Below are 144179 nucleotides of genomic sequence, written 5' to 3'. Positions count from 1 at the left end.
AGTGAGTCATAAACACGAGAGCTGAAACTTGAGTCACTGTAAGACACGTCAGCTGACCTCGAATGAAGCCTGTAGTTATGTGGGGGGAATAATTGTGTGTGCATGCTCATTGTTATGTAATGTGTATGTGTGTGTGTTACTGCGTCTCTGAGTAACCATGGTTCTTGTTGCCCTAGGGACCAACGAGGATGCCATCTTGCAGCTGTTGTCGTCCCGCAGCAACCACCAGAGGCAGGACATCAAGCACGCCTACAAAACTCTGTTTGGAAAGGTGGGTTTACTCTAACAGCTGTCAAACCACAACACAAACACACATACCAGGAGAGCTCCAACTTAAAATGACTGTGGCTAGTGTTTGAAACTAGCCACTGTGCGTTTAAAGGCATTATCTGTTCTCTGCCAGTTAGCCTAGCTTAGCATAATGCCTTGTAATGGGGGGATGAGCTAGCTCAGCTCCAAGGTTAACAGAGGTCATTGTACCTGGTTGAACTATTATAGCTGATCAGAAAACACAGGAAATAATGACCTCCATGATTAGTGGTTGTTTATTGGTATCTAATAACAAATTCTACTTTGATGTTATTTAGAATTTCAAAAGAACACTTGAACTTCAGTTGCCACAAAGAAAGAGAGACACATATACGGACAAGTTAACGTGTTTAACCACAGACAATTGTGAGTTAGAGTTGGCTACAATGTCATCAATTATTACTAAAACGGCTCAATTCAGAAACCTCACTAGAAGCTGTAGAACAATGCATTCATTGCAGCTCTACTGTGAGACTTTAAACCCCATGACCAGCCACAACATCAAAGCTTAACTATGACCCAGTTTAGCTATTTCTGTCACTACAAATCATCAGCAGAAAATCAATATATGTGACATGCCAAGATTACACATTAACTGCAGTCACACACATGATCTAAACAGAAGTACATGATGTTTCTTCACCACAGGATCTGGTGGATAACCTGAAGGGAGAGCTGGGTGGGAAGTTTGAGACCCTTATCGTGGCCCTGATGGCCGCGCCCCTCGCTTATGATGTGTCATCGCTCCGCAACGCCATCAAGGTAGGTGCTGCACACGCTGGATAAATGGCAAATTTTTGAGACCTTAAGTTGTAGAGGGCATCTGGAAACATTTGATTTAATTGGATGTCTCCCCTCTCTGACCTTTAGGGGGCAGGAACAGAGGAGAAGGTCCTGGTGGAGATCCTGGCCTCCAGGACGCCTCAGCAGGTGAAGGAGATCGTCGCTGCTTATAGAAAAGGTAACACACACACTTATTGTATGTTAGGAATTCCTGATGAGTCCTTATTGTTATTTAGGTAAGATAAACTGCTGCTGTATTAACCCCCTTCAGGTGTCAGAACAGCAACAGCAAAAGTCTTATTGTATGTATTAATTAATACCGTAGGCAGTTACAAATATTTAGCGAAAAAAATGTGTTTCACTTTGCAAGGTTGGATCATCCTCAAGCTTGCACTGGATGGCCTAATCAAATTATGATTTATAATAGGGTTTAGCAAAACAAAATGAAAATACTTGTTTTTTCTGACCAAGAATCACCATAATGTCCTAAGAAACTGAACTTTGAGGAGGATTTGCAATGCATATAATCTATTCAGAAGAAAACATCAATTGATTTGGATGAGGTGTTCTTTTGTGCCTCAGAAACAATGGCACATTGTACAATTGAAGGATATCGCCCTCTTCGGGCCCACTTTAATTTCAAATGTTACGGTCTTGTTTTGGATTGAAATGAAACACAAACATGTTTATTTCCTCAGAGTATGATGACGACCTGGAGGAGGATATCTCCGGTGACACTTCAGGTCACTTCAAGAGACTCCTGGTTATTCTGCTGCAGGTAAATCTCCTCTCCTTTCCTCAATCCTCATCTGCTCTCCTTTATCCTTTTCCCCTCTTTTTTCCTTTGTTCTCTCCCCTATCCTCGTCACCTCTCATGTATCATTGTTCCCTTTATTCTTTTCCTTTATCAACTCCTCTTGTTTCCTCACCTTCCCCCTCAATTTACCTCTAATCTTGTCTCCCCTTTCCTCGTCTCCTCTCCTTTATCCTTGTGTCCTTTCTTATCTTCTTTCATGTTTACTATCCTTGTCTCATACCCTGTTCTCTCCTTGTTTCCTTTCCTCTATCGTTGTCTTTTCTCATTTTCACTTCTGCTACCCTACTCTTGTCTCCTGGTTTCCTCTCCAAAATCCACGTTTCCTCACCTCTATCCTTGACTCCTCTCCTCTTCTTTCCTCGCTCCTTGTCTTGTCTCTTCTCTCACATTATCATGTTATCTCTCCTCAGGCGAACAGGCAGAGCGGGGTCCAGGCAGAGCTCATTGAGAGTGACGCTCAGGTGAGTTGTTGTTTGGTTGCTGGTCAGTAAATATGTCTGCTCTTCACCATCAATGGCGTCTTTGTCTTCTTGTCTGAAGCTGTGACTGTCACATGTGTTTGTGGACACACTCTTAATGCTTGCTTTGAAGCATGTGTTTGTGTGTTCTGGAGGCAGTTTTTTATACAGCTGATTATATAATTATGTTATGACGCCTCCTAGAGGAGGGATTTGAAAATGCAGAGTCACTGTGAAGCGGTTGGTCATGGTATAAGTAAACATATTATTTTTTAGAACTTACTGCTTCTTTGCCGAGTGTTTTCTCAAAACAGCCTTTGTGTAAACATGCTTTTCCCCAGTACTGAAGAGGCCTTATTGTTCTTGTTTAGTAGCAGTTTCTATAAATAGTATCGCTGATTCTCTCTGACTCCTTTTATCTAATAAGTGACCTAGACACTCTTTTCAACTCCCCTTCTTCATCACAAGTACAACTAATATTATTTTCTTCTGAAATGTAGTAGAAGTAACAAGAAGTACGACTCGAGTTCCTTGAATCCTTCTGATTCCAAAGGACAGACAATATATGATGTGCCTTTTTTGTTTCTGTGTCCACAGACCCTCTTCCAGGCTGGAGAGCACAAATTCGGGACTGATGAACAAACGTTTGTCACCATCCTGGGAAACCGGAGTGCAGAGCATCTTAGGAAAGGTTAGTGTTAGTGTGCGAGGAATTATAAAAGCTCCGGTGATTCTTTTTTCACTCAGACTTAATATTCATACAAATTCTGCGCCTGTGTATTTCAGTATTTGATGCTTACATGAAGCTGTCTGGATTCGAGATGGAGGAGAGCATCAAGAGGGAAACATCTGGAGGCCTGCAGGATCTTCTTCTGGCCGTCGGTACGAAATCTGCTTCCGGATGCTTCTGATGTCAGCTGCCTGAGAGGTGGTGGCTTTAAAATGAATAATAATTATAACAAGTTAACTCTTTTCTGTTTTTGGTTTAAAGTGAAGTGCGCCAGGAGCGTCCCAGCCTACTTTGCAGAGACGCTGTACTATTCGATGAAGGTAAGACCACAACAAATGCCCTTCCTTGAAATTGTAACAAAAGTGAAACATAATAGGTATCCGCCTGTGATTAGGTTTTGCTCTTAAATGTAATGCACGTTTTCCGGGCCTATGCTACACCCTTTCACCAAGTGTTTTAATAAATAATGGGACCAGCTGTTTTTTCCGTAATCCTCCACAGGCACAGAGGTGATAATACAGTCAATTGCCATGCAATATATTGTTTCTAAGAAAAAAATGTGTTTGTTTGTTGTTGCAGGGTGCAGGAACTGATGACAACACTCTGATCAGAGCGATGGTGACCCGCAGTGAGGTCGACCTGATGGATGTCAGAACTGAGTTCAGGAAGCTGTTCGCCTGCTCTCTGTTCTCCATGATCAAGGTAAACACACACACACACACACACACACACACACACACACACACACACACACACACACACACACACACACACACACACACACACACACACACACACACACACACACACACACACACACACACACACACACACACACACACACACACACACACACACACACACACACACACACACACACACACACACACACACACACACACACACAAGCAACCTACCTTATTGCACTCCTGCAAAACAAGGATTTATTTGAATGAATTTAAAGCATTTTTGTCCTTTTCTTTATCTGTGTGTGTTACAGGGAGATACCGGCGGAGACTTCAGGAAGGCTTTACTGTTGCTCTGCGGTGGAGATGATGCATAAATTAGAACCAGCAATAAAGCAGAAACTACACCTGAAGTTTATCGTCTCTTTCAAGTTTGCCCTTTTTTGGTCTTGGGATCACAATAAATTAACCCGTAACATTTCATCAAAACAGTATTGTCTGTGTATAAGAGACGTCTCTATCATGTCTTTTTAAACTATGACTCCAGATAATGTCGTTGAAAGGTAGCTAACATTTTGTTTTAAACCCACATTAATAATGCAGCATTAAGTGGACATGTTCAGTATGATTTTTATTATATCATTTGTTTGTAATGCAAAAGTTTCAGACTACAGTTTGCACTGTGTATGGGAGAAGTACTATATGCAATAATAAACATTTTAACTGATGAAGTACAAGAGCACTTTTCTTCACTGTTTCAGTACGGATCCTTTACATGTAAACTGTTTCATTTCTGTTTAGCATGCACTCACCTCATCCACTAGAGGGAGGTAGAGCAGCAGAGATAAGTTCAACCATGTCCTTATTGCTTGAAGACAGAGGTGGAAAGTAATTAAGTGTAATACATTTTAAGTACATTTTTTACATACTCATGCATCTTTATCCTTTTCCTACATATTTCATATAAAGGGTGTAAGAAAATGTCACTTAAATATCTTGATGTTGTCTTATATTGAATCAATATTAAAATACTTTTAAATCAACATTTACATGCAAAGCCAGTTGCTCAGACTGTACAAAAAGTAGTGCTTGCTTTGCTTTACGTTAGAGGTGATGAATGCAGATTCAAATGTTTGTTGCTTAAAAAAAACGTTTTTTATTCAACCAAGATAGTCAAAACACATCACATTGAAAGAGGCAAACCTCAAATAAAAGGATGAGCGAACTTAAATTATAAGGTGGTTTAGGTTAAGCACAATCGTCAGCTTTAAGTTGCTCACATCTGTCTCAATTAATTGGCTACAGCCTTGTGGGAATTGTAGTCATTTTCTATGACCCCTGCAAAGGTCGCAATTTGGGGATTATACTTTGACTCGATCAAAAAAACAAAACTGTCTACAATATTATTTAAAAAAAACTACAACTAATGCTATTGACTTTGTAAGAGATCTTGTAATATCTTTGCCGTTTATTTGAATTCTTGGAACAACATTGGAACACCAATACATGATAAAAAAACATTGTGCTCTCACAACCGAGCCTTTTTAAAGGGTCAGTAAGTGCTCACACAAAAACAATCATAAGGAACACATTAACTTTTTGTTTAATTTGAATGAACTGATCCTTTGAAAACTCACTGGCTGGTGTTACTTCACTGCTGTAAACATGACATAAAACTTTTACTGCTGCATATTTTCTGCAGAAAACCTGTTAGTGATGCTAGTTTACAGTGCACATAAGACAGGAAGTCCATACAAACAAATACAAGTAAGATTGAAGATACAATTGTGCAAAATGTGCAGTGCAATATATAAATACATTATTCTATATTAAAAACATATTTGTATATGGCAAACAGGAATGTGTGTGTGTGTGTGTGTGTGTGTGTGTGTGTGTGTGTGTGTGTGTGTGTGTGTGTGTGTGTGTGTGTGTGTGTGTGTGTGTGTGTGTGTGTGTGTGTTAAAGGAGGGGTCATGAAGGTCCTGTTACTTTCTTATTATTCTTTTTCTGGGAGCGGTTGCCGTTGATTGTTGCCACGGAAACCTGCAGCCAATAAGGAGGGGCGTTCAGCAGGGCGTGTGTCAGGCCACCTCGAGCCACAGAAGAACAATACCTCCAGCTCCTCCCCCCTTACTCCCCCTCACCTCCCTGCGTGTTTTTTGGGTGGGCAAGTGTCCGTTCAGATTGGTATGTCACATCTGAAGTACTTAGTCAAGCGGTGAGTTGTTTTGAGGTTTTTCTTTTTTACCCTCAAGCCCCTCCTCTGTTCGTCAGAGCCTCTGTGAGCTGCAAACAGCAGATCAAGTTCAAAGTCATGGTCTATTTTGCACAATAAAAGCTATGCAAAATAGGTTAAAATGCCAATAAAAGAAACTAAAGGACAAATGGGTACGATGAAACTTCATTTTGGCCAGGTCTGTTTGTCTGAACGTGCAACCAGTGAACATTTATTTGTTTTTCATTCTATTTTCAAGCAAAGTGTATAGATAAATATCGCTTTAGTTTCTCAAAGATGAGGATGTTCGTCTTTACTTTTATAGGATGTACTGAATATATTCTGTTTTTTAGACTTTTTGCTGAACAAAACAAACCATATTTAAATAGCCTTGCTCCCAATGTGTAATTGTATTACCACAATACTTTATAAACTAAACGATTGCTTGATTCATCAAAACATAACAATAAATAGTTGATAGTAAAAGTAATTGTTGGCCCTACATTCATGACATTGTGTTAAATGTTTCAGAGGCTGCAGCAGCTTCAGTTCTAAAGACACAGGATCTTACATTTACCTGCAGCTGGGTAACAACGCTTTTATAAAAGAGTATTAAATAACAAAAACATGCTAACATGCTAGCATTTGCTATCCATGATTCAAAAAGTGATGAAAGTGTCCTCATGCTGTGAGATGTTTAAAGGGGACAAACACGTGGAAAAAGAGGAATTATTGTAGGAAGCTTTTTGGTTTCTCAGCTGCTCTTATGACCTGACATAATGCCGTGACCACAAATCCGCAGATCTGAGAGTAATCTGCTGATGGAAATCCATAACACCAAAATTCCTAAAGGTGCTCTGGCACTACAAAGACATTCTACTCCTGAAATCCTGGAAAAGGTTTTATCTTCCAAAAACTAACGCTAACTCCCACCCAGGCAATAGACAAGTGGGCAGGTTTAGATACAATGATGATGACTGAAGTGGGCACAGGTGAGCAAGTAGGGAAGATCAGGTGATTGGAAATGGAGAGGAACAGCAGGATTTAAACTGACAAATTAAAGAAAAACTACAAATATTGCAAAATATGGGCTGCTGAAAACATCAGATTTGTGTTGAACATTGTGTGGCGCAGTGGGTTGTGCGTATGTGTTCGAATCAGGGGGTCACAGGTTCAAACCCCACTGCAGTCAGCATGTCGTTGTGTCCCTGGGCAAGACACTTCACCCCAAATTGCTATTGTGGGGATTGTCCACAGTATGGAGAATGTAAGTCGCTTTGGATAAAAGCGTCTAACAAGTAACATGTAATGAAAGGACTGTAGCCTTCATCAAATTAATACATGCAACAAACACAAATGCCATATTTACATCATGTTTTTTAAATTGTACCCACTTTCAGAGTTTGTCTGGCACGTTTTCATTATGTCACATCGTAGCGCCTTGCATCAGAGTCCTGTTAAGCCCTGTTTTAGGGGACAAATCTGATTTCCTTCCTGGGATGTGTCATCCCAAATCTACCAAAGGGCTTCGACATCAAAGTCATAAACTATAACTGAAAGAAGGTCGGCATTAGAAAAAGAGAAACTAAACAAACCTTTACTCTAAAGCCCCTCATGAACCTGTTTGCACCTGCTTCATTCATCAGGACAACACTTCATTTAGCTGTAAAGCTTTGGGAGCAAGATAGATTGTACCGCAGATAGAAATAATTATCTGCTGTGTGTGGGATCAAGCTTTCACCTAAAAGCCGTGATTATCAAAGGGCTTTTAGAAGAAGTTGTTTTAAATCTTTGAGCAGAGGAGTGAAAAGCTTGTATTTGTTCAGTTTGTAAAGAATCAACTTTACCGCCCTGCATGGGAAAAAGAAACGAGACGAGACATGCAGCCATTGTAACGGATACAAGTGGGAAGAGGACGCATACCTTAAATATGACTGCAGGTGAGATGATGATTATGATGATAATGTGTTTCCCTGCAGGGATTTATAAAACTCATTAAGATATTACCGGGGGTTACTGAGAGTATTTCTCTTTACAGTCTGTAGTACTTACATAATACACAACAGTGTTACATTAAAGGGCACTCCACCAATTTACTCACTCATCATGAGGACACTTTATGTGAAAACAGTTTTGTGTGGCTCTGAAAGGGCTTTGGAAAGTAAAGGATGACATGATTAAGTAATAGGTAGGGTGAGTAATAATTGGTTTGCTTTTTTTAAGTGCACAGAAGAGAGATGACAGGAAAACCTTTGACAGTAAAGACGTCAGATACTCCATCAAACCTGCTTAAAATAATTGGTCGGTATAAATAGTACATTTTGCTCCAAGATCATTGTTGAACCACCAGATTCAGAGACAGTTTCATCCCACAGGCAATAAGACTGTTAAACACCTGAAACACCAATAGCTTGCATATAGACTCTTATTTCACTATTTCACTTTTTTTAAACTATTTTTCTTTTTGTAATTACTTTTTAATATTTACCTGCACTATATTTTTCTGTATTATTGTGTTGCACTGTTGGAGAAGCCTGTGACCTAAGATTTTCATCGAGATAACCTTGAACCTTGAACCTTGAAAGTTATTTGTAGAACAGATCACTACTCTGTTTTTTGCCGTTGTTCGATTTTTAAAGAATAATTCATCATTTCTGTCAATGTGGTCTGTAAACGGGGACGAAAACGGCTAAACGCATAGGATTAACGCAAACGCAATAGCAAAAAAGCTTCCGTCCACACGCAATATTCACCGGATAGTGTCTGTCCACACGAGACCGCTCCGTTTAGCTCCAACCGCCGGAGAAGCTGCAGTACATATGCAGGAGCCTGTACGTGGCGCTGTAACTTCCTCCACAAAAGCAGTGAAGAAGCATGGTTGTCATGGTTGCCCTTCTGTTTATTCTCCGCGGTGGGGGCCGAGGGAAGCGGGCAGAGTTTTTCGCCAGTCAACGTGTATTAAAGTTTAAATTTTCCGGACAAAATTATAAAAGTGCCGGTCAAAGGTCTTCTTTGTTATTTATTGAGTTTTAAAACAAATGAATAACGACTCTAGCCTATATAATATAATAATAAAATACACGGAGCCTCTCTTTTTCCTCCCTCTCTTCTGACAGCGTCAGTGTCTGCAGGCAAAATGACTCATCTGAGATTAGAGAAGGTGCAGTGGTAAAGTGCTATTTTTATAAATGGGGAGTGGACCTAACACCCTCTAGGGGGGGTCCTCACCTCCTCTAGGAGGGTCCGCACCTCCTGTAGGGGGGTCCGGGGGCATGCTCCTCCGAGAAGATATGAGATCTATGGATCTATGTGCTCTTTGCTTGATTCATTCATTCACCAGTTGTGGTGAAGGCATCTGACTTACTTGAACCGAAATGTCTAAATGCATAGCAGAAGATGGCATATTTTTTACATGAATATTCCAGCCAATCTCTGTTTTGAAACCATGAGTTGCAAAATGAGCGCCTTACCCCACTGTACAGGTGAGTTGGGTACTTTTTTAAATATACCTGGGCAGGCTCTGTTTTGCAGAGGTCCTCTGGCACTTGCGGGCCGCTGAGGGGTGGCAGTGTTTGGGGCAACGAAGACGGCTGCGGCTGCTCTGCCTCTGTGGGCGAGGCGGGCGTTAGTGTCCACGACAGTGGCCGCGGGTAACGTAATGTCCCCATTATCTGAACTGTTATTACCTGCAGTAGATGCAGTGTTACTGCTGGCGATTAGGGCTGGTTGTTTTAACCATTTTCTGATGTCCATCACTGACTGCGGTGTAAGCACCTTGCAGATGACGAACGCGCAGCGGCACAGGTCACGCACACCTGACATAATAACGTTACTTGCCGTTTAAATTGACCAAATAAATACAGCAGACAATGTCATTTAACCACAATTACAATTATTTTATTTCAACTAACTTCTTCTTATATATGTAATATTTTACATTTTTTTTCACTTTTCATTTTTCAAATGAGGGTGCATAACGACTCAACTGAGGGTGCAATGCACCCTTATGCACCCCCGTAGAACCGGGCCTGAGTGTCTGTCTCATGCAGCAGCTGATCCAGTAATGAGTGACCCGGCCAACAGTAAAAATAAACATATTTATAACTAGTTTAGGTAGTTTGAGAGGTAATTAAAATAGCTAAGGTTGATGATCTGACTTGAAGTGTGTGTTTTGTTCCGTTCACCGCCGCATCACAGCGGGAGGAGCTGCAGGTGAGCAGAGCTGCGTGTCTCCGTCCTGTCAGATTATACTTCACTCGCGTTTATGTCCATATCGAGAGAAAGATAAAAAATCTGAATTCAGTGTGCAGTTTACTTTGACGCAGGGGTGAGCAGCAGAGGTGGGGAGAGGCGGGGCTATTGCCTCATCATTATTATGTCATAGACCGTTCGGCCACACGAGGACGACCGAATACGGCACTAAACTACTGCGGAAACGATAACGGGTCCCAAGGTGAATAGAACGGCATACGCAACGCTCTGGGGGGTCCAACGGCTCCGTGTGTACGCCCTATACCAGGCATCCTCAAAGTACGGACTCCGGTCCGGATCCGGACCGAACCACAACTGTCTCTGGACTCTGAGCAAATTATACTTTTCATATGTATTATCTGTGTTATCTGCGAGACATCGCCACAACGCAACGAGTCAAAATGATCCGCTATGTCCATAGACTGCAAACAGCGCTCATCGGACATTTATGAGAGAAAGTCTCTAATGTCCGAGTGCAAGTGAATGCAGCACAAGATGCACGTCATGTAACCCCTCCCCCGGTCCTGGCGCGAGCGTGGACATATGATTGGCGGCGATTTCATTTGAACGGGACGGCGCAAAACGAGAAGCATTCGGACCCAAGCACTGAAGGAATGAGGTATTTGCGGTCTACACTGACAGAGAAGAGACTGTCAGTGCGGCTGTACTCAGCATTGAATTAAAACGCACTAAAGCTGTTGATCTTAATACGTTTGTGAGGCGTTTTGCTGAACAAAATGGTAATCGCCGCATTCAGCTGCAATAGACGTCAACTTGATGCTCTGCTCACGGATGAGCATACAAAACTATTAAGATGATGACCTTACGTGTGTAAATATATTTTTTTCTTTGAGGGGGTCTGCCCCCAAAAAACAGTTTTAAGTCCTGAGAAAGTCAAATAATACGGTGTGTAAAACTACACTGCCCAGCCAAAAAAAAGTAACCACTTTGATTTAACTAGGTTAGTAGGTAAGGACTTTCCACTGGATAATAACTGAAGTATAAAATAATGCATGACTGAAGTGATGGAGACCATGTTGAAGGCAAACAAAAAGAGGAAATAACAGGTCAAATCAAGCAAATCCCCCTCTCAGATTCCACAGCAACCAGAAGAACATAAATACTGGCTGGTGATTTGATTAATCAGCTTTGTGATGGAATAAAAAATGCACAGTGCATTTCCTTAGCTGTGGATGAGTCCACTGACACCACTGACAATGCTCAGTTGCTGGTGTTTGTGAGTTTTTATGATGAGGCAAAGGGGGAGTTTGTTGAAGATGTGTTGGGCCTGACGAACCTCAGTGGACACACAAGGGGGCAAGACATTTATAAAGCAATAATGGGAATGCTGAATGAAAGAGGGTGCAGCTGCCTTTATTCATAACTGCAGCTCTTACACTGCGACTCTGAGGAGTCAAGCACAGACACAATAACAATGAAAACTGCTGCATACAGATTATTTTTGTTTTTGCGACCTCGTGTTAAGAATCTTGTTGCAATTGTTTAAAAGTTTGAATGACTGTAATAAACGGACCTTTGTCTTATTGAAACATTTATTTTGGACCTTTAAGATTTTTATTTGAGTACCCCTGCCCCAGAGCCATATAATAGAGTTACGACATCTCCGTTCACTCCAATGGACCACTTTTTTACAGCAATGGCGGATCGTGGAGCCTCTCAATCGTTCCCCGGAAGTTAGCGCCAAGGCTGGCAGAGCTGTGGAGTTGCAGCATAATAGACCGTTCGTGACGGACTTTTAAAGGTAAGAAGAAGTTTAAAGATTTATATTGCGGATATTATCAGTACATCTGATTCAAATTAGCATGTGTATTAAAGGATGTCAGTGGATTATCCCTAAATTAGTAGATTTAGGGAACGTTTACAGATAACAGATTAAGCTACCGAAGCAAGTTAGCAACACACGTTGAACAGCCTTTTAATTGTAAATTCCGTTCTCTTAATGTCATTTCGTCCAACATGTTGAATTAGAGAAGAGGGGCTTCTAAACGGGATTGTATGCGGGGGTGGAGGGAGTTAAATATTAGATAAATATAACTTTGGTGCGTGTAAGAGTGAGTGTTTTTAGCAGAGCCATATTGTGTCCTTGTGATTCTGTTGATTATTACCTGTCTGTATAATGTTGCAGCCCAGCTGATTCTGGATTGATGGCAAAGGGAGAGGCACTTAAGTGAGAGTGAAAACACAAGGTAAGTTTAATACTACTGTTTTATATAAGTAAACACCTTATCTCCCCAAGGCATTTCCCATCCAATAGGTGTGCTGTGTGTGTATAACCCTTTCTCCTGTCTGTTACTCCCTCTTTCAGCACAAGAACCAGAGGGGGATTCAATGGAGCCTGAATACCTGCACTGAGACCCTCACCCTGCACCCTGAGTCTCAACTCTGTGTTTTTCAAGCCTTTCCCTGTTTTTGTGTATTAAACAAAACATTAAGCTTTCCCAATGGTGTGGTTTTCGTTTTGTGAAAAAGTGCAAATGCAGTGTTTGTATATAATTACATCACATATTTTTTTGCTGTTGGTCGTGAAATTGCTCCTGCTGTCTTGAGCCAGCCATTTTTTCCTCCGCTCTGTGTCAGTGGGGAAGCCGTACATTCGTACTCCTTTCTTTGAGTGATTTGAGCATCCCCAGGCAGCACAGCAAACCATGGTGGCGACTAGGAGGCAGCACAGCAAACCAGGACAACACGGAGGAAAAGGCACAGACAAACTGCATGATATGCTATTCAATGTTTATTGAATTCCATGTATTTGCAATGGATGTTCCTAAAGCAACACATTTAACATCATCATCATCATCGTCATCATATGCTGCTGCTGCTGCTGCTGCTGCTGCTAGTCCTTTGATAGTCACCTGTCCTCTCTGAAAGCCATAAAGATGACATTAGTCATTTAGATAACTTGTGTCCTCAATTACCATGGGATTACTGAAATTACCATGAATTTAAGAAAATGGTAGAAATTAATCTAATCTGAATTGTAAAGCATTACTTTAGATCCCCTCCCGCTAAATATATCAATAAACATTAGAAAGTGATGCTCCTGACTACCATACAAGTTTAAGAAGATAATATTGGTTTGAAAGAATTCAAAGCTATAAATAAACAGCAACAGGCTCTTTAACCAAGGCACTGTTAGCCTAACATGTAAACTAGTTGTTCACATTAATCCTAATATTATCACTTAATATTAGCAAATTCGAACATATTGATGTAAATACATACACATATCGATTTATTGTATAAATATTGCAAATCAAAACCTTTATGCACTAATGATTACCAAAAATCGTAGTTCTATCTCCTGTTATCATTGCATTCACATTGCCCGCCATGAACTTCCGGGGAACGATCCTCGTCTACATGAACCACGTGACGATAACCGTTTTTGGACTTCCGTTGTCGTAACTCTTCTATCTATATGGCGCTGCCCTGCCCTATACGATCATTTTCTGATAATGATGAGGCAATAGCCCTGCCTCTCCCCACCTCTACTGCTCACCCCGTGTCAAAGTAAACTGCACACTGAATTCAGATTATTTATCTTTCTCTCTATATGGACATAAACGCGAGTCAAGTCTATCAGGACGGAGACACCTCTCAAACTACCTAAACTAGTTATAAATATGTTTATTTTTACTGTCGGCCGGGTCACTCATCACTGGATCAGCTGCTGCATGAAATAGACACTGACGCTCTCCGAAGAGAGGGAGGAAAAAGAGAGGCTCCATGTAGGCCTATTTTATTATTATATAGAGTCGTTATTCATTTGTTTTAAAGCTCAATAAATAACAATGAAGACCTTTGACCGGCACTTTTATAATTTTGTCGGAAGATTTTTATTTCATTATAGTGTACAGTAATCGATGCCATTTCATTTATATTGTAATATCACAGTACCACAGTACAGTCACTACACTCCCCCCTCCCTCCCTCCACCCGCAAAAAAAACTTAAACTTAAACTTCAGAGCCATGAAAATAAACATAAAATGGAAAAAAAAATGGAATTTTTTTTTAAATAAACCCACATCAAAATAAAACAAACAAATAATTATACAATAAATTATACAATACAGCAACACTATAGACAATGACAACACAACTAGTATTTCCGGCCGTCAGGAAAAATAGCCACAGAGTGCACCATTCCATCACTGGTCATATCTCAGATATATTTTCCAAATAAGAAAACAATGGCAACCACAGAGCTTGACAGATATGTCCACGATTATATTTTTCCAATGTCATTTTCTTCAGAGGTAAAAAATGTGTTATCTGATCAATGAAAAGTTTAAATGTTGGAGGACGTTCATTCTTCCAGAGTAAAAGTATACATTTCTTGGCAAAATATGTTATTGTGATTAGTATTCTGTAATGTTTGGGGTTCAGTTTAAAGTTTGGCATGTCATTTAAAAAACATGGATTTTGGCTCATTTCGATGCCTAAAACGGCTTTTGTGAGCACATGAATCGAATCCCAGAAATGTTTCAAGTCCCAAAACAGATGCATAAATGTTCCTTCTTTTACTTTACATCTCGGACTTTTTGAAGAGTTTTCTTTGGAAATGTTATGCATCTTTATGGGTGTGAGGTAACATTTGTTGAGAAATTTAAAATTTGCTTCTTTGATTTTATTGCTTGTGAATGGAAAATGTGTTCTTTCACAGATATTCAGCCAAGTAGTTTCATCTATCTGTATCCCTAAGTCCTTTTCCCAGATCGTTTTTAAAGTTGGAAAGGATGACTGCGCTCTTTTAGAAAAAACTGCATTAAATTCTCTAATTTTACCTTTGATCGTGCTCGATGACATCAATATCTCCTCCTCTTCCAACAATCCCGATCTCAATTTGTTGCTTTTAATAATTGAGTGGATCACGTTCCTAATTTGCAGGTATCTGAAAAAAATCCTTATTTGAAATAGGGGTGCAACAACTCATCGACTTAATCGATTAAAATCGATTACCAAATTAGTTGCCAACTAATTCAGTCGTCGATTCGTTGGTGACGTCATCACGTGCGTTTTACGCGCCGTTAAACTACAACGTTATCGGTACTGGGGACATTTAAAAAATATATGTCATGTATTATTGATACAAAAACATTATATCGCAGTCTTAGTGTGGCCAGCTCGTTTCTAATATGCAAAAAGACAAACAAATGCGTCTATGATGTATTTTCGATCAGACGAGATCTCTCTCCCTGGTCTGTGTGGGAGGGGGCGGGGCAGTATACACACACACGCGGCTGCTACATGCAGCAACACACTGCGGAAGTGGCGGAGAGAACGCCGCTCCGAGGTGTTGTTAAACTTTACCCGTCTCGATGCTCGTTGCCAAAAGTGCAATAAGAGTTTAGCATGTAAGGGCGGTAACACGATCAATCTATCTAAATATTTAGCAAAAATGCTCCACATTCAGACGGAGGAATGCACCGGGTTCCACTGTCTTTCTAGCAGCTCTGTAGCCCCGTCCACGAGTAGGCTAACGTTTTCACGTCAGGTGTTATGTATGCTAGCAGCAACACACGCAGTTAACTACATTATACAAACATGGGTTAATGATTAGAGGTAACAGAGTTATTTAGTTTGTTAAAGTTTCAGCTATTCTGTTTACAGTTCTGTCATCACATTATTTATTATTTGCTAAAACACTGTTGTTTCTTTTGATGTGAAATATTATTTATTTAATTTAAATGAAAAGCCATGTTCATTTTGTAAACAATTTGTTTAGTTAATTTAATAATATGTATTTTTTAATCAAGTATTCATCTTTATTGTCTTCATTGTTAGTTTCCACATGCCTAAAACAACCTCAAGCTAAATCTAAAAGTTGATGGCTAAATAAGAGCATTTGAGAAATTGTGCAAGGCGTAATAGTCCGAATAGTCGATTAATCGTTTCATTAATCGATAGATTAATCGACTATCAAATTAGTCGTTTGTTGCAGCCCTAATTTGAAATGTCATATTCTGCTCTTAAATCATTAAATGATTTCAATGTTATATCTTTGTGGAACAAATGTTTCAATTGCTTTATACCTGATTTCGTCCATTTGTTTATATTAATTGACAACAAATATTTGCTAAGATCAGGATTGTTCAAAATAGGAGAAAAGATCGAAATACCTGAGTTAACTTTTTGTGTACAGTCCCTCCAGGCTAAAAGTGTATTGACCACTGTAAAACATTTGGCCATATTTTTAACCTTATTGAAGTCTTTAACAAATATAAGAGTTTCCACTGGCAACGGGTCAAAGATATTGGCTTCTATCTGAACCCATAGTGAATCCTTTCTTCCCAGAGACCAAGATAGTACATTTCTTAATTGAGCCGAACAGAAGTAGTGTTGAAAGTTGGGAAGACCAAGACCACTGATAGTTTCTGGTTTCATAAGAGTAAGTAACTTGATTCTTGTTTTTTTTATTACACCAGATACATTTCGAGATGTGTCTATTGAGAGATTTAAAATAGTCAGCGGATAAATAGCAAGGTAACATTTGAAAAAGAAAAATACATCTCGGTAGAATATTCATTTTTATGACATTGATTCTTCCTAGCAGTGATATTGGTAATGTGGACCATTTAGATAAATCCTGTTTGATTTTGTCAATGAGTGGATTGTATTTCTCTTTAAAAAGATTATCCAGGTGTGGTGTTATATTTATTCCTAAATATTTAAAGCCACCTGCAGACAAATTAAAAGAACAAGACTTTTCCAAATTTGCTGTTGGCGTCATATTTAAGAAACAAGCATTCGATTTCTTAAAATTAATTTTATATCCTGAGTATCTTCCAAATTGCTCTATCGTGTCTAGGGTGACCAGATCCCAACAAACCAAATGTGTGACAAGGAGTATGGTTGTGTGGGACAATATGGGACACCCTCTCAACAGCACCCCCCCCCCTTAATTCTTAATTCAACTAGTGTATTACCTGTACAAGTAGGCACAACATAAATTAATAGATCAAATAAAACCATAAATACAAATCAAAACTGGCCAGGAGGGAACAGAAACATAATAATACATAAAATAAAATAGCTTTCAGTTGTGTCCATCACAGTGTCCATCACAGTGTGTGGGCTATTTTGTCACCTAGAACCACTGGTGTCTTTGACTCTGTCAAACAACTCTCCACAGAGGCAGGGGCAAGCACATCTGTTATTATGGACGCTGCTTTTGTACGACCACATGACATTTTCTTTACTATCTCAGAGTCTGGAAAAATGGTCGGCACTAACTTGTTACCAGTCATTTGACCGGTATGAATAGGAGTGTTGCACTGTATGGTAAACACTGGTTATTTCTGCTGCTGTTACCTTGTCTGAGTGGCCATCATTTTTTGGTTTGAGTAGGAATGTCTCCATAGAGTGGGATGTCTCTTTTTGAGCGACACGTTTCTTGTGAGAATCGCATTCTCTGTGACTTTTGACGTCGTATTCACCGCCATGTGAAATTTAAAAATTACTCTTGCAAAGATTGCAAAAAACTCTCTGAGAGTCGCCCTGCACTGGCTTCAAGTGTCTTCCCAGTCTTCTTAGCTGTAGTTTCAGTTTCCTCCATTTTCCATAACCTGCTGCGTCGCCTGCGTTCGTTGTTGTTGTTTGGCGGGGTGGGGGTTGGGGGGGGGTGTGTGAGTGAGTTACTCTCATTGGTTAAAGGCCCTGACACACCAAGCAGTCACCAGAGGACTAGCCGACGCTGAAGTCGGCTGTTGCCTGGCCGTGTTCTCCTGCGTTTTGGCCATGTGTCGCACGGGAACACACCGCACCGACTTCAGTGCGTGAGTGGCAATAACTCTCCTTACCAGCAGGCGGCGGTAGTGTGTATTCGTCATTCAAAAGAGGCAACAACCGGAAGACAGAGAAGAAGAAGAGTATATTTTCTCCGTAATATCATACAGAGCTGGCCTCTCCTGGATCAAGGTGATGAGCCGGTCTTCGTTTGCATCATTCCAGATTGCCATGATGAGATGAAAATGAATAGCAGTCTGTGTGTGCCTTCTTAAATCGTTTTTTTACGTCCCTCCCTTCCGCTTCGCTTCTCATGCACTGATTTGCTAGCTGAACAGCCAATCAGAGTGATTATTTGGTCTGGCAGTCCAAATAAGGCGTGTCACGGTCGACGGTGCGGGACACACCAACCTGACTACGGCGCCGCGAATGCCCGACAGCCTCTGACGGCCTCTGACTCCCAAAATCGGGTTGGTGTGTCAGGGCCTTAACGCTTGACCAGCACCCGCCGTGTGTTACAGTTTGATTGACAGCAAACACAGCCCCGTGATGATAGCCTTCCCTGCTTTCTCAACAGCCATTGGATGAATCTGATTTTAAAGAAAAGCATTTTAGCCAATCAAAATGAAATATGCGGGACATCGTCTCAATTTGCGGGACGCACCAAAAGTCGTGAAAATGCTGTGCAGTCCCGCGCAATGCGGGACATCTGGTCACCCTAATCGTGTCGTGCAAGTGTGGTACTGAATTGTCTGGGTCTGTTAAGTAAAGAATGATATCGTCAGCATACAGAGAATTGTTGTGTTCATCGTTAATCTTCACTCCTTTAATACCTATGTTGTCTCGCACACATGACGCCAGTGGTTCAATTACAATTGCAAAAAGCAAAGGTGACAGAGGACCAGTGGGCACAGCCCCACCTAGTGTCAGCAGAAAGTATTACAAATAATGATTACAAAAAAATGCAAAAAATAAATTACAAAATATATAAAATATATTTTAAGATCATGTTTAAACATCTGATTCGTCTGTACATTGCTGTTTGTCTGTGTTCTTCTAATTAGTGTCTAAAGTGTGTGCCTATTGAGCTGTTTAGAGCCATATGGGACAAAACCCGATCCTGCCCCTCCCTCTTACTGTCTCTAAGTCAATGGTGACTGTAAAAACTACACTGCGCATGCTCAGAATATTTTCCTATTTAATGCGTGTGGCAAAAAAACAATGACCATAGGGGCAAAGTGCTGCCATCCCCACCATACATCATCTCACATAATTCAGAGCTGATTGGCTGTAAGTACGTGTGCCGCGAAAAGTGTGGTGTGTGAAGAGGAGACGAGAGAGCTGCAGTGATGCGTCCTAAAACCCGGAAGTAAGCTGCGCATGGCTTCCCTCGCCAAAAAAGCAATGAGATTTCTCCATAGGATTTTAGAAAATAGCTCCAAATAAGATCTGTGGGAAACAAACCTGTTAGATAAATGCACGTTTTGTTCAGCCAGATAATATCCACATATCATCCCAAATAATATTCGGATCTATAGAGGGGTCATTGTTTTCTTTTATGTAGTAAATTATCCACATTCGCATTTTTTATTTGAATTTTTCGTCTCTAAGTAAGGAGTTATCAAATTTCCAGCGCCTGGATACCAATTCTCCACTCTCCAAGTGAATAGTTAAATAAACTCTTGCATGATCTGAAATATTAATGTAATACATTTTACATTCTTTTACCCTATGCATATATATTGAGGGAATAACAAATTAATCTATTCTAGAATAAGAGTTGTGGACATTTGAAAAGAAAGTGTAATCTTTGACATCCTGATTTAGTTGACGCCATACGTCAATAAGGCCGCATTCTGCACAAAGCCCCTGAAGGACCTTTGAGGATTTAAGATTGTGGCTCTTGGATTGGTTAGATTTATCTAATGTAGGGTTAAGAGTGCAGTTAAAATCGCCGCCCATCAGTCCTAATCCTTTACAATTTTCATTGAAGAGCAGCACCATGTCTGACATGAACATTGGTTCATCTATATTGGGAGCATAGATATTTAAAAAGGTGATTGGGGGAAGATTTAAACTTTAATACACGTTGACTGGCGAAAAACTCTGCCCGGTTCCCTCGGCCCCCACCGCGGAGAATAAACAGAAGGGCAACCATGACAACCATGCTTCTTCCCTGCTTTTGTGGAGGAAGTTACAGCGCCACGTACAGGCTCAGCATATGTACTGCAGCTTCTCCAGCGGTTGGAGCTAAACGGAGCTGTCTCGTGTGGACAGACACTATCCGGTGAATATTGCGTGTGGACGGAAGCTTGTTTGCGATTGCGTTTACATTAATCCTATGCGTTTAGCCGTTTTCGTCCTCGTGTGGCCGGGGCCTAAATGTTACTGATAAAGCAAGATGGATTTCTTTCTCTGAATGTCTAACCTGCAGAGATCTGTCTGTAGTCAAAACACGGTAGAAAGAAAAGGAGAATGTTATATGACTCAGACTTTATAACATTAAGTGTAAATTATAAAGAAATGTGCTGACATTTAATCAGCAAGTGTGGCCATCACAGTTTTGATGATATGCTGATTTAGTTACTGTGGATTACCTATACTAGAATGTACCTACTAAAGACAGGCAATTATGAAACACACACACACACACACACACACACACACACACACACACACACACACACACACACACACACACACACACACACACACACACACACACACACACACACACACACACACACACACACACACACACACACACACACACACACACACACACACACACACACACACACACACACACACCCTACTATCTTGAGCAAACATGTTACTAATTCAGTCTCTGTTCGTACTATATCTTATCAGGTCCTTCTGGCTTATTGACCTTTAAGCGTGTAAAAATCAACGGTCCAATTAATGACAGGAAGTCACTTTAACACCCCGTTAATCAGCTCACATACTAAAAGGTCTTGGGTGGCATGAGTGTGGATTTAGTGAATCGTTTTTGGTGTATATGCGCACAGTGGCTCAACCTTCAACCAACACTTAAGCACCAACACTCTCACACTACCCATCCATGCGAGTACTGTTTATGCTAAACATAATGTAATGTTTTAGAAAAAAACAGTGCATTTGGGAAGTGGTGAGCTTAATACTGGATAAATGAGACTTCTTTTATACTATTTTGGTATACATTTGATGTTGTTAAATATGGCCTTCATTTAATTCAATGCATCTATAACTTTCTCCGTTTTTCACGTTTTTTTTCAAAAGGAACAAAGGTATGAGGCATGAGATATTGAAATAAAATGGTAATTTTGTGGTTGAAGTATTCCTTAAGAGTGTGAATGTTGCACTCACTTTCATCAGGTACAATTAGAAACAACCCCTTGAATGATGATGATGATGATGATGATGATGATGATGATGATGATGATGATGATGATGATGATGATGATGCTCTATAACGGCTGGATGTTTTGATATTTTGTCAAATAAACTTCAAAGTTGAAGATATTTTAGTGTTATCATTTAAATGTCGTGTTAATGTAGATTTAAGTATTTATTTTTCATCATAGCTTTAAAAATGAGCTTCAGAATTAACTCGTGACTTTTTAATCAGGAGTTGACTTAGTGTAAAACACAATTCCCACTTCCATACCAGCTTTTGGTGAAGAAGATATTATCAAAAAAAGTCCTTGTGGTGAGATTGTTTCCTCAACTGCTCAGACTACACAGTAAAACTACACAACGTTATCAGAGAAGAGGGATGCTAAGAACAGCTGACCCTGAAACTGATTTGCTGTTCCTCCACTCTGTACTGATCCTGCAGGTGCATCTTCTTCTGATCAAAACAGGGAAGATCACAGAGAAATTAAGCACATGAGGAGTAGCAGAGGTGAGGAGGCAGCTCCTTACAGCGCAGACCTGCGGATGGTATCCTCATTTCCTTCTTGACCCTTGACCTCTAACCTCTAACTACTTCCTCCTTTCTGGAATGCATCCTTGAGCTCTGGCTGAACGAGTCGGTAAAACAAAATCCCTTTTGTGCCATTAAAGAGAGCGGACTTCCGTTAAAAAGGTGGAAATCTCTCTCCTGTTGGCTTTTTTGTTAAGTGTCTGTCTGAGGGGACAAAGAGCAGCAGGTCAGAGGTGAAGAGGGTCAAGAGCAGACAGGAAAGCATAAAATCACCTCTGGGATTACACATTACACACACACACACACCCACCCACCCACACACACACACACACACACACACACACACACACACACACACACACACACACACACACACACACACACACACACACACACACACACACACACACACACACACACACACACACACACACACACACACACACACACACACACACACACACACACACACACACACACAGCAAAACACGTGCTCGCAGCTGGATCATAGCACTCTTCTCCCCGATTAGAACTGCTCCTGATGCAGCTGTCTGCCGTCACTGAGAAAGTAATTAGAGACTGCTGCAGGAAGCCAGAGGAACAAGCCTTATATTTGGATGTCCTGTACAATAACTCCACATGTGTGTCTACAACAATACACGTGTGGTGCTTTAACTTGAGGGCATGGAAGTGTAGTTTACACAGACTTGAATCTGCCTAAATAAAAGTCCAACATTAAATCAAAGATGTCTTGTTTTAGAAAATCTAAAACAATTTTTTTCTCATAGCAAAAGTCAAAAATATCTAAGATTTACTAGAATAAATGAGTATATTTATTGTATTTCTGCCTCACAAGGACTTACAACACTGTACAACTTATATTTCACTTTATTTAAAAAAACAAAAACTGCAGGCTACTGTACAAAGGGCCAAATGGACTCCTTATAGGAGGAAAACTAATATTGTTTGGGAACTTAGCAACTGGACAAGAAAGTTGTGCATAATAATTGCTGTCTTTTTGCACACTCATTGTTGGTTTCTTGAAGGGAGATTGAATAAAATCCATCTCTGCTGTGATATTTAAAAATGGTGTTTGATTCGAGAAATGTTTTTAAACAAGTTGATTTGTATTGAACTCAAAACAGGACACATATTTTATGTACAATCGTTGTCAACATATGAACACCCACATCCCTCTTGGTCTCCCCATCAAATGTCACATTTCATAAACTTTAAGGCAAAAGGACACACTGTATAAATAGAAAATATTTATTTTGGTGCACAAATACAGTGGTGTTTACATGGTTGATTGATAAAGGTTACCGGAGGTAGAAATACAAGTACCGCTCTAATAATCAAACTTTGGTTCTGTATGATAAACAGATTGTATAAAAGCAATAACACATACAAATACTCAAGTAAAACAAATGTTCTCAAGAGCCAAGGTGAAAAACATAAATCATTTCAGAGCAACATTAACTTGTGGCCTGTTTCCACTTTTGTTTGTTTAGTGGTCACAAATCTTTGGAGTGCAAGGGGTTCATCGAAAAGTTGAAAAGCCAAAACAAAATATTAAAAAAGACAATTGAAAAATTCATCAGAAAATTGTATCTCAAGTATAAAAAGGATTTACATCTTTATCAAATGTTTAGATTTTTTTTTTACTAATGCAATGGCTCAAGGTGGAGCTAAACACAATCACGTTATAATCTCATGACGTTTTGAAGGAACATTTTCAAAGAGGCCAAAATTGCCAGAACATTTTGAATCTGAAGTCCAGTATAAAGTAGCATAACATGAACATACTGAGTAAGCATTGGATTTAAGACAGTACTGGAGAAAAAGCACTTTCTTCATCGATTATAAATGACTTTATAAACACCTGATAATATCCACATGCGTGATGTAAACATGGTATATTGGAGAGAAAATCAGATTATTGATTAAAAAAAAAAAGACTTGTTGCTGCTGTTTAAAAGCACAATGAGTCCTAAAGTAACTCCTGCTTCAGTCTGATCGTGTCCTCCTGTGATACCCGGATTTAACAGTCCTCGCTCTGCAGCATGGTCAGGAAGAAGTTGCACACGCTGGCCCACGAGCCGCTGCAGTTCTCTTCAGCTGTTTTCAGATGGTTCACGCGCGCTGTGCATGCGGTCGGTTTGACCGGAGCTGCAGCGGTGGCGCGAGGCTGCGGCGGTGGTGGCAAATGAGTTTCCGGCTCTCCGGACTGAGTGAGGTTGACGGAGCTCATTATGTCCAGCTTGAAGTGCGCATCCCTGGGCGCGCGCTTACAAATGCCAGCCCTCACCAGCTTGCTCTCGTCGCTGCACACTTTGCCCTGCAGCTTTTTGAACGCACGCGCCACCTGTTTCCAGAAGCTCTTGTTGTTGGACTTGTATCCCGCGCAGCTCTGAGGTTTACCGTTGTATTCACACTTTATATCCGTGACTCCGCCTTTGATGCGCGCCTCCCGGTCCTCGCATTTCACCGACAGCTTGACCGCGTCGCCGACTGCTTTGGCCCCCCACGTGCACTGCATCTTGTTGTTGATGGAGAACTTTCCCCGGCCGTTTGCGGCAGACTTGTCCCCGCTCCTGGGCGCTTTGTCCGGGGCTGCGGTCACCGTCTTGTCTGCTCCTCGGTGCTTATTGCGCGCACCGGAGGAGAGAGAGACCTGCTGCCCGAGGAAGGCCAACAGCAGCCAGGGAACGACAGTCGTCAGGAATAACATTTCCTCTTTTAGCAGACAGATTATCACCTGAGAGCACAGACAATGTTTTTGTTAAGCAACATTATTTTAGAAATCACTATCATCTGAAAGGACAGCACATGGTTAAAACAAGATCCAAAGCCTCAGTTCTGGTAAAAAACAATAATTATGAAAAATGATAATATATGTTTTTTAAATATCAATGTTTAGGCTGCTCCCCCCAAAAAAAAATTCAGAAAAAATGATGCATGTATTTTTCTTTGCAAGCGAGCAATGGTTTTACGCCAATCGGGAAGTATTGCATAGAAAGGTGCAATTAAATCTGATATTTTGAGCCTGCAGCAAACTAATAGACACCTGTGGAAGTAAGTAGGTCGTAATACAACATAGACATAAAGTGTAAACATGAAAGTAACACACAACAACTTTATCTCACCCAGAATAACTCGTGCTGCTGTGCGTAAATCTGCTTCTTGTGGCTCTCTGTGGTCTCACATGGCTTTCATACATACAGACATGTAATAGATGCTGTGGCACGCCCACTATTCCCGCCCAACAACACACACACACACACACACACACACACACACACACACACACACACACACACACACACACACACACACACACACACACACACACACACACACACACACACACACACACACACACACACACACACACACACACACACACACACACACACACACACACACACACACACACACACACAATGACGTAGGCTACGCAGCCCCATTGAGGAACATCTTGGGAGTATTTATTTGGTGTTTTGTTCCGGCGTGTCCAAACAGAACGTTTAACTGAAGATCAAAGAGACTGGTGCATGCTGGAACTGCATGTATGCACAGATAAGAGTGGGTTTATTCTTAATAACTGTAACATGCCTGGTGAACACATTGTAACCCCACCTCACACACACTCAATCAATCAATCAATCAATCTAGGAGGCTCGACTCTGGCTCTCCACCAATCCGCTGCTGCACTCAACCACGAGGAGATCATCTCCTTCAAATTCCACCATGTGGCTTTACATTAACACCAAAGCAAAACATAGAAAGATTTGTGATTAAAAAAACAGTGATTGAAAGCGCCTAAAGTTATTATAGGCTACTCAAGTACTCAGTCACTTTAAACAAATATATTTTCCCATTAGTTCCCATTTTCTGCTCCTTTATAGGCTACTTCTAATCCTACATTTAAAAGTAAAAACCCCAACTACTCAACTGTAATTATATTGCAAATAACCTGCAGTATGATAAACCCCACTTTTTAAACACTAAATACATCAAAAGTTATAATTACTGCTGAAATGCAATTCTGGCTTTTAAACAGTGTGTTTGGTTTAGTTTTTTTTTAGGTCTCACTAGTCTGTAAAAGGTTTTAATTAAATAAACTGATTACGCACATCATAACTGACATTGACCAGATTGTTGACCCTGTTGTTTTAAACTCAGTTATCATATAAGGTAACACATTTACCAGATGTCTGTTCCCTCTCTCCCCATAAACTCTTCATGTGGTTCCTCCTTTGATATCCTGACATTATCTCAGTGAGCTTCTTTCTGAAGTCAGTCAGAGGATGTCTTCTTCTTATTTCACCGTGCAGGCTGTTACAACAATCACTGAAAAACTGTGTCGACTTACTGTATTCATTTCTGTCTTTGTTTTACATGTTGTCCTTTGTCCGCATGGTGTCTTTTTTACTCCGCAGAAACTATGGCTACACGTCTGATACATTATTATTATTATGATATATTTATAACAATCTCGTGTTTGCATTATTGTAAAATGTTAGGGCCAACCTATGGGATTAGTTTTGTGTCATAAAGATAAAGCAACACTTTCTCAGAATCAAGCAAAACTAAGAGTTCAAGAGAAAAAAGAACTGAGTCAAGCAAAATAAAATTAATTAAAAAAAATAAAACTATAAGTTGCAATCATGTAAACTATAAGTCTTTTTTCTTTGTTTTAACATTATGTTTTTGTTTGCAGTTCTTGTTGCTTCTTTCTCAATGATCAGATTCCCGGGCAGATTTTTAGTCCCAGTCCGCCCATCATGGTGACCGGACATCTCCTTCATAAAACTAATAAAAGGGGGAGTAATCGGGCAGTTCGATGTGTGTGTGGTTAAAACAGCCTGTGGTCACTCTTTAGCTGTTCAATGAAGGTAAACACAGTGTAGGCGGTGCGTAAAAGCTCTTTGAGCGCTCTTCTCTGAGTTGCACGTCCCGCTGCCTCCTGGAGTGGCCACACACCCCAGGACGAAATGTCCTTAAAGTGAAGTCTGAGTATGAAATATATCTCAAATAATGTATGCACTGTAATTTCCCCACGTAAACATAACAGTCTGCAATGAAATGGTTGTCTCCTGTGCGCTCCACTTCCTCCTTGGCGCACAAAAAAAAAAATTAGGATAACGCAGCGTTTCTCAAAGTGTGGGGCGCGCCCCACTGGTGGGGCGCAGAGATGTGATAGGTGGGTCGCGGAAAAAAAAAAAAAAAAGTATTTAAAAAAAAAAATAATTAAAAAAAAAATCTTACATTTTTCTTTCACATTTATTTATTATTTATACACTGGTGGAATATCAAAACAACGGCCCGCCCGGGGTGCAAAACGTATCAATGAAAAGCGACCCTCTACCACACAAAACAACACCTGTAGATAACCCAATTTGTGTTCTTTGAAATTGAAAAGGATATTGCATTGTGTTTGTTACTTTCGTTGCAGTTGTATGTCTTAAGTGTAATTTGGCATGCTTTTATTTTGAAGGCAAGTTTACGCTGTTGACAGTTGTTGTTTCACAGCGGGCGGAACTTGTCATAAAGTCCGCGATAATAAAGCCCACCCATTTAGAGGGAAGATATGATTGGTCAATTGTACTGTCATTTGACATTACTCTCGTTCAGTTACTATAGCTGGCCCTCTGTGAATTCATAGCTGGACGTCCAATCAGCTCCTGTCTTCACAGACTCGCAGAGAGGGGCTTCTTTCATTTAACCCTTCACATTCAAACAGAAACTGAATATTACTAAAAACATATTTAAAAAAAATATATAAAGAAAAATATAATTTGTTTTAATGTTTTTAAATATTATTTTGTAGAATATCTTAGGCCCTCAGAGACAGGCTCGCCACTGGTAAAAATCTCTCATACACACGTGTGAAACGCTCTCACAGACACACACAACAGCGTTGCAGTCGGGAAGAAAAGCAATGTGGAGCGAGAGAGCGAGAGCGCAAGAGAGAGAGCACACCTTTATCTATTTAATAAAGTTGTACAAAATAAAGTAAGAAATCATTCCAATGTGTACAATAGGACAGTAAAAAGTTTAAAAGGGGAGTGATTAGTCAAATATGCATAAATAAAAAGAAAGAATGCTAACTAGGTAACATAAGATAAGAATAAACAAGTTTAAATGATTTGTTGTGATCATATTCTAAAGATGTTTGGATCATTGAAAAGTATACAGCTCCCTTTCATCTGAGTGTTGAGAGCTGTATCCATACATTCCTGTTTGGCTCAAAGTAGGGCTGCTCGATTATGGCAAAAATCATAATCTCGATTATTTGGGTCAATAATTGATATCACGATTATTAAAAACGATTAACCATTTACTTTGAAAAACATCAATTTATTGAAGAAAATAATTTGAAAAGTATGTTTTTAACAGTTGATTACCCTGAACTTTAAGTATAATTCAACTGAAAAACCTATTTAAAAAATAAATAAAATCGTTTTATTTCAATTATGTTGTTTTCATAATCGTTGCAAGCCAAAATCGTAATTGCGATTAAAATACGATTTAATTGAGCAGCCCTAGCTCAAAGTGCACCAGATTGATGCATTCAACTTCAACATTTAAAAAAAATCTTCCTGGGGGTGCATGCCCCCGGACCCTCGAGGATGTGACGTCCACCACCAAATAAAGCAGGTTAAAATAATTAAATTGCATACATTTTATTTTAGTAAACACTGAAAATGGGTCCCACAGACCCAAACAGCACTCAAAGGTTAAAGGTAGCATATAATAATGTTAAAATGTGCTAAATATATACACTGCAAAAAAACAAAAAAGAGGAGTAAAAGTAGCTCACGACTTGTTTTATTTTTTGAAAGTAACCCTCATCCTAAAAAAAGTTGGAGACCCCTGTTATAGAACGATATATTTGACAATTTTAAGCTTGGCCTACCATTTTATTGGAGCGATGAGGAACAGGTGGGGCTTGAAAAGGCCCACCTGTTCAAAGTGGGGAATGGCAGAAAAAGTTTGAGAACCACTGGGATAACGGGTTAGTAGTAGTGCTGCGTACCGGTACGCCGAACCGGTACTGGACTTGGAAAAAGTTTCGGTTCAAGTCCGGTTAAAACCGGAACGTCAGGAACCGGTACTTGGACTCGCAAAAAAACTAGCACTTACGTAGATTCTGGTGTCTGTGGTTATTTAAACATTCCCTGATAAACGTTATTCAGCGTCAATAAATGAGTGCTAATCCCAGTGTGCTCAGTGTACAACATCACATGTCATTTCACCTTCGATTTACGGTTTGAAAACGTAGAATTTCGCCACATGCTAATGCTAACCGGAAGTGAAGAATTTTCAGAATAAAAGTTTTAAGTTAATAGTGTGAACTTTCGGTTTTTTCAGAATAAAAGTGATTTAAATTAGTGTTTTTAATTCAAAATTACGCCATATCAACATTGATTTTAATTTCTAACAGTATGTATTGTAGAGTTGTAGAAAATACATGGTGCACAGACAGTACAGTACACTCTGACTGTACAGTCACTAGAGTGTAGCCTATACTGTATAGTAGGTGTGTAACAGTGTGATGCGTATAGTCTACTCTACATTCTACCTTTCAGCAACGTTTTAGGGATTTAGGCTCAGTCAGCTCAGGGACTGTTTGGTTACTTTAGTTTGGTAAATGAAATAAATGTTTGAACTTTGTAGTAGTTCACTGTAGTTGCTGTCATAAGTCATTTGTAGACTAAGTGGCACATTTGTACTTTGTAGAGAAATGTAGACACAAGTTGGAAGGGAGCACAATAAACCTGATGAGTTTGAATTTGAGTTGATTATGAGTTAATTTTCAATTGATAATTAGCTCACAATAAGTTCACTTTAGTTACTCACACAACTTGACACAAGCCATGGGTTCAGGTCCGGACTTATAAGTCCGGACCTGAACCTGAACCTCTGGACTTGAGTCCGGACCTGAACCTGAATGTGAGTCCAGGTACGCAGCACTAGTTAGTAGGCTATCTCGTGCGCACAAGTTAGTATCTCGTGCGCACAAGTTAGTATCTCGTGACAAGACACTTTCTCGTGAGTAGGGATGGGTACCGAGCCCGGGTATTAAACCGGCTCCGGTGCTGAATTATTAAAGACCGTGGTACCGTTAAGCTCCGACGTTATCGGTCTTTTTATCGGTACTGGAGACATCTAAAAAATATGTCATTATGTATTATTGCTACACAAACATTATATTGCAGTTTTAGTGTCGCCAACTCCGTTTCTAATACGCAAAAAGACTGCAAAATGCGTCCATGATTATTTTTAGTATTTTCGATCTCTCTCCCCCGCCTGCTTGCGAGGGGGCGGGGCAGTTTACACACACGCGGCTGCTACATACACACGGGCCCTTTCTCATTTAATCAAATCCCCCTCCTCGACTCCTTGATTCCTCGGTCCTCCGGTAGTGACCCGGAAATGAATTTCAGCACGCCATGATTTCTCTAAATGCACTTCGAGGACCGAGGATCCTAGGATGTAGGTGTGTGTGGTACAGTGTGTGCGTCGATGCAGCAGACAGACAGGTGTCAGTTGGTTTGGTGTCCTCTGCTTACTTTTAATACTTGTAAATAAAACTTTTGGCCCGTAATTTATTTTCCACATTGTAGCGACCAGAGAGGGGGGGGGGGATATATCCAGTCTCTGATAGTGTTACGTTATTATGAGAGTGCTCTGCTTGATTCTGAAATTGTATATATTTATATAAATATATACATATGTGTGTGTGTCCGCATCTGTAGCCATTATTGTCTCATTATACCGCACTGTGAATGAATCAAAGTAAATATATAAGTCGTCATGAACACATCTGTCCATCAGACAGAGGGCTGCTGCCTCCTGTCATCATTAATGGACGTCTCTTTAAAATGACCACTCAGAGGAGAGGAGTTCTCATTTCTCTAACCGCCTGCTGCTTCCCCTCCTCTCTCCTCGGTTCCCCTCCTCGGCTCCTCCGCTCGCATCTCCTGTGGGCGGGACTAAGTATCGAGGATAGGAGTCGAGGAGGGGAGTCGAGGAGGGGAGTTCGAGAAATGAGAAAGGGCCACGGAGGAGATGGTGAAGAGCATAGATATATATAAACATTAGATGACTCACCCGCGCTGTTGGCCAATCGAGACCGACGTTGCCACTTGGCCGCCATCTTGCTACAGGCAGTGCTCTCATTCATAACATTATGGTTTACTATTTAAATAACCATAGCTTGCTCAATATTCAACCAATTTTCAAACGGTTTAGTTTTTTATAAACATCAAAGATGTAGTTATGATACTGCATACTTATAATCATGGACTTTCATATGAAAATAACATTAATCAGATAAAGCATAGCTATACACACACACACAAGGTATTTATATTACATATTTGCCGGTGTATATATTTCCACTTATTTTATTATATTGTTAATATTTAAAATAAATTATAAATAAATTAAAATACATTTATATTTTATATATAAAAATCGGTCTCATGTTACCACTCTGTAGAGTGGTTAATTTAGCAATGCCTTAGCTTGAAGAACAGGGACACAACTAATGACAATAGCATATGTTGGTATATTATTTAGATATTCACACCTTTATCAGAAGAACCAAACCAACATAAAATGTGCTCACAGACAGGCCAGTTCTGTCTAATTTATCACAATTATTTTTGACATGAGATCTTCATATCATCCTACTTTTGTATTTAGTTTCTAGATTTGTAAACAAATCCAGAACCTTTGAAATATGTTATTGAAAAAAGACCAAGAATAATATAAACTGTACCATGTGTCCTTTTGTGTCCTTCTGTAGTCCATTTGTGGTTTGTCGTGTCTCACCCCGGCTGATATATCACAAAATCCACTGTTTAAATTGTTCCCTATATTGCCCCTATGCCCCTGTAAGGTGTCCTTGGGTGTTATGAAAGGTGGCCCCCCAACATAAATGTATTATTATTATTATTATTATTATTAAGAAGAAGAACAACTTGGTGTGGTGTGGAGGGGATGTAGGAAGCAGGAGCAGGTGGGGAGAGATGGGGCTTCAAGCCAAGGTTATTTGTGTTAAATGTGTCTTGGAGATAAGGACCAGCTGCACACAATAAAATACAGTATAACACAAAACCAATATGACACACGGTGACACATGGCACACCAACAATCAATCATCGTCCAGCCTCAGCTTTGGTATTCTTTCACAACCATGTTATGGGTTTATTAGACTGAGCAAACATAAACATATGTGGTGATCCCACAGGTTCTTGTTTGCAGACAGCCGCGATTGGAGCATCCGTAGGCTGCACAAAAGTCCGGCATAGTCAGGTACTTCTGTAAACACAAAGCCAGAAAATTCCTGTATCATAATGCAGGATGTTTTTAACAAGCCAAACCACTTGGAAGAAATCATGTGTAACTTAAGTTATGTTGAAAAGAAAGAGCAGTTCTGCCTCTCCCACTGGTGTAAAGTTGCTGGGTGAACTCACAGCCTCTTGTTATTAGCCAGCTAATAAATACAACCACATACACAAAGAAAAGCTGCAATGTCAACATGTCCAAGCATCCTGTATCATAGCCATGCTAATAATGTTTATAATAAACCAAACCGTTTGTAAATCAGTCAAGATTTCAGCGAGTTAAGAGTATTTTTGTGCAGATCACTCACCTTACAACTGCTACCATAACGCGAATCAGAGTACTGTTGACTGTAGCAAGATGGCGGCCGGTCAGCTACGCTGGAAAATCTCCCATGAGCCATCTAGTGTTTATATATATCTATGGTGAAGAGAACACGCTCCAAGGTGTGGTTAAACTTTACCCGTCTCGATGTGGACAATGCTCGTTACCAAAAGTGCAATAAGAGTTTAGCATGCAAGGGCGGCAACATGAGCAATTTGTCTAAATATTTAGCAAAAGTGCACTACATTCAGACAGAGAAGGGGCAACAACCGGAATACAGAGAAGAAGAACAGACCGTGATATAAACAAACAACAAATAGTGTGTGCGTTCCATTTTCACTCTCGTCCATGGAAAACTGAGGTTACCTAACTGTAACCCAGCTTCTATGAGTATTGGCGCAGCCCTCTAAGGCTATCGCTATTGGGTTTACCCTTCTGTGCCCCCGTACAGTACTGAAAACACTTGTAGTAGGGCCCCACCCTCGGGCCACCTTCCGGTATAAATAGGGAGGTTGCTCCCATACAATATAACTTTTCTTCAGCTATTCGTAGAGCCAGTGGGGCCCGGTGCTTAGAGGGCTGCGCCAATACTCATAGAAGCTGGGTTACAGTTAGGTAACCTCAATTCTATTTCGTATATGGCTTCACCCTCTAGGCTATCGCTATTGGGTTAAGGGCGAAGCATGATGTAGTCTGCGCCCCACTGGGTCCGTCCAGCACTAGAAGCACAGACACACCTGCTCAATAACACATCCCTGCCTGTTGTGCCATGCGTAATGGCACCTCCCCGTCCCTGGAACATAGCAAACATACCTGTTTTCCTGACGGGGTGAAGGCTGGGAACAATACATACCGACCGCTGTGAGAAGTAGAGACGAAGGTCCCACCTTATCCTGCGATCATAGAGGGGGAACAGCCGCTCTCTCCGCACCAGCCAGATAGGAGAGCGCTCAGCTGGATCCCTGACGTTACTCACTCTAATCAGACACTTCGTACGAAGTGTATTAGAGGAAGGGGAATATCCCTCTCCTACGAGGGGAAAAGGCCGCTCTCTGTGTGCCGAGAGGCAGGAGAGAGGCGCTCAGCTTGCTCCCTGATGTTACTCACTCTGACAGAACACCCAGTACCGGGTGCGTCATAGAGGAAAGGGAAACATCCCTCAAATAAAATTGAATAAATTAACAGGGGGAAGACCAAGATGCAGCCGTGCAAATATCTTCCACTGACATTCCTCCGCTCAACGCCGTGGAGGAGGAAATTCCTCTGATTGAGTGCGCTTTGATATTCTCCGGAGGCTCCACCCCAGATGAGACATACGCCTGTGAGACCGCCTCACACAGCCAGTGTGATAGCCGTTGTGTAGACAGAAGTTGCCCGATAGAGCGCTCTCTGTAATGCACAAACAGGCGCTGAGAACGGCACACTGCCACTGTGCGCGCCACATAGCAGGCCAGCGCGCGCACAGGGCAGAGGAGATGAGATGTGGCTTCTTCCTCCGATTTATGAGGAGGCGGAAAAAACCCATCCAAGGTGATCCCTCTTGATCTAAAAGAGCTAGTGATGACCTTTGGCATAAAGGCTGGGTTAGGACGTAACACAGCTGAACTGCCATCCCCCTGGATCCGGAGGCATGACGGTGCCACAGAGAGAGCGGATAAATCACTCACCCTTTTCGCCGATGTTAGAGCTAAAAGCAGTACTACTTTGGCTGATAACATGTTGAGAGGAACCTCCTCTAAAGGTTAAAATGGGGCTTTGCATAGTGCTCGTAACACCAAAGCCAAATCCCACTGAGGCGCCAGTGCTCGTGACACCGGTCTGAGTCTTCGTACCCCTTGCAGAAACCATTTCGTCAGGGGGTGACTGAACAACGTCCCTGTTCCCAAACCCACGTGACAAGATGATATGGCAGCCGCATACACCTTGATTGTGCTGAACGCCAAATTCCTGTCCAACAACAGCTGGAGGAATGACAGCACGTGAGGCAGGGGGCACGTAATGGGGTCCAGGCTTCTCCCTACACACCAACGCTGGAACGCTGCCCACTTGGCTGTGTAGGACGCTCTGGTAGGCGCGGCCCTGGCTCCCTGAATGGTGCGTACAACATCTTGAGAGAGACCCCAGCTCTCTAAATGTTCCCGCTCAGGGGCCATGCCCATAAGGGCTGGCCTATCACTGGGTGACTGCAGATCGCTCCCTCCACCTGTGAGAGAGCGTCCCCCCGCCACGGAATCTCCCACGGCCTGCCTGACAGCGTACGCTGTAGGCATGGAAACCAGGAAGCTCCCGTGCGTTCCGGGGCTATCAGGATCACTGACAGCGGCTCTTCCTGCACTCGGTCCAGGAACCGAGGAATCAGCGGGACTGGTGGGAAGGCGTACAGCAGTCCCCTGGGCCATGGCCGATGTGCGAACGCGTCCACCCCCAGGGGTGGGTGGTCCCGTGCTGACAGGGAGAACCAGAGCTCGCATTGCACGTTCCCGCGTGCGGCGAACAGATCCACCTCCGTTTTCCCGAACTGGCCCCAAACCTGGGCAATCAGTTCGGGGTGGAGGCTCCAGTCCCCCTGGCGAGGACCTCCTCTGGTCTGCCCCTTTGTTCAGCTCTCCAGGCACATACAGTGCTCTGATGGAGAGCACGTGTGCGCGCGCCCAGATCAACAGCCGTCTGGCTGTGTTCAGGAGCTGCACTGAGCGTACACCCCCCTGGCGATTGATGTCGGCCGCCGCGGCTTTGTTGTCTGTGCGAATCAACACATGCTGATTCCGCAGCAACGGGGCAAAATGCTGAATTACTCTCCGTACGGAGATCAATTCCAGCACATTTATGTGGAAAGACATGTGAGCCGGCCACTGTCCTCCCACTGCCTGCGACATGCACGTTCCTCCCCACCCTGAGAGAGATGCGTCTGTGAACACCGAGATGTGTGACGTAACTCTGCCCAGGGGAACCCCCTCTGACAGGACGTGGGGACTTTTCCAGTATGTTAAGTCTGAACCCACGGACAGAGGGATGACCACCATGCGCATCTTCTGTCGTATGGGGTCGATGCAGAGGCTGATGAACCACCTCTGCAGTCTCCTCATGTGTAGGAGACCCAGGGGCATCACCACGTGACCTGCTGCCATCATGCCGAGCAGCCGCATCACGGAGAGTGACGTCACCACGCTGCGTGGTATGACACGTTGAAGGAGAGCTGTCAGCGTTTCCACTCTCTGCCGTGAGAGTCGTGCTCTCATGCGGGCTGAGTTCAATTCCACCCCCAGGTAAACAACACTCTGGGCTGGAACAGGACAGCTCTTTTTCCAGTTGATCATGAAACCCAGCTTTGACAGATGTGATATGAGTTGTACCGTCTGTAAAGCCGCTTCCTCCCTGGAGCGAGCCAGCAGCAGCAGGTCGTCCAGGTAAAATAGTACTCTCATTCCTCCTCTGTGTAGCGGCTGCAGCGCCGTCTCTACACACTTTGAAAAAGTACGAGGAGCCAGGGAATAGCCGAACGGCAGACGGTTGTACTGGTACGATATTCCCTGGAACGAAAACCTCACGAATTTCCTGTGTTTCGGAATGATGGGCACATGGAAGTAAGCTTCCTTCAGGTCTATAGAGGTGAACCAATCTCCCTGGTGAACACACTCTAGCACCTTTTTGACCGTCAGCATGTGAAAAGGTCTTTTCATTATTGCCTCGTTGAAAACTGACAGGTCGAGGATGGGTCTCATTCCCCCTGTCTTTTTCTGGATAAGAAAATAGCGGGAGTAATACCCCTGATTTTCTTCCTCCTGGGGAACCCTGGAAATAGCCTCTTTCAACAGGAGTTCCCGTAGCTCTGCTTGGAGCGCAAGACACTGTTCTCGGGATGTTAGGCATGTCACCTGTATCCCGTTGAACTGTGGGGGGGTGGAGGCGAACTGCAGGGTGTACCCTCTGCTGATCAGCCTGTGCATCCATCCGTCCATCAAACACAGGCACTGCCACGCCGAGAAACACTCTGACAGCGGGCGCGCCTGTTCGAGATGTGGTGTGGTTGTCATGACGACCAGTGATGTACCTGAACGAGTTCAATGAACGATCGTTCATGAACGTGTTCATATTTTGGGCGAATGTGAACTGAACGTAGGCCTACTGTATTTCCGCTAGATGAACGTAATTGAGAACGCGTTCATTCTCAGCGCTGTATAACGGCGTTCAAAAGTGCGTTCATTCTCAGCACTGTATTATAACGGCGTTCAAAAGTGTGCCAGATTTCATATGCCTTTCAGCCGAAAACCCAGTTAAAACACACCGTAAACAGGCTTCAAAATAATGCAGAAAACCACCCAATCTGGCAACAGCAAGCTGCCTGTGACGCGTACGCGCCTGTCACCCCTGGCTGTCGCACTAAAATATAAATATACTAAATATATCAGACTCCTCACAAAAAACAATGTGGAACCGCGGAACCGGCGAGCATTGAATGAATGAATGAATTAGTATGGAAGAAGCCGAGAGCAGCTGCAGCAGCACTCGCTCAGAGTGAGACTCTACGGCGTTGGCGTATGAGCATTTAAAAGAGTTTTACGTTAAAGTCAGTACTGACTCAGACAGAAAAAATCAAACGTTTGCCTGTAAACTGTGTCCGCCCGGTTTGAAAAAGCAAGTCCGTACATCGACGACGTCGACAACAAACCTTAAACGGCACATTGAGAATAAGCACACGACTAGCCTTTCACAGTATGTGCGAGTGGCGAATAAAAAAGAGAGCCAAAACAGATCCACTACCACCCAAATCCCATTAACATTGTACAGGAGACAATTAATAGCTCGCAGCAACGTATTGAAACTATAAATTAGTTCATTTTTGAGACCATGAACTTTAGTTCAACATTTTGAATTATGAACTATGAACTGAACTAGTTCATTTTAAAATGTGTGAACTGTGAACTGAACTAGTTCCTGTAGAAAGTGAACTTTCCCAACACTGATGACGACGAGCCACTCCAAAGCCCTTGCCGCCGCTGCCCGTGAGGCAACCCAAGGTGGGCCTAGATCGAAAGGGCTGTGCGGAGGGCTCCACACGCTGCGTATCACTCTGCCTCGCATCATGAGACGTGTACACGCTCAGAGGATGGATGGAGGTGTGTGCAGTAATATCCACATGAGGCGTTAACACTGCTCTCATGGGCTTATTATGACTGTGTATAGGTGGCGTATCTCGGACAGAAGAATGCCGCGAGGTCTGTGGTTTAATAACCGAAGAGTCATAACCATCAGAAATCTGTCGCGAGCCATGATCATCAGATTGGAGAAGGTTGGTGTAATTATTGTGCTCCGCAGCTTATTAATCGATAGATTAAATAGCGCAGGCTTTTGTACCGAACCCGGCTGGCTATTAACTGACAGGTCATAGGCAGCTCCCAGGGTGGGGGATATGTGACACACATTTGTAACTGAAGACTCAGACCACATGTTAGGAAATAAACAACCTTTATTTCGTTCACACTCCCCCCTAGACCGCCAAGGTCGGCTTTGTTTTTTCGGCGGCTCTCGTGGAGTAGACGCCGAACGGGAGTACCTCACTCCCTTCTTACCCCCCCCTCTGTGGTGGGGGCCCGTCGGTGCGGGTCGGTGCCCTGGAGGTGCGGGTCGGTGCCCCAGCCGCCGCTGACGGACGATTCTGGCGCCTCGGCTGCTGTTGCTGCTGGTGTCTGTCCGTCTGCCGCTGTGGCCAGGTTGGCTGCTGCTGCTGCCGCTGGTGTCGCTGCTGCTTCACCGCTGGCTGGAGCCAGCCGACGTGCTGGCGGATGTCCTCCGCCTGCTCCGAAGCCGCCTTCATGGAATCAACCATGGCCAGGAACTGGGGCCCGAACAGCCCGTCCGAGCTGATCGGAGCGTCCAGTAAGACCTTCCTGGCTGGCTCTGTGACCGCTGCCTGCTGTAACCAGAGGTGACGCTGGATCTGTGTCATCCATGCCGTAATCCTAGCCTGGGACACCGCCACGGCTGCGCACAGCGTGAGCGCCGTGCTGGCCGCCTTAGCGATCTCCTCCGACTCCTCTGGAGCCACGGTGGTGGATCGCTCGACCAACGTCACCACCGAGTTGGTCAGCAGAGCGATGTTATTTGCCGCTGCTGACGCCTGGAACGCACACTGGTGCGCCCGGTCAGCCTGGCGGGCGACATACTGGTCCTTGGGGTCGGCCAACATAGGGCACCGTCCGGCGACCAAGTTGGCCTGTCTTACCCCGAAAAATGCCGTTAAGCTCGGTTTCAGAGCGGGGGTGGTTGGGAAAACCTCATCTGTGAAACCCTCCACATTGGTGAAGGGGACAAAGGAGGCCACCGGAGCCCTCAAGCTCCTCGGGTTCGCCGCTGCACCTTCCTGATACCGCCTAATGGCGGGGAAGCGCGGCCAGATCGGATCACTCCTGCCCGTCTGCACCCGGGAAAACACGCCCGCCATGTCGTCCAGAGCCACCCTCTCCCGTACTCGTGGAACGGGGAGACCTCTACATGCTGCTGCCTTGCCGATTATTTCCGGCAGCTCCAGCATGATGCCTCCCAATGCCGGTAGCGCCGTGGCCATGGAGAAGGGGACCACGTGCTCGACCGCCACCTCTGACTCTCGCTCCGACCCCGTCTCCCCCGTCCGGGGAAGAGGGGGAAGGGGAGAGCCGCATGGCAAGCCCTGGAGGGAGGCGGGGAAGGAGTCGTCCGACTCCTGCCCCCCACTCGCCTCCATAAACAGGCTGTCCTGGATGGGCATCTGCCCACCCCAGACGTCTTGCTCACCCGCAGCAGCTAGGGCGTCCGCCCTTTGCTTCCTGTCGGATGAAGGAAGACGCACACAGTGAGGACATGCGACCTGCTGGCTGAGAGCCGCGTCCGCGCGCTCTGGCCCCAGACAGGCTGTGCATATCGGATGCAAATCATAGCTCATAATGTAGCCTGTATTGCACGAAGGGCACATACGGACACACTCTTTATTGCTCATGCCGTTGCTTTCTCGTGCTTCAGTAAACTGCTGGTTGCTGAAGATAAGAGGGAGCAGATCACCGGGCAACCTCTCTATTTATACCGGAAGGTGGCCCGAGGGTGGGGCCCACCTAGCGGGTGGGCGTGGACTACAAGTGTTTTCAGTACTGCGCGGGGGTGCAGAAGGGTAAACCCAATAGCGATAGCCTTAGAGGGCGAAGCCATATACAAAATAGAACATGTTCGTGCCGCACTGGAGCTAGATTTGGGTTCTGCCGGCTCTGTATTAATGTCATGTTGACAGGTTATCATCATGTTGTGTTATGTGTGCATGAAGGTACGAAATAAAGTTCTGCATTGCCTATCCTGCTATTTGTGTTTATTCTTTTAATCACACAGCGATAAGAAACAATAACAATGTGCCTACATAACTGTCAGTTGCAGCCCTAGCATTAGTTATAGTAACAGCTACAACATTAAAATACTTCTAGGCAGATTGAGGAGGATAATGGGAGAATGAACAGAGAAACATCCATCTGAATAATAACTTTATTTGTAAAGCACTTTTCATACAGGGGATTGCAGTTCAAAGTGCTTTACATCAGTAAGAAATAAGATATAAAATCAGTGTAAAACAAGCAGCAAGAGCACAGCATAAAGTGGGATAGAATAATGCAGATATATTATATATAGTAATCCCAACAGGCCACCTTGTTTATGGTTTGATTCAGTTTTAGTAGAATATAAAATACATGAATGAATGATGAAATGAGCACATAAAATGCAGACCTACTATAATTATATTGAGGTACTTAAGACTGATCCTGCAACTGTATAGTTCTGCTCCACAACAGTTCGAGAATGAAGAAACCATCACGTATGAAAGGCTACATGTGAATAGAGGGGCAGAAAAACGGCTTGGACATTTACATTTCAATCTTGAACAATGAACAGCGGTAGACAGCATCTCATTTAGTATCATCATCCTACGCTTCGCCGGAGGCTTTCGAGTGCTGAGTGTGCTTGGCCTCTCTCCGAGCGGTGCCGGTGTGGTACAGATGGTGGATTCTGCCAGGGGAGTGCAGGGCTCAGCATCAAAGTGGAAGGACTCCTCGGTGGTGCTGGTCCAGGTTTCACTGCTGGTGCCACCGGGGGTTGATTCTGTAGCCACCGGACGTTCCTTACATTTTTTAAAATAAATTCACAGTTAGTTGGATTTAATACCATGGCTTCTTAAAACTGTTTACTAAGCATTCATAACAAAACAATACCCTGAAATGTGTGTGCCATTAGTTTGAGGTGTGGTCAAGTGTGAGAGGTACATTGCAGACACATTGTGATGCTCTATTCAGATGCTAAAGACATACTTCTAGAAGATTCAGAACACTACAAAATATAATCAAGACATATTTTATCATGTATTATTATAGGTTAAGATAAAAGCGTTATTGATCCCATGGTGAATTTCATAAGCTACCCAGCAGTATATGTAATTTCAATTAGCTCCTCCTTTACCAGCTGCAACATTAAGGTGATGAGCACATCAATAATTATAATACAATAATATATATATATTATTCTGTTATTGTTATATTTAACACTGTAACCACCAAATGAATGAAAATAATGTTTTTGTAAATGAAAGAAGCAAGAAACACTTATTTGTACTCAACAAATAAAATAGTTACCGTGATGGTGAGGTTCGAAGTACTCTCCTTCCTTCTTGTGTAGGGCTCTAAAAACTGCAGCCTGGTTATGATCCTGTTACGAATGGGTGAAGCAGGTAGGACTCAAATGCAGAATAACGAAAAGCGAGCTTTATTAAATAAATTAAAGCTGTGGCAAAACAAGGCAGAATCCAAAATATCCAACACCAACGAGCAGCACAAGGAACACAGACCGTGGAATGACATGGAGGGGAAACAATGAACCGACATGGAGCACAGGGGAAGACTAGACTAAATACACAGAAGGGTAATCACAGAACAAGACACAGCTGGGCAGGGGAGGAGAAACACAAGGACAACAGGTGAACACAATTGGGTAATCAGGGAGGGAAACAGACAGAAAGCAGACAGGCAGGAAATGGGGGTGAACACTTTACACAATAAAACCCAAAGACAAGAAAAACACCAACACAGACAAAACTACAAACGTGACATAACATGAGAATAGTGACAGAACCCCCCCCTCAAGGGACGGATCCCAGACGTCCCAAAAAAAAAAAAAAAAAAGGTCCAGCAGGGTGGGTGGAGGGGGACCAGAGGGAGGACACATAACTAGGGCCAAGAAAGGGTGGGTGGAGGGGGTCTGGAGGACGGGTCTCGGGCGGATGGCCCGGGGGAAAGGCAGAGACCAAGAAGGGGGTCTCGGGCGGAAGGCCCAGGGGCAAGGCAGAGACCACGGACGGGGTCTCGGGCGGAAGGCCCGGGGGCAAGGCAGAGACCAAGGAGGGGGTCTCGGGTGGACAGCCTGGGGGCAAGGCAAAGTTCAAAAAGGGGCGAAGGCCACAGCACTCAGGGGGCCGAGCATAAGGGCGAAAGCAGCGGCAGGAAGAGTCAGGGGGCCGGGCCCGAGGACGAAGACTGCGGCACTCAGGGGGCCGGGCTCGAGGGCTAAGACCGCGACTCTCAGGGGGCCGGGCTCGAGGGCGAAGACCAGACAGCTCCGGAGGCCGGGCAGGACCCGGTGTCGGCCGAACAGGAACCGGAGCCAGTGGGACAGGCTTCGGCAGGATCCCCCACGGAAGAGGACCAGGAGTTGGCAGGACCCCCGGTGAGACAGGTGATGGTGGGGCCTCCAACGGAACAGGACAAGGGGTTGGCAGGACCCCCGGCAGAAGAGTTGTCGGCGGGACCCCCAGAGGAACAGGACATAGGATTGGCAGGACCCCCGGCAGGAGAGCAGTCGGCGGGACCTCCAACTGCACAGGACATAGGGTTGGCAGGACCCCCGGCAGAAGAGTAGTTGGCAGGACCCCCGGCAGGAGAGTAGTCGGCGGGACCTCCAACGGGACAGGACAAGGAGCTGGCAGGACCCCCGGCAGAAGAGCAGTCGGCGGGGCCTCCAACGGCACAGGACAAAGGGTTGGCAGGACCCGCGGCAGGAGAGCAGTCGGTGGGACCTCCAACGAGATGGGACAAGGAGCTGGCAGGACCCCCGGCAGGAGAGCAGACGGCGGGACCTCCAACGGGACGGGACAAAGGGTTGGCAGGACCCCCGGCAGGAGAGTAGTCGGCGGGGCCTCCAACGGCACAGGACATAGGATTGGCAGGACCCCGGGCAGGAGAGTAGACGGCGGGACCTCCAACGAGACAGGACAAGAAGCTGGCAGGACCCCCGGCAGGAGAGTAGACGGCGGGACCTCCAACGGGACAGACATACGATTGGTAGGACCCCCGGCAGAGGAGTAGTCGACGGGGCCTCCAACGGGACAGGACATGGAGTTGGCAGGACCCCCAGCGGAACCTCCAACAGACCAGGACATTGGGTAGGGACTTGAGACGTGACTCGAGAGGGGAACTAGAGACGGAACTCCAGAGGGGACTAGAGGAGGAACAAGAGGAGGGAACTCGAGAGGGGAACTAGAGAGGGGACTCGAGGAGGGACTAGAGGAGGGACCTCGAGAGGGGACTGGAGAGGGGACTCGAGAAGTGACTAGAGGAGGGACTAGAGATGGGACTAGGGAATTGACTAGAGGCGGGACTTGAGTAGGGACTAGAGATGGAACTCGAGAGGTGACTCGAGAGGGGACTGGAGAGGGGACTCGAGAGGGAACTGGAGATGGGACTAGAGAAGGGACTTGGGAAGGGACTAGGGAAGGGACTCGGGAAGGGACTCGGGAAGGGACTTGGGAAGGGACTTGAGTAGGGACTAGAGAAGTGACTAGAGGTGGGACTGGAGAAGGGACTAGGAAAGTGACCTGAGGAGGGACTAGGGAAGGGACTAGAGGAGGGACTATGGCAGCTGGGACCAGGACTGGGGCCGGAACCATGGCTGCTGGGGCCAGAACTGGGGCTGTAACCATGGTTGCTGAGGCCGGAACCAGGGCCGGAACCATGGCCGCTGGGGCCAGACACATGGCTGCTGGGACCGGCACTGGAGCCGGAGCCGCTGGAGTACGGGCTGGAATCCTGGCCTTGCATCTTCCAGAGACCTTTTGGAGGCTCCGTGGACCTCCAAACGCCAGACGGGTTCCTGAGAAAAGGTCTGAGGTTGGAACTGGAGCCGCTGGAACCGGAACAGAGGCCTGGACCATGGCTGTGTGGGCCAGGTAATCGAGCAAGGAAACATAGCTCTGCGGGCCGGTACTGGTGCATGGATCCATGGCTGTGGAAACCGGAACTGAAGCCGGGATCATGGCTGTTGGAGCACGGGCTGGAATCCTGGCCCTGCGTCTCCTAGAGGCTCTTTGGAGACTCCGTGGACCTCCAACAGGACTGTAGTCGGATCCGAGGAAAGGGTTAGATGCGTCGGACCAGTCCTCAGGACAACTTGTGAAAAGCTGTAACCACTCCGGCAACGAACTCCTCAACCAAGGCATTTCGGCCACCTCCATTCGTGCCCTCTCGAGAATAGCCTCTTTGTCCCTTCTAGAAGAAGTTCCTTTCCACTCGGCATGATAACATTGAAGGGAAAAGTCTAGATCGAACAGATCTAACTCAAAATCTTCCATATCCGCTGGGTCCATTTTTGGTCGGTTCATTCTGTTACGAATGGGTGAAGCAGGTAGGACTCAAATGCAGAATAACGAAAAGCGAGCTTTATTAAATAAATTAAAGCTGTGGCAAAAACAAGGCAGAATCCAAAATATCCAACACCAACGAGCAGCACAAGGAACACAGACCGTGGAATGACATGGAGGGGAAACAATGAATCGACATGGAGCACAGGGGAAGACTAGACTAAATACACAGAAGGGTAATCACAGAACAAGACACAGCTGGGCAGGGGAGGAGAAACACAAGGACAACAGGTGAACACAATTGGGTAATCAGGGAGGGAAACAGACAGAACGCAGACAGGCAGGAAACGGGGGTGAACACTTTACACAATAAAACCCAAAGACAAGAAAAACACCAACACAGACAAAACTACAAACGTGACATAACATGAGAATCGTGACAGATCCACTGCTGTCTGCCAGTCCTTTGTGCTCCACAACTACCCGAAGGGGCAAGTTTCCTGTACCGGGTGTACTGGGTTCACATAGAATCCCAATTCTTCCTCAGCTCTTTCTCTGAAGCACACAAATAAACGATGTAAGCATTGTGGCTAGTTAGCATGTCCAATTCATATCTATATGCAGTGCCAAACTGCACAGCTAGCAACAGCTAGCAACAAGATAACAACAAAACACAAGGTTGAAATAACAAATTACATTTCACGTTAACGTCACTGTACGCTGGCAAACAAAACAAAACCAACAGTATCCGCTAAAGAGCTCAATTGATGAAAAAGATAATCTTACCCGAGAAACCAAGTTGCGTTTCAATCTCTCGCCAGAGTCCGGTTTTCACTACTCGGTTCGAGTACCTTTTCTCTGTGATGTCGTACAGAGCTGGCCTCTCCTGGATCAAGGTGATGAGCAGGTCTTCGTTTCCGTCATTCCAGATCGCCATGATGAGATGAAAATGAATAGCAGTCTGTGTGTGCCTTCTTAAATCGTTTGTTTACGTCCCTCACTTCCGTTTCGCTTCTCATGCACTGATTCGCTAGCTGAACAGCCAATCAGAGTGATTGCTTGGTCCGACTGCCTGACCCGATGCATGGCCGATCATCGGGTCAGGCAGTCCAAATAAGGCGTGTCACGGCCGACGGTGCAGGACACACCAAATTGAGTTTGGGCGACAGGACACGCTTCGTCTTCCGACTAAAGAAAACGGCCGAAATCGGCCTGGTGTGTCAGGGCCTTAACGTTTCCACGTCAGGTGTTATGTATGCTAGCAGCAACACACGGAGTTAACTCAATTATAAAAACATCACATGGGTTAATGATTAGAGGTAACTGAGTTATTTATTTTGTTAAAGTTTCAGCTATTCTGTTTACAATTCTGTCATCAGATTATTTAATATGATTTGTTTCTTTTGATGTGAAATATTATGTATTTAATTTAAATAAAAAGCAATGTTAGTTTTGTTCACAATTTGTTTAGTTAGTTTACCTTTTTTTTCTCTCCAAAAGAACCGATAAGAGTACCGTTAAAAGACCTGACCGATAAGCGGTATTGATAAAAGTAGTAGTACCGCTAAAACCTTAATGATACCCATCCCTACTCGTGAGCACAAGAAACTTTCTCGTGCGCACAAGATACTAACCCGTTATCCTGACTTTTATTTTTCTCTCTCTCTCTCTGTTTTATTTTTTTTTCTTCCCATGTCCCTTTAGGCTTATTATTCTACATGAAAATGTTAGAGATTCCATTAAAATCTGTTGATTATTCATATCTTCCTCACGCTAGGAATAGTATGTCGAATTTGTAATGCTAAATGTATATCACTTTCTCACATGAATGTGAGAATGAGACAACACCGTTTTTATCCATTGTGTATGAATCTCTATGGTATGAATGATTCAGCTCTTCAGACCAACATAGTAAGATGTGAGCGAGCATGTTCCTAATTGTGTTGGTATGCAACCTAGGTCTGCTCTGTTTAATAAAACAAATCTGACACTTTTATATGATAGCATTTGTTAAATTAAAGCAGTCTTTAAAGGTGGGGTAGGTAAGTTTGAGAAACCGGCTCGAGATCGCTATAATTTGAAAATACACAACCGGAGAAAATCTGCCACTTCCTTATAGAGCCCCTCCTCCAACACACACGAACGCGGACATGACCAATGAGGGCACGAGATAAGTTTGTGCCCCGATGGAAGGCTGACAGGCAGGTAGGCCATCCAATCTGTTTAGCCGGCCCGGCTACTTTTTACAGTATTACGGCTTCTACAGATGACATTTTTTTATGGATTTTTTGTCAAAGCACTTAAGATATTCATTGCTATCGGGATGTTAAGAGCATTCCATGGAATATAACAAAACGTGTATCTCGAGCCGGTTTCTGAAACTTACCTACCCCACCTTTAATTGTTAAACATAGCAATATATGCTTTTTGAAATGTAACATGTCTTTGAAAAATTAACAGTATACAGTTTATATTGTGTATCACCTTAAGCTTGAAAATACATAGATGTGTTGTTTTTATCTATAAAATAAATAGATAGACAGACAGACACTTTGTCAATCCCAAATTGGGAAATTATTTTACTGCAGCAGTGTTCAGGTGTTCAGTTCAGGTATTAACATATTTAAAGTTGGAATAAAGTATAAACTACACAACACAAGTATAATGCACAGCAATCCATAAAATAAGTCCGATATTTTCATGAAAACTCCCCAGAAGGACACACCAACACAAACGTGGCCGAGTGGACCCCGGAGTTTGCTGCACTGTATGATCTGTGGTGTAGTGGGCTGTCAGTCAAAAACTGAGTAGCCAATGGGGACGCACCCCTGAAAGTCCTGCCCACTTGGGACGTTTGTGTCAGAATCTATATAATATAATAATATATATATATAATATTATAATATATAATAATCTGTATAATATATATACAGTCTATGGTCAGAATCGAAAACAAAAAAAAGTCTGATCATTGAGAAAGAACTGCAAATAAAAAGATATGTTAAAACAAAGAAAAAAGACTTATAGTTTATATGATTACACAAATTATTTCTTTGCAACTTATAGTTTATTTTATTTTGCTTGACTCAGTTTTTTTTCTCTTAAACTCTTAGTTTTGCTTGATTCTGAGAAAGTGTTGCTTTATTTTTATGACACAAAACTAATCCCATCAAAAACAACATCCATATTAATAAAAGTATGTTGCAAGAAAGTGGCATCATGTAAAAAGAGCCTCGAATAATTCTCCATTCAACAAAACTAAGCCACAATACAAACATATACATTTCTAGATTGCTCTTAGTTTATTAACATTAAAAAAAGAGCTGTTATACATATATAACGTTATGTTTTATAGCATAAACTATAAAGGTGTTTTTGATGTTGTGCTGTTGAATCACTTACAACAGAGATGTGAATGAATGGATCCACCCCACCCTGTGTTCATGTTTCAGCTCACACTGCTGACTGAACAAAGACATCATGGTGATAAAGGACAGAGCTATAGAGTTTGATATGGGCACGAGTCTAACAATATCACAAGTTACAGAAAATGATCACTGAGTCACTGTGTCAGAAGCAGCAGTGCAGGACTTACTGCAAGTAAACAGTAGCAGGTGTGTGTGTGTGTGTGTGTGTGTGTGTGTGTGTGTGTGTGTGTGTGTGTGTGTGTGTGTGTGTGTGTGTGTGTGTGTGTGTGTGTGTGTGTGTGTGTGTGTGTGTGTGTGTGTGTGTGTGTGTGTGTGTGTGTGTGTGTGTGTGTGTGTGTGTGTGTGTACACACTCTGCATTCAGCATCCCCATCTTGTGGCTGATATTGGTTCAGCAGCCTCTTTACCATTACACAATAAAAGGTGATACATACATTTGAATAGTTGTGGAATTACATTTACTCGCATACTACTGAAGTATCATTCTGAGGTACTTGTACTTGAGTTTTTCCTTTTTAATGCTATTTTATACTTCCATAAAAAACGATTTTTCACCTTGTTACTTTACTTTCCAGATTAATATTTAACATTAAAATCATATAACATACAACACATTGTTAAAGTTTTTACCATCTTTTTCAGGCTTATCTCACAACCGCCCCAAATGTATCTTAACCCTTTAGGTCTGGAACCACTGGACTGCCACATATCATGGTAAATTAAAATGTGCTCCTCCCTGATCAGCAACAACAGTCAAATGTTGTTTATGCATTGATGTCCACCTTTCTACAGAACAAGTTATTTTAATACCTTCATTTTACTGCTAACACATCTGTATGCTAACTATATGGGAGTGTGAATGCAGAACTGTTACAGAGTTATTTTACTGTTACATTGTTTTCAATTAAGTTAAGGATTTGAGTGCTTCTTTCACCACTAGAATTTATGGGTACCACTTTACAATAAAACTACCCTTATAAAGGGTTTACAAATAGTTTGTAATTCATTTATTAATTAGGTTGTGAACACTTTATAAATCATTAATAAGCTTTTATAAGACATGAGATAAATAGGGCAACTGTGACCGGTTGCTTGCCAAATAGTGAGCCCACATGTATCTGTACTGCTAAGTCTTATATTGGCTACATAGCTTACTTCGTCTTCTTCATCAGCCAGCATCCTTAGTATCTGTTGTTCACTGAGTCGATTCTCGCTAAGTAGCCAATATAAGGCAAGGCAAGGCAAGTTTATTTATATAGCACTTTTCAACGCAAGGCAATTCAAAGTGCTTTACAAAAAATGAAAGACATTAAGCATTAAAAAAGAAAAGCTAATAAAATAAACATTAAAAGGAAAAATACATGGATAAAAGTTACAGTGCAGTTTAAGATATGAATAGTTCAATTAAACATTAAAAGAAAAAGTACATGGATAAAAGTTATAGTGCAGTTTAAGATATGAATAGTTCAATTAAAAGCAGCGGCAAAAAGAAAAGTCTTCAGCCTGGATTTAAAAGTAGTCAGAGTTGCAGCGGACCTGCAGGTTTCTGGGAGTTTGTTCCAGATATTTGGAGCATAATAACTGAACGCTGCTTCTCCATGTTTAGTTCTGACTCTGGGGACAGAAAGCTGACCAGTCCCTGAAGACCTGAGAGATCTGGATGGTTCATAATTTAGCAGGAGGTTAGAAATGTATGTTGGGCCTAAACCATTCAGTGCTTTATAAACCAGCAGCAGTATTTTGAAATCTATTCTTTGACACACAGGAAGCCAGTGTAAAGACTTCAGAACAGGAGTGATGTGATCCACTTTCTTAGTGTTAGTGAGGACTCGAGCAGCGGCGTTCTGAATCAGCTGCAGCTTCCTAATAGATTGTTTAGTGAGACCTGTGAAGACACCATTGCAGTAGTCCAGTCTACTGAAGATAAAGGCATGGACACGTTTTTCCAAATCATGCTGTGACATTAGTCTTTTACTCCTAGATATATTCTTTAGGTGATAGTAGGCTGATTTAATATAAGGCTTAGTCATCTTGCCAAATAGTGAGCCTGTGTTGATGTATGTTAGAACTGGTTTATAAATGGTTCTTAAACTGGTTTATAAATGGTTCTTAAAGATGAATAAAGTGTTTACAACCTAATTCCTAATTATAAACCCTTTATGAATCCTTTATAATGGTAGTCTTATTGTAAAGTGGTACCAATTTATGTTATAGAGTTGATTTACCATACAAAGCAGCTACTCTCACTGTGAAAGGTGAGCCTCAACATTATCACTGTGTGTGTTTGTGTTAACAGCACCGGAGCTGCAGCCTCACTGGTTTCCTCTCACACAGACCTCCTCTGTTCCTGCACACGGTCGCTCTTAAGACTCAATTCATCGGCTCATACAAAGACGTGTTTAGCTCTGCTCAGGCGCCCTGTGTATTATCTGCACTGCCGTCTGCACTCTAACAACTTCCTCACCCACTCACCCAGGCTGCAGACATGTTGTTACAGACGGCGATGGAGAGAAACAAGGACTCCTTTGAAAGAGTGTGTGTGAAAACCAGTTTAAACACAGCGACACAGAAACAGAGATGTCTCCCAACTGACTTTATTCTCTTCACATGTTGGAACATTTACATGACACGATTTTACATCATTTACAAACAGAATCACATGCCTGCCATATTTTACCTTTTTAACTTGCTGTGTGTTTTACAATTTGATTTAAAAAAATACATATGCACTACATGATAGCACAAGCAGTCATTCTCTAACCGTACACAAGTGTAGGTCGAGTGTTTGTGGCTCAGCCTTGAGATGCTCCGGTGTGGTGAGTCGGACCTCACGAGGCGACAAAATCACTTCAGAGGATCCTGCACAGATCCTGGAGAGGTCAAAGATAGTCGAGAAGAGACCTGACGCTGCTGTTTCCAACCTGAAACAAGGGAGAACATTTTGTTTATTTCCCTTGTGAATGCAAATGCAATGTTCCACTTGCTCTTATTTTACACTTGATCACTTCTACTACTACTACTGATGATTTCTAGTTTTGCATTGGTTCCCAGTTAGATTTACACAAGCAAAACATATGCATGTTTATCTATCACTCTCTTTTAGACCTTACTTTGTCATGCTATCTCTTACAGAATCTCTCTATCTCTATCTTAAATTCTGACTCACCTGCAGTATCACCTCAGTTCTGGAACCAGCTGATGAAGTAGGTGCAGACGCCTTGGAAGCTCTTCCAGCAATACTCGTTGGCGATGCGGGAGGATTTTGCGTCGGTCTGCTCTGTGGGACGGGTAGTGGTCTTCCCAGGCTTGGGGGCAGCTTTCTTGGGCTGGGATGGGCCCTTGCCTGGCTGGGGCTTAGCGGGCTGCTGATTGGGCTTGACTGATTTGGGAGTAGTGACTGGTTTGTTCGGGGTGGTGACTGGTTTGTTCGGGGTGGTGACTGGTTTGTTCGGGGTGGTGACTGGTTTGTTCGGGGTGGTGACTGGTTTGTTCGGGGTGGTGACTGGTTTGTTCGGGGTGGTGACTGGTTTGTTAGGGGTGGTGACTGGTTTGTTAGGGGTGGTGACTGGTTTGTTCGCGGCGGGCACCACAGGCTTACGTGGCTCCTGCACAGGCTTGGAGGGCTTGGGTGTGGTGGTCTTGGGCCAGGAGGCCAGGAAGGTCATCTGGGCCTCTTCGGGGTATTTCTTGCACATCGCTGGGCGGTAGATTTTGGGTCCCTGGCAGGCGTGGCTCAGCTTCCTCATGTCCCACATCACCTGGGTGAAGAAGTGGCGAGGGTTGAGGTTGTAGGCGCGGCACAGGTTGGGTTTGCCCTGGAAGTCGCAGTAGTAGGAGCGTCCGGGGGTCTGACCCTGGCTCGGACCTTTGCAGGAGACACGCAGGCGAGTATAGTCCCCGGCTCCAGACACCACCATGCTGCAGGTGTCCTTGCTCTTACTGGTGAACCTGATGGGCTCATCCCAGATGCTGCGTTGTTGCTGCTGCTGCTGTTGCTGTTGAAGCTGCTGCTGTTGAAGCTGTTTCTCTTGCTGCTTATCTTGCTGCTTTTCCTGCTGCTTCTCCTGCTGCTGCTGCTGCTGCTGCTGCTGCTGCTGCTGCTGCTGCTGCTGCTGCTGCTGCTGCTTGACGTTGCTGCTGTTGTTGGTCTGAGCACTTGCCACCCAAACAGCGGCTGCCAGAAACAGCAGTGCAACTCTCATCCTGGCTCTCATGGCTGCGTTAGGTGGGTTGGTGGTGGATGGATGAAGGTATGTAGCCGCACTGAAGGTCGATGTGTACAAGGGTAGGAAGCGTCTGCGAGGGACTTTATAGAGCTGAAGCTCACAAAGAAGGTATTATTCAGGTGTGCTGAGGGACCCCTCCTCCTGCACTGAACCCCCTCACAAAAACCCACACTCACAGATACACATACATGAAACCACATAAAGCTTGTGTGGTATTTTCAAAACTAAAAAAATTGATGGATGAGAGGGTAGAAGGAGGGGGGGAACATAAACCAAGGGGGGAGGAAAAGGGGTGAAGGGACGCGGTCACCAGGTCTGTATAGGAGCAGCAGAGGGGTGGGGGGAGTAAGAGGGCGAAAGGACGTTACACAGCCAAACGTGTGTGCAAAAGGGTTGTGAGGCATTATATAAAGTTACATAAGAGGTTCTTTGACTATTGATGAGGGGGAGAGGGGGTGCAGAGGACAGAGGGTCCGAGCCTAAGTACAACCAGAAGTTATCTGCTGGGGGTTTAAAGTTGATATGTGACCCTGTAATTATTAAAACCTTATCATGTTCATCTGCAACGGTTTTAGTTTGATACAGTCTTTCTTGTTGCAAGACCAACAGATCTAAACAAAGACAGAGAGATATAGCGTTTGGGAAACATTTACAAACTCCAGCCGTGCAGCCAAAAGGGCCAAATGTTGCATGTTGTAAAAACTGATGCATGTAGGAGAGTTAGACTAGGAAAGTGTGAGAGGCTACTGTCAGACTGTGTGAAGAAGGACATAGTTCTTACAATCTAAAGTTTTAGTTATTCTGATTTTGATACACTCACTTGATCTGGTTTGAAGTGTAGCTTACAGTGACTAATGTTGGCTAGCCTATACAAAAAAAACCTGTTTTATAAATGTAAGCTATTGATTACTAATTTACTATAGCTACTGTGAGTCAATACAGTCTATATTTAAAACATAGGTACAAAAATGTTTACTTTGAGAGCAGAGAAAAAAAAAACTACAGCCCCCATTAAAAATTACACAGGCGTGGTATCATTAGACATCCATGTCTTTATCGTGACTTGGTATTCGTATTTTTGCGAACTATTTCCAGTGTTTATAAGCTATCTTTAGCAAAAAGGTGCTTATTTTTAGCTAACTTTTTCAACTAGTATATTTTATGTATCTCTCTGTAGGCCTACAGCACTTTGGTCTGGAGGTTTTAAAGTGCTATATAAATAAAGTTGGATTGGATTAGTATTCTGTTAGCTAACTACTTCAACTTTTTTATCCATTACTTTTGACCGACTATTAGGAATGTTATCCATTACTTAGACCTACTTATTTTAATAATTGATTCTGTATTTTTAGCAAAGTGTATTCAAATGTTTATCCAATACGTTTAGCTAACTAGTTGATTGTCCATAAATGTTAGCTAACTTTAGCTAACTTTCAGCTGTAAATCCATAACTTTTAGCTAACTATTACAATGGTTTACCCATTACTTCAATAAATAAATAACCATTATTTTCACTACTGTTAGGTTAGTGTTTTAAACTATAACATTTAGCTAACTATTTTAACTGTTTATTCGGTACTTTAGGCTATGTATTTAAACATTCATCCATTACTTTAGGCTGTTTTCCCCATCAGGCTACTTATAGCTAACTATTTCAACAGTTTATGCATTAGCTAACCTTTAGCTAAATACTTTCAACTGTTAACAATTTAACAGTTTTTTCAGCAGGCGGGTTTTCAGTCGATGTTGCTCTTGCGTCTGACATGTTCGCTTCTGTAAAGTGTGCATTTTGACCCGGTGGCGACAATACCTATTGACGCAGCAGCCACTGTAAGTACTATTCTTGTTTAATTAGACTTCTCTATTTCAGTTATTCTACTCTGTATAATTGTTCTGTAGTTATTGTAGCTAAAAACGGCGCTTTTGAGAGAATTTAAATCTCAGATCTGATCACGTGAACATCTTGCACTGCTCTCAGTAGGCAATCTAGGCTGCATTTTAAATAGGCATGGCCTCTCAGCTGTCGCCCATCAGCTGTAGAGAGTTAACTAATTAGAGGGGCGTGGCACCACAGCTGTGAGAACCCAGCAATCAGGTGTCCATTTAGGTAGCTCTTTCTTTGAGCTTCAGCGTCAGACATTGGAGTCCTGCGGGAGTCTCTAAGACGGACAAAGACATTGGAGTCCTGCGGGAGTCCTGCGGGAGTCACGAGGGTGGCAAAGAGGAGGCAAATCCTACTTTGATTGAGCTAAGTATCGCTGGTGTCTTATTTTTCTTTTCTTTAGCTTTCTAGCCCCTCATGCTATAATCATGTGTATTTTCTCCATTCCTGTTCATGTGTCTTCTCGCAATTATCACTGGCCCCGTGTATCTCCTAATCGCTATAACCGGCCAAAAGCCCCTCCCCCCCTCCTCACTTCTGTCAAGCGACTTTGTTAACCACTTTGAAAAAAAGGTTGATGATATTCGCTCTTCTTTTTCTGACTCACCTTTACTCACCGCTGGGTCACCAGACCCTCCTTTCACCCGCACACTGACCTCCTTTTCCCCTCTCTCGCCAAGTGAGGTTCTTACCCTCATTACCTCTGCCCGCCCTACCACCTGTCCTCTGGACCCTATCCCTTCAAACCTCCTTCAGACTATCGCTCCTGATATTCTACCGTTTCTCACCCATTTCATCAACACCAGGCCGCCGCCATTAGGGGAGTCCCAAATAGTGACGTCACTGGCTGTGTTTTCGCTCCACCGAAAGTCAACACAACGTAGCAGATATGGCAGCGATGGAGGAATTTTGCAATGAGATCGACGTTTTGAACGATGAATTTGACTATTCGTCGGGAGATGACATTGATGTGGAAGCATCTACAGTTACCAGGCATCCCATGGCCTATGCTTATGAACCGATTCGGTCGAATAGAGTGGCATACGATCCGGAATAAAAAAATTAAAAAAACACAATGCTAACAGTGAGCCTCTGAATTAGCCCCGAGCGAAAATGCTAACCTATTACTGCACCGATAGCTCCCTTATTACTTATCCTAGCCGCACATCCAACACATCACGTTTATGATCGCAAGGAGACACAGAATCTAACGGTGCCCACCTCAACACTGGAAGATACAAACTCGCGAGGTTATCCACAAAAACGTACATCAAAACAAGTGGCGCTAGGTACTAACATACGCCAGGCTAACGGCTTACCTTCCTCATTGTCTGGTCTAAACTGGTCTTCAATGGCATTACAACGATAAAAACGATGATGTAGTTAATCCATAGGTTAATATCCAATGGGGCTGTGTCCCCTTTGAAATGTTCTGATAATCTATAAGAAATACAACTGCAATTCCGTTATCTGCTGTCCGCTCTGTGCTCCGTGCGCTCTGGGTCCTGCAATACCATCCATCAATAGCAATACTAGCCTTTTTAGGGCTGTTTTCGACAGATGAGCGTGTGTATGCCAGTTTAATTAGTTGAGCTATAGAACACCCCCAATTCTCTATTGTGCGTCATAATAATAGCTACCATTTAGTTTGGACGCGATTGCGTTAATTAATAAGGTCACACTGTGTCAGTAAATACATGTGTGAGCTAGTAATCTGGTAGTGCTGCAATATTTACCTCTCTCTCTGCAGCTGAAGCAACTCGTTTGGTGGCTCGAACTTCACTTCATTGTCTTGCGCGGCCGACGTGCTGGGACGGTCGGTGTTCCCGACTGCATACGTTGAGAAATCGAATATTGTGGGAACAGATCCTGGCTTCAAATCCAATGTTTTGTATTGAACCAGGCATCCAGACTGGACTTTGAGCAGCTTCTCATCCTTTAGTGGCAGCCTATGGAAATGTACTTCTTCCTTCTTTGTATAAAATCCATTTGTGCAGCCTGGGGCAATACAATAAACTCCTAACGACGACCGTTTTCTTGTAATGTAAACTACTGGTGCATTGCACGCCATGTTGTTTGTTATTGAGCTTTGGCCCAGGAAGCCGTACCCAATCAGTGACGTCACTGGAAAAGTCCCGGAGCAATGGAAGCGCCCATGGTCATTAGGCACGTATTTCAAAAAGTAAATTCGCGTATCTCGATCGTTTACATTGGAAATAGACTAGATAAATACATTTCCTAATGGTAATATTGTCGCATGGAAAGCAGTTTGAAAAGTGTTTCCATTTCCCTTTAAACAACTCTCCTGTTATCTCCATCAGAACAACCTTCTGGATCCGCACCAGTCTGGTTTCAAGGCATGTCACTCCACAGAAACTGCCCTCATTGCTGTCATTGAGGAACTGCACACTGCTAAAGCAGCCTCCCTCTCCTCTGTCATCATCCTGTTGGACCTGTCTGCTGCATTCGACACGGTGAACCATCAGATCCTCCTTCGCACTCTCCAAGAACTTGGAGTTTCAGGCTCTGCACTTTCCCTCCTCACCTCATACCTCAAAGACCGCACCTACAGGGTAACTTGGAGAGGGTCAGAGTCCGATCCTTGTCAATTAATTACAGGGGTCCCTCAGGGCTCTGTTCTTGGTCCCCTCCTCTTCTCCCTGTACACAAACTCGCTCGGATCTGTCATTAGCCCGCATGGTTTTTCATACCACTGCTACGCTGACGACACCCAATTAATTCTGTCCTTTCCCCGCTCTGAGACCCAGGTCGTCGCACACATCTCTGCTTGTTTAGCTGACATCTCTCAGTGGATGTCCGCTCATCATCTCAAGCTCAACCTTGACAAAACTGAAGTGCTTTTCCTTCCGGGAAAAGATTGTCCCTCTCTTGACCTAACTATCAACATCGGCACCTCTGTTGTTTCCCCGACCCTGACTGCAAGGAATCTGGGTGTGATCCTAGATAACAACCTGTCCTTCACTGCAAACATCGCTGCTACAACCCGTTGCTGCAGATACACGCTCTACAACATCAGGAAGATACGTCCCCAGCTGACCCAGAAAGCGACGCACGTTCTGGTCCAGGCTCTCGTCAGCTCACGCCTAGACTACTGCAACTCCCTCCTGGCTGGTCTACCTGCATGGGCCATCCAACCTCTGCAGCTCATTCAGAATGCAGCGGCTCGTCTGGTCTTCAACCTTCCTAAATGTTCCCACACCACGCCGCTCCTCCGCTCCCTCCACTGGCTTCCGGTAACTGCTAGAATCCACTTCAAGACAATGGTACTTGCGTACCATGCTGCGAATGGATCTAGCCCTTCCTACATCCAGGACATGGTTAAACTGTACACCCCAGCGCGTGCGCTACGCTCTGCATCAGCCAAACGACTCGCGGCACCCTCGCTGCAAGGGGGACCCAAGTTCCCATCAGCAAAAACACGTGGGTTTGCTATCCTGGCTCCAAAATGGTGGAATGATCTCCCCATTGATATCAGGATGGCAGAAAGCTTACACACCTTCCGGCGCAGACTGAAAACTCATCTCTTTCGACTCCACCTCGAGCGATAGAATTACTAACAAATAACTGCTAACAGAGCACTTATATACTAATAAAGGACTGGCTTATCTATAGCCAGTTGAGTAGCACTTGAAATACTTGGCTCTATGAAACCTGATGTACTTATATGATTCTGTTTTCTTCAAGGTTGTGTCTTCCTGGTCAAATGTACTTATTGTAAGTCGCTTTGGATAAAAGCGTCAGCTAAATGCAATGTAATGTAAAGTCTTTTATTTTATCTATAATGCATTGCTTGAGCGCTATTTAAGTCAGATTTAGTCATAGCTTCAGGCAATGTAAGTGTCCATACATTGTCTAATTTCTAAGTTATATTTAAGACATAGAACAATTTTTATGCAACTGTCCCGTAGGTTAGAGACAACATTCAACGAAACGCCAACATTTCTACAACCGAACGTCAGAATAGAGTCTGAGCTAAAGGCAAGGCAAGTTTATTTATATAGCACCTTTCAACACAAGGCAATTCAAAATGCTTTACAAAAATGAAAGATATTAAGAAAATGGCATTTAAAAACAGTCATTAAAAAGCAAAGATAATAAAATAAACATTAAAAGAAAAAAATACATGGATAAAAGTTACAGTGCAGTTTAAGATGTAGTTCAATTAAAAGCAGCGGCAAAAATAAAAGTCTTCAGCCTGGATTTAAAAGTAGTAAGAGTTGCAGCGGACCGGCAGGTTTCTGGGAGTTTGTTCCAGATATTTGGAGCATAATAACTGAATATTGCTTCTTCATGTTTAGTTCTGACTCTGGTGACAGAAAGCTGACCAGTCCCTGAAGACCTGAGAGATCTGGATGGTTCATAATTTAGCAGGAGGTCAGAAATGTATTTTGGGCCTAAACCATTCTAAGCTTTATAAACCAGCAGCAATATTTTTGAAATAAATTATTTGACACACAGGAAGCCAGTGTAAAGACTATAGACTATATACTCAAGCAGCAGCATTCTGAATTAGCTGCAGCTTTCTAATATATTTTTTAGTGAGACCTAAAAAGACACCATTACAGTAGTCGAGTCCACTGAAGATAAAAGCATGGACAAGTTAGTCCAAATCCTGCTGTGACATTATTCTTTTAATCCTAGATATGTTCTTTAGGTGATAGTAGGCGGATTTAGTAATTGTTTTAATGTGACTGTTGAAACTCAGGTCAGAGTCCATGACTACACCTAGATCTCTGGCTTTATCTGTTGTTTTGAACATTGCAGACTGAAGCTCAGCCCTGACTTTTATACTTTCTGCCTTAGCTCCAAAAACCATTACCTCAGTTTTATCTTTGTTTCATTGGAGAAAGTTCTGACACATCCAGGCATTGATTTGTTCAATGCACTTACTCAGTGTTTGAATTGTAGCATAGTCTCCTGGAGAAATGGTTATGTAAATGTGTGTCATCCGCATAGCTATGGTAACTTATTTTGTTGTTTTTCATTATCTGAGCCAGTGGTAGCATGTAGACGTTAAAGAGAAGAGGCCCAAAGATGGAGCCTTGAGGAACCCCACATGTCATATTTGTCAACTCGGATTTGTATTTACCTATAGAAACAAAGTTGTTTCTGTCCTTTAAGTAGGATTCAAACCAATTTAGAACTGTTGCCGAAAGTCCTACCCAGTTTTCTAGTCGGTCGAGTAATATGCTGTGGTCAACAGTGTCAAACGCAGCACTGAGATCTAATAATACTAACACTGAAGTTCTGGCACTGTCTGTGTATAAGTTGATGTCATTGAAGACCTTTACAAGAGCAGTCTCAGTGCTGTGGTATGGACGAAATCCTGACTGGAACACATCGAAACAGTTATTTAATTGCAAGAAATTACTCAACTGTTGAAAAACAACTTTTTCAATGATTTTACCTAGAAATGGCAGGTTTGATATGGGCCTGTAATTGTTCATTACTGAAGCATCTAGATTATTCTTTTTTAAGAGCGGTTTAATGACTGCAGTTTTCAGGGCCTGTGGAAAAACACCTGAGTGAAGAGACATGTTTACTATATGAAGTAGATCTGAGGCCATGCAATGACATTTCTTTTTGATAGGAGGAGGATTTCAGATGTTGTATAATGTCCTCTAGGTTTTTATCATTAATCTGATGGAATTGTGTTTGAATTGAATTGTTTGAATTGAATTCAGACCCTTTGAGATAATTAAGTCCAGAGTGTGCCCCTTATTGTGCGTGGGCTCCGTCACATGCTGAGTCAGTCCATAGTTATCAAGAACACAAAACAGTTCTTTAGCTTTGTCCTGGGGGTTGTCAACATGGATGTTAAAATCACCAACAATGACTAAACGGTCAAAGTCAATACACACTATAGACAATTATTATATATTGTTAAATACACTATCAGTCAGATTTCTTGTGACAAGCTGTGGCTGATATGGAATCACTGCTAAATTTGATAAACTCACACAAACGTTTGAGCACTTCCTGTTTCTAAACTGATTCACCGCTCTTAATCTATTACCTATCAACACAGATATCGGCAAAGCTACTGGCAGGCAGGGCCCCGGCTTGTCTTGGAAAGAGTTGAGAGTGCCATACACCCTTGAGACTGGACCACCATACCCCTAAGAAGGTCTACTATAAGTTAAAGATGGCTACAATGGCAGGGCCCAGGAATCCCTTTGTTGACCAAACTGGTTTTGAGTTCAAACTTGAAACCTACAGTGAGTTTTGACATATGAAACTACAGAAGAACGGCGGCAGTGGCTCAGTCTGTAGGGACTTGACCGAAGGGTCACCGGTTAGAGTCCCGATCGACCAAAAAAACACGGAGTGGACTGGTAGCTAGAGAGGTGCCAGTTCACCTCCTGTGCCCTGCCGAGGTGCTCTTGAGCAAGGCACCGAACCCCCAATTGCTCCCCGGCGCCGGCTAAACTGGCAGCCTCTTCGCTCGGGCCCTCTCCAAGTGCATGTGTATTCTGTATAGTGTGTATAACTGTGTGTGTATTGCATGTGCATGTGTGCACCTACTTGTATACCGTGTGTGTGTGTGTGTATTAAAAATACTAAATACAAGCCAGAGTGAAAAACTGAATTTCCCCCTAGGGGGATTAATAAAGGTTCATCTTCTTCTTTAAGGAGACTTGTTCTTCATGTAGCGGCTGGTTTGGACACAGGGCGGAAGAAGAGTTTACAGTATTGCCCTGATGCTGTGTACAAAGTCACATGTGTTAACAAATGCACACATGCCCTCAGTACATTCAGATGTTTTGTTTTTATAACCATCAATCTGTTGGGGAAGAGAACAAGTTCCCCTGTAAGATACACCCGGAAAACAAAGTAAACATATGAAGTGCGTGTGTGTCGGTATGTTGTCTAAACCAGATGTTTCCTTAAATTAGTCTAGTCCTCTTGTGATAGGATGCAACGGCGTCACACCACCTCCGCCAAACCCCCCCACTGCTCCCTGCAAACCTGTCAAGTGCATGTGTGTCGGTATGTTGTCTAAACCAGATGTTTCCCTAAATTAGTCTAGTCCTCTTGTGATAGGATGCAACGGCGTCACAACACCTCCGCCAAATCCCCCCACTGCTCCCTGCAAACCTGTCAACCTGAAGCCTGTCAGCTGCTGTGTGCTCATATTCAGCTCTGCATATGTTACGTGAATGTTCTCTGCGTTCCCTGGTGTTCTGTATGTTTTGGCAGAGGCGCTAAGTTGGATTTTTTTGTGGGGGCGTCGAGATTGAACACATCTGCATATTTGCTGTGTGCACATCGTCAAGTGTTCTTTCTCATTCCTAGCTGTTGCTCAGAGTTTATGTATAGCATGAAAGCACACTTAAAAGATAGTTTGGGTGATTAATGACCTTTGAAAGAACAAAAACAATCAAAGTTTCCTCAGTGGTTGATATAACAGTGGATAGTACATACGTTTCATTAGTATATGCAGCAAGAAAAACACAGCACACAGTTGTAAGACTGAAGTCTTTATTCACAGTTTCGCGCCTTCACCAGACTCCAGCTGTAATATAATATTTGTGTGTACGCTTTGTTCCTCAAACAGGCCTCTTTCACCAAAGAGGCTTCTGGGATTTGTATTATCCCAACCCCAGAATGGTGAAGAAAAAAAAAAGAAACACAAGCAACTAGTGGTCTCTAATGGTCTGGTAAAAAATGGAGACACAATATTTTTGTTTGTTAGCTGTCTTGAAACCTTGCTGGGTTTGTAACTCATGTGTCTGTTGAAAAGCTAGAAACTCTTTACAGCCTGATGGACCATGATTAATTCTGGACTGATGTCTCCATGTCTCAAGGTTTTAAATAATTAACAAGAACTTCACTTTCTTGCTGAAGGTTAGTTGAGAAGATCAATATCAGTATCCTGTCTGTATACTAGCCCTGAAGCTACACCATTGACAATGTTAGCTTAGCTAAATGACTGTTAGCCTTGCTCTGACCAGTGGAGCAAACTCCACACACCACATCCTCTGAAACTCACTCATTACAGCAAGTTTGGGGAGGATCTAAATCGCAGGGCTGGACTGGAAACGGGTTTGACTTTGTGTCAAACATATGGACACAGCTTTCTATTCCAGCTGAACACACAACCAACACTAGTTGAGGGACACGTTCGTGAGCCTTCACCAGAAAAGTCTGTAAAACCAATGTAGACCGGATGGGCAAACTCCATTGACCCCCTTCATATCTCATATTCGTCTACCTCAGCGTTCTCTGCCAGGGCAATGGATCAGTCCTACCCTGAGTCCAGAACATAGCCACCATGAAAATGAATGTGTTCTTCCATCATGCTAGTGGTTTCATTTATGGTGATATTGATTGCTATTCCTACTGGATCCTGGTATTTAACTAAAAGACACGAGAGTGCCATCTTTTTATCTAACTCTCAACAAGAAAGCGAATCAATGATTCTTTGGTCGTTTGAACTTGTCGAGTCAAAACAATGCAAGCTACATTACACATATTGACCAAGAAAATAAAAAGCTACCCCTACAAAAAGCTACTTATGTGTTATAAAACAAACATTAACAAAAGTATATAAAACTTTCAAAGGTTTTGAAAGTGTAAAAAATGTTACACTTGTGTCATCATGGTAAAGGTGATAATGTAGGTACAAACAAATGAATTATCTACAGGAACAACTAGCTATGCAGGAACATTTCTGTGAAAGTTGATGATCTATAGTATGAAACACTAGAAGGACGGCTGCGGTGCTGATGTGAATGAAATAACACTTTATAAATTACAGTTGGTTGGCATCTGAGGTCCTTGTCCAATGGCTTGAAAGGGGCACTGGGGGGTGGGACGCCTCACCACACAGTTCCTAATTGTTGTTCTTCCTTTTGATCTTCCGACGTGTTATAAGATCTGAATGGAGAGAACTGGAATGTCCAGAAATCCTTGAAAAGAGAGAGGACATGTCAGAAATAACCAGAGTTTTCACAGTGTTTTCTGTTTATTATCCCTAAAGAGAGGTGTAGACGGAAGAGATGACTTACCTCGAGGGGAATTTCAGTTCCAGCCCTCTTGTCCGCTGTGAAAAAAAAAAAATGTAATCAGCTGCTTTACTTTTGTCGATGCTCTATTGCTTTTATAAGTAAAAGTATGAATAAATGAAAAACAAAAGAATAGAGTAGTTTCAAATATATTTCAGGTCACATTTCTGTTTAATGTTGGATGAATTAAGTATTTTTTGGTTACATAGATAACTCCATATCATGCAATGATGAAAATGTGTAATTCCCCTCCAAAACAAACCATTTAAGTTCCCAAAGTTGTATTTAAGTGTTCTACACCAAAGGCACAAGATGCTATCATCAAAAAAAAGCTTCCTTTTAGTACTATTTAGCGAAACATTTACCAAAATCGTACAACATATGAAGATAGTTGGATATTGCATCAAGTGGGAATGATGAAAGATATGTGCTATTCCTTGTTGAGAGTTGTGGAAAATCGTAGGTAGACAACAGCAGTGATGGATGGAAGGATGAATGAGACCAGAAGAAGAGGAAGAAGAATCTCCTGGGTGAAATCAGACTGATGATGATTAAATGGCGGGTTGTTCTCAGGTGGTTTTAGTTTACTTGTTAAAACAAACTTTTAAAAGCAACATTATGCAATTTCTTTACTCAAAAAGAACAGCTTATCATGTTATACAGTAGGAAGAATGCATCCTCTTCGTGTCCAACCTCACTCCCTGAACTTCTGTTCTTACACTATGTGCCTTTGAGAAGCTATAAGACAAAGCTAGCTCGGTATCCTCAGTACGGACATCATAGCAGAGGCAAAAAGAATGAAGAAGATGTTGACATTTGAAGCCAAGAAGAGAAAGAGAAGCAATGCTAAAAACACAAAGCATTGTATTAGGGCAACATTTGTATTTATGAATCCCAGAAGTGCCAGTTTTTGCATAATGTTGTTTTGAAGTTGTTAGATGGAGATTAGTGCAAAGTGACGACGGACAGTCAGTACCTCATCAAGGAGATCCTTCCCAGTCGGCGTAGCTCGGAGGAGCCGAGGCCCGAGGGAACCGGGTCAGAGTGTTGGGATAGGGAGAGATACTGTACACACACACACACACACACACACACACACACACACACACACACACACACACACACACACACACACACACACACACACACACACACACACACACACACACAAAATACATACTTATGGGGAATGGTTTTTAACTTAAAATCTGTGAAGATCTGTAGCAAATGTCTGCAGACTGTCAAAGTATTCCTCCACCAATTAACCCCACGGCATGCGAACAAGCAGAGACGCTGCTCGTACCTGACCACAGCAAGGTCTCCATGGATACCACACACTTGTCCCCCATGATTACCTGTATTACCCATACTGCAACACAAGAGCGGGGGTGGACAGGTGAGAAAGAAAATGGGAAGACTCCACTCAAAGCAACAAGGATGGAGTGATCCCCGGAAATAAAGTGGAAAAGAGGAGGCAGATGCAGGAGGAGATGATGAAATGAAGATCCACGCAAAGAGACAAAGTTCATGCGTGATTTCCCATAAGAAAACATTTAAGAATGATCTCAGGAAATCCACAGTCAAGTGTCCAATTCCAAACATGGTATGTAAACATGTGGAAGAGGAGGAGAGGATGCACGGATGGCAGACAAACATTAAAGTGCAACAAGCCACGGGTAAGTGGTTCTGGAGAGAGTGGAACAAATACCAGGAGAAAATATGAGGATAATCAAAGACCATGAGAAGGAATAATGACAGAGAGAAGGAAACAAGAGGATTCATTAATTTAGTTTTGATCTACAGAAAAAGATTAAGAAAAACTACCAATAAAAACAAAATAAACTTCCGTCAGTGGATATACAGTATGTAATGTAAACCGTGTGTGTGTGTGTGTTTACTCACTCTTCAAAGACATCTTCTGTGTCCATCCTTCTGTAATACTTTGCCAGTTTGACAGAAACAATGATGCTGGGGATCAGGAGGACACAGCAGCCTCCCAGACCAAACCAGAATGTGTTCTGAAAAACCACAAAAACAATAAAAAAAATATTTTCACCAGTTAACCTCTGATCAGAAAAATAAGTGACATGAAGTCTCCTTGGACTTATTTGGCATTTTCACATTTGAAATGTGGAGATTGATAATGAAAGAAGCGTTGGTTGCAACCCAAGAGATTTAACATGCAGCACATACACATTGATGGCCAAGATGTGCCCATTAGAAGGCACACATAGTACAGAACATATGAATAAAAACTTGTTTGCATGCACACACATGCAGCACATACAGTACCGGGCCTGCAGGCACTGCTTTATAAATCTCTGTTTGGATTGACCACAGTCATTAAACCCTCTCTCTCTCTCTCTCTCTCACACACACACACACACACACACACACACACACACACACACACACACACACACACACAACACACACACACACACACACACACACACACACACACACACACACACACACACACACACACACACCACACACACACACACACACACACACACACACACACACACACACACACACACACACACACACACACACACACACACACACACACACACACATATAATATATAGCTAATATGCAAATACTTTGCCTCTCCTCAGGGACAGAGTGAAAACAGTGAAGGATCTACAGTATGTGTATGTTACTCCCTGTATGGCCTACGGACTCTATCTCATCTCAGTGTGTGAGAGGGAGTGTGTTGAAGACTTGAGAACATACTGTTCTCTTATGTGTGGCAGAATGACTCCACAGACTTCATCACTTCCAAAAAACCCAGTGCTCACTCAAACTGTCAAAGAGCATGTTAGACCCAATTCCAACTAAGCTGTTGAAGGAAGTTTTTCCATTAATTAGCACTTCTTTATTAAATATTATGAATATGTCTTTATTATCAGGCTATGTTCCACAATCATTCAAAGTAGCAGTGATAAAACCGCTTCTTAAAAAGCACAGCCTCGATCCAGAGGTTTTAGCCAACGAAAGACCTATTTCTAATCTTCCGTTCCTCTCAAAAATTCTTGAGAAAGCGGTCGCAAAACAGTTGTGTGATTACTTAAAAAACAATGATTTATTTGAAGATTTTCAGTCTGGCTTTAGAACACATCATAGCACAGAGACAGCTCTGGTTAAAGTCACAAATGACATTCTAATAGCCTCAGACAAGGGACTTGTCTCTATTCTTGTTTTGCTCGATCTCAGTGCTGCATTTGATACTATCGACCATGATATCCTATTGCAAAGACTAGAGCACTTAGTTGGCATACAGGGAACTGCTTTAGGCTGGTTTAGGTCCTATCTATCTGAACGCTCTCAGTTTGTACGTGTCAACGATGAATCTTCCATGCAAACCAAAGTTAGCCATGGAGTGCCACAGGGCTCAGTGCTCGGACCTATTTTGTTCACATTATGCTTCCTTTAGGCAATATTATAAGGAATCATTCTGTAAACTTTCATTGTTATGCGGATGATACTCAACTATATTTATCAATCGAGCCTGATGAAATTAATCATCTAAATACAATTCAAGACTGTCTTAAGGACTTAAAAACGTGGATGACCTTAAACTTTTTGATGTTAAACACGACCAAAAAGTTATTGTACTTGGCCCGAAGAATCTACGAAACAAATTATCTAAAGATATACTAACTATGGATGGCATTAATTTGGCCTCCAGTGAGACTGTAAGGAATCTTGGTGTTATATTTGATCAGGATTTATCCTTTAACGCCCACATAAAATCAATTTCAAGGACCGCCTACTTCCATCTACGTAACATTGCAAAAATCAGGCATATCTTGCCTCAAAACGATGCAGAGAAACTAGTCCATGCATTTGCTACTTCTAGGCTGGATTATTGTAACTCTTTATTATCAGGGAGTACCAAGAAGTCAGTCAAGTCGCTTCAGCTGATTCAAAATGCTGCGGATCGTGTACTAACCAGAGTTAGGAAAAGGGACCACATTACTCCTGTTCTGGCTGCCTTACACTGGCTCCCCATAGAACACAGGATAGAATTTAAAATTCTTCTTCTCGACTACAAAGCCCTTAATGGGCAGGCGCCATCTTACCTTAAAGAACTCATTATACCCTACTGTCCTACTAGGGCATTGCGTTCCAAGAATGCAGGGTTGTTGGTTGTTCCTAGAATCTCTAAAAGTACAATGGGAGCCAGAGCCTTTTCTTATCAAGCTCCACATTTGTGGAATCAGCTTCCAGTTTGTGTTCGGGCGGCAGACACCCTATCCGTTTTTAAGAGTGTGCTTAAGACCTTCCTTTTTGATAAAGCTTATAGTTAGGGCTGATTAGATTCAGCCCCTAGTTTTGCTGATATAGGCTTAGTTTGTCGGGGGACATGGATGATCCTGCGGTCCTGTGTCCTGGATCGCGAGCCCTGGATCGCGAGTCGTGGCTGTGGTCCTGGATCATCGGTCCTGGATGGATATCCTCATGGATTCATCTTCCTATTATACACACATGCATTTCCAAACATTTGGACTACCTATGTTGCAAATGTATTATCTTTTCAATTTACACATGGCATCTATTGCACGTCTGTCCGTCCTGGGAGAGGGATCCCTCCTCTGTTGCTCTCCCTGAGGTTTCTCCCATTTTCCCCTTTAAACTGGGTTTTCTTCGGAAGTTTTTCCTTGTACGATGTGAGGGTCTAAGGACAGTGGGTGTCGTATTGTCATACTGATATTCTGTACACACTGTGAAGACCACTGAGACAAATGTAACATTTGTGATATTGGGCTATATAAATAAACATTGATTGATTGAGTGATTTATACTTCTAGTTGAAATCCAAATACACACACACACACACACACACACACACACACACACACACACACACACACGCACACACACACATATAATATATAGCTAATATGCAAATACTTTGCCTCTCCTCAGGGACAGAGTGAAAACAGTGAAGGATCTACAGTATGTGTATGTTACTCCCTGTATGGCCTACGGACTCTATCTCATCTCAGTGTGTGAGAGGGAGTGTGTTGAAGACTTGAGAACATACTGTTCTCTTATGTGTGGCAGAATGACTCCACAGACTTCATCACTCCCAAAAAACCCAGTGCTCGCTCAAACCGTCAAAGAGCCGTTTATACTTCTAGTTGAAATCCAAATAAATACATTCGGGGGAACATGTACTGTACATACAGCTGTGGCATGAATCTGTGTGACACACAAGCACACCCACACCCACCCACCCACATCCCCCCCCACACACCCACACACCCACACACACACACACACACACACACACACACACACACACACACACACACACACACACACACACACACACACACACACACACACACACACACACACACACACACACACACACACACACACACACACAGTGTTCTGGTGCCTTACCACTGAATCCACTATGAAGCTGCAGCCTACAATCTCCATGCTGTCCACAATGTTACTGATGGGTTTACACTGGGCCACCTCTGAACTCAACTGTAGGAGAAAAACACACAAAGGTATAGATTACAGTGCATGTATGAATGAAGTCAAATGTAAACTGCATGAGTATAGTTTAGCAGAAGAAAGTCTCCTAATTACAGACTTTTGGTTTGACAAAAAAGATCATTTCAGTTTCTTTCAAACCAAATTTCAATCAAACTGGCCTTCGGAACTGTGTCCTGAAACCTGAACATCATGTTCACTCAGATCAGTACAGAGCTGATTTTACAGCTCACTTTTTTGCATCCTATAATAATATTATTTTCTGCTGGCAGGTTTCCATCCAAACATAGCAAAGTGTAAGCACATTTCTGTACGTTTCCATATATTACTGTAATGCACATTTCCGGAGTTGGTTCATCAAGAGAAGCAGCAGGGGGTGCTAAGTCTCCAGTTACGTGCCATTAAACCAGTGCAGAAGAAGAAGGTGATGACGAGATGACCTTTTAAATTTAAAAGGTGCAAATTAAATCCTAAATGGTCGGGTTATATTTAGAAAACATCAAGTAATTATGATCTTTTTATTTGTTACACATATTGATTTGAAGAAGGTTGTCATGTTTTCATCTGCTGTCATGTTTTTGTATCGTGCTATTTTCCCTCTCAGTGGATGCTACAGTAAAGTGCTTCGTGTACACTGTACTTCATTATTAATTCCCCCAGTGCACTTATTGTATTTTTTTTTTCAAAACTCCAACTTTCCCAAAGGATCCAAGTTTAAAAAACGTTTGCCGTTTCCACGGAGAGATAAAAGGGGTCATTAATAATGTATACATCAGAGAAAACTGGTAATATACTCACCGAATGTTTAACCCATGCTGTGTACTGTTTGAAGTATCCCACCAAGTTCTCTGTGTAGCCTTTGGTTTCCTAGACAGACAGAAAAGGAAAACGTGTGACGCCATCTTATATCATCTGATTCACCAGTCTGAAGCAACAAGTGTCTAAAAAGGAAGGTCGTGTATCAACATTAAAGGTCCCATGTCATGCTTTTCCGGTTATTACCCGTCCCCTTGTGTGTTATGAAGTTTGTTATGCATGTAAACGGTCTGCAGAGTCACAAACCCTCAAAGTACACCCTGCAGTGAGTACAACTCTAACACAGAAAAGACCTGTCTATGCTGCCCCAGAACGCCTCATTGGAGATTTCTCTTTTTCCATTGTTTACTTCTTGGGTACAGTGATGTATTTCGGGTATAGTGACGTAACGTCCGCGGAGCCGTTACGTTTGGACCAATCCGCGGATTTCCTCACACACACACACTCAGCGGGACGTTGCGAAGCTTGCTGCTGCGAGGAGCGGGACAGTGTGAGCTGGCTCACTGGTGTGGGGTCGGCGCGACAGCGAGACACTGTGGAACTCAGCCTGGGCACACACACAAACTCCCAGCCAGGCTGCGGGTGTGTGTGTGTTTCGGACTGGGTTTCGCTGTGTCTCGCTGTCTCGCAGACGGCCACTGGGCTCACAGGGAGGGGGGGGGGCAGGAGCTCCAACAAGCCGTTTAGGACAGAGAGTGAATACACATACTATACAGAGATGCTGTACGAGAAACCAATGTGAGTTTGGAAAATTGCACAATATAAATGTATTCTAGTAGACCTCAACAATGGAATTATGATCAGTAGAAATGGCCATGACATGGGACCTTTAACATTGTTACATATTTTATTTTACCCTTTTCACCACATGGGAGGCGTTATGAGTGATGAGGTATTCTGCTGCATCGATGGCACTCAGGATATTCGTGGCCTTAACCTAAAAGAGAGAGATTAATTTGTTAATATAGAACATAAATAAAGCAAAACATCTAAAATGGTTTACTTTTTATGTTCAGTTTATAATATAGAAGACAAATAAGACGAGTGCACCACGTTTTATTTAAATCCTTCAATGTCTTTGATTTGTTGTTTGAATTGATGTTGATTTTGATAAATTAGACGGCAAGTCAATACGAAAGTAAAAAGTGTTTTGTTTGTTCCCTCACCGTCAGGTCGTTGGACATCCTCTGCAGCTGCTTGATGCTCTGACTCAGTGTACTCTGTGTGAGGAGACACAAACACAAACTGTTACCCAACAAACAATAATGCCATGACCACATTTTTCACAAACAGAAATATCCATTACGTCACATCACTGCTGTCACAACATTTACAACACTGCTACGATAAACACACACACATTTATGAACACAGGGCTTACCCGCGCTTTCACATATTTCTGTCACCGTTTAACAAACAAATAGGAAGAAGAAAGAAAATAAGTAAAGTTAAAGGGGACCAGCTAACAGAGGAACATGTTTCGTAATACATCGCTAAAAATGTATAATTACATTATGTTTGTTTATTTGTAATAATGAGTTATATGATATTATATTTAGATTTATTTCTGTGTAGCATACAATCAATACTTTTTTGTATATCAGCTATTACAGTAAGCATTACAATATTCATGAGAAAATAAATCACAATTGATGTATATTTTTTATTTTACTTATTTTTAAATAGGAAGGCAATTCAGGCACTCCAACATAAGAACAAGGAATTAAATATTACAATTGCAGTGGCTAAATCTTTTAAAAAGTTTACATGTTTCAACCTGTAGGTCTCTGTCAGGGCTAGTAACTAACAGGATGTTGGTAAATGTCTGAATCTCCTTTCCAAAGCTAGATATATGGTTGCTGATGGATTAGCTTGAAGCAATAAACCCTTAACGATGTCGAAGGAGCTTTTGGATTTGTGCCGAGAGCTGCAGCTGCAACTAAGTCAGTCAATACCAAACTCCAGTGTTTCACTGAGGGTAAGCACAATATGTATTTGTGTAATTAAAGCTGACAGTGGCATAACACAATTAACAGCCCAGTTTTTATATTTTTTTAGGAAGGTTGCCAAAGAAATGGGCCTTAAGTTCTAAAAGATTGTGATCTTCAGGCTTAAGGTAACATGCTGAGGGAGATTTTATTTTGTCAGCGGAAGAAACGGGGGTAATCTGTGTGTATTTCCGTTAATAACTGTGTCATATATACCTGGCTGCTAAATCCTTAGAAATGTTACAAGGTGTGTATTTTGTAAACTGTGTAACTTGCTGCTGTTAAATACCAACCACCTATGTGCAATATGTGCTAGATGTGCAATATATATAGATGCCGTTAATAACTGTGTAATATACATCTGGCTGCTAAATCCTAAGAACTGTTACAGGATGTGTATTTTTTTAAATTATGTAACTTTTTATTTTTTATTATATTTTTTATTATACCATAACTTAGTACTTTTTTTTAATGCATGTCACATATTTAACATATGTAGCATTAAGCTGTCTGTGGCTCTTTTTCCTGCTGTAACTACGCAAATGTCCCCTCTGTGGGACTAATAAAGGTATTCTGATTCTGATTTGGTTGTGCATATGTATTGAGTGTCGGTTTATTTTTTTAATGAGAGAGTTGATTACCATTGCTTGCTCCATTGGAACCACTTGATCCCTGTGGATCTGTCTGATACTGCTGGCGTGTCCTTTCAGTGCATTCTCCAGAGCACCCCGGGGCTGTACACACAAACAATAAGCAGAGGATACAGAAGTTTGATGCAGTTCAATCTTTAATTACTGCAGGTAATTAATATAAACTCAATGATTTATTTTTCCTGGCTTCTTTTCTTCCTTCCTTCCTGCCTCAGAAATGCAGGCACACACTAATCCTTCTGTGGCATGTCCCATGTGTCTTTAAATGGCACGGTTCCTGTACTCTGTGCTCTGCATGTGCCATGAATGTGTGTGTGAGTGTTTTCAGGGTGAATGGGCTCCTTGTTCGAACCAACTGAGCATGAAATAAAATTATTTTCTGCACAGTCTGTCCAAATGTATGTTTGCACTTGTGGTTTAAAAAAATGTCTATATCATTGCTACAGTCTACAACATGTTAATGCTTAAGAGGCAATATAAACTTGTTTTAACGTATCATTATAAAGTAAATGTTGATTGCACAATGCAAGGGCTGTGCATTAATGACACCAACAGCGTTTGGTCCTCTATCAGATCGCTTTCATTCTAAAATTCTGTCTGCTACCTGGTTCAGCCTTGTGGGTAAATGAAAGCTCTATTCACAGAGCAAAGCAATGGAAAACAAAATGCACTGTGTTCAGTTCAGTGTTGCAAACTCTTTTACAAAGAAAGTAGCTAGCACTAGTTGAAGTAGAGGAAAGTAAAACCCATTTACATATAACTAACCCTGTTTTTGTTTAACAGCAGTTCTGTAAGAATAACTTACATAATAATTCAAAGCAAAGTGTATTACCTATGTGTGTGAAACATAACTGTTATCACATTTCTTTATCATTTTGGCATTTGATTAATGAGAGCAGCTTCATGTTGTTGCTTTAATCTGTTGGTACGATAATGATGAGACTCACCAGTTGGTCTGCCTGAGCCTCCAGGTCAGTAGAGAAGGACAGGAGATCTGAGATAGTTACTCCTTTGTTTAACTAGAATAACAAAACCAAAACATACACTCATGAAGCAGGGATCATAGTTTCAGTCTTGATTGGAGTTTGGGTTTTTCCAATGAAATAGACTTCTCAGCCCAAATGAGTACTCTTTTGAATAAGCATATTACAAGTGAATAGGATGAGTAGAGGAATAGAGAGAAGCTTTTTTTGAAATATTATTTGTATTAAATTCATCCATCCATCCATCCATCTTCTCCCGCTTATCCGTGGTCGGGTCGCGGGGGTAGCAGTTCCAGCAGAGAGCCCCAAACTTTCTTTTCCCTGGCGACATCAACCAGCTCTGACTGGGGGGTCCCAAGGCGCTCCCAGGCCAGCGAAGAGATATAATCCCTCCACCTGGTCCTAGGTCTACTCCTTGGTCTCTTCCCAGCTGGACGTGCCTGGAACACCTCCCTAGGGAGGCACCCAGGTGGCATCCTAACTAGGTGCCCGAACCACCTCAACTGGCTCCTTTCGACGCGAAGGAGTATTAAATTCATATTCTATAAATGTATACCTCAGTCAGGTAGGCTTCATAGTTGATATGTCCGATTCCAGAGTTGGCGAAGTTGATGAGGTTGTCTCTGCCGGCCTGCTCCAACAGCGTGACGTCCTGTAGGTCCACCTGCACTCCCTCCAACACTTTGGCCAGATCCTTGTTGTACTGTTGTTAAAAACACTTAAACTGATAAGTAACCTTTCATCTTGCTTACCCAATGCATCGGTAACACAGGTTTTTATCAGCATTTCCTACAGAGTGCAGTGAGACTTACCACAGTTCTGTTGAGGAAGGAGTTGATGTTGAACATCGTCTCCAGCTGCAGAGAATGGTACAGACCGTTGTTCTCATAGCAGTCCCTACGAGACAAACACAGTACAGTCACACGCTAAAACGCCTCTAGTGTACACTTATGAGCATTTGTGCTACTGGTAGTAAACAGTGATCTTTATGTCAAGTATGAACAGTGTTAGTTGTTGGTATATTACCTGTACATGCCTCCCAAAGTCAAGTCAATGTTAGGATTCTGAAACAGCATACCAGGAAGGAAGTTCTTCTTGCCGGGATGAACCAGGAATGGAGTGTCTATGATCTATACACACATGCATTTTCATCAGCACAAAGCCACAGGGCCACATGATTTTGCTCCGAGAGGCAGAGGAGAGATGATTCAGGAAAAGAAGTGAACTTGTTTTCTGCACCTTGAATAGCTGTCGGTTAGCGAGGGGTTCACACACCATCTTCTCCACGTTGCCTCCAATAACAAACAAGGTCGACACAATGGCCATCAGCACCCAGACGGAGATAAAAGAGAAGCCAACTCCACTGAAAGACCAATAGACACAAACACATCAGTTATCTTGTACTATCTGTTTCCTGCATCCATCATCTTTTACAATTGCTACTTCTATGATTTGATATGGTCACTTTAAATAATATATATATATATATACACTGCTACTTAGTTTTGTGGTCTACTTATCTGTTATTTATTTTTTACTTATTGTATTTTTTATTGTTAATAACGTGTGAACTACTTAGTTATTTTTGAATATGTTAAGTCTATTCTCTTACTTTATCTGCACAATACTTCTGCTGATGTAATAATGTTCCTTTCATCGTTGCGGGACAAATAAAGGCATTCTGATTCTCAATCTTATTCTGAACATGTTTGCTTGATTTCTTATATTTGTGTATCCTTCAGACTGATGAACTCAAAAATAAGCCCTCTTGTCACTCCTCTCAGTTTGAGGGTTGTACACTTTGGGAAACATACGCCATTAGCAGGTTGCCGCCGGTGTTTGAGAGGCAGCCTCGTGTTGTTGGTGTCGCTTGCTCGTCGTAGCCGCAGGCGCCACACAGCAGTCCGAGGGTGTTAAAGGCCAGGACCAAGATCACCATGCAGAGCACTGCCACACAGCCGACCCACCTGCGACACACACACACACACACACACACACACACACACACACACACACACACACACACACACACACACACACACACACACACACACACACACACACACACACACACACACACACACACACACACACACACACACACACACACACACACACACACACAAATAACTTTTCAGCAGCCAACTGAGTATTCGCAGAAACACAGAGAACCTGGTGAATGTTAAGTCCAATATTCACTGTCTGTCAGCTCTGATTTAGTTTTGAGGGAAATATTTGTCCCTTCAGCTGCTAAATACTCCTCTTTGTTCATTCAATTGTTTCTAATTTAATCTGTCTTTCACGATTTGTGCTAAGCAGGTAGTGTACAGTGATTTTTTAAGCTCTTTTTCGTTGCCTGCTATAGTAGAAAATGGCGATATGAAGGTAATGAGAGTGAAACGGTACCGTTGAGGGTGAGACCGCTGAACGATGAGCTGAAACTCACTATAAAGCGCCAACAAGCAGAGCTGCACATTTGGTGATAATTCTCATGTATGTTCACAATGACAAGCATTTCACATTGTATTTGAAGTTAGAGAAATATGGAAAATAGCTGGTTCAAGCCTTTTACTAACCCCAAAGATAAAATATTTAACATAATATATTCCCTTGTAGAGGCCATATTCTTGTTCTCCAGGTGGAAAGTTTGTCCCCATAATCTGACAGATTTCTGTTCCTACAACCTATAGTAATAATACATGTACTCAGACGAACACACACACCTGTAAAAGTCCATTTGGTCAATCTGTGGGTAAAAGGACTCAATATCTTTCTGTCCTTGGGTGAGGAAAATGGTGAAATTGGCGAGAGAAGCTTCCACTGGGAACATCTTGGAGAAGCCGTTGATCTCTGTGCCAATCTTATCCAACATGCCTTTCACTCCTACAAATCAAAATGAAAATATAAACCACAAGTAATCAGAAGGAGTGATGGATTTGTATTCTACATCAACCAGAAGGCCACTCAAATTAGAGGTGAACACTTTAAGGAAAGGGGGGGGTCTAACAGAAAAAACAAGGACTTACGAGGTAGAGCTGTGGTTTCATCATTCACAGGTGAAGGTGAAAGAAAAAATGAAAGTGAAAGACTACAGTTAGACTAATCTCTTATCGTTTGTAAAGAAGAAGGGACAACAGCTATATGTGTTAGGCAAACTACACACACACACACACACACACACACACACACACACACACACACACACACACACACACACACACACACACACACACACACACACACACACACACACACACACACACACACACACACACACACACACACACACACACACACACACACACACAGTTAAGTACCTGTGACAATGTTTTTAGTTTGTTCTTTAACCAGTTGTGGTGTATCATTAAAGGATGAGTAACCCTGGAGGTGAAGAGTGAGAAAAGAAAAAATATATAATTGTTTTAAATAGGGAGGCTTCTTTAAGAATACGATAGGTGAAAAAGATAGTGACAACATAAACAGGAGGATGATGATGATGATGATGATGAGCTGGACTAACCTTTTGTACAATGTTGCTGAGGTCTGTTCTCAGGACAGTATTGACATTGACCAGGGCATGATTAACATCTGGTAGCTTATGAAGGGAAAGATACAAATATAGATCAGTAAAAATGGCCATTTAAGATGCTTGTTTCAATTTTCAGTTGTGTTGATTGTGAGACAATCTTTAGTTCCTGGTACCTTAGAGTAGTCAGAGTTGATTCCCAGCTGGGCGAGCGTGGATCGGATGGTGTTACAGGTGGACGACACAGCTCCATTAGTGCAGGCAGGGTCTGATAAAGTGTTGGAAAGAGAGGCCCGCTCCCCAGATAGACTGGCCTGAAGCTTTGCTGTCCCCTCCTGGAGAACCTCCAGAGAGGAGCTGACGTTCTCCAGAGCCTCTTTGGTCTCCCGCATAGCTGCAGCACGGAGAGGGAGGATGACATTTTAAAATAGGCTGATAAAAAATACACATTTACTAAAAGAATCCACAACAGTGTGCTGTTTTGTATTGTCCAACATGTGATCTTCAAATGATTTACATTAATAGAATGTACATTCACAATTCACAAAACTATCACAGAATTACAAACAGGATGACAATAACGCTGATTACACTGACGACAGACCAACAACCCACAAAGGGAAACCACAATACAAAACACAACAGGGGTTCAGATCAGCTCTGGTTACCTTTGATAGCATTCTCAACTTTAGCTTTAGATAAAAGAAAAATGTGCAGAAATTGGAGAGGAAAAAGGAAGGTTAAACGATGTTGAGGATATGCCTTTAAAGACACCACGGCAGTATTAAAACCATAATACAGGAAACTGCATGTAAAAACGTATCATGTAGCATGACATGGTAAGTGCGGCTAGAATTTTCACAAATATATTGTTGCGACAATTTAATTTTCACTTCACCAAAATAAGGGTTGATATACAATTTCAGTTTATACCGTGTTTTTGGGGGTATTTTAATTAAACAACACAGTTTATCTTGACATGATTAAAAGTCTGAGTTTATGCAAAACATTAGCAGCAATTTACATTTTAGCAACATAGTTCATGGGAGGAGAGGTTTTTCTTTGAATTTCAAATTGAATGTCACCAATCAGATATGGTGGCAGAACGGGGTGATATTGTGTTATCAACCCTGCATTATGAAGCTGTGTAAACTGTACAGGAGCTCATTCAGAGTGTGTGCTAACCTCCTGCCATCCGCAGCGCATTGTCCAGTGAGGGCACCACCTCTCTCTCCAGCTGACTGTGGATCCTCCCACCAAGCAAAGGTCCAATGTCTGTCAGGAAACACAGAGAGATCAGATTATATGAGAAAACTACAGCTAAATATGACTACACACAGCGAGCCACAGACAACCAAGTGAGATACATTACTCTGTATCACTAAGGCTTTGCTTTATCAATCATGTTGGCTGTGTTAATCTATTTGGCATAATTATTGGCTAGCGTAGTTAAGTTAAGTTTTTTATTAGTATCATATTTGGTAGTTCTTAGACTCCAAGACAAAAGTTTAAAACATTTCAGTCAGTGAAAGAGGAACATATTATTTTCTAGAGGTTTTGTGAAGGAGGGTATTTGTATCCTCTAAGGACATCAGATAAACTTCTTTAAAGGGAGGCACAAAGGTTAAACAAATAATGTAAGTAAACAGTCTGAGTTCACTTACTGTCAAGGTCTGACAGGACTTTGTTCTTTGCCGTGTTGTACTGGGCTGTCATGTATTCAATTTGCTGCAACAGAAAACAGGCATCACTCATTTAGACACATTTTCATTTTATATAGGCTTTTACATAGAAATGTGTGAGTGTATGTGTGTGTGTGTGTGTGTGTGTGTGTGTGTGTGTGTGTGTGTGTGTGTGTGTGTGTGTGTGTGTGTGTGTGTGTGTGTGTGTGTGTGTGTGTGTGTGTGTGTGTGTGTGTGTGTGTGTGTGTGTGTGTGTGTGTGTGTGTGTGTGTGGGGGGGACACACATACCGTAGGTGTGTTGTTAGCAAATGTCTTAAGGTCCCTCATGTTGGTGTTGATTAACCTCCGAGTGTTCTTAATCTGGGCGCTGACATTATGGTTCGCAGCATAGGCGATGAACACTCCCAGACTAAAACACACACATTATTTTATCAATTTTGTATATATGATCACATAGAGTAGGTACAATTTGACTAAAGTATAGACAGTGAGCAGTGTTCACCAGCAGAGGGCAGCATGGCTACATCAAGATGTACTTTTGATCACTCACTGAAAGTTCACAGAGACATGTGACAGGCCTGAAAAATCACATTTCTCAGCTACATAACTCTCTTGTATATACCTCTTTGGGCTCTTCACAGTCACATGCCAAATACACTTTATGATGTGCAAGAACTTTCTCCTGATGTGGAGTTGAGAGAGATTTTGCAAAGATCTACAGTACACATGATGAACAGTCAATAAATGTACTTAAAGTGGACCTATCATGCTATATTTGAAACATATATTGTAGGGTCATACTTATATAAAACATGTCTGTGAAGTTTTTTTTCAAAATACCAAACAGATCATGCATTTTAGCCATGCCTCATTTCGCTCTATTTGCTCTTTTCCAGCCCTGTTTTTGCAAGGGCTGATTCTGTGTTTGTGGCAGACTACAGCGCCACTTACAGGCCTGGCATATGTACTACAGCGTCTCCAGCACTTTCAAGCGGTCTCTCATTCCCCTGATAGGTGGAGAGCTGCCCATATAGGCGGAGCACCCCTTTTCTGACATCAGAAAAATTCAAATAATAATCAACTCCGTTGCAGCCCCGTTTTTAGAGATTTGGGTATGGAGGAAAAGAGAGAGGATTGTGTTTTCTGACACTTGGTGAGTTCCCTGACACACCGGGGACACATATTCATGTATAAAAGACATACAAAAGTGCATTTTGCATGATAGGTCCCCTTTAATATATGAGTCTCTTTTGGAAACCTCACCTTCTAAATTAATCTATTTTCCATCTATTACCTGAGGATTGGTAGAGATTTAACTTGTAAAACAAATGATTATAAATGATTATACTTTAACTTTACCTCACATTTATATCTCAGAAATTACGTACGTTTGATGTTGTTAAATACTGTAAATAAAAATGCAGGATAGATAACGCTCTCATAATTCAATGGTGAAAACAAGGATGATGTTGTTATTAAGGTGTTGAGCTGATGATATGCAAACTTTAATAATTACGTTTGTGATTGCTATTCCTGAACTTTGAAGATATCTTACACCTGTTAAAGTTATTCAATGGTACAGCCGTATAACTGATGTATTCACTTTGCTGAACCTGAAGAAAAGACTTGATTGGGTGTCAACAGAAGGAAAGATTGTGTGAGATATAAAATAATTAACCCTGATATATGAATATCACCAATTGTACTTTATGTACTTACATTGTGTGCGTGTGTGCGTGCGTGTGTGTTAGCATGCATGTTTGTGATGTGAAAGCACTCATTCAGACAGAGAGGCCCCTTTACAGTCAGCCAGGTGATATCAGTAACACCTAACTGTCCTGCAGTTTGGCTCTTATTTCTCCGACTGTGCACCTGTCTCCTACACAGCGGGTGATCTGCAGGTAATCTCCTGTCTGTATGTGAGCAGATGTTTTTAACTCCACAGATGTACACATCTAAGCTTGTTTAGAGGTCTGGTGGATTATGACAGGATATGTTACCAAAAGGTTTTATAAAGCCTATCGTGGATTCAGGGGGAGCTCTGCAAAATCTGAAAAAGAGGCTTCAGGTGAGGACACGTTTTTAATGAGAAAACAATATACACAGCATATAGAGTTAGAAAGCAGTGAGGTTTCAAGACCTCTGTAGCTGCTCCTCATCTCTGATTGAAGCTAGTAGCTGGAGACAACATTAGCCACCCCTAGCACAACATCACTGAAACTCCTTTTGGACTATTAGCAGTCAAGGTGCATTAAAGGTAATGTCAGCCTCCAGGGTTTCACGAGAATTTGTTGTACTTTGCTTTGGGATCTACGACTTTAGGTTTTACAAGACATGCATTCCTTTCTCTATACATCTTATGGTATATCCAGTATGCAGCACAGTATGTCCAACACATTTGTAGAAGAGTTCTATAGTCTCACACTTCCATGATGCACACAGTGAGAACATACATGAGACCTAATAAGACCTTTAAAAAAATCCTCATGATGATAAATAAGATGATAAAGACTCACGACATGAAGATGGAGGTGGCGACGAGCAAGGCGGTGTAGAAACCTCTCTGACAGTCTACGTTTTTTCTTTGTCTCTGGTGCATCTCCCCTCCGCAGTTATCACAGCAGCGACACACACAGAAACACAAGGCGATGATGGGCACCAGGACCACGAACAGGATGCCGATAGTCGCACATATGAGGAAACCCGCCTCATAGTAGATCGTCTGCAGGAGAGGATATAAACAATCATCATTCCACCTCACCTCCTTTCCGAGACATTGTGGATTATAATGTGAAAACATAATGTTATGAGGAGTTTACCTGTAGTAACAGCACCACATTGTCTGGCTGTGACACACACACACACACACACACGCACGCACGCACGCACGCACGCACACACACACACACACACACACACACACACACACACACACACACACACACACACACACACACACACACACACACACACACACACACACACACACACGGCAAAAGGGTAAGAAAGACAAACAAATCAAGGTCAGCCAAAAGATTAGGAGGCAGAGGAAACATCATTCTTAAAACCTAGTCTATACAAAAATGTTCTCTTGCTTTTATTTCATATCTTATTGTTTTTATTTCATATTGTTAACTTTTTTTTTCTTACTTATTCTCAATTTGCACATTATTTTTTATTTTGTGAATTATATGATGGTTAAAGGTGGGGTAGGTCATTTTGGAGAAACCAGCTCGAGTGCGCTAGAATTTGAAAATACACAACCGGAGAAAATCTGCCACTTCCTTACAGAGCCCCTCCTCCAACACACACGGACGCTCACATGACCAATGAGGGCACGAGATACGTTTGTGCACAGATGGAAGGCTGACAGGCAGGTAGGCCATCCAGTTACTTTAGCCGGGCCGGCTCAGATGATTGGTCGTGCTTTTTACAGTACTACGGCTTCCACAGATGACATTTTTTTATGGATTTTTTGTCAAAGCACTTAAGATATTCATTGCTATCGGGATGTTAAGAACATTCCATGGAATATAACAAAAAGTGTATCTCGAGCCGGTTTCTCAAACTTACCTACCCCACCTTTAACTGCCTTTTTGTTTTGTAAAGTACTGTTTTTAATAATAACAAGCGTCAAATCAAAGTGGGGGAATCCCAAAAAGCTTGTTGGAATCGCAGTAACAAGGCTATTATATTACCCTTTTGTGATTCTTACCGTTATGTGTTTAAAATATTATAGAGACTTTATAGATTATTTCATGTTCTATTAAAAAGGCCACTCTAAGGCCTTAAAATCCCATTGAAATGATTACAAATAAATGCAAAAAACTAAATCTCTTACAGGTGTTAAATTAACAAATGTATTAACCAGTTAAGTATCATTACTGCTTATTATCAAGACTAAAATATGTAATCTCAATAATCTTTTAAACCAAACATACCTTTCTCCATTCTTCTATTTTGATTCCTCCCATGTTTTGTTGAATAACTTTAATAATCAGATCTGAAAAAAAAGATAGAAGAGATAGGTAAGCACACAAGTCTTTCAATCTGCAGGAATGTAATTATAATCACTTGCAGAGTTTACCAGGGTGTATACGGATTGTACAGAACGTGGTATGTGTCATCTGCCAATTTTACAGTACGAACAATCAAACACACTTCCTGCACTACATTTGACGAGCTAAGCTGGAGGGGAAAATCCATTTATCTGTTCGTGAGCAGACAACACAGCTTACGTGGATTCATATTTTAATTTCCCGAGGACAGTATTGCGGAAGGATTTATCTACTCTTATATCTGACAGATGTGTGTTTTTACGGAGGCTGTTATTACTGTGTAGTTTGCCGATGAGAAATGCACTTCAGTCCATCTGTCTGTTTGTTTTTATAGGTCAGCCATCACTAAGCTCACCTGGATGGTGACTCACCCTAAATGTGAATTGGGGACACACTGATTTCTGTGCACACGTACTGGCAATAACACTTGTATGCACACAGACTCGTTCACATTATATATTTTACAACATGTACAGTTAAAAAACACATTATAAGTGGATGTGTGTTCATCTACAGATCAAGCATACAATGTGTACACAAACCAGTGGAGTATTCTTTCGATGATTATACTTTTTATTTTCTGAAACTTTATACTTCTACTAAACTACAATTGAGGGATAATACAGCTTTTTCTTCTGTATTATAATTTTCTCAAATACTAATAATAGACAACTTATATATTATTATGCACTATTATAGAAAGCTAGGCAGCACACAAAATGGCTACCGTTGTCCCCAACATGACCTGCTTACACATGAATGCGTAAATATATAGAAACCTATCAAATGAAACTGTTTTTATTTTTCTGAAATTGCATTTTTGGTTCTCTAGATTTATTTTGATGCTTTGTACTTTTACCTATGTACAATATTTTATTTAGGGGTTTTACTAAAAGTCCATATATAAAATATCTGAATACTTATTTCACCAGAGATACAGACATATTTATATCGACATACAGTACATGTTGAATTCAACATATTAACATTGAAGACTACCTGTTTGAAGCTGCATCCCGAGTCAAAGCAATATACTGTATTCCAGTGATTGCTATCATTCAGTGAGATTTCTCCCATGATATCGGCAAATGACATGATATAAAAATGTCTGCTCTTATCTATTCTTTTAGAAATGTAATATCGTCATAAACAGTAACATGCCTCGGAACAGTAGGTGACTCTGCTCTGCTGTTTGTAAACAGATGGAGGCCAGTGTATCATTTAAAGCTGACACAGCTGACACACACACACACACACACACACACACACACACACACACACACACACACACACACACACACACACTTTATTGTCACTATCAATTCAAATTAAAATGTCCTGATGATATCATGTAATCAACAAAGACCCCATGGTGGTATCTTTGAACACACTACACTGGTAAATGAGAGAGAGAAGACGTTTCATTGACTCATATTTGAACACTGTTTAGTCTACACAGTTAATCAAATAATATCCATTGAGTGTTTAATTAGATGTTTTGCTATTCCTTTAGTTCAATAATTGGCTGCAAAGCAACTGCCTCTGTTTCATGTGAGGTTTCAAGTGTGTGCTTTAAAAGTAACATGTCTCTGAATAAGCCTCAAGTAAAAGAAGTTGAGATTTTGGATATCTTTTGTGACCACATGGATGATCCTCTCAACAGCAGCACCGTCCTCCTCTCCCTCAGGGAGGTGTCTCTCTTTTCCCAGACCTGTTTATAAACCTGCAGGAGCCGTCAGACTGTCATGTCGGGTGAAGACATTTACCTGGTTGAACTCTGCAGCTGCAGCATATGAACACATCTGAGTCATGCCCATGCCACCTGTTGTTGCTCAGCTACTTAGTTAGCATTAGCTGCTGAGGGCAGTTAAGCTTAGACAGCTTAGTTCAGTGAGCCAACATAAGAGTAAGCTAATGCAAATGAAAGGAAGAGGGGGGGGGTGAACCTGAATTAGACCTAAAGCAAATGAAAAGACCACCGTCTAACTCAAAAGAAATCCCTTCTTCATCCTGAATATACTGTAGACAAAAGTAAGGAAGTGAGGAACTAATTTCTTTCCAGAGCCGTACAAAATCATTTGAAAGTTTTCATATCGTTTTTTACAATAAGAATTATTTATTTTTCTTTCTTACATTTCTATTATTCAGTTAAAAAAAGCTGTATTTCTGCAGAGTTGCAGACTAAGATTAGATAAATAAATATGTGTACTATTTGAAGTATTAGAACGAATAGATTCTGACTGTGGCTGTGTATGATTGTTCAATTGTCAACGTGTTTTTATCTAACAGAATAATCTCCTTTAATCTAGATTTCTTAGCTTTTACAATGATTTTCACTGTGGTCAAAAAACGGTGACAAGAGACATTCAAAGGTTTATATTGACTACAAGCAGAACAAACACACACATAGAAAACACTTTGAAGCTAAAGAGCAAACCACCGAACACCGCAGCGAGTTAGCGCTGTTGAAGGCCGCACCTACAACCCTCTTACTGCCATGTATAGACGCGCACAATCCTCTACGCTGACTGACCTGCTCTGGAAGATCATTGGAAGGTGGTGGTAAAGCCTTATGCAACCCAACAACTATCTTTACTTTTTATGTTAAAGGCCTTATTTAAAGTAAATTCAGCCCCACACACAGAAACACAAAGGGCATTTGTTATCCTGCATTCACCTAAACCCTGTTAACTGTGAAGTATATTAGCCACACTTAAAAACCTAAATCTATAACTTGAAGCATTCAGTGGGAGAGATGATTAAGAAATACATCCATACATGTTGGTCAGTCTCTGCTCCCTGGACAGTGGATTTGAACACCTTAGATTGCTTTGAAAAGCAAGTTAAACCCAGTGACCCTACTGGAGAAATGTACGTTTCTGAATATATTCAATCATTACAAAAATGGAAGACGGTTAGGGGAATAATGGGGCCATGGTGGAGTTACTGGTAGAGAAAAGTGCAGGAAAATAAATGATTGGCTACATTATTGGCTATATTTCCCAGCAGTAAAGTTTCAGTTGTGCTCTTTGGCTTGTCACCCCTTATAATGTAGTGATGTCTACATGCGACCACTCATAACAGGTTGCACATGACGAGTGATATTCAAATCTGGGATTGTTTATACAAGAAATCACAAATGCCAGGTGCAAATCATACAAAAGTAATACTATCCATTATGTCACAACAAGAAAAAAACAAATGTTATTTGTAAAATAAATGCATATGTCCAAAAGACCTGAAACTTCTTCAACATGTATTTTCTATGCAGTTAAACACTATGTTACACAGCGAGTTCATCAGGTTAACCCTAAGAAGGGGCTCCTAATCCCCCATCATTGGAACCACTGACACTAACAGTTTCCCCAAGACTAGATTTAAATAGTTTTGAAATAAGTTGAATTGGTAGGACAAAGTGATTGCAGCTCTCACTTTCATTAATGTATATTATAAAACCACAATGGGAACCTAAAGTGATTATGTGGGATGCACTTCAAAAGGTGTCAGGTCAGGTTATGAAGTACTTCCTGGTTGTTACTTTAAATACTACTAACTGTTTGGTATACAGAATTACACAATGCTATAAGCACCGTATGTATTCTGAAGGCACCAGGAGCTAAAGAAATTACACAGCCCGCTGTGAGCTGGCCAAAGTAACTAAGAGGATTATACGGTATTTTCTCCTGTTTGCAGTAGACACTTTATTAGACACTGCCCACAAGATGTTATAATATGGATCAGGTAAAGAGAGATAACAGACTGAATCAATGTTGTTTTGATCAATTGAGTGACTTTTCTGATCTATGGAATATAAGAGAATAGATATTTTTAGATTTATGTATTTAAGATTTTATAATTACAAGACATTAGCATCTACTTTAGAAGCAGGAAAGGTTGCAATTGTATTATGTAGTTAAAGAATTAATTGATCTGCAAAAGTGTTGCTTTACAGAAATCAATTAATCCTGGTGTCTATTCTTTCCTTCCTCCCTTGTTTTGCAGATATCCTTATCAGGAAACTAATCAAGTTTTTTATTTTGTTGTCAATTCAATTTAAGGCATTATCTCAGTGATTAACAACATGTTTTTAACCAGTGAGTAATTAAAGCAAACAGATAAATACCCAGACTATGACCCACTTTCAGTACGTTCGTGCAGTCTGCGAGCCAGCATTCGTAAGTGTTTAAGTGTGTGTTTGTGCGTGTGCGTGTGTGTGCGTGCGTGTTACAATGCCATCTGTAGCTGCGGTAGCTGTGTTAGCATTAGCCCTGTGGATGCTAATCCTCTAATCTACCCTGTGTGTATCAGGGGGATAAGACACACGCCCTCCTCACATAGTGCAGGAGTATAAAATGCATCTTCCTTATGATACGTCACACAGATTTGTAAAGAGGGATGAGCGATCCAGATCCTGACTACAACCAATGCACCAATGACGACCTGTGATTCACGCTACAGCAGCTGTCCTGGAAACCTGAAACATTCATAATAAAACAGGGATTTGTGGAGATTTGTCTACAGACTTGTTGTGAGATTGTTCAACATTAGACCAATGTTCTTGCAAGGACAATCAAATTCCTTTCCTCAGTCTACCTTACATTGGTTTGTAATTCTCCATCTCAAACTCCAAACAACCTCAGCCCCTGTGACCCCAACCGGTCACCACCGCAAGAGCTAAATATAACTCAAGCCCTTTCTACAACCATGTACACGGGCACGCATTAGGCCACCGACAATACATGACTCGTATCAACGAAACATTCTAGGGTATAAACGTCAGAATCAGTACTGTCGAATGTCTGCATTTCCTAAAGGCAGTGTTTCCCCTACCATTGTCTTGGCGGGGTGCTGCGCCCTGCCAACGGAGCCCCCCCTGAAATTCAAGGTGTTTAATATTTTATTTTTTAAAATATTTTTTATATATTATTTTATATAGCACCAAATTGAAACTAATCTATATCTACTCTCAGTTTTCACATTGAACATGTGCTCTTTTATTAAATAAACTAAACGCTTTCATTTTAAGTTGTGAGTTTAGTGTTTTTGACCCTAAGAAACACCGATGCATTAATCAATAACAAAATCCACAGCTCCTCTCTCTGCTCCAGAGGATTTAAAAAATATATATCCCAAAACCCACAGATTATCACTAATATAATTTATCTAATATGATTTATCTCAGGGACAAACTATGTTTTTTGTATGTAATTGTGATTACATAAATGGTGTTTATTTTAGAAATAACCTATATTTATTTTACAGCTACATTGATTGGAAGAATAATTTAGTGGGAATGCTGTTAACAGCATTCCAACTATCTGTTCTATAGGCTACGCACAAAATTCTTTAATTTCATTCCGCCCGTTATTTTGCCGGTCTTCTCCTCCCGAATTGAACATCGCAGAAACTCCGTTCGAACATCAAAACGTTCAGCTCGGTCGGGAATCGAGTGCTATTACTTTTATCATTCATAACTTTCATAATTCCAGAGATACATCCCATAATTCATCACATTTTTAACCATTGAAGTCAATGGAGAAAATCTTCAGACTTGAACAATCTTCATGCGACTTCAACTGCTAACTGTTCCTTCATACTTTCACTCAGAAACCTCATTCCAACTTTAAAATGTTACACATTATTCTGACATTATTCGTGTAACACAACTTTTAAATCTGATTCTTACTTTTAGAGCAGAGTTCCCGTTAGAATATTTTTTCGCCGGTCAACATGTCCGTTAAAGTTTAAATCTTCCGGACAAAATGAGAAAAGTGCAGGTCAAAGGTCTTCTTTGTTATTTATTGTGCTTTAAAACAAATTGAAATGATTCGATATTAAACAAACTAATTATAGTAGATTAACTACATTATTCAAACGTGTTCAGTAATTTACAATAACACGGGAATAATAAACGCAGCGCTCCCCCTCTCCTGACAGCCCGTCAGTATCATGCAGCTCGCGGATCAGTAATGAGTGACCCGACAGTGAAACTAAACATATCTATAACTAGTTTAGGTAGTTTGAGAGCTAATTAAAATAGCTACGTGTGATATTCTAACCTGAAGTGTGTGTTTTGTTCCGCTCACCGCTGCATGTGATCATGCAACACATCCTCACTCCCAGGTCGGCCTATGTTGACGTTATGTCAAGTCCCCTGCCAGCTTTTTCCAACGCAAGGGGGGGGGCCTTAGCGTCCATTTTCAACGCAAGGGGGGGGGCCCTTAGCGTCCATTTTCAGCTTTCCGGGATGTCCATGTGCTCCTATGGACGCTCATGGAAGCACGGCATTCGTTTGCTTGTGCCCATAATGGGAAGTATTAATATATATATATATACCCACACGCCAGCTAAGGTCAGAAGAGCTTTATTTAACAGCTGGACTTATGTTTGTGACCCCTCCTGTTGTTAATTGATAACATTACATTACATTACATGAATTGATAAGCCTGAAACATGCACTTGTCAAGGTTCAGAGGCACATTTTGCAAATATGGCAGTAGCCATCGATCAGCTTAAGATAAGATATACTTTATTGATCCCAAGTTGGAACATTTGCATTACATCAGCATGTGTAACAGTTAAATATGCAGTGGTGTTTATTTGTAAATCATTTAGTATAATCACACAAATTCTGTGTTTTATATTTAACAATTCTGTGTTCTTTATTTATTGATTGTTCAATACCTGACAAGGCCGGAGATGAAATATCTGCATACATCTTATAAGAGTATAATACATTATGTATAATATCAGTTAAAATAAGTGCTTCAACATAGTTAACATTGCTGGAGGTATGCACACATATTGATAGATGTCTTGTAATGCACTGTTGAGGAACCTGCGACCCAAGTTTTTCATTCAGTGCAGAACTACACCATAGTTGTGTAGGCCTATATGATATGTCAATAAACCTTAGAACATCTTGAAATCTTGAACGGGATGTGCAAAATAGTCATTATATACAGTCTTTAATTAACTATTAGTAGAGAATAACGAGTAATGAATATACTTTATAGGGATCCTATTAATATCTAATAATAAAAATAATGAAATTCAATAACATGCTTTAACCACCAGGTGTCTCTTTATATCATCTGTGCACCTTTATGGTGTAAATACAGCCTATCTACCAATTGGATCAAATATAAAAGTGAGCCGAATTAGTGTTGATACTGCAAGGAGACATATTGTGTGAAAAGAAATGTAAGATGTTGTTTAATGGCTGATATATTTATGATCCACGTCACGTTTTCAGTTCCTCATGTTTGTCTTCTCATCAGGGCTATAAATACAGAACTACGGCAGATATGTAATATTTAATGCAGCCGAACCGTGTATTACAATGCCGTTATGTGATGACTTTCAAAGAGAAAAGCAAGCACACTCGGAATAAGGTATTATTTTATTTTTTAAAAATGTTTTCGGTATGTTTCCGGTATTTGTTAATGACGATGTGCTCTGAGATGTAAGACTGGAATTGCACAGGGGAAAATAACGTATCTTTAGATGCGGATTGTGTTAAACTAATATGTTTGCGCTGTGGACCAACACTATACATTGACGGGGAAGGGGGTAGCAATAAAGATAACACCATTAAACAGTTACACAACATAACAGAAATAATATCGATAGCAGCGTCCCTAGCAACCACCTTGGTAACAATGAAAACGTTGGACGCAATTTCCTGAAGTAATCTTCGTAATAACTAGCAAACTAAAGATCATGTACATCCACTGCACACATCATCTGAAATAACAACTCATATTTCTCAAAACGCATTTTAATGGCCAAACTAACTTTAAAATAGGCATTTTACACCCAGAATAAAACGAAGTTCGGCCATGTTTTCAGGGAGAAATGTGAAGATCACGTGACGTCAAACAGAGCTAATGGTGTAGTCCAAACGATAGCTGGGGATTCTGGGTAGTGTAGTGTCTTCTGCCATCCTTTACTCCGAAAAAAGATTTGTTTCTCCGAATCGAAGGGGAAAAATACAAAAGCATTGCACACAATTTAAACCAATCAATGTTGTGTAATTAACAAGGATAGTCTGGTGTTTTTTAGTCGATGAGTAGTGCAGATATCACTGTAAAATCAATCGTCTGTAAGGGGAATATTTACTTCCGGGTGTACAATTCTCCGCTATCCAATGAGAATGGACGCTCTCATTGCCTTTAAGGGCAGTCGACACAAACGAATGCCGTGCTTCCATGAGCGTCCATAGAAGCACATGGACATCCCGTAAAGCTGAAAATGGACGCTAAGGGCCCCCCCCTTGCATTGAAAATGGACGCTAAGGCCCCCCCCCTTGCGTTGGAAAAAGCCGGCAGGGGACTTGACATAACGTCAACATAGGCCGACCTGGGAGTGAGGATGTGTTGGATCATGCAGAGCTGCGTGTCTACTCGTCAGCAGCAGCTGATATCTCTCTCCCGTCAGATTAGACTTCACTCGCGTTTATGTCCATATCGATCAGATCTAGCTAGTTCTAGCTAATGATAGAACTACCTGCTTATTAAAAGACACCTAAACAATAAGTGTCGCTATGCAACTGGGTGAGGCCGCAAAGTATAGCAGCATTATGCATTTGTTTACATGCCCACCGGAACCCCGAGGCATTACCAACAGATCAACACACAATCAACCCATACAGGACATCTCTTTCTCCACATTACGTGTTAGACATTAGAATTGACTATTCTTGTCTGTCACATACTCTTCTGTCTGTCACATAAATGCCGCAAATTGCGCAACTGATGTGGTATTGCGCTAAACGGAAATTATTTTGAACGGACACTTTGACCGGAGAGATTTAGATGTGCCGGTCTTGAGCATATTTTACCGGTCGTAGTCCGGTAATTACCGGCTAACGGGAACTCTGTTTTAGAGATATTAAACATTGTTCAGACCTTCGTACAGAGGCCTTCTTCAGATTTTAACATTAACTAGAGTGCGTGATGTCACAGCTAGAGTGTAGGAAATCTTGAAATTTGCCTTCATATTTTTTTTTAAACTGCCATAATTTGCAAACCCTACATTCCTGAGACATAATTTGTCATGACAAACGTAGGAAAACATCTCGTAGCTTGAAAAATGACAAATAATTAAGCAAAAAATAATTAAACAAAATGCCTCTTGAGGGCATGAAGTGACAAAAACTTTCAACATGTCTCCATTAAAGCCCATTGTAATTTCAGGCTGATATTTCCTCACGGCAGCAGCCGCACACCTTTAGGTAATCTGCCAAAAAGGCCACATTATTGACCCGAAAGTACAAAAAAAGCACACTTCAGATATTCAAGGTCCTTGAGATGCTTCACGCTTTGAAATTTCACCGATATCTGTTATGGTTCTTCAACAAAACGTTCACATGTAATAGATTTATCTCTCATTCAGAACAATGGAAACCTTTGATCTCTGGACACCTCGTTAGATCAAATATAAACACCTGTGTCATGGAACACTATGATGTCATAACTCCAACTGACATGCTCAGAGCAGCAGACTTCAGATAAAGGTAAATGGTCCTGCCCTCAACAGCTCTACATCAGTTATGGGTGTGTCATCATATGCCGTTCCCTCGCCATAAAAGACGATGTCGCTATACATTAACTCCTATGAAAATGTTCAAAAAGTGCTCAAACTTCACATGTGTGCTAACAGTCCAGCCATGAAGACATCTACGGGACAGTTTTGAGATTTCTTCAAATGCCGTTGCCATGGCAACACAATGCTCCCCATGAAACACGGTTCTCTCATAACTTCAGTGAAAATCTTCCAAACGGCCCAAAACTTCACAGGTTTGGTAACGATGCAGCCATCAACGCATCTAAGCGTATTATGGGGTGTCATCAAATGCCGTTGCCATGGTGACAGACCACTCGCCATGAAACACGATGTCGCTGTAAGTCCAATGGACACGGTCCAATCGTTCCCCAATCTTCACTTCTATATCACCGGTCCATGCCTCAACAGCTCTACGCCAAATCTGAGATCTCACCATATGTCGTTTCCATGGAAACGCATCCCTCGCCATAAAACACGATGTCGCTATAACTCCTATGAAAATGTTCAAAAAGTGCTAAAACTTCACGTGTGCTAGCAGTCCAGCCGTGACGACATCTACGTGAGAGTTGAGATTTCTTCAAATGCCATTGCCATGGTAACACAAGGCTTGGGATGTCATCAAATGGCGACAGATCATTCATGTAACCGCCCGTGCAGTCAACATGGAGAGCGGCCTGTCTGAAGTCTGTCTGATTGTTGTATTGTAATCCACTTTATTATTATGATGGTTTTTATTGAAAGTGTGTTATTATAATGTGTATGTGTGTGTCTCCAGACTGGAGAAGATGAGTGGTTTAAAAGGTGAGGAAGAGGACACATCTTCAGTCTCCAGCTGTCTGTAGTCAGACTGCGTTTTACACTTCGACAGAGAGGAGGACAACAGGATGAGTGTTAACGCCAAGTTCTGCTGGGATTTTAGTCCAATGAGACTTCTACAAATGTTGTAAAGTTTTTTCCATTTCCTGGTTTCTGACTAATCAGTTACAATCAAGTTATTTCAAAAGTTTGCAGTTCAAATATTCTGCTGCTTTTCCAAGCCTTTTTACTTTCTTTTCTTCTCTCATCACACATTCAGGTCCCCAGTGTTCATTTCAATCTAAATTCTTCACTTTCTTCTTACACATTACATTTCAGCATAGCAATTCAGCGTCAACTTTTCAGCATAAAGCATTCCCACTAGCAATTTCTTCAGGAATTGCATTAGTTGATCTTTACTATTAGTAGTATATTGGATTTTTCCTGTAGAAATGGCAGGGGATGCTCAGTGTGAGAAAACGTTTTTAGAGAGTACTTGTCCATGGACAAGTGAGTTTGGCAATTTACTTGTCCGAATACATTTTTCACTTGTCCAGAATGGCCAAAGATTGGGGCCACTGGAATCTTCTTCTTCGTCATCGTATTTTACATTTTCCCACGGTTTATACGACACCGCTCAACGTAAGTGAGCGGTGTCGGTTATTTTTGGTTCTCGATTCCGGTTCTTTGAGAGGGTCAAAATAAGTCCCATGACAAACTGGGAGAAAAATATATTTATGAAAACATTAAGTCAAATCTGTATTCCTATTTACAAATCACTTCATACTGTTGAATATCTTACGGTTATTGAATACAATTATATAAAAATAATCTCTGCATTGTTTAGTTGGTTCTAAGTGGTGCAGTTTGAGAATGTACAATTGGCCCAGTCTCCTCTGATGTTACACTGCAACCTGCCTGTGAGACAGAGTCCAACCACACATGTCCAACACATAACCTAATAATAATAATAATGACACATTAGATGTACAGCCTATAGGCTATAGCGCTCTTCTACAACTCAAAGACGCTTGCACGCTTACACATGTCCTGCAATACACAGCTGCAGCTGCCCAGCTGCTCACTGTTTGTAAAAGTAAATAAATAGTATTTTCATTTCAATAATGTACTTTCTATACCCTGCTTCATAAACAATACTGACATCCCTGCGCTGCTCCGAGTCTGGGGGTCCGGGGATGTGAGGACAGCGCGAGGACGACACAGACAGGGAGGCTGCTTCACTTCATAAAGGAAATGGCGGTCAATATTAACAACACAGGGGCTAAAACGCTTAATAACCTTCATTACGTGTTAGAGAAAGAACATAAGAACGGGCAGCGGATCCGCTGTGTGTGTGTAGAGAGAGAGAGAGAGAGAGAGAGAGAGAGAGAGAGAGAGAGAGAGAGAGAGAGAGAGAGAGAGAGAGAGAGAGAGAGAGAGAGAGAGAGAGGCTGAGCTTCACCGTGCAGCGATCAGCTGATACGGAGCATAGAGAGAGCTGCAGTCCGCCTCCTGTCCTCACAACTCTTATTAATCCCCGTACCGGACAATTGTTATTTGTTCCTACTCGGAACAGAGTTTTGCTTCCCAACCCGGCCACTGTGCTACACTTCCCGCCCCGCCCCGCCCCCGTCTAACTGTACAGAAAGCGGCGAGATGCATTTAGGAATCGACAAGCAGAACCGAAACTAACACTTCTAAACGAACAATGGCGGATACGTATAATTTGCGAATGAGTTCTGCCTTTTGTAAACTGAATGTATCAATAATTTGTCAATACATGAGGGCGAAAAACGCCACTTGTCCGCCGGACAAGTCAATTGAAAGATCTACTTGTCCGATATTGTAAATAACACGTCCCGGACGGTGGGACGTGTACTTTTTCGCACACTGGATGCTATATATTCTGCTTTTCCTCCTACTATGTTAAACTGAATATCTTTGGGTTTTGTACAGAAAAAGATTTTGGGAATCTTGGATGGACGTGTTTCCGTATTTTGTGAGCTTTTATAGACCCAGCGATTATTGATAATGAAAATAATGGTTAGTTGCAGCTCTTCATGAAGAACAGTTGTAGCTGTGTTTTACATTGCCTTCAATTCTTGCTCAGGTTGTCTGAGTAACACACTCAAAAGTTTGTATTCATAATGATCTCTGAAGTTTTTGGATTCACAAACAAATGGATTTATAAGGAAGTGATATTGCGGCCTTTTCCAAAAATAGCTTTTTTAATTGAACAACTGGCCCTCTCTTTGCAAAGTTAATTTAGTGGATTAAGTTGATTGGCAGTCATCTGAGCCTAATGTCTTCAGTAAAGCAGATGTATACAATGTAATATTGAACCTGAAAGTATGTCTGTTGTGTTTATTATGTGTCAATCAACATGTAGGATATGATTATGATATGTGGGATTGTGACAGGACATCCAGGTGGTCTCTACCTGTGCATGTGTATGACAGTAATAAATACTGGAAAGTCCCTGGCAGCAGCATATGGTCCAGCGGATTAAGGTATTACGAAGGGATGCAGGTGACAGAGAAAGCCTCCTCTAATCGCTGATCTGCTAATTGATTACCAAGCCAGCGGTAGTGACCCTGGACACCAAAATGGCAGCAATTTAAAACCTTCAATCCTATGGCACTATGTCAACCTCCAACGTGACCACTCACAGCCGTACATACGGTACACAAACAAAACACTTTTAGTTGGTTGTAGCTCAATATATCCATCAATTAACTGCACTACACCAGGTGGCCAGGAAAACAACATTCACCATGTGTGTATTGATTAAAGACAGACCACGATAATGTTAAAGTATTGGCACCCAAGAGGATCATTTATGAGCCATTGATCCCAATAATCTGCTCATAGTGTTGGTTTTTGAGCTCAACAAGCACATAATAAGCATGCCGTCCCTAACCGCACGTGTGCTGTTTTGAACCAGAAGTGTTTTAATTAGGTGTGTTGTATGGAAGTCATGCATCGAGTCAGCCATTAGATTCAAAGTTGAAGAAAGAATACAGATTCAGCAGTAGTGCAAACATTTCCGGCAAGCTCTTTGAGGTTTCCCATGTTTTTTGGACTTTGTTGTTTAGTTTGTGACGTAAATTAGATCAGTTAGACTGTAATGCTTCTGACCGCTATCAGGATTTCTGAAATAATATGACCAGTGACCCCTCAACACAGGTTATCACTTGCTTTGCAGGTTTATGTGAAAACACAGATTTCCTTATGGCTTGTTTTTTAAGGTTTTTTCAGAGACAAAAAAAAAAAAAAAAAATTCTTTTAACTTAATCATTTTGTCACCACCTAAAACCCCAAGTAGAGGACCAATTGGCTATATTTGAAGGCGAAGATAGATGGTGTAACCAGACAGACCACTGGCCAAAGTTTCTGCTATCTATCCCAGTGACTATCCAAAAGTCATAGTCATTGGCAGTAAACACTGAAGGATTAGTAACATGCATTATTATCATGTTCCCATCATTAATTAACTAGCCTACATTTTTTCTGGCAGCTTCTCATTGCAGTGTGATGGACCCCTTAGTAGAGATCAGTGGTGAAAAGTAATTGGTAAAAGTAGATTTACTCAAGTACAATTCTGAGGGACTTGTAATTTACTTGAGTATTTGAATTTGTTGCATACTTTATACTTATACCCCACTACAAATCAGAGCTATATAGTGTACTTTTATTCCACTATATTTACTCTATTTCGTACCTTTAGTTACTTTGCAGATGTTGTTTATTGATGAGAAATATAATCAACACTGAATGCAAACTAGCTGCATCTTTACCAGCGTTGATAAACACTTTAATGCATCAATAATTGTAATCAAAACATATAATATTATTCTGAAATATATACTTTTTTTGGTACTTTACTTATATTTTGATAGTCATACTTTTGTACTTTTAATTGAAGGACTTGTACTTGTAACAGAGTTCCTACACTTCTACTTTTACTCAAGTACAAGATCTGAGTACTTCTTCCACCTCTGGTACTGATTTACAAGTTCTTTATTTATTCAATCATACTTGTATTGCATGCCATACGTTATCATCATGTTTGTATCTTGTTTATTCTTTATATCTTAATGGTTTGGGTTCACGGAGGCAACCGCCATTAAAATCCTTTGCAGTGACATTAAAGCTGAAAACCCCTCATCAGGTAATGGTGAGTTTGACACCTGTTAGGGTCACTCCTAGTCTCCTACATTAGGTTATTTAGTGATATAAGCGTTGTGTTTATGCAGAATGACTTGAAGAAAAAGAGCTGAGAGTCCACCTCAGAGGGAAATAAGACCCGGAGTAAAGATGAGAAACCTGGGTGGGGAGGAGGGGGGTGGGATAATCTCACCTTTAGGAAAGGTGTTCGGCTGAACAACGTAGAGAAAAGCGTGGACCATGTGGAAGAGAAGCCCAATAGGTCCTGGCTCAAAGTAAGCGTGGGTATCGTAAACAGCAGCCGGTACAAACCCAAAATCCAACGGCTCCACAGGGGGAGGGGACCGCTGTCTCTGCGGTTCCGCCCGGGCCTCCACCGGGGTCCCGTCCCTCTCCTCCGCCTGCTGCTCGCCGCTGGTGGTGCCCCCCCAGCAGAGCAGCAGGACGAGCCAACTTGTCCACAACATGGCTTAGAAAAGTCCAGCTTTATACAAAAAAAATCAAGTAAAAATCCTAGCCCCTATAGGGGTTGAAGAGGGGAGACGGACGAAAGACACCTGTCCCTCCCGGAGGTTTATCCCCGCAGTTCACTATCAACCGTCAGAAACTTTTAAACTTCACATCCAACCGTCGAGTTTCAGCTGTTATCTCCTGCTTGTTTCCCGGTACGGAGACATTTTCTCGGATTTCTTCTACGACGACAAAAGAGGACTAACGGCCGAGGATGTGCTCGTGGTCTCGGTGTCCTGGCTCACTCTCACCGGCCCTAATCCCCCGTGCACGTAAAACCCCAGAACGCGCGCGCTCGCTGAAAGCTCGCCGGCTGTGCCGCGCGACACCGTCGAGTCAAATCACCTGTCAGTGGTGTAACTACATACTTTTACTCAAGAAGCATACTGTAATTAAATACACATTAAGGCAGGTTACGTGTAAATTCACTGAGTATTTCTTTCTTTTTTTACTTTGAATTAACATGCCAGTGTCAAATAGTGTTTGACCAATCTAATGTCCAGGTTAATAACCTTTCTTATATGCTTAATTTCTTATCTTATTTCTTAATTTTTTACGATAACATATTTAAATGATATATTTTAAAATCATTTTTAAATGTAGGCTATATTGAACTGTATCACCAGAAGGACATCCTAAAGCTACCCAGATGTTTAAATATATTTTTTATATTTTATTATACTTTTAGGCTATTTAATATAATTCAGAGACCGTTTGCATTTAGAAGGTGTCATGGGTTCTGGGTTATTGTAAGGTATAATATATCACTATTTTGACTCATTTTAAAAATCGCATAATCTAGCTGTAAATGGATAAATTAATCAGCAGATCCATCGTTATTGAAAATATTTGTTAAAAGTTCAAAATAAGCTCCATCTCAACAACAGCAGAATCCTGCTTTTACATGAATGCAAACATAAATTAACAGATAAGTGTCACAGGGGACGAACTTCTCCTTTGAAACTTTAAGTACTTTTTCCTGATCATACACACATACTTTTACTGAATTAACATTTTCAATGCTTGATTATTTTTATGGTATGCTTTTACTTAAAAACAGGATCTAGGTACTTCTTCCTCCACCGAATGTGACGACAGGTAATTGACTCTGAGGTCACAGAGCAGCTGACCTTCAGCTCTGAGGTTGTTAATAGACGGTCAAGGCTTGTGAAAAAATGTCAAGCACACAGGGTTCGAGTTCAAAAAAGGGAAAACCTAAAGTTCAGTTCAAAAGTAACATTATAGCCCGGTTAAGCCTTTGATAAGTCAGCACTCTCTTTCATCCTCTCTCGCCTCCTCACAGTCACTTTACACGATACATGACACTTCACGGATTAAATTTAAATGTGAAGTATATTGACATAATCAGGAAAACACAAGTCATGTTTCCAGAAGCAGATCATTTATCAGAGTTGAATAAAAAGTTCCCCTGTGTGTGAATGACTGTGATGACAGAGACCCTCTCTAAATGCCCATTGAGGGGGAACAGTGGTCTGCAGTGTTTGCCCTGTGAACAGAGCCTGCAGTGACTCCTTTCAGTGAAACACTCGCCACTGTTTTTCACACACACACACACACACAGTTCTGGGGCCTTACCACTGAATCCACTATGAAGCTGCACACCATCTCCACTATGAAGCTGCACACTATCTCCATGCTGTCCACAATGTTACCGATGTGTTTACACTGGGCCACCTCTGCAGGAGAAAAATACTCAAAGCATAGATAACAGTTTATGTATGAATGAGGTCAAATGTGAAACCATAACTTGATAAGTACATATGGTTTATTGAAAGTAGGTTAGGTGTAGTTTTGTACATGAAAGATGATTTCTCCTCAACGTATTACAGATTTTTAAATCAAATTGTCTTCCGCTACTATTTAAATCGTATGGTTACAGATAACTTTTATAACATCAAGTGACTCTAAAGGTAGAAAACATAAAGTAAATATGGAACTTACAGGATGTTTGTTTGATGTAACAATTACAGGAAGGATACAGTGTCCTCATCCCTCCAACCATCAGAGCCTTTTCATATGTCTATAGATGAAATCCAAATACATGTACTGTACATGCAGCTGCGTCATGAATCAGTTGGAGACACACACACACGCTCAAACACGCACAGAAAGACACTTCACACACATAAATTATTGAACAGTAAGATGGTAACAAAAAGGGTTACAAAACCAAATCTTGTTTTATTCTCCTTCTATACAACATAGAAGATTTGTAACAGATTGGTTGTTGTTCAAACAAAAACAATGAAATATCCGATTCACACACACACACACACACACACACACACACACACACACACACACACACACACACACACACACACACACACACACACACACACACACACACACACACACACACACACACACTTCTTTGATGATTCTGGAAATATCTTCAGAGAAGCATTCATTAATTTGAAAGACCTTTTAAAAACCACTGGGTATTTCTTTTTCGAAAATCCAAATGTTAAGCACTGTTGCTTGAATCAAATACAACAGGATATTAGCATGAGATGCTAAATGTAGGGCTAGCTTGAATTCAGCATTTCAGAAATAATATGATCAACAATGCTTCCAGCTTTTACAGCTTCTAAAGGTCGTTATATAAAAATGAAAGCATTTGGAAAAAGCTTCTTCCAATTAGCCAGCCGAACAACAAACACAAACAAATGTCAGCAACATTTAGGATTCAAACCTGACTTCCTACAGCGCTCAGGAAAATAAAAAGATGATGCATGGTTCAACCAAAGTGCTCATATGATCCTTGTTATTTTTGATAGATGATTATCACACAATACCCTTAAACATTTCACCTGCATACATGCAACCTTAATTATTTCTCATATCATTGCAAAGATAATGGGAAATAATAACAAAACATGTTAATTGATGCTGATCTGAGAGTGTCACACACCAAGAATTTTAAATGAAACCAACTATTTTTAAATAAATACTGTCTTTACAAACAGGCACCAGCCTATCTCGGTGCTTAAAGTAACAATATCAACACAAGCTGAATGACACTAAAACCTCCAAACTTTGATCTGCGTCTAAAAGGTAAAGTAACCTTTGTAACCAAAGCCAGTGCACTCACTAATGTCACTGCTGCCATGTCGGCGCGCTGAGGACACTCGGGGTCATCACAGTAATTCACTTTAAACAAGACTATTTTAGATGTGTTGATGTGTGTGAGTGTGAGTGTGAGTGTGAGTGTGAGTGTGAGTGTGTGTGTGTGTGTGTGTGTGTGTGTGTGTGTGTGTATGTCAACAGAGCAACATTGGGATTTCAACAGTGTGTTAATGTGATTGTGAGTCTTAGTCCTGCAGGTCGATTCTAGAAAAAGATCTGAGAGTCTTCATAAAAACTTCATTTTAAATATTAGGCTTTTGAAAATTTAGTTTTTTTAAAAAAATTGACAAGTTTGTTCTTTCTAAAAACAAATCTGCACCGCACGCATGATTGTGCTTTTGAACACGTACTCGCACAGTCCAGCTGTCATTTCATCACACAGCGATCCTAGTGGCACTACCTCACATATGTGTTTCTGTCTTCGTGCTCTTCTACAGCTATACCATTTTTCTCCCATAGCCATGAGCAAGCATGTCTTCAGGTTGCCGTGACAACCAAGACCAATCCCCGGAGTGAACCTGGTTCATCACGAGGCACCGGCTGGACCAGATGGAGACATCTGAGGCCGCCTGTGATGCTTGTAGTAACAGCGTTATGCCTTGGCTGGTTTTGTCAGTAATAAATAAATAAATACTCAGGGGTCAGGTGCACTGAAGTTTCTCTAGTCCGACCCGTGTTTCTGATCCCTGAATCTTGGCGTTTTGCCAGGGCACACTGACTGGTTGTTTCCCTGTGGCTTTCAGTCTATTCGGTTGCCACAGATGGTGAAGCGGTCTATTTCCAGCAAGTCTTTCTTGGGTGTTCGTGGTTCGAGACCTTCCAGTCCGGTGTTGGCGTTGATGATTTTTTCATCATCATCCCCATCTGGCGTGGTCAGGAAAGTGTCCGAGTCACTTTTGGGGAGTGTTGGGGCAGAGCTCTCTGCCACACTGGGGGGCGGAGAAACATCTGCTGCCACGGATGCTCCTCCTTTGTCGATTGTGGGTTCTATTTGAGAGAGAGTGGAGGAGGTTTAATACTAATAGCAATTATCCAATCAAAGCTTAGCAACTGTCATAAGCAGTGTTCATTTTTTTAACAAAGACTGTGACTAAATATGTTCATCGACAACGAAGACAGAATGTGGCCTGCATCACCTATGTCATTAAACTTACTGTGATTAGATCAACAGGGCTTGACATTGCAAGGCTCAAGAATAATCATACAGGCACATCAAATCACATGACCCTTTAAACATTTTGAAAGGGATGTCCACATTTGATCTCAAAGATCAGAATTGGAGTAGAGCAATGCATTTTCACCTGATTGGCATTGGCAATACTGAGCTATTGAGCCCAATCTGATCCGTTAGCTGTATTTTTACTTTAGCTCACAGCAATGCAATATTACATTCCCTTTTCCCCCTGCCAATGCTACATCGTGAAAAAATATTTCAGATAATAATGAAATCAGCATAAAAACTGATAGCAGCAAGTTAACGGAGCAAGGTGCTAATGCTATAAGGTTGCATTTTGATACATCTAAGCGCTATATAGTAAAAATGAGTACTAGGTCGAGGGCTAATATTATATCAAGGCACCATTGTTAAAAACAAAACTATTAAGATTTTGAGCAGTAAGTCTGCGGCTGTTATTATTGTAAGAGTTGGATCAACTGCTACCTTGCTGTGGTGGAATGTGGACGTGTTTGGAGCGGTGAGCTCTGGAGTTTGCACGGCTAGAGACGACGGGGGGCGGAGGGTTGAAGAGCTTCTCTTCCATGTTGGCCTCTTTCACGAATCCACAAGACGTACCCAGCAGAAGGATACTGTTGAGCACCTTCAGAGTAATCATCCTGCGCAAACACACACAAAACATGTGGATATGTGAGAAATGCAAACTTTGAAGGTACAACAAGAAAATGTTAACTGGTTAAGGAAATGTATGAATATAAAACTAATATCTCTATATGACCGACACAAGAATGTGACTTTCAGCTTTATTTTGTATATTATATGTGATGCTTACAGCTACTCGGGAAGGATAAGCAAAAAAAAAAGAAAACTGACAAAAAAACAATCTCAAAGGACAGAAATGAACTTTGGATTTCCATCAATATGAATTACCATTGGGGGCTAAAAACAAAGCTAGAAATGGCTTCAGCTAACATTAGTTGAATTTGAAACCAGCTATTCAAGACAAGTTTTTATACGAGTCTAAACCACTAGAGTGAGTCATCGTATTGGTCAAACCCCCCTACATGACTAAGTTGAGTCTTACCGACAAAAAACGAGGCGGTGTTGCTCATGGAAACTACCGCTTTTGTCCACAGGGGAAACCATAATCAACCCAAAATAAACTTTTAAAAAAACACAAATAACACTACAAGAGAGTCTACTAACCCAAGGTAAAACAGCAGCACACACATGAAGGACAGCGAACCCTGGATCTTCACTGAGCTGGTTACGACTCTGATCAACTGAAAATAAGGAACACAAACACATAATCAGATATAAAGTGTATAACCCCTTACACTGAAAATACATGAAAGGAAAAGAAATTGATATTTTCATATACAGTGACTGACCAGTAGAGCTAAAGGGAGCGGGATGAAGCCCATTCTTCTGGAGACTGAGTCACTGTAGTCTGTGTAAGCCTGGAGACACATTTAAGACATATTATCAAGTAGATCTCAACATTAATATTCCTCCATAACAAAAGTACATAACTTACTCATGTAATGATATCTCAATAAAGATTGGAGAACATATCTGTGATATTGCAATCATCATTCTTTGTTTCACATTCACTCTTTAACAAAAAATGTATACTGATTGAGAATTGTAGAATAGCTTATACTTATATAATACAAACAACAATAAATCCAGTTCGCAGTAAGGGTTGGCTTTTACAGTGCTTTTACAGTGTCTTTATGTAAAAAAGAAAACCAATTATTAAATAATCAAAATTGTTGACATCTAATAGTTTAATCCATATTTGCAGTTCTAGTTTAATACTTATATCCTTGTTTTAATAATATACCCTTAGTATCGCTACTTGTATTGAGAAAAATGTTCTATATGGAAACAACATGAGCAGAGGTGTTGATCCTTAAGTTGTAGTTTATTGAGGTCACTGCCAGAATAAAAAAAACACTAATGATAAAAAGTCATTACTTTACTGTTGATATAAATAGATAGACAGGTGACCCAACATGGGATCCTGACCCCTAAGTAGGACAATCTCTGACCTAGTTTGGGAGCAAATCTGATATTTGAACACATTTCACTCACATTTTTCTGTCGACTGCTGAGAAGATCAAAGGCAAGGCTGGCTCTGTATTCCCCGTATACCTGGAAGAACAACATACAGTAACACAACATTAGTCCAAAAAGTAGACAAATATCAAAAGAACATACAGCTGCTCAAATTAATGGAATCAGCAGAGGGAGATATGTATTCATCTGTTATGTGTTTATACGAGGTTTAGTGTGGTTAGCGGCAGGAGATGAGCCAAATTACATTTTGATAAAAAGAAAAAAGCAATGTGCACACATGGATTAAATGTGGACAGCATGTTTGCTTGGAAGCTAACTCATGTGTGATTGGAGATGAAGGGGTTAATCCCTTCTTGTGGAGTTGGTTTCTGTTACATAACCAAGGTTAAATCTCCTTGCAGGAAATCAAAGAGGAAGAGAAAACGTCAATACAGTCGAACCGAATAGAGTATGTTGAGCTCAAAATGAATTCACCTTTGAAAAGTAAATAGAAAAAGAATTATATCAAATCTAGGCCTGTTAGCTGTTTGCTGAACTTTTGACCGCTTCTCACCGTCCTGTCAGTGGATGGAGTTTGCTCAGTGTCAAGAGACCACATCCAAATCTGTGTGGACACATCTGTGTCTTTGTTATTTATCACTAATAGCTATTAAGCCTTTGCATCAACCTCTGCCACTTGTGTCAGAATGTACAGACTGAAACTAATAATAGATGGCATGCTGAACTAATCCATGTAATGGCTCTGCTAAAAGTACATAAAAAAAAGAGGCGAGGGCAAAAAGGGTCCATTTACTGAGATGAGGAGTGTAAGAACTGGTTTAAAAGCACTTAAAATAACTAGTAAGCAATCATGAAATTCAGATTTTGTCAAATTCCAACGTGTTCTTTGTGTTTGATTCTCTTTCAAACAACAATATTGCTGTCTTAGGTGCCTTGACATACTTCTAGACACCTACTCCACAACAACCTAATGTATAAAGGGCGAAAGTGCTGCATGCAAACTCACATCAGCACTGATGTCATTGAATTTGGTGATGAAGGCGTGCTTAACAACGTCCACAGCAACTTCAGAGGCAATCACCATGACTACATCAGGAAACAGCACCCAGAAGTGGTCTGAAAACAAACATTAAAAACTATTAAAGGTGGGGTATGTAATTTATTTCAGAAACACTTTTTGTGATATTCCATGGAATGCTCTTAACATCCCGATAGCAATGAATACATTAAATGCTTTGACAATAAATATATTAAAAAGCCTTCCATCTGTGCACAAACTTATCTCGTGCATTCATTGGTCATGTGCGCGTTCGTGTGTGTTGGAGGAGGGGCTCTGTAAGGAAGAGGCATATTTTTTCCGGTTGTGTATTTTCAAATTCTAGCGCACTCGAGCTGGTTTCTCCATTCTTACCTACCCTACCTTTAAGTGACAATATTCAGTAAAAAATTAGACATAAAAATGTAGTGACAGTTCACTGCTGAACCCAGCTGATAATACCAGAGGATGTAGCTGTGAGGAGCAGCATGATGTAACTTCTAGCTGTCATATAGATTAACCATGTGTGTACTGTAGGTTACAGTAATGTCACATTATCTGTGCAGCACTGCGTTCATTTACCAGGGTTCCAGGAGAACTGCTCCATGTTCCTCAGACAGACGATGAGCAGGAGGATGTAGTTGGTGAACCTCTCTTTTATGTCTGTGGAAAACGAAACAAATCAATCCCGGATTAACCTACTTTGTACTCACTGCGGTCGAGCTCAATTCCATAATTTTACCTTGTACTTCATAGGCCGAGTTAGAAAATATACGCAGACCGCTGATTTTGCGACTTATATTTAGCTGTTTTAGAGATATTTGAACACTTACCGCTGTTTGACATCTGGAAAAGGTTATTCTTTTCAAACTTCTTGAACACGCTTCCTTTGATCTCCACAAACTGCAAAAAACAAACAAAGCTCATGGCTGAACTCATGCTACATAATTCAGTTAAATGTCTGTGTGCATTATGCTCACGTTGTTTGACATCATGATGGTGAGCAGGGATTTGTTGTGGGAGTTGAAGGCTACGTTCAGAGTGGTGGCCTGAACCATGATGAGGATGGCATGGAGAACTAGATAAATACGTGCTAAGGAAAAAACACTGAGGAGTACAGCGAAGAATATCATGCTGTGTGTTAACTGTTTCTGATTCAGGCCCATTAGTATGATTGTTTTAGTATTCTAAAGTAAAGCTCTGCCTGGCTGCAACTGATGGTTATTTCATTAGTGATTAATCTGCAGATTATTTTTAGATCATTGACCCATTGTTTTTTTAATAAAAAGTCCAAAAAGCCTCTCTAAGCACTAGTTGACTTCGAGCTGCTTCTGTTGTACGACCAGCCTAAACCCCAAAGATATTTTTTGTTAAGTAAAGAAATTATTTTGTAATATAAACGATGGCAATGTGACTTTTTGTTATTCAAAGGTGAACATGACTACATCCTTATTTGTATGCATAGTTTATTTTGCTTTAAAGGTCCCATGTCATGGCCATTTCTACTGATCTTAATTCCATTGTTGAGGTCTACTAGAATAGATTTATATTGTGCAATTTTCCAAACTCACATTGGTTTCTCACACAGCATCTCTGTATAGTATGTGTATTCACTCTGTCCTAAACAGCTTGTTGGAGCTCCTGCCCCCCCCCTCCCTGTGAGCCCAGTGTGCTCTGATTGGTCAGCTCGCCTTCTATGTTCTGATGAGTCTACCACCGTTACAGCTAGTGCTGCGTACCGGTACGCCGAACCGGTACTGGACTTGTAAAAAGTTTCGGTTCAAGTCCGGTTAAAACCGGAACGTCAGGAACCGGTACTTGGACTCGCAAAAAAACTAGCACTTACGTATATTCTGGTGTCTGTGGTTATTTAAACATTCCCTGATAAACGTTATTCAGCGTCAATAAATGAGTGCTAATCCCAGTGTGCTCAGTGTACAACATCACATGTCATTTCACCTTCGATTTACGGTTTGACGTAGAATTTCGCCACATGCTAATGCTAACCGGAAGTGAAGAATTTTCAGAATAAAAGTTTTAAGTTAATAGTGTGAACTTTCGGTTTTTTCAGAATAAAAGTGATTTAAATTAGTGTTTTTAATTCAAAATTACGCCATATCAACATTGATTTTAATTTCTAACAGTATGTATTGTAGAGTTGTAGAAAATACATGGTGCACAGACAGTACAGTACACTCTGACTGTACAGTCACTAGAGTGTAGCCTATACTGTATATTAGGCGTGTAACAGTGTGATGCGTATAGTCTACTCTACACTCTACCTTTCAGCAACGTTTTAGGGATTTAGGCTCAGTCAGCTCAGGGACTGTTTGGTTACTTTAGTTTGGTAAATGAAATAAATGTTTGAACTTTGTAGTAGTTCACTGTAGTTGCTGTCATAAGTCATTTGTAGACTAAGTGGCACATTTGTACTTTGTAGAGAAATGTAGACACAAGTTGGAAGGGAGCACAATAAACCTGATGAGTTTGAATTTGAGTTGATTATGAGTTAATTTTCAATTGATAATTAGCTCACAATAAGTTCACTTTAGTTACTCACACAACTTGACACAAGCCATGGGTTCAGGTCCGGACTTATAAGTCCGGACCTGAACCTGAACCTCTGGACTTGAGTCCGGACCTGAACCTGAATGTGAGTCCAGGTACGCAGCACTAGTTACAGCGGAACATCAGTGATTATGTGTTACCATGGCGTTAGCAACCAGAAAATGACACCAGTAAGGACTAACAGATGAGAATGCTGCGTGGGGTCTGGGTGCCGTGTTGGCGGGACGTTGCGCGGCTCGCTGCTGCGAGGAGCGGACAGTGTGAGCTGGGTTCATTTCCTGCTTGCTGCGTGGGGTCTGCGAGAAAGCGAGACATCGCGAATGGACGCGGGGAGGGGGTTGCGGCACCCCCATCTGCGAGGCTCCACTAGCACCCCCAAACGCGGCACACCTACAGTGTAAGCGCGCCACAGTTTCAGAAAAGAAAACAGAAAATTATTTTGAGAATAAAAATAAAAGCACTGACGCTGATAGTGGATCAATAAGTAGGTGGACAGCGCGTGGTGCTGAAATAGCAAACATGCGGTTTGAACAAAATAACACCAGCTCACTAAATCATTCAAACGTAATGTTTACTTATATGTGAACAGTAACAAAGTTCAGTCAAAACATTGACAACTAAATCGGAGAAGCCGAACGTGTCACATGTTTTAACAATCAATTACTTAAATAAGCCTTTGATTATGCTCTGGCCCGCCATCTAGTGGCTCAGAAAAAACTGGCCCAAGGCCAAACTTACTTGCCGACGCCTGCGCTACAGGGTGTACTTTGAAGGTTTGTGACTTTACAGACCGTACATGCATAAAAACCTTCATAACACACAAGGGGACAGGTAATAACCGGAAAAGCATGACATGGGACCTTTAAACGTTTCATAGATTATCAAAATCTGATGGATTTCCTGCCGAATTACTAATTGTTGTGGTTCTAAAGGTCTGTCCATTTCCTGACACGTCTGTTTTACAGAACAATGCACAAAAGCAACAAGTTACACAAACTGGTAACAACAATCCCAGGCCGTTCTCAGTGAGGATACAGACGTAGAACACAGCCATGAGGAAGTGAGGAATCACACCTATGTGCGCTCTCTTCTTCTCCTTTGGTTCTGTGGCTGTCCAGTACAGAGCGTCCAGGATGTCCTGACCAAATGATGAGAAGAGGCGGTCTGCCACCTGATATCAAAACAGGGGAGGATGAGAGGAGGAGAGAGAGCAGATTAGTTAGTACTTCACTGTACATTAGAATCAGATACAAAGATTATAATTGCAATATTATCATGGTGTACCTCTAACATGTTGTATATGATGTACAGCTTGATGACAGACTGTCCTCTGATGAGGTGGTACATCATGGAGTAATCCACGTAGCTCATCATGGAGTAACACAGCACCATGATGAAGCCTTTCAGCACATCACACACCTGGGCCGGCTGGAGCAGGCGGGCGCCACTAAAACACACACACACAAATTATACATGGTAGAAATGTTCACAGAGGAAAGTCACAAGAAGAGAGGGAGAACAGAACAGGTTATAAACGGTCTGGACAAATGCAGAGAGAGCTGTACTGCCCTCTATAGAGGTTAAAAACAATGCTTCACAGGTCCTGTTTACAAATGTGGCTAAGGTTAGATAAAGGAGGTGTATCTGCGTGTACTTTACCCGAGGCCACAGCAAGGCAACGTGAGGAGCCGTAAAAGAGCCAGAATCACCCTGAGGGGCAGCAAGGTGAACACATAGAGGAAGGCATCCAGACAGAGGAAGAAGCCGAATGTCATCAACTAAAGAGAGAGGATGAGAGACAGACATGGAGAATAAGATGATACTATTTATTTGTGACTTTGTAATAAATTGTGTCACACTGAATTGTTAGTTTTTACCTTTTCCAGCTCCTTGGGGATGCGGAGGCAGGTGTAGACCCTCTCTCTGCGCTCGGTGTATTTGGCCTCATTGTGTTCCAGGAAGTAGCCTCTGGTTAGCTCAGTAGTTATAAATCTGACCAGAGACAGGTCTATAGCAAGAAATGGACAGAAGACAAATAACTGAATTAATAGACATGCACAAGAAAGCCTTCTAAGGGAAATTAGAAATGGCACACCTTAGTGATAAAAATAACTATAATCCTAAAAAGCATTTATAGTTTCCTTCATGTTAGCAACAGGTGCCTGTTTTACACTGCAGACAAAGGGGAGTCCTTAGCTCATAATAAACCATTAAAATGTGCATTAAGGAAATACCTTAACTATATGACCGAACAGGTCCACAACCAAATATTACAACCATATGCGAGTGTTGAACATCTTATTCCCAAACCATAAACTCGCCGCTATAACTGACTTCACAGTTATGGGAAAGTTTTCCAAAAAGTTTTGTAGCATGGCTGTTTTTTCCCCCCATCTAGTCACAATAGTGCATTAGTGGGAAGACTGATGTTTGGTTATTGTTTGGCTCACCGTCAGGGCTGAGTGAGTTCAGGGCATTTAAGGTCTTCTACTACTACTGTTACAATGAAGGCTCGATAATCAGCTCACGGCATAGAGGGGGACACACACACACACACACACACACACACACACACACACACACACACACACACACACACACACACACACACACACACACACACACACACACACACACACACACACACACACACACACACACACACACACACACACACACACACACACACACACACACACACACACACACACACACACACACACACACACACACACACACACACACACACACACACACACACACACACACACACACACACACACACACACACACACACACACACACACACACACACACACACACACACACACACACACACACACACACACACACTTTTATTGTCATCCTCTCGAGTGTCTTGATGAGGTTCACGTAAAGCACGGTTAATGTATTATATTATGGAGGTAGAATTGTCCGGGTCTACAGAAACAACATTCGGGGCAGGCCAAAATATTATTTTACCAACCATGTAGAATTTATTGGCTACATATTACACAGATTATGCACAGCGGGAGCAGCAATAACCGTCAAATAATAATTCAGACAGGGGAGCTCCGCACCCCCTGCCTGCCGCTAGGGGGTGCTGCAGCGCCCTCAGCACCCCCCCTCCCGCGCCCATGTATAGGGGGCATTGTTTTGGTGAAATAGGGCTTTCCCAGACCTTTTGGAAGCACACTTTTATCGAAAATAGTTCATCTTCTTCTTTCATTTATTCAAATTCAACAAGCAATTCATTCTATTTTAGCAGTAAACTAAAAACAGCAAACAAATATCATATTTTCTTGTTTCGTTTAGCTCTATTGCTTAGCTTTTCCTAAGGTTTTTTCCGTTTTTTGGGGGGTAGCGTTCCCTAAAGCGACGGTAAAAACCATAAGTGTCGAGTGATGGACACATTGTAAAGCCTCCTGAATTGCCTATATAATTGACTTGACATTAATTGGAACCAAATACAAAAGTATAAAGTATAAACACCCACTCTCGGCCGCGCTCCTGAATGCGCCTGTCCAAAGAAACAGCACGTCTTACTTTGACATAGCTGCAAACTGGCCTATCACACTTCTGCATGTTTAGTACATCATCGTCGTCTAACAGCTAGGATGAATATAACATAAATGAGACACGCAACGTCACTTTAAATCAGCTGAGTGTTTAAGAAACAGTAGCTTAAGTGATATAGTTAGCCACATTCAGAGATCAATTGCAAACTCGGAACAGTGCCACAGGCGGCACAGACTATTAGTAACATATTGAAATTGAAACTGCGTGCTCAAGCAACACATATAACCACCTATACAGTGCAGTTATGTTATATAACCAAACACAACTTGGTCAGTTGAGTTAAAATCACTTCAGCACAGCCACAGCAGCTAGCTAGCGTTAGCGCTGTCAGCCTACAGGCTGTAGTAACGATGCTAGCTCTCACCTGACAGGTTGCGTTTCTTGCCATTGTTGCCTCCGTTTTTATCGTTGGACCGCAGGGTATCCGTGACTCTGTCTTTCTCCTTGTTTTTTTCTGTTTTGGCAGCCTTTCCGTCCCGCTCCCTGTCTTCCTTCTCATTCTCCTGCTCCTCTCCCAGACCTGACGACAGCAAATCCGCCATCTTCAGCCAAACTGTCTCATCCGCTGCTGCTGCTGCATAGTATGGAAAGCCAAAAGTGCCATACTTCGTCCATTTATTTCGCGCGTTTTTTTATATGATAATGGGCCCCTCCTTCTGATTTCCATAGCCATAATTTGGAGTAAAATAGTTCCATCACTCTACTTTCACCACAGAAAAGTTACATCAGGACTGATTCATCACTTCATATTCCATACCAAGGTTCATGTGATGTGTACAAATACAAATTGAGAATTACAACTTTTTCAACCAACAATTTATGTTAACAGAAGAAACTGTAAAATCTCAATATTTACATTATCAGAACTTTTACAACCAACTATTCATTATAAATGTAAAGACAGGGGGAGCAGTGTCATCGTCTTTGTCTGTCTTCCAAGACAGTGGGTCTGGCTGCTGTGAAGGTGGGGGTGATGGTGCATGGGCTGCTGGTGGCTGTGTTGGATGGAGGTAGGTGTGATTGTCCCGGATTGATGCTGGTGGCTGTGTGGGAGGTACGTGTGCCTGCCGCAGACTTGGCATTCTGGCTAGAACAATTATCCATCCATGGGATGACCAGACAAACGGCAGCAACTTTCCCTCTGCTTCATATCTCCTGTTCAACAGGTTAGTAGTTTGTACAAAGATAATGTCATATTTCCATATATTACCAGCTCTGCACAGCGGACTTGTAACACTAGCAGCAGTGGAGATGGAGCATCAGAACCTGAAGGCTTCTGCTCTTCTCAGGGGCGGTTCTAGGGAGGGAATGTGCCCCCCTAACACTGACTTTGGACCCCCCTGTGACCCCCCTGAAAATGAAAGCCCAGGAGCACAGCGGAGGGCCCGGAAGGGATCTCGGGCGGACGGCCCGGGGGCAAGGCAGAAGCCGAGAAGGGGGACTCGGGCGGAGGGCCCGGGGGCAAGGCAGAGTCCAAGGTGGGGGTCTCGGGCGGACGGCCCGGGGGCAAGGCAGAGTCCATGGTGGGGGTCTCGGGCAGACGGCCCGGGGGCAAGGCAGAGTCCATGGAGGGGTGAAAACCACAGCGGGCAAACTCAGGGGGACGAGCATGAGGGCGAAGGCAGCGGCAGGAAGGCGCTGACAGGACAGCTCCAGAGGCCGGGCAGGAACCGGAGCCGGTGGGACAGGCTTCGGCAGGATCCCCCACGGAAGAGGACCAGGAGTTGGCAGGACCCCCGGCGAGACAGGTGGTGGCGGGACCTCCAACAGAACAGGACAAGGGGTTGGCAGGACCCCCGGCAGAGGAGTTGTCGGTGGGACCCCCAGAGGCACAGAACACAGGATTGGCAGGACCCCCGGCAGAAGAGTAGTCGGCGGGACCTCCAACGGCGGAGGACATAAGATTGGCAGGACCCCCGGCAGAAGAGTAGTCGGCAGGACCTCCAACGGCGCAGGACATAAGATTGGCAGGACCCCCAGCAGAAGAGTAGGCGGCAGGACCTCCAACGGGACAGGACACAGGGTTGGCAGGACCCCCGGCAGAAGAGTAGTCGGCGGGGCCTCCAACGGCACAGGACACAGGGTTGGCAGGACCCCCGGCAAAAGAGTAGTCGGCGGGACCCCCAACGGGACAGGACATGGAGTTGGCAGAACCCCCGGCAGGAGAGCAGTCGGCGGGATCCCCAACGGGACAGGACATGGAGTTGGCAGGACCCCCAGCGGGACCTCCAACGGGACAGGACACAGGGTTGGCAGGACCCCCGGCAGAAGAGTAGTCGGCGGGGCCTCCAACGGCACAGGACACAGGGTTGGCAGGACCCCTGGCAGAAGAGTAGTTGGCGGGGCCTCCAACAGCACAGGACACAGGGTTGGCAGGACCCCCAGCGGAACCTCCAACGGCACTTGAGTAGGGACTTGAGTGGGGACTCGAGAGGGAACTCGAGAGGGGACCCGAGAGGAGACCTGAGAGGGGACTCGAGATGAGACCTGAGAGGGAACTCGAGAAGAGACTCGAGAGGGGACTCGAGAAGAGACTCGAGAGGGGACCTGAGAGGGAACTCGAGAGGAGACCTGAGAGGGAACTCGAGAGGGGACTCGAGAGGACTTTTGTCGGTCGGTACGCCGACAGGACACGGAGAGCTGGGGTCGGCCGGAATGCCGACAGGACACGAGGGGCTGAAGTGGGCCGAACCACAGACATGACACAGGGAGCTGGCGTCGGCCGGAGAGCCAACAGGAGACGAGGAGCTGGAGTCGTCCGGTACGCCGACAGGACACGGGGAGCTGGGGTCGGCCGGAGAGCCAGTATTGGAGCCGAAACCATGGCTGCTGGGGCCAGAACTGGGGCTGGAACCATGGCTTCTGGGGCTGGAACCATGGCTGTGTGGGCCGGTTCTGGAGCCGGAACCATGGCTGCTGGGGCAAGAACTGGGGCTGGAACTATGGCTGCTGGGGCCGGTGCTGGAGCCAGAAACATGGCTGCAGGGGCCGGTGCTGGAGCCGGAAACATGGCTGCAGGGACTCGGGCTAGTAGCCTGGACCTGGGTCTCCTTCTCTTGGGAGCCTTTTGGAGGCTCCGTGGACCTCCAAAAGCCAGACGAGACCCATCAAAAGCGTTCTCGAAAGAAGCTATGTTGGGAACTGTGGCAGGCAGAGGGTTAGCATGCCTGGGGCTAGCAGGCCGGGAAACACATGTCTGGAGCAGGGTTTCCGCTAGGATTTTTTCTCACTGGGCAAATGTCCGGACAGAATTTATTTTACCGGACAAATTTGAAACTTACCGGTCATGTTTCAATAATAATAATAAGAATTGTGTGGCAGAGTTTCCGTTAGCAGGTAATTACCGGACTATGACCGGATATGCTGATGTTTAAAACTTAGTTAATGGGAGTCATTTTTATATTGCTTCAGTTTATAATCGTAACAGATCGAAAAATTTAGATTCATTTTTCAATAAATTATTCCACAAACAACATAATTATTACATTCAAAGAAACTACTTGTAGTAGATGAAGTACATTATTCAAAAATTAACTTTGATTAATAACACGGGAGAAACGGATCCTCTCTTTTCCCCTCTCCCTCCCTCTCTCTCCCGACAGCCCGTCAGTTTCTCATGCAGCGCGCTAAACAGTGGGCGGGGCTTCAGGTGATTATGCAGCAGCTGATCTGATCTCTCTCTCTAGCGTCCGGTTACACTTCACTCGCGTTTCTATCCATATCGATCAGATCCATCTCTCCTGATCGGCCTTTATAGAGAGCACAGATCAAAGCATCGGACATTTTTGACCGGCAGGTTTTGAATTTACCGGTTTTTATTACATTTTACCAGCTAAAAACCGGTAATTACCGGCTAACGGAAACCCTGGTCTGGAGGAAGTCCATAATCAGTGGCGTTTTCTTCTGGAGGCCAAGGGAAGCCAGGCTTCCCCTGTTTTTTCGGAATGTAGTTATAATTTTAATAAGTAAATAAAAACACTTTGTTTAGTTTAGTTTGCAAGCCAGCAAGTAGGTAAATGAATATATGGTATATGTGGTTGGTTCGTACTGTTACGGTTGAGTGAAGGAAGCAGGACCCAAATGCAGATAACTCTGATTAACCTTTATTTCAAGGATAATGAAAATAACTTGGACAAAACAGAACACTCACCGGTGAACTCAGTCACCAACAAAAGACGAACCAACACTGAACACAGGAAGAGACCAGACTAAATACAGGGAGGGGTAATCACAGGATGAGAAACAGCCGGGCAGGGGAGGAGAAACACAAGGGCCACAGGTGAACGCAATCAGACAATTAGACACACCAGGGAAACTAACGACAGGGAGGAAAAACACAGGGAGAGGGACCAGACAATACACAAGGAGGAAAACAAGACAGGGTGAACCGAACTGCAAGATAAACCCAAACATACACAACTACGAACGTAACATAACATGAGAATCGTGACATCTAGACCACAGCTGATTTTAAAGCTGCTACAACACTGTATTGCATTGTTTTCTTATGCGCAATTACTTCATACTGTCTTTGTCTTTTTCGTCCCGCATTTATTGTGCCCCCCTCAGAAAATAACTGGCCCCAGCCTGGCCCCCCCAGTCAAATTGGTCTAGAACTGCCACTGACTCTTCTGAAGAAGAAGTATACAGCAACAAGGATCCATTTGAAGATAAATAAGTGTAAATATTACAGTAATAGTGTACTTGCACTGTGTGTGTGTGTAACATAGTTAACCACCTACGAGGGGACTTTAACCCCAATAATTTAACCCCATCTTGAATTCTGGAAGTTATCTAGCTATCAGCTAGTTGGACTACCAAAAACCCCAACATCATTGTGTGGTTTGCTGTGATATCATAATCTACTTCCAACACTAGAGCAAAACTTCCAGGACCTTCAATTTGCTCTAAATCCTGCCTTCAAAATAGCTTAAGGTAAATGCTACTAAATTCAGTTGTATCTGATACATTTACGCTTTATGATATTCCAGTAAATGTACACAATGATCAGATCAGAGTAGCAGGGGCCCAGCCGCTCATTTGTTTTCCCAGGACCGAGCAGGTTAATCCAGCTGCAGTACGGTGGCCCCGAGGCTAAAATGAGCAGGGAGCCCCTGTTCAATCTGGTTCCTGCCACCATCTGCACATTGTGTGCAGTACAAACCTCAGTACATCCAAAGTGTCATCAGGTTCAGTGTGTATGGCAGACAGTGTGACATATTTATGTTGTATTGTTTTACTAATGCTGCTGTATTTCTACTTGTTTACAGGATTGATGTGTGTCAGTTAGTTTGTAGTAATTTGATTAAACATTTCTTAAAAAAACACATCATTTGGGCATTATCTACTAAATAACTAATATATAGAGACGAGGCGACAGGCTCTCATAATAAAAGAAAAATGCAACATCTGCCTCTATTCGACATCTCTGCATGCATATGTCAAAAGTGTGTCTGAATAATCTCATTACAAGCAATTATCAGTAAAACACAACTAAATATTACATTAACTTACTGTAGTACTCTCTTGAGGTTAGTGTTGTGTACATTTAAAATCTTGACAGACAATTCTAGTTCAATTCCAAATATGTCTTATAATATGCACTGCAATAACAAAGATGGGGTGGTTGACAATGAAAATCTTGGCTCTCAATAACCTTTCAACAATTTAAATAAATAGTGGAAGCTATAATTCAATATTAACATAAATAACATGTAATGCTGCTGCAACACAAACATTTCTCAAATTGGGATCAATAAAGTACTATTTTATCTTATCTTAAAATAAAGTAGCCAAACATACGCGATGGTAGTAAAAAAACGGAATGTAAATAGGAATAAAGTAAATGTATAATGTATAAATGCAATTATTTTACCTTTCAATTCAATATCCATCCATCCATCTTCTCCTGCTTATCCGTGGTCGGGTCGCGGGGGTAGCAGTTCCAGCAGAGAGCCCCAAACTTTCTTTTCCCTGGCGACATCAACCAGCTATGACTGGGGGATCCCAAGGCGCTCCCAGGCCAGCGAAGAGATATTATCCCTCCACCTGGTCCTAGGTCTACCCCTTGGTCTCTTCCCAGCTGGACGTGCCTGGAACACCTCCCTAGGGAGGCGCCCAGGTGGCATCCTAACTAGGTGCCTGAACCACCTCAACTGGCTCCTTTCGACGCGAAGGAGGAGCGGCTCAACTCCGAGTCCCTCCCTGATGACCGAACTTCTCACCTTATCCCTAAGGGAGACACCAGCCACCCTGCGGAGAAAACCCATCTTGGCCGCTTGTATCCGCGATCTCGTTCTTTCGGTCATGACCCATCCTTCATGACCATAGGTGAGGGTAGGAACGAAAATGGCCCGGTAGACAGAGAGCTTTGCCTTCTGGCTCAGCTCCCTTTTCGTCACAACGGTGCGGTAAAGCGACTGCAGTACCGCTCCCGCTGCTCCGATTCTCCGGCCCATCTCACGCTCCATTGTTCCCTCACTCGAGAACAAGACCCCGAGATACTTGAACTCCTTCACTTGGGGTAAGGACTCATTCCCTACTTGGAGTGGACAGTCCATCGGTTTCCTGCTGAGAACCATGGCCTCAGATTTGGAGGTGCTGATCCTCATCCCAGCCGCTTCACACTCGGTTGCAAACCGATCCAGTGAGTGCTGAAGGTCGCAGACCGATGAAGCCATCAGAACCACATCATCTGCAAAAAGCAGTGGTGCAATCCTTAGTCCACCGAACTGCAGACCCTCTCCTCCACGACTATGCCTCGAAATCCGACCCATGTATATTACAAACAGGATTGGTGACAAAGCGCAGCCCTGGCGGAGGCCAACCCTCACCGGAAATGGGTCCGACTTACTGCCGATGACCCGGACACAGCTCTCACTTTGGGAGTACAGAGATTGGATGGCCCTGAGTAGAGACCCCCTCACCCCATACTCCCGCAGCACCTCCCACAGTAACTCCCTGGGAACTCGGTCATACGCCTTCTCCAAGTCTACAAAACACATGTAGACCGGATAAGCGTACTCCCAGGCCCCCTCCAGGATCCTTGCGAGAGTAAAAAGCTGATCCGTCGTTCCACGACCAGGACGGAATCCGCATTGTTCCTCCTCAATCTGAGGTTCGACAATCGGCCTGACCCTCCTTTCGAGTACCTTAGAGTAAACTTTCCCTGGGAGGCTGAGTAGTGTGATGCCTCTGTAATTGGCACACACCCTCTGATCCCCCTTTTTAAAAAGGGGAACCACCACCCCGGTCTGCCACTCCTCCGGTACTGTTTCCGACTTCCACGCAACGTTGATGAGACGTGTCAACCATGACAGTCCCTCAACACCCAGAGCCTTCAGCATTTCCGGGCGGATCTCATCCACCCCCGGGGCTTTGCCACTGTGGAGTTGTTTGACGACCTCAGTGACCTCCCCCCGGGAGATTGGTGTTGATCCCCCGTCATACTCCAGCTCAATTCAATATGTGATGTGTAATTAGTTTCACATGTCACATTTAACAAATCAACTAAATTAAGGTGTGAAATGTACTTACGGGGATTTTGGCGACATCTTCTGGTGATTCAGTGTCACTACAGTGCGTGATGATGTCAGAGTGTGTGACGCAGAGGTCAGTCTCCAGGGTATGGAAAGCCAAAAGTGCCACAATTGGCCCGTTTATTTCGCCCGTTTTTTTGTAAAAATGGCCAAATATTCTCGCGAACATACGTGTATATGCGGTTTTTTATATGATAATGGCCCCTCCTTCTGATTTCCATAGCCAATAAGTTCAAAGTTTCTGTAACCAATCAGTGAAGAGTAAAGCCAGAACAAAGCAATTTGTAGATGAAAAGTTCCTGACATTGTGAGGCTGTGCTGTGAATTGTACATTATTCCAGATTCAGGGGACTAAGTATTAATTTGCCTTTGAATATAATCAATATATCAATCGATATAACCTGCCTTCATTGTCTTTTAAAAATAAAATCGCCTTACCCTTTTCCTTAACCCTCTGGAGTGTGAAGTGAAGGGTATTTTCTTGATTTTTAGATGTCTCCTTAAATCAACTTTTAAATGTAGGCTACTTCTTATAACATGGCACCCCATGTGTTACATATCAAAATGTTCAGTACAGTCTCTGGTCATAGAAATGCAAGTCACTCACCTTAGAGCACTGTCTTGAGAAATCCGATTTTTGGAAAACTTCAAAACTCTTGTGAAAACACTGATTTACTCATGTCATACATTTTTTTTGGTGTTTCAGATTTTGTTTACCAAAGTCTTTGGTTCACAAAAGTAGTGAAATATATGAATTACACTATAGGCCTATATAAATGTGTTATTCATGTCTAAAATGAAAATTTGAAAATTTGAATTTGGAGTAAAATAGTTCTATCACTCTACTTTCACCACAGAAAAGTTACATCAGGACTGATTCATCACTTCATATTCCATACCAAGGTTCATGTGATATGTACAAATACAAACTGAGCATTACAACTTTTTCAACCAACTATTTATGTTAACAGAAGAAAGTGTAAAATCTCAATATTTACAATATCAGAACTTTTTAACCAACTATTCATTATAAATGTAAAGACAGGGGGAGTAGTGTCATCATCTTTGTCTGTCTTCCAAGACAGCAGAGTCCTGCACGGGTCTGATTTTCAAGACCCGCTCCCGCCCCGCACCCGCGACGTGCAATACCGAACCCGCCCCGCTACCCGCACATATTGCCAATTAGTTCCGCAACCCGACCCGACCCGTCGGCACAAGATCCGCGACCCGACCCAAACCCGCATAGCCTATATATGAGCAGTGAAAACGTGCAATTATTAACACACGCAGTTGCATATTTGTCTCAAAAAGCGTGGGATGTTGGTTATTTTCTCCATCTAGGAACCAAAAGCCTCCCAGACGCTGGGTTTCGCTCTTGAGGAAGTGTTATTGAAAATGCTGTATTCTCCGCTAGAGAGCTTCACCTCAGCCATTTCGAATGTGGCGCGCTCAGCAGCAGATTGATGCGCTGCAGAGGTTATGATTATGCACGGTCCCGCGGGGGAGAGGTCTGAGGATTTAAACATTAAACTAAATTATCATTATTTCAATATATTTATTATGCAATACCCGCGACCCGACCCGCATCATCTTTGTTTTACCCAGAACCGAACCCGGAAAAAAGCGTTTGGAAAAATACCACCCGCGAATCACCTTTTTTGCGGGTCACCCGTCGGGTACCCGCGGGTACCCGACCCGATGCAGGACTCTGCAAGACAGTGGGTCTGGCTGCTGTGTAGGTGGGGGTGATGATGCATGGGCTGCTGGTGGCTGTGTTGGAGGGAGGAAGGTGTGATTGTCCCGGATTGATGCGGGTTGCTGTGTGGGAGGCACATGTGCTAGGCGAGACTTCTTTACTGGCTGGGTTGATCGTGATGGCTGTGGTGGAGGCCTTTGTACCGAGGTGTATCTTAATGGGAAGGTGGGACAGGAGTCTCTCTCTCTCTCTCTCTCTCTCTCTCTCTCTCTCTCACTCACACACAAACACACACACACACACACACACACACACACACACACACACACACACACACACACACACACACACACACACACACACACACACACAGGTATTTCCAGTTATGTTACATTAAGTATAAAATCAAAGACACAAATATAAATACATCTGTGTGGGACAAATAAAAGTTTATGTTATTCATCTACACATATTACCTCACTTTTACACACAGAAATAACTTTTACACAGTAAACGTTTACTAACGGAGAGTATATTTACAAGAGAAAGTTCATGACTATCGATAACAAAAAAGTTATCAATAAACCTATTGTTAATTTTCGCGGTATTCCCCATGTATACCCCCTGTGTTATGTGTGATGGATCACTCTGAGATTGTCAGGATTTTGATAACAGCTGTTTTATTCCATCTTCAATTCCATGGCAGAGGACAAATGAATAAAAAGGACACTGTTATGTTGTGCATCACGTTCCATTAGCTATCCTCAACGGATTGATGATTACCCATAATCCACTGTCATGTCTGTGCAATGCAGGTACACATTTACGACACTAGAAGGTGTAGTTCTACCATTTAGCAGGATTTTACTACAACCTATTTAAAGTCCTCTACGTGTGCCGTTTTGGTTTCAAGACCCTGATTCATGGAGGACACCAAAAAAGTCTAAGAAAAGACAACTTAAATTTAACTAATGTGCATTTAAAGAAAAGAGGAATAGTTTTGGCGAAAACTAAAAAGGTACCATGGGGTACAGGAATTAGTTTTGGTTTCAAGACCCTAGTTCACGGTGGATACCAACAAAGTCCTGGAAAGACAAGGTAAACTTAACTATTTGTATTTAAAAAATAACAAAGAGGAATAGTTTCAGAGAAAACTAAAAGGTACCATGGGGTCAGATTATAATTTTCCAAAGGGGGGTTCGTTCAGATGTGTGTATGTCACACTGCACTGTAACTGTAATTCATGTATCTTTGCTTTTAAACGAGTGTTTTTAAATGCCATTTTATATCATTGCTTTTAAATGAGTGTTTTTAGATATCATTTCATAATATGTTTCTTAAATGCTATTAAGGTCTTTCATTTTTGTAAAGCACTTTGAATTGCCTTGTGTTGAAATGTGCTATTTAAATAAACTTGCCTTGCCTCAAATGACAATGTTGCAGGTGAATCTCCTGCCTAAGGTATGACTTTTTAAAAAGTGTACATTATAAAATAAAAAAATGTTTTAAAAAATGGTCACATACCAATAAAAGTAACCTATATGAATATGCTGTGCCCATTGGCTGTTCCATATAATCTGCCCATACTAAAATAACTTATTTCCTCCCTTTAGAGAGCCTGCTTTAACATAGGCTTACTATGATTGATGTGTTAATTTAAACCACCTATGAGATAGGCTTTAATGAAAGAGCATGGAATAAAGAAGATGAGAGATGTGGGGATATAAATCCAGCTCAGTTTAACTCATTAATTCCCTCTGTGTCCAATGCTCTGACCTTTAGGCCCTCAATAGATCATATCACTCTGACACCATTAACTGTGCTTGCATGATTTTATGGTCAACAATCATGATACATGTCCAGCTGAAAAGGTCATATGTAAAGGTTAATACTCCTGAATAAAGAGCAGTGTGTGTGTGTGTGTGTGTGTGTGTGTGTGTGTGTGTGTGTGTGTGTGTGTGTGTGTGTGTGTGTGTGTGTGTGTGTGTGTGTGTGTGTGTGTGTGTGTGTGTGTGTGTGTGTGTGTGTGTGTGTGTGTGTGTGTGTGTGTGTGTGTGTGTGTGTGTGTGTGTGTGGCCTAGCAACTTGTGGGGACCTACATCTGTTTACACAGTCACGTGTGTGGGGACTCGCCTCCCTTATGGGGACAAATTGGAGGTCCCCATGAGGGGAATCATTAATTTTAGGGTGAAGACTTGGTTAGGTTTAGGATTAGGGTTAGGGTAAGGTTAAGGGTAAGGGTTAGGCATGTGTTGGTTATGGTTAAGGTTAGGATAAGTCTCCAGGAAATGCATGTAAGTCAATGTAATGTCCCCTGAAGTGATGTATACACGGTATGTGTGTGCGTGTGTGGGGGGGGGGGGGGGGGATAGGCAGGCATGGATAGAGTTTCTCCCGGTAACGGATCTCTCTGACCACCGTAGATTCAGTTTCTCCTCCTCAGTGACTCCGCAGTGACGCCCTAAGAGGAACAACAATACTTGTCCTTTATCTGAGTATGATTATATTTTTCTTTTTACAAACTTCAGACTAAACTCATGGTGATCGCCGAGTGTGCGTGGCGGTCGCTGCCCGGTGTAGTGTTACCTTCCTCCGGGCACCATGGGCTCGTAAGATGCCTTCGCTGTGGAAACGGATAACCTTCTCGGCGGCCTCGGTGCTCTGCGTCGGTTCGGTGGTGCTGCTGGTCGTGGCTCTGTCCACGGAGCGCTGGGTCGCCGGACGGATCCTGTGCAAAACCGGGGCGGAGATAGTAAACGCTTCCCACCCGGAGCTGGAGCAGTTCATCGGGGACATTTACTACGGTTTGTTCCAGGGAGGCAAGACCAAGAAGTGCGGGCTTGGCAACAGGCGCTCCAAAATATACAGTAAGATCAAAAACAACCTGTAGTGTGGTGTGGTTAAGTGTGTTTTATTCATTTTTTTAGAAGAAACGCCTACTTTTATTATGATGTAACACACTATTATTTGTCCAACATGTCTTATCGTTTTTATAATGTTGCCTTTTTATATTGGGTACTTAATTTGGGGTGTTTTATTTCCATTTCAACTTCTGTTATTATATTTGTCTGATTTTACTTTATTGCTGTCCTGAATTTGTTTTATTCCTGTTTCAACCATGAAGCATGAAACACTATTATTATTATTATTATTATTATTATTATTATTATTAGTTAAACCAAATGTTGTATATGATATCGATAAGAATAGAAACACACATTTATTTATGGAAATATTAAAAAAAAATACACATCAAATATACAATTTGACTATATGCTTTTGGAAACTAATACTGTAAAGTAAAGTAAAACTAGTATTTAAAGTGTATTGATTATGTTAATACACATGCATTACCTGCTGCATCAACAGCAATAATACCCTTAGTTATACACCTGCACAGAAACAGAGAAATACCTCATTCACACCTTTTCACTCACTAAACATTGATTGATTGATTGATTGATTGATTGATTGATTGATTGATTGATTGATTGATTGATTGACTTTCATCATGACAAGCTCAGCTCACTCACCTGATAAAGTTTGTTTTTATCTGTGTTTCCTGTCTCTGCAGTTTTCCCAAATCTGGTGCGGACATTGAACAGCGGCCTCCACATGATGGTGATCCTCTTCCTGCTGGTGGCTGTGGGCTTTGCTCTGGTCAGTCTGTCTTTCTGCATCTACAACGCACGAAAAGTTCCCTACCAGAGCATCAAAGGGCACAAAGGACTCTACTTGTGGAACTTCATTGCCGGTATGTATGTGAGGAAAGCCTATTCCTATCTCTCAAAGAAAACCCTTTAATTATTAGTTTATTTCTTTGGCTGCTGATTTCCACCCTAATTTCTTCCATTTTTTCTTTGGCCCAATTCGTCCAGTTAAAACGCCTTTCTCTCTTCTGTTAAGTTCATAAAATAGGGTAGAAGGACCTGAAATTGTCCGAGCTGATTACTAAGGGGTGATTTGAGTAAATGTTGTGGGAAAAAAAGAGAAGATTCAAAGTGATTGCTTCTACGTCTTTTTATCAAAACCGCTTATGAAAATGATAGCTGTTTGTGTATTAAAACTCTTTTTGTATTGCCTAAACTGGAAAGTGTGCTAATACAAAGTCTAACAGTGTGTCCGTTTCTTTAGTTTCAGGGTTTTTCTGCAAAAGAAAAGCTTGTGCTGCCCTCTTGGCCAGGTCACTTTAAAAAAAAGGTTAAATGTAACATTTATATGGATATTTTCTTTCAGCTTTCTTTGCTTCCCTGGGCCTCCTGTGTTTCCTGGCAGCTGTGAAGCACCACAGTCTGACGGAGCGAGTAGCCAATCATCGGGAGAACCTCTTCGTGCTGGATGTGCTGGACGACAGCCTGGACTGGTCCTTCTGGCTGGGTGTGGGCAGCATTGCCACTCACTTTGCCGTATGTGGAGTGGTTGCAATGAGCCGGATCAAACTGCCCAAACCAGAGATTAAGAAACCTGAAGAACCCACCATCTCTTCTCTGGACCTGCTTTACTGAGGGACTGAGAGAGGAGCATTTACTGGTGGTTACTGGAGCAAAACACAATGACTGACAGTAAAACCAACCCTGTGGACAGTGCTACTCAGACTTAATGAATGCACAAATTCCTGCAGCGTGCAGCCCAATCATTCTTTTGCATTCTGGACATCCTTTATAACTGCACAATGTAAATAAATCATTATTATTGTCCTTATACATGTATGTATAGCATGTCATTAACTGTGTTTTCCAGTCACTTTAATCATTTTCAAATCAGTTTTTACAGTATTATTCTATAGAAAGCGTAAAGTATGCATGAATAATGGGGAGTTTTGGTTTTATGTAATAAATCAAATCCAAAGAACATTGCTAAGAATGATCCTTTGATTTGATTTGTCTGTTATGAAGTGAATTCACGAGCTGTTAGAAAAAAGTCATTACACTTGTTAGATTAGTTATAAAGTCTTGGATACTAAAAACTTGAAATTTAACAGAAATTTAAAGTAGACATCCATTAAATAATAACCTGGAGTATGTGTTTCAACTTATGTCTATGTGTGTTTTATTGGGGTTGTTGTTGTTGTTGTTGTTGTTGTTGTTGTTGTTGTTGTTGTTGTTGTTGTTGTCATTATCTTCCCATGATCTGAAGCTTTGTATTTAAATGTTTTATTTGTTTTCTAAAGTAATATAATTATTTCAATCAATCCTAAAGCACAACTTTACAGATAACAAAGTTGTCTCGGGTTGGTTTTACAATCTGTACATTATACGATATCCTCTGTATTTATATCTTTATGGCACAAAAGGAAAACACAGCAATAGTACTAATATATTCAATATTATTTTCACAAAACTTGCAATAATCATGTTTTAAGCCAGTAAGGATTTCTTAGTGGGGGTGCCAAATCCTGCAGCACCAACGCCTGGTCTGCCACATGTGGAAGCCCCTCTAGTTTTTCACCTGCTGAGTCCAGAGTAAAGTGCTTTTGTGTGCACAAACTACAAGTGAACAGCAAACACCAGTGTGATTTTGGTGAGAGTACGACCACCCTGGATAAAGTTATAGTGGGGGTGCAAAACCAGGCAGCTGCACCACCTGTTCTGCTGAACATGGGCTGTAGAGAAACTGTGCAGATCTTCCCTATTGACACCAGGATTAAACTTGTCGAAAAAAAAGAACATTAACATTGTGAGAGAGGCACAGATACAATAACAATAATACATTTTATTTGAGGCCACCTTTCAAAACATTCAATGTCACTTTACAATACACAAATAAATCAAATACGAGTGGCATTACAATACAAAAATGTATTGCATAGAAAACCACAGGAAAATTACATTCTAAGGAGCAATTCAAGTGAGTCAAGACAGTATTTCACAAATTATTCGTTAGGCTTGATTTGAAAAAACACAGTGTCTGACTATATCCTATGTGATATCATTACTTGTAATTTTTTACATATTTTGTTTTCGTGGTTATCAAGTATCAGACACTTGAACAACAGAGAATGTTTTTATAAAATAGTAGGCCTACTGACAAAACACATCTTATCCTTTCACCATGTATTCTGTAATAAAACATAAAAACCCAGAAGTTTATTCCAATACAAAACATTTTCTATATTTGTAAATGTTCCTTAAATTGAGCCTCCTCGCAATTATGCACATTATTTATTCAGCCGTTTGCTGTTTAATCTACGGCTTTAGTGCTGCAAAGCGGGAGCAATGTTTTTCTTTTTACATGTTCTATTAAAAGTAATAACATGTCCACATTGCACATCTTGACACTAAACCAGTGTTGTTTATGACATTTATAAGACCAAATTGGCTATTTCAAAAAGTGGAAATGGCCCAGCGCAAATGACGCCCATGGTGAAAAGAGATGAGTGAAGGTTGATGCCGCTGTTTAACAGTTTATTTAAAACCTCCTGCTGCTCATCGCTTCTGCCGCGAGGTGGGGACAAATTCCCTCTTTGTTCTAGTTCGTGACGTTTGAAAACCGCGACGCTCTCAGGTCGAGATTGCATTTTCCACATGCATGCGACCTCTAAATCTCTGTATTAATATATGTTCTGGCTTTATATATGAACAACAGATAACAATGCTTCTCTTGAGGAGGACCGTGCAGGCGGGGAAACACGGGAGGTCGTTTTCTGCGTCACAGACTCTCCTGAGCGAGAGAAAGGTGAGTATCTGTCCAACATTAGCTGACAGTTACATCAGTTTCTAACACAGGACTTATCTCCATTTCATACTGTCTGCTTAACCCATTCGGATGTGTGTGTGTTTTGATTATGTATTTATTTGTAAGAGCATCAGTGTGTGGGTGTGTGTCAAAAATGCTCAAACTTTGTTTATTTACTAGTTACTTCATTTACCATCCTCTCAAAGTATTTTACGAGCTTCGAATATATTGGAAATATCCATGGTTTAAACTGAAGACAGAGCATCTTTGTTTATATTTCACATTATAGGCAATTCAAAGTGATTTATATTATTGGCAAAACACAATAAACAACCAATAGATTAAATATGCAAAATTAAGTATATCAAATACAACCACATATATGTACTTATAGTAATGTTTACTCAAATGTTTCACTAATAAATAAATCTTCCGAAGGGACATGTATCAACACCTAACAAATTATACTTGCAGTCTCCTTTACCGTTAATAACTTTAATGTTTTTATATGTTTGGATTGCCACAACAATGCAAAAGGGGAATTACTAGCTATAACTTTAAGAACCAGAGCTATTGATATGTTGATCGACAGTGATAAAGACCATTTGATTGGACTGATGTGGTTCCTTATTGTGTTCATGTGTGTCTGCAGGGTCTGGTGCTGGGAGTGTTTGAGAAGGAGGGAGAGGAGGGTGGCCTTCATCTGACAGAAGCAGCTGCAGGTTTTGACCAAACCCTGTCCGGAAAACTCTCTGAACTGCTTAAAATGTGAGTTTTTAATATCTGTGAGCTGACAGAATTAGTCTAGTTATGTGACAATTACATTATGCATGTAATGGTCTGATACAAAATACAAATATACGTCATGTAAAATGAGGTAGTGCAATAGCAACAGTAAAAGTGTGTGGGTAACACTGTACCTCTATTTTTCGCAAAAGTAACTGTTTCTGTTTTTTATTCCTAGCTCTGGACCCACTCTTAAGCAAGGCAAAAGCAGAATATTCTATGGAATCCACAAGGTAAGAAAGCATGGAAGTAGATTAAGAAAACCCTGTTTTTTTCTGCAAAATCTACTCTAGAGTAATACAATCATCCTTGTGTCTTCTTCAGGACTTCCCATGTGTGGCAGTAGTCGGGCTGGGTAAAACCACTGCCGGTGTGTGTGGATCAGAGAACTGGGACACCAGCAAGGAGAACGTCAGACAGGCAATGTCAGGTAAGACACGTGACTCTGCTGCCATGTGCTGACTACATGGAGGATTTACTGCCTGTCTGACTCGTGTGTGTGTGCGTGTTCAGCTGGCTGCCGGCTGCTTCAGGACCTGGAGGTGAAGCATGTGGAGGTGGACGGCTGCGGGGATGCCCAGTCCGCAGCAGAAGGCGCCGGTCTGGGTTTGTTCCAGTATGACCAACTCAAATCCAAGAAGAAGAACAAAGTAACCACACAGCTTCATGGAAGGTAGACTAATAAATGGCTGTAGCAGATTACTAGGGCAAACTGACTGTTATTGATAGAAATATGACAGTTTAGTTATTTCAGATGAATGCGGCATTATGCCAATACATATATCTGTTTGTATTTGTTTTCAGTGCTGACTCGGCCGATTGGCAGAAAGGAGTCACGTACGCAGAAGGCCAAAACCTGGCACGGATGCTCATGGAGGCTCCAGCCAATCACATTACTCCAACAGCTTTTGCCAACACCATAGAAGAAAAACTAGCACCGCATGCTGAACGAGTCACAATACATAAGAGGTTTGTTCGTCATTCATCATTAATGTAGTGTCACAATGATGACAGAAATAATCAACAAAGCATGCAACAAATACATGTAAAATAGAGTATTTTGATTCGTCAATCTACAGGTGAAACATTCTTTGGATTTATTGCTAAGTCAGAGGACAAAACATTTAAAGGCTTCTATTTTGATAATCGATTCAAACCAACACACTAAATCTCTAGTTCCTGTTCTCAATTGTAAAGATGTTCTGCTTTATTCTTTATTATATCATAGTAATTGGAATGTCTTTTGGGTGTTGGTGTTTGTTGTATTTCAAGATGTTACTTTTGGCTTAAAGAAACAGTTTTGTTGAGACCAACCAAATGATTGTAAATCAGAAACGAAATTAAATTATATGGACAACTCTTTTTATCTGATGATTGATTTTTTTTTATACCATTAAAAGTTGTTATGTGTGATAACTCGCGTGTTTCTGTAGATCTCAGGCTTGGATAGAGCAGCAACAGATGGGAGCGTTTCTCAGTGTGTCTCGAGGTTCAGAAGAGCCCCCTGTCTTCCTGGAGCTGCACTACAACGGCTCTCCGGACAGCAAGCAGGCCCCGCTGCTCCTAGTGGGCAAGGGCATCACCTTTGACAGGTTAACCATAACAAAACAAACTCGTGCTCATTAGCCCATCAAAACAGAAAAAAACCTTCACATTAATGTTGTCTTTTTCCTTCTCTGTTTGCAGTGGTGGTATTTCCCTGAAGCCGTCTCCTTCTATGGATGCAATGAGAGCTGATATGGGGGGAGCAGCCACCGTGTGTGCGTCTATCGTCACAGCAGCAGCTCTGAAGCTGCCCATCAACATTATTGGTGAGCCTTTTAATTATATGCATCCTCCAATATATTTTTTCTATCATAGATCATGATTGAAACATGTATTTAATTAATAAACGGCCCGTCCACACGGTGGCGTGCGTTGAAGCTTCAACACTTCTGCCCATTCACTTTGAATGGGGTGACGTCACGCTTTGCCAAACTGCAAGTGGATTTAAAAAATATTTGACTAACTTTGAATCAATTTGAATGCACCATTTTTTGATTGAATATGAAAAGAACCTTTGTAATGTTTAAATGAAGAGTCAAAGAAAATATCTGGACACTGAAATTCCTTCAAACTTTTTTAACCGTGCAACATTTTGATCTAACAGAGATTTTGGTCATGTCATAGTTTCATAATGCCTAAAAAAGATCTCTCTAATGGGTTTAGATTGTTTTTGTCTTATTCTTGTCTTGTCCTACAACATGTTAATCTTATTCTTTAATCAAAACAATCTGTCTGTTTTCCCCTTTGACAATAAATCAGGTCTGGCTCCCCTCTGTGAGAACATGCCTAGTGGAAAAGCTACTAAACCAGGTGACGTTGTTGTGGCCAAAAATGGAAAAACAATCCAGGTGGGTAGAGCAAATACAGTAGTTACCTGAGTGTGATGTGTTTGTGTACTTAAATATGAGCGTGTACATGAACAGGTTTGTATTGTTGTTCTGTACAGGTTGATAACACAGACGCAGAGGGCCGACTGGTTCTCGCTGACGCTCTGTGCTACGGACACACCTTCAACCCCAGAGCCATCGTCAATGTTGCTACGCTAACAGGTGGGATTTTTTTTAAAGTATCCAGTTACCATTGTATAAATAAGGATATATGACGTTCATTTTATGTTTAAGTGTTAATGACACCAGAAAAGCTAAATTATAAGATGCAGAAAAAGTGTTGCATGACTGGGATTTTATTTGCACATTTTGGTCCATGTTGTGCGCATGAAAGTCACACAAGCTGTACAATGACTGAGTTTCCTTTAATTGTGTTCATGTTGGAAAATGTAACTAACCAACTGAAATGAGCAAACATGTGTGAAAGCCATGTCAGGCTGGTATTACCGTATGCAAAGATAATTTAACAATAATAAAATGTGTTTTTTCCTGTCTCAAAGGTGCGATCGATGTAGCTCTTGGCTCAGCAGCGACGGGAGTGTTTACAAACTCTGACTGGCTCTGGGAGCAGCTGCAGAAGGTACTGTGTTAGAACAATAAACATACTCAGCATCTCAGTCTATCAGCTCCTGTGTTGACTAATTGTGTGTGTGTGTGTGTGTGTGTGTGTGTGTGTGTGTGTGTGTGTGTGTGTGTGTGGTGTGTGTGTGTGTGTGTGTGTGTGTGTGTGTGTGTGTGTGTGTGTGTGTGTGTGTGTGTGTGTGTGTGTGTGTGTGTGTGTGTGTGTGTGTGTGTGTGTGTGTGTGTGTGTGTGTGTGTCTGTGTCTGTGTCTGTGTCTGTGTCTGTGTCTGTGTCTGTGTCTCTCTGTCTCTCTAGGCTAGTGTTATGACAGGTGACAGAGTGTGGAGGATGCCTCTGTTCCAGCATTACACCCGACAGGTGACTGACTGCCAGCTGGCTGACCTCAACAACGTCGGGAAGTACAGCCGGTACGTTTCTCTTACATACCGTACATATTTCTAAGATTTATAGTGAAAGATATATTGATATACATATATTGATTTAATTTAGGATTGTACATGATAATATGCAGGTCATTGACAAGTCACTATGATCTGGTGGTGTAAAATGTCAATTACATTTTCATAATTAAAATTTACTTTTATCTTGATAAAAAGTGAATTTATTTAGCTTTAATTTCTGAGGGGAACTGCAGAATTGACTTTGCGGAAATGTTTTGATGAAAGTGTGGAAACATTGTGGAACACAAAACAGAAGACTCCTAAAACAACACAAATATACACGTAAAATTTGAGTTTTTTTTCCATCTTAAAATGAAACGATTAACCCTCATTATGTATTTGTTCAAAATAAGAGCCCAGTGTTACTCAAGATAACTTCATCCAGTATTGACAAAATAGCTGATTGAGGATTAACAGCATTGTTAAATAAGGGATAATGTGCAGCGACGCGGTCATTATGGGGAAAAGAACACCGACAGGCTGATCAGGAGCCCGACGCGAAGCGGAGGGATCTAGATCAGCATGTTCGGCCAAACTGTATACAATACAGTTAAATCGAACGGACTTGTTTGTGCAGATGTGAGCGTCCTTAACAACGGTCAATAAGTGCTTGACAGAGGTCTGTCTGTTCTGGATTAACAGCGTTTCACGTGTTCTGAATTGACCAATCAGAATCGAGTATTCAACTAAGTCCTGATAACAGCATGTTAGCCTGCATTAGTTATGAACAGGGCCCAGGACAATACTCATGGCTTTTTCAATGACTCGTTTGTGATTTATTATCTTTCTAGTTCTGGCGGTGCATGCACAGCAGCTGCGTTCCTGCGAGAGTTTGTCACTGTTCCTCATTGGGCTCATCTGGACATCGCAGGAGTGATGAGTAACAAAGATGAAGTTCCCTACCTGAGAAAAGGCATGTCTGGAAGACCAACCCGCACACTAGTGGAGTTTGCTGCCGGACTGGTCCACAAAGGCTGAGAGATTGACACAAATATCAGATTGTACGCAAAACTCTGACTGTTCATCACTGGCCAGATTCAACAAGGATATGTCAACAATGACCAAGTCAAGAAGTCTGTGCACATATGAACAATGTTGTTTCTATTGAAGGGCTCAATATTTTTAAAACCAATCTGTGACTTCAATGTCTACTTACAGCTAAAGCATTAATGTCATCATAGGTCACAATGTATGACCAGTTCAGTGTTTTCCCACACTGTTGTGATTTCAGCTGAAGTTCTATGGAAACAACCAGGTTCACAAATGTAATTTATATGTTGTATAAAATAAACCCATAATTAATTATGTGTGTTTCTTTTGGACAGGGACATACCAAAAACGTACACATTCAATCAGCCTTTTATTACGTAAACCACGCAGATTTCAGGTACTATGGAGTAGGAAGTTATCATGACTTTACAATGGCTGTCAGGAAGATATACAAAGTTATTGTCTCATCTTAAAATCCAGACACCTAGAGAAAAGCGTGAAAATATAAAGCATGTTATCAGTGTCTTCACCTGCAGGTTGGAAACCCTTGGTCTAATATATGTTGTGTGCTGAAGCATCAAGATAAGACTTAATTTAAACCAATCAAACCATGAAAACAACCTTAGACCAACCACACATATGAAAACAGGGTGTTCGCAAACTTTTGGCCAAGAGGGTACAGAGAAACATCCTCCGACTGCGCATGTGCAAAGACGTCCACCTCACTGCGCATGTGTAGAGCGGGCAGCAGAAGATGGCATCGTCCATGAGTGGGATGTTTTCTGGTCAGCAGCCGCCCGTCGTTCATCCCGTCGGAGGTCCTGGTGGACCGGGACAGCCGGGCTTCCCCGGTACCGCTGCCAGAGCCCCGGGGAACAACACGCTGGTGGACGAACTGGAAGCTTCCTTTGAGGTAGGGGGCTATTATGCTAGTTTATTTAGCTGTGTGCTAACTGTTGTTAGCTCATTTAGCTTGTGCAGATATAACGTTGTGTTTAATTTGCTGGTGTTGCAGTCTCACATGAGATTCAGAGGGAAATAATTTCTTATTTGACCATGTCTCATATAGAATATAATACTTGGATAACTTATTATAATAATAGATGACGATAAAATAAATAAACGAATGCTATATTAAACTTTGATCACGACAGCCCAGCTCTGCTCCAGTGTCCTGCTCCTTCTCCAACACAAAAAACGTCACACTTTTCCATAAAACTGTCTCTTTATGAGACTAGAGACTTTGGGAGTTCCCCCCATTCATGATGTTCAGAGCACCAGCCAAATGCTGCTAAAGTGGCAGCTATATTTGCTTCAAGAGCCAGAAAATCTATGTAATCTCTTTGGGGCTGGTATGCTATATTTAAGTGAACAACAAAGTTATTTCCCATCCTGCCTGAGTTAAAACATATAAAATAGTAGTAATTGATGATCAAGCATACTAGTTTCTAGATTTCAATTTACATTTAATAGCCCTCGAAGAGTGTGTTCTCTTGTAGTCTTTTCCAGCAAATGTTTCACAAGTGGCACCATGAAACTGAATACCTGCTCTCGAACACAGCATTTTGTCTGCTGGCTTTTTCATTTCTGTAAAAAAAAGTGTTCTTGGTTTAGAGGAACTTGAGCTTATAAATGTCCAGGGTTTTGAGATGTTCATCAATCGTATACTGTATGAGTGTAATGTTCAGATATCAATACCGTTTTAGCCATGTACTCTAAAGACCAGGTTTGGTATTTAAATATTCACTATCCCAAAGATTACTTAATTGTCGTCGACTCTAGCAGTATGACATTTGACGTCCGGGAATGTGTATGTTTCTCTTCCCAATTACTTAAAGAGAAAGCAGCTATCATTCCAGGTGCAACCAAAAGTTCATGTCAAAACAACATTTCTCCTTCCAGTGTTTCCCACAGAATTTGATTCTATTTGTGGGGGTACCCCCCCCCCCCCACGGCAAGAAAAGCCAAAGGCCCCTTAACCAATTTGGGTTATCAAATAAGATAATACATGCGAGTTCATGGCTACTGTAGACAACGTTCTTGTTGCTCTGTGTTGTGTTGTTAATGAGTGAAACACACGAGTTGAGGATCTGTGGGGTTTATTCTCCCAAAAATATAATTTACAATTTAGGCATTTAGCAGACGCCTTATTCCAAAGCGACTTACAATGACCAATTACAGGGACATAACCGAGGGCTACGTGCCTTACTCAAGGGCACACTAGTAGTGGTGTTCCAGGCAGGATTTGAACTCGCAACCTTCCGATCACCAGCCCACCTCACTATCCATTAGACCACCAATAAAATAATAATAATAATTTAATTTTTTTTATGAGATCCATTTGTGGCGGACGGTATTTAATTGTGGCGGCCCGCCACAAATAAATCAATGTATGGGAAACACTGCCTTCAGTAGTTACTGGTTGTCATTGCACCCTAATGTGCAACATCTCAAACTCATTGAGAGAAAATAAGTTGTACTGATGTTTTCTCTCTGCTTTTATTCTTTAGGCATGTTTTGCATCTCTGGTTAGCCAAGACTACGTTAATGGAACTGACCAGGAGGAGATTCGAACTGGTGAGTGAAGCTTTCATGTTTATTTATTTATACCTCAAATTGTTATCTGTATAGTAATACATATATTTGTCTTTTGTTTGCAGGTGTTGACCAGTGCATACAGAAGTTCCTGGACGTGGCTCGACAGACAGAGTGCTTCTTCTTACAGAAAAGGCTTCAGTTGTCTGTGCAGAAACCAGAGCAGGTGGTAAAAGAGGTAAATTATTATTCTGATAAATGCATTGTTATTTTATATTTTTTCAAGTTTTTTATTGATCCGGAAATTATCTGTTCAAGCACAAAACAAACCCTTGGTGTCCCAAACTCCAAAACATTGTATGTGTTGTCTCCAGGCTAACAGAATTTCCTTAATTTCTTAAAACTAGCATTTGTGATATGCTGTCAGTGGTCAGTGTTTAGGTATTTATTTGTCATCATTTGTGACTGCCTTCTCTCTTCTCACATACATTTTTTCCTCACTTCAGGATGTGTCAGAGTTACGTAATGAGCTTCAGAGGAAAGAGTTACTGGTTCAGAAACACTTGTCCAAGCTTCACCACTGGCAGCAAGTGCTGGAGGATGTGAGCGTTCAGCAGCGCAAACCCTCCGACCTTCCTCCTCCCGGACCGCTGGCCTTTCTGGAGCAGGCCTCTGCGAGCCTGCCGCCAGCCCCTTTAAAACCAAATTAACACACCATGGGGCAATCACATATGTCCTCTGTTAATTATATTTCTTCCATTCCCAGAAGGTGATGTTGAACTTTGACCTGCAAGTGAGCTGCAGCCGTCTTGAGATATCACTGAAACACCTGTTTGCATTCGTCATACTGGCATTATTCGAAGTACATGGGATACGGAGTGAATATATCTGACAGAAGTCAAATGTAACTGTACCTAATATACCTAAACGCTATAAAGAAGAGAACACACACCATGTACGCCACGTCAGGCCTGCTGTCAAGTGTCAACCTATGAGAAAACCCAGGAACTGTTTGCTGTCACTGCTCAGCTGTGCGGAATATCACAACATAGATTTTTTGTTTTTTTGTCAACTTTTTTTCCAGTATTTTGATTTATGTAAATATTTTTGTTGCTGACTTTTTACTGTAAAATAAAATGTCTGAGTATTTTGACTCTGGGCTTAAGTCTTAGTTATGTGTTTCTTGTTGTACAGTTACGGCATTATTTTTGTGTTTGAAAACAGATTGTGAAGGGTCATTCCATCTAAAGCCGCACATTAAGTTTATCAACAGAAAAATATTCACTTACTATCATGATAATCAATTAATACCTAATGTAATTTTTCCATCTCAAATATGGTGATTTGCTGCTCTTCTTAGTTTTATATAATGCCAAAATCAAATGGATTTGGAATGAACAAAACAAGATTTCACATGGGACTTGTTCATCGAGGCCTTAATTCCACCGATTGTACAAAGTTCATGAAGAGCAGTACTCTCCATACACAGCTGTTTGATGTCTTGTGGCTTTAGAAAAGCTTTAAGTCTGGAAAAAATAAACCCTGATGTTGTTATGCACTGGACGCCTTTAATAGACATGGGCATTAACAAACAGAAAGGATCTAACAAAGGCTTTCTAGAGAGTTACTGGGTAACTACTCAAGCTGTGGAATCGCGTATTTGCACAACCAATTCTCAAGACTAAAAATCCTTAGCCTAGCTTCTGCTGCTTCCCTTTACCATTTCTCAAATTAATCTCTCGCTTAAAAGTCCCCAAACTGTATGGAAATGTAAAACAGTGAAGTACCCCTTTAATCACCAAATCCTGCCTATATGAATGTGCAGCTGGAATAACATCTCTCGCAAAATTGAAATAACCATATTGCATAATTTCAATATCCACATTTATCATAAATGTCAAGGTAGATTATGGAGATAATTGGTGAAGAACAACCTGCTAACAGAGTTAATTATCCATGTATTTTCTGTGGGTAATGATGACAGAGAAATGATTTCAAAGCCATGACTGAGCCTCCTGACAGCCTGTGTCTGTATTCAGCGCCTTCACACCACAACAGACTTGTTCTCCACAGCTAACGCCTGTCCACTGACGCTGCAGCAGACGATGAGCTGCACAGATGGGCTGCAGGGACAAAGATTCTTGTAAAATGGGTCGGTGGTCTCCATGTGAATAGGCAATGGTAGTGTGGATTTATCACTGCATTTGCATTACTACAGATGGGCATTCCTTTTTATATAGTGTTTTATTGAGATGGAACTAAATCAGCTGTAGTTTAAAAAAAACCTTTTTATACATCTTCTAGTTTAAGATTTGTCCAATGGAAGCCCATTTTAGCCAGGAAATAAAGTAAGGAATTAATTGAAAGAGTGTCTATATTCCAAAAATTTAAATAATCATGATGACAAAAAGTCAAAATGTTGACTGACAGAAATGTTGAACTTTGAGTGGATTATATCAATATATGAAGTTACCAAGTCAAAGATAACAAATCATAGTTATGTGCAGTCCAAAGTATGAGATAATGTAAATAGATAAATTGAATGCACACTAAGTCAAAGAAAATGACAGACAGGTTGACTTCCATAGAAATAATTTGAGTTAGTGGTCAACGTTTTTGACTATTGTGTAATCACAATGAGTCTTTTGAATGATTGTGATTGAAAAGCCTAAGGAGGCTGGTAAACATTGCAAAGAGGGATTTGTATTCCTTAATAATATTCATAAACGTAACCATGTTGTAGCCTGAGAAAGGCTAAACCATATCAAAGAATACATTTATTAACTACATTATCTCATTTAGCTGTAGCTTTTATAAACAACAACAAATACGTATTGGGCAGTCATTGAACCAGGGACCCTGCCGTCGTGAGTCAACTGTTTTCCAGCTGAGCCACAGCACACACATTAAATCTTCCTGAAAACATTGACACATATGTATTCCTGTATTTATTCATTTATTTGTTTATGTTTTTATTCCTACATTTATTTATGCTTGCATCCATTTATAGGCTACTTATTGACATGTTCCAACCTATGTAAGTGAGGGTCTCTCTTGATTCCATCGTGTCACCGGGCCCGGGACAGGAAGGATAATGTGATTCTTATTATACATCCATGGGTATTATGAGTGTTGTGGTTCAACGGTTCAACCGATCTGAATCGCTTCCTGAAGCAGTCACGTGGTATCGACAGGCAGCGAGGCTTCGTTTGTCATCGATGACGTCACTGGCCCAAAACGATACAAACCTCGATACATGCTTCACAAAAAGCTTCGGGGATTACTCGACACACGCTCCGAGGCCTCGGCGCAATACGTAACATCACTACTAACCGCCTTCTGGAAAAGCTTCACAAGTACGTCAGTACGCAAATGCGCTTTGTGACACAAGTGACGGTACGCATTTCAGATTACGCACATAACCTGCGTACCAGTTATGTGCACCCCTGTACCAGAGCCATATTATTTATTACTATTATATGGCTCTGCCCTGTACAGCAAAAGTATTCTCCGTCGGGACTTCCTGCAACAACACCACCGCCGTTATCAAAGATGTTCTATTGAGAAGACGACCACTACGTGACAAAAGTTTTTCAAAACCGTGGCTACTGAAATCAATCTTACTAACTGCTGTCTGTGCAATTTACTCCGCGCGAGCTGGCAGACTTTATTTTGCTTACTTTATCATCATTTTTCATGGTGGGGCTAAGCCATTTCTTGGTATGGGTGTAGCCTACCCCAGCCATACCCTGTCTGGCACGTATGGGGCGGGCCATTCTGCACATGCGTTAAATGCTTAAATATTTTAACGCAATTAATTCAAAAAATTAATTACCGCCGTTAACGCGATCATTTTGACAGCACTAATTTTAACGCAATTAATTCCAAAAATGAATTACCGCCGTTAACGCGATCATTTTGACAGCATTAATTTAATCTGAACCAGCAAAGTAACTAAAGCTGTGAGATACATGTATTACAGAAAATAGTGCAATATACCTCACGGATATGACTGGCAGAAAAGGAAAATACTAAGTAAAGTACATGAAGCTCAGAATATTACTTCCTGTACTTAACGTATCACGCAGGGGTGCCCACCAGACTACAGACAATGTGGGTTAAAACTGAGACATGTTAAGACGTATTTTTAGGGAGTTCAAAAGCACAGCGACTTCTGTAGCTTGACAAAATGTAAAGAAAGATGTGTCATCTATTGACATCCAAGTAAAGACTGAATCAGATTTAAGCTGGCAATAAAGATCAAAGAAAAAACTCTAATAAAAAACTAAATTAAATAAAAAACTAAAATATGAGCCAAAATACCATACAGGCTTATATGTATTTCTTATTTGTAACTGACACCAACTAATTTAACTAAATGTGCATTATGATATTCTACATACAGTAGTTACAATAATCATATGTGGGGTCATTTAGATGCCGGGTAGTAATAAAATAAATAATAACAGAATTATGATGTTAATATGTATTTTATGTTTACTTTTCACATCTGTGATACCGACTCATTTCCTGTGGTGCAGGCAATTCTCAAAAATGAGTCATGAACATGATGAAAAAAATGTTGGAATATATTTTGCTTTTATTTTTTCACACGTGATTCCAAATTATTTTCTTAAAATAATGTGTTAAGCCAAGTTTCACAAAAGTCTTAAACATGATATTAATATTAATAATAGTAATACATTGTATTTCAAAGCGCCTTTCAAATCACAACAATGACACATTACAATGACATAGTTTGGAAACATTAACAACAATTCACTCAATATTCTCCCCCCTTCTTGATCCCCCGTCCCTCAGTTCCTTCCTCCTTGCTAACTACTTGAGAAGAAGATAAATTACACCACCTGTTCATCTTCCTCACACCCTTCTTACTTCTTTATCCCCCCTCCCTCCAAAAAAGATTCTTTAATGCTACTTTCTTGTTCAAACTGACAATTGTGATCATTTTTAACATATGCAAGTTAGCATAGATGGCAGTTTCTATGTGCTTGACCCTACCGGACATTTCTACATTTTCACAATGGGGTTCATTATGCTGGCAACTACACTATTACATGCAAGAAAATAATTACCAACTTAAGAAAAGTACATTTTTTTGACATTACCAAATTAAGAAAATTGGTAAGTTCAGGAAAAACCCGGAGCTCCCGGTGTTAACCCCTTTCCGACACTAATAGCTAAAGATGAGGATGAGGATCTGCTGTTATGTGTCCGCCCTCGTCTCCTTGCCTCCCGGGCTCTCCTCTTCACTGCCTTTGTGATCTTTCGGAGGTCTTCCAGAAGGTTCTCCTCCCTCCTGTGTCGTGGCTGCTGTTTTCCGGCTCTCAGGGAATCGTACAAACCGAGCATGTCTGTGAGAGTTTTTGATCTGATCTTGTTGCTCTTGATTCGGCTTGGAGAGTCCTGTTTCTTCCTGAACGGCGCTGATCTTCCCCGGCAGAGTGTGTTCGCTTTCCGCATTTTTGTCTGCACGTCGTTCAGATGTTTGCGCAGATTGTTATTCTGCTTTGAGGCAACTTTTTTAATGCCTTCATCGTTTGTACTCAACTTCAAACTCATCTTGAGCTCTGAGCTTGTCTTGAAAAAACGTGATGTCCTCCGCTGCTTTTCAATCTCTGTCTGCAGGGTGTCCTTCAGTCCCTTCTGAATTGTGTATTTTTGCTGCCAATCAGATTGACTTAGACATTTTTCCTGGACTTCAGCGAGAGTTTTACTCAGCGCGCTTTTCTCTGCCTGGAGGGGTTCCTCAGAGGCTTCAAGGTGTTCAAACTCTCCCTTAAAGTGTAGTCTCATCCTGATCTGCTCGTTGACGTCATTGATGCTCTGTTGCAAAGATACATTTCCCCCCTGCAGTACATCCACACGGTCGGATGCTTCTCTGTGCAAGGCCTCCAAGATCTTAAGACCCTCTTGCTGTTTGTTAAGATCCTGGAGTTGTTGTTGCAGGGTGACTTTCTCGCTGCTCATGGCATCTATAGATGTTCTCATCGCCTCGTAGTCTTCGTGCAAACCTTGTTTATTTTGGACTGCTTTGGTCAAATCCTCAATCCTATTCCGCAACAGGTTATTCTTTTGCGAGAAGGCCTCTTTCTGAACTAGTTCTTCCTGATAAGACTCTTCTAAATCTTCCAAAACCTGGAGCTTCTCTTTGAGCGTTGAGGCTTCCTGTTGCAGGGTGTCATTTTGAAGACACATGGCTTGTTTTGATTTTTTCATTTCGTCCAATTTCTCCTGTGCGGCATTTTCCTTTTGAAGCTCTTGGCATAAATCTTTGATATTTTCTCTCAAAGCCTCATTTTTCTGGAGGATGGAGTCGGTCTCAGCGTTGGCGAGATTGAATGATTCCTTCAAACCTTTGAGTCGCAGAAGCCTCTTTTCAAGCTGGACCTTTTCTCTCTGTAAGGCCTCATTTTGACGGCGCTCTTCTTTCTTTGAGGCGTTCATTCTGTCCAGCATCTCTTGGATTACGATCTCATTCTCAAGCTCGTTGTGCATTTTCTCAATGTCCTGTCGCAAAGTATAGTTCTGCAGGCAAATCCCCTGTTTCTCTGCCTTTGCTTGGTTGTATTTGTCATCCAGGACCTTGAAAATAGTTTTGTCTTTTCTTAAGTTGAAAAAGTTCTCTTCTCAGGACGTTATTTTCAAATTGAGTTTCCGCTGTTACCCATATTAGTGTTTTTTTTTGTTTCCTCCGAAGCATTAGAATTGATAAGAGCTTCCTGCAACCCTTCAATTTCTTTTTGGAGCTGTGTTTGCCCCGCTAATTCAGCTTGCTGTTGTGCTTTCATCACGTCGATTTCCTCCAGCTGTTTTTGCAGGGCAACGCTTTTTACACTTAGTTTTTCACATCGAGCGTGCATTGAGGCAGTTTGCTCCAAGGTCTTTTTAAACCGGACTTCAACATCGCTGTTATTTAAGATCCTTTCTCTGAGCGACTTGACCTCTTTCTGAATGAAAGCTAATCTTTGCCTTGCAGTTTGATCCGCTGCCTGCATGCTGTCATATCTCTCCCCCCAAAGACCGAAAGCTGTTGAACTTGTTCTTTATACTGTTAACTTCAAGATGGCAGGACTTTAACTTTCCGTTGATAGCTTCTAGCGCCTTACTCATGTTATCGTAGTCGCTATTGGTTTCCCATACATCCGAGCAGGAGGCCATGCTTTCTGAAGAAGACATCGTAAGATAGACAGTATGCTGGAATCTTAATGGGGAAAAACGTATGTTTTGGTCCTAAATTCTAGCTGTGTTGTACGTGTCGACCGATCGCCAAGTCTGTATGGAGTGAAAAGAATCATTCGTTTTAGTCCTACTTGTAAACTGGTTGGAATGTCGAAGGGAATTTAAAAGCCAATGGCGCAATGACATCACTCAAGGTTCTAGAATACGATTGGCTGTTATGAGGTGTTACCCTGGCAACAGTGAAGTGGCCTTTTGGAGGTGTCAAGGCAATGCTTAGACAAATTAAAGATGGCTGCGAACGAAAGCTTTTCTATTAAATATTCTGTTACGTTTGGACCAATCCGCGGACTTCCTCACACACACACAGGGTCGCCCCTCCCTACAGGCCACACGCAGGCTGCATGGGGCCCCGCCTTGCGCAGGGGGCCCCGCCCAGAGGGCCTCAGCTGCTGTGCGCAGTTCTCCGCTCAGTTCTCCACGCACCCTCCGTGAGAGTGAGAGGTGACAAGGGGAGCACGTCTGTAACCCGACACCGTTGCAATGAATCCACATCTGACCAATCACGGCTTTGATACGGCCACTAGTGCAGGTGAAGAGATGTCGGTGAAAAGACAGTTTCAGTCCGGCGCAAGCAAGAGGGAAAAAAACAAAACATGAAGAAACTAGAGCAACTAGAACAACTTGCGAATGTTGTATAAGTCAAATTGCCAATTGCCATATTAAAACATTAGCTGCAATTCACGACATGAAGAAGGCAGTCTCTGCAGAGCATATAGGCTAATGGAATGCAGTTATTTCCAGCATTCTTTATTTAACATTCATTCAAGTATGTGATGCCTTTTATCTGCTAATGTACAGGAGGAAGATAAACTGTCTGTCTATTGGCTTACATAACAGTTAAAGTTTACAGCCTAAAAAACATGGAGCATTTTTTCCCCTTTCATTCATTTTTATGTCAATTTGCACATTTCATGGTGATGCTCAGCCTCTCCCCTTAACTCCTAACAGTCATCATCATGTCAACAACAACAGAGAAATACTGACAGAAATGTGTGTGTAGTTGTTGATACATTGCTGACAGAGGGAACTACGTTTGAATACAGATTTAAGAAATATCAGTTTTTGAGCATGTCATAAGCATGTTTTGTCTTGACTATATTACAAACTATATTATAATAAAATAATATAGTATTTATTATTGAATTGATTATGATTATTAGTAGAAGTAGTTTATTTGCATTAATTATATTATTTATATTTTAATCTTTTTGAGGCTAGTATTTGGCAGGAAATGCACGTATTCACCTGTAAACGCATACTGAATGACATACATGCACATTTACCTCACTGTATAAAAAGTAACTGTTGATAATGATAATAAACAGGAATTATATTTGCAAAGTAGCCTACTTTGTTTCCGAAAAAAAAAAAATTCTCACTCCTGTCGGTTGGGGTGGGGGCTCATCTCACAATGTCGCTTGGGGCCCCAAGTGGCCAGGGACGGCCCTGCACACACACACACACACACACACACACACAACACACACACACACACACACACACACACACACACACACACACAAACACACACACACACACACACACACACACACACACAAACACCCCACACCACACACACTTGGCGGGACTTTGCGAGGCTCGCTGCTGCGAGGAGCGGGAGTACACTGTTATCTGCTCACTGGTGTGGGGTCGGCGAGACAACGCGGAACTCAGCCTGGGAAGACACAAACTCCCAGCCATGCGTGCGGGTGTGTGTGTGTGTCTCAGGCTGGGTTTTCGCTGTGTCTCGCTGTCTCCCCAGACAGACGGCCACTGGGCTCACATGGAGGGGGGGGGGGGGGGGGCAGGATCCAACACCGTTTAGGACAGAGAGTGAATACACTACTATACAGAGATGCTGTATGAGAAACCAATGTGAGTTTGGAACATTGCAACATTATAAATGTATTCTAGTAGACCTCAACAATGGAATTATGATCAGTATAAATGGCCATGACACAGGATCTTTAAAATAGTCTATCAAAAGGCCTACAGTTCCCTCTTCTAACCCAGTTAACTTATACATCTTGACATATTTCAGCTATAAATCACCAAACGGCATACAGTGAGGGGTGAAAGTTCACAATGTCAGAGGTAGTAACAGAGCTGTTAGCTGACACTTTTAACTAACATAAGCAATATTAAGTGTTTCCAGTTACACCTTAAATGTGCTACTCATCGTCTTTTCTCACACATTTAGTGCTGATGCTCCATACAAAAAACAAAACAAAAATAACCCCTGGCTGGTTCTCCATAATCTATTGAAAGTAATATGATGCATACATTAAACTCAGCTAGATGTACTGTAGTCAGCAAGCCTTTATGAGACAAAAGATCAGTGGTTAAAAAGGTAGAGATAAATGAACATGCAATGAGAATGTAAACCTTACAAGTGTATTCCCATTTATGGCCTAATGAAATATTTAAAGGGGGACCTATCATGCAAATGCACTCTTGTATGTCTTTTATACATGAATATGTGTCCCCGGTGTGTCAGGAAACTCACCAAGTGTCAGAAAATAAAATCCTCTCTCTTTTTCCTATACCCAAATCTCTAAAAAGGGGCTGTAACGGATCTGATAC

The 144179-nt window shown here is 41.8% G+C and overlaps 8 protein-coding genes across 10 annotated transcripts in view; 4 read left to right on the top strand and 4 right to left on the bottom strand.

Annotated features, from left to right (window-relative positions):
• Positions 1-4514, top strand: part of anxa5b (annexin A5b) — an 8506-nt gene extending 3992 nt beyond the window's left edge. For both annotated transcript variants that reach the window (XM_034085800.2, XM_034085797.1), the window contains 10 exons: positions 177-271; positions 958-1071; positions 1180-1270; positions 1791-1870; positions 2320-2370; positions 2965-3058; positions 3154-3249; positions 3359-3417; positions 3677-3799; positions 4098-4514. In XM_034085800.2, coding sequence (XP_033941691.1) covers positions 177-271; positions 958-1071; positions 1180-1270; positions 1791-1870; positions 2320-2370; positions 2965-3058; positions 3154-3249; positions 3359-3417; positions 3677-3799; positions 4098-4160 — 866 coding nt within the window. In that variant the 3' untranslated portion in view covers positions 4161-4514. The remainder of the gene's footprint in view (positions 1-176; positions 272-957; positions 1072-1179; positions 1271-1790; positions 1871-2319; positions 2371-2964; positions 3059-3153; positions 3250-3358; positions 3418-3676; positions 3800-4097) is intronic.
• Positions 4515-23894: 19380 nt separating this feature from the next.
• On the bottom strand, positions 23895-25149 carry LOC117454952 (fibroblast growth factor-binding protein 1-like). The gene is made up of 2 exons (XM_034094289.1): positions 25068-25149; positions 23895-24679 (listed from the first exon to the last, which is right to left on the bottom strand). Exon 2 carries the CDS (start codon positions 24650-24652, stop codon positions 23963-23965), a length of 690 nt encoding a protein of 229 aa, XP_033950180.1. The 5' UTR covers positions 24653-24679; positions 25068-25149; the 3' UTR covers positions 23895-23962.
• Positions 25150-50247: 25098 nt separating this feature from the next.
• fgfbp2b (fibroblast growth factor binding protein 2b) lies at positions 50248-51883 on the bottom strand. The gene is made up of 4 exons (XM_034094857.1): positions 51800-51883; positions 51194-51679; positions 50836-51034; positions 50248-50590 (listed from the first exon to the last, which is right to left on the bottom strand). Exons 1-3 carry the CDS (start codon positions 51881-51883, stop codon positions 50849-50851), a joined length of 756 nt encoding a protein of 251 aa, XP_033950748.1. The 3' UTR covers positions 50248-50590; positions 50836-50848.
• A 9401-nt stretch (positions 51884-61284) lies between these two features.
• prom1b (prominin 1 b) lies at positions 61285-97331 on the bottom strand. Of its 2 annotated transcripts, XM_034085776.1 has the most exons (27): positions 96753-97331; positions 81914-81975; positions 80792-80818; positions 80489-80694; positions 78261-78381; positions 77954-78017; positions 77475-77564; positions 76466-76683; positions 76284-76358; positions 76081-76144; positions 75487-75646; positions 74578-74730; positions 74003-74126; positions 73790-73893; positions 73576-73660; positions 73320-73466; positions 72728-72799; positions 71772-71864; positions 70309-70362; positions 69999-70079; positions 69125-69193; positions 68228-68317; positions 64709-64824; positions 64110-64175; positions 63783-63871; positions 62810-62844; positions 61285-62710 (listed from the first exon to the last, which is right to left on the bottom strand). In XM_034085776.1, the coding sequence occupies exons 1-25, from the start codon at positions 97024-97026 to the stop codon at positions 63787-63789; spliced, it is 2700 nt and encodes an 899-aa protein (XP_033941667.1). In that variant the 5' UTR covers positions 97027-97331; the 3' UTR covers positions 61285-62710; positions 62810-62844; positions 63783-63786. The 2 variants fall into 2 exon arrangements, with proteins under 2 accessions (XP_033941667.1, XP_071059536.1); XM_071203435.1 differs by lacking the exon at positions 64110-64175.
• Positions 97332-99239: 1908 nt separating this feature from the next.
• On the bottom strand, positions 99240-111226 carry tapt1b (transmembrane anterior posterior transformation 1b). The gene is made up of 14 exons (XM_034085762.2): positions 111023-111226; positions 108957-109087; positions 108739-108857; positions 108364-108526; positions 108115-108250; positions 105492-105589; positions 105345-105414; positions 105094-105174; positions 104482-104591; positions 103491-103550; positions 102785-102853; positions 102600-102676; positions 101880-102052; positions 99240-101206 (listed from the first exon to the last, which is right to left on the bottom strand). The coding sequence occupies exons 1-14, from the start codon at positions 111198-111200 to the stop codon at positions 100959-100961; spliced, it is 1713 nt and encodes a 570-aa protein (XP_033941653.1). The 5' UTR covers positions 111201-111226; the 3' UTR covers positions 99240-100958.
• An 11118-nt stretch (positions 111227-122344) lies between these two features.
• On the top strand, positions 122345-124894 carry clrn2 (clarin 2). Its single transcript, XM_034094470.1, has 3 exons — positions 122345-122759; positions 123467-123646; positions 124129-124894. Exons 1-3 carry the CDS (start codon positions 122507-122509, stop codon positions 124395-124397), a joined length of 702 nt encoding a protein of 233 aa, XP_033950361.1. The 5' UTR covers positions 122345-122506; the 3' UTR covers positions 124398-124894.
• Positions 124895-126355: 1461 nt separating this feature from the next.
• lap3 (leucine aminopeptidase 3) lies at positions 126356-132111 on the top strand. The gene is made up of 13 exons (XM_034092781.1): positions 126356-126567; positions 127220-127335; positions 127532-127586; positions 127678-127783; positions 127867-128026; positions 128158-128322; positions 128787-128945; positions 129040-129164; positions 129658-129746; positions 129845-129947; positions 130286-130365; positions 130663-130775; positions 131600-132111. Exons 1-13 carry the CDS (start codon positions 126421-126423, stop codon positions 131784-131786), a joined length of 1605 nt encoding a protein of 534 aa, XP_033948672.1. The 5' UTR covers positions 126356-126420; the 3' UTR covers positions 131787-132111.
• A 405-nt stretch (positions 132112-132516) lies between these two features.
• Positions 132517-135486, top strand: med28 (mediator complex subunit 28). Its single transcript, XM_034092767.2, has 4 exons — positions 132517-132711; positions 134309-134375; positions 134459-134571; positions 134840-135486. Exons 1-4 carry the CDS (start codon positions 132553-132555, stop codon positions 135041-135043), a joined length of 543 nt encoding a protein of 180 aa, XP_033948658.1. The 5' UTR covers positions 132517-132552; the 3' UTR covers positions 135044-135486.
• Positions 135487-144179: the final 8693 nt, after the last annotated feature.

Source organism: Pseudochaenichthys georgianus, chromosome 1 (genome assembly GCF_902827115.2).
Source record: "Pseudochaenichthys georgianus chromosome 1, fPseGeo1.2, whole genome shotgun sequence".
NCBI classification, from domain to species: domain Eukaryota; kingdom Metazoa; phylum Chordata; class Actinopteri; order Perciformes; family Channichthyidae; genus Pseudochaenichthys; species Pseudochaenichthys georgianus.
The sequence above is the reverse complement of the archived record's forward strand: the minus strand, read 5'-3'. Positions and strand labels throughout refer to the sequence as shown.

Coding starts and splice junctions, on each gene's coding strand:
- clrn2 (XM_034094470.1), top strand. CDS start 122,507: ATGCCTTCGCTGTGGAAACGGATAACCTTCTCGGCGGCCTCGGTGCTC. Junction 122,760..123,466: donor CAGGCGCTCCAAAATATACA/GTAAGATCAAAA, acceptor CTGTCTCTGCAG/TTTTCCCAAATCTGGTGCGG. Junction 123,647..124,128: donor CTTGTGGAACTTCATTGCCG/GTATGTATGTGA, acceptor ATTTTCTTTCAG/CTTTCTTTGCTTCCCTGGGC.
- lap3 (XM_034092781.1), top strand. CDS start 126,421: ATGCGACCTCTAAATCTCTGTATTAATATATGTTCTGGCTTTATATAT. Junction 127,587..127,677: donor TATTCTATGGAATCCACAAG/GTAAGAAAGCAT, acceptor TGTCTTCTTCAG/GACTTCCCATGTGTGGCAGT. Junction 128,946..129,039: donor AAGGGCATCACCTTTGACAG/GTTAACCATAAC, acceptor CTCTGTTTGCAG/TGGTGGTATTTCCCTGAAGC.
- fgfbp2b (XM_034094857.1), bottom strand. CDS start 51,883: ATGAGAGCCAGGATGAGAGTTGCACTGCTGTTTCTGGCAGCCGCTGTT. Junction 51,680..51,799: donor AGACCAACAACAGCAGCAAC/GTCAAGCAGCAG, acceptor CAGCTTCAACAG/CAGCAGCTTCAACAGCAACA. Junction 51,035..51,193: donor TCACCACCCCTAACAAACCA/GTCACCACCCCG, acceptor AAGCCCAATCAG/CAGCCCGCTAAGCCCCAGCC.
- tapt1b (XM_034085762.2), bottom strand. CDS start 111,200: ATGGCGGATTTGCTGTCGTCAGGTCTGGGAGAGGAGCAGGAGAATGAG. Junction 108,527..108,738: donor TTGCCTTGCTGTGGCCTCGG/GTAAAGTACACG, acceptor TGTGTGTTTTAG/TGGCGCCCGCCTGCTCCAGC. Junction 102,677..102,784: donor CGCTCCCTTTAGCTCTACTG/GTCAGTCACTGT, acceptor CCTTATTTTCAG/TTGATCAGAGTCGTAACCAG.
- LOC117454952 (XM_034094289.1), bottom strand. CDS start 24,652: ATGTTATTCCTGACGACTGTCGTTCCCTGGCTGCTGTTGGCCTTCCTC.
- med28 (XM_034092767.2), top strand. CDS start 132,553: ATGGCATCGTCCATGAGTGGGATGTTTTCTGGTCAGCAGCCGCCCGTC. Junction 132,712..134,308: donor AACTGGAAGCTTCCTTTGAG/GTAGGGGGCTAT, acceptor TTTATTCTTTAG/GCATGTTTTGCATCTCTGGT. Junction 134,376..134,458: donor CCAGGAGGAGATTCGAACTG/GTGAGTGAAGCT, acceptor TTTTGTTTGCAG/GTGTTGACCAGTGCATACAG.
- prom1b (XM_034085776.1), bottom strand. CDS start 97,026: ATGTTGTGGACAAGTTGGCTCGTCCTGCTGCTCTGCTGGGGGGGCACC. Junction 78,018..78,260: donor TTGCTAACAACACACCTACG/GTATGTGTGTCC, acceptor TTTCTGTTGCAG/CAAATTGAATACATGACAGC. Junction 63,872..64,109: donor GGAGACCTTGCTGTGGTCAG/GTACGAGCAGCG, acceptor GTGTGTGTACAG/TATCTCTCCCTATCCCAACA.